This window comes from Bos javanicus, chromosome 7 (genome assembly GCF_032452875.1).
Source record: "Bos javanicus breed banteng chromosome 7, ARS-OSU_banteng_1.0, whole genome shotgun sequence".
In the NCBI taxonomy this organism is placed as follows: domain Eukaryota; kingdom Metazoa; phylum Chordata; class Mammalia; order Artiodactyla; family Bovidae; genus Bos; species Bos javanicus.
In genome coordinates this window covers 45,863,519-45,987,982 of record NC_083874.1, presented here as the reverse complement: position 1 = coordinate 45,987,982, position 124,464 = coordinate 45,863,519, and the positions used below count along the sequence as shown (strand labels likewise).

Below are 124,464 nucleotides of genomic sequence, written 5' to 3'. Positions count from 1 at the left end.
CCCTACTTTCTTCCATTTAAGTCTGAATTTGGCAATAAGGAGTTCATGATCTGAGCCACAGTCAGCTCCCGGTCTTGTTTTTGCTGACTGTATAGAGCTTCTCCATCTTTGGCTGCAAAGAATATAATCAATCTGATTTCAGTGTTGACCATCTGGTGATGTCCATGTGTAGAGTCTTCTCTTGTGTTGTTGGAAGAGGATGTTTGCTATGACCAGTGCTTTTTCTTGGCAAAACTCTATTAGTCTTTGCCCTGCTTCATTCCGTATTCCAAGGCCAAATTTGCCTGTTACTCCAGGTGTTTCTTGACTTCCTACTTTTGCATTCCAGTCCCCTATAATGAAAAGGACATCTTTTTTGGGTATTAGTTCTAAAAGGTCTTGTAGGTCTTCATAGAACCGTTCAACTTCAGCTTCTTCAGCATTACTGGTTGGGGCATAGACTTGGATTACTGTGATATTGAATGGTTTGCCTTGGAAACGAACAGAGATCGTTTTGTCATTTTTGAGATTGCATACAAGTACTGCATTTCTGACTCTTTTGTTGACCATGATGGCTACTCCATTTCTTCTAAGGGACTGCTGCCCGCAGTAGTAGATATAATGGTCATCTGAGTTAAATTCACCCATTCCAGTCCATTTCAGTTCGCTGATTCCTAGAATGTCGACATTCACTCTTGCCATCTCATTTGACCACTTCCAATTGGCCTTGATTCATGGACCTGACGTTCCAGGTTCCTATGCAGTATTGCTCTTTACAGCATCGGACCTTGCTTCTATCACCAGTCACATCCACAGCTGGGTATTGTTTTTGTTTTGGCTCCATCCCTTCATTAGGGAGATAAAAATCAAAACCACTAGGAGATACCACTAGTGTATTATGATGGCTCTTACCAAGAAGGCAGAAAATAACAAGTGTCAGGGAGGATGTGGAAAAACTGAAACCTTTGTGCATTGCTGGTAGAAATGTAAAATGTTGCTGCTGTGGAAAACAGCACAACGATTTCTTAAAAAAACAAAACGAAACATAGAATTACTATATGACCCAGATATTTCACTTCTGGGTATATACAAAAGAGAAACAAAAGCAGAGACTCAAACAGATATTTATACACCCACGTTCATAGCAGCATTATTAACAATAGCCTAAAAATGGAGCAACCCACGTCCATCAACAGATGAATAAACAAAATGTAGGATACTACTCGGCTTTGAAATAGCCGGAAACTCTGACAGACGCTACAACATGAATGAACCTTGAAGACACTGTGCTAAGTAAAATAAGCCAATCACAAAACAACAGCCACTGTATGATTCCACCTGTATGAGCTACCCGGAGTAGGCAAACTCATCCAGACAGACAGGAAGATGGTGGTTGCCAGGGGCAGGGAGGAAAGGGGAGGGGGAGTTCGTGTTTAATGTGTAGAGAGCTTCATTTGGGGATGATGAAGAATTCTGAGAGATGGTGGTGATGGTTACAGTAAGTATGATATGAATGTACTTAATGTCACTGAATTCTGTTCTTTAAAAAAGGCTAAAATGGCAAATTTCACACTATGTGCATTTTCAACTTTTTTTTTTTTTAAGTGTATCTGTGTGTATGCCTCTGCCTACCCAGAGAGGCATTCAGAGGGTGGTACCCAGGACTTCTGGAGGCTGAACCCACTACCAGAGCCAGTCTGCTGCTTGCTGGAAGAACTTTCCCTGCAACCCTCTTCAGCAGGTACCCTTTGAGGCCCCAGTTACAGCTGAGCCCCATGTGGGCCCACCCCATCCTCCATCCCTCTGTGCAGCAGAGCACTGAGACCTCATTAAAGTCCCTACTAAGTGTCTGCTATACGGCCAAGAGAAAGTAAGTGGGGCTGATGACTTTGCTGTAAGTTTAGCATAAAATTAAATAATAGATTTGCCACTGCCTTTTCTTTTTAAACTGAGCTTCTCTGCCAAAACACTAAACAAGACAATCTACAGAACATTACATATGTACGGTACCATTTTTATTTTTATACACAGAGAAATTTCTGGATGTGCACAGTGTTAACAGCAGCTACCTTTGGGTGGTAGGAAACAGGATTTTTTTTTCATTTTTCCTTTCCAAGTTTTTTTGCACTGAGCATGTTTATTACTTTAGTCATGACAGGATGAATCAAATATTATTTTTTAAATGCAAGAAACTGTGATCTGCAGGGCAGCGAGTGGCCTTCTGCCTACAGGTCCCTGTCCTTACCCTAGAGGGGTCAGTCACCACCTCCCCCAGATGAAGTGTCAACACCCAGGATTCAGTCTCACACATGGAGGGGGAACAGGCCAGTAATGACAGGTGGTGTCAAGTAAATCTTTACAGATTTTGACAGAAATGAAAATTTTTGTTTTCAAATACTTTCTTCTTTAAACAGATGTCAAATTAGTCGGTGCCAAGAGGAGTGTTCAGAGAGAAGAATTTGTAATGAGCTTGTGTCGCGAAGCAGAGAGAACTCAGTTTAAAAAGGCTCTCATGAGCGGGGCGCCCACCCCTGTCCCCTTTGTCCCCTCACCCTCTCAGTCCTCCAACTCAGCAGCCTATTTACACTCTCACCTTGCCTGCACACATACACGTGCACACACACACACACACACACACCACGTGTGCCTGCCAGCCAGCGTGATCATGGAATCTTTATTAAAGAGGTCCAAATTACCAAGGTTTTACTGCACTACTAAAAATAGTCATGCTTACTTAGCCTGTTTAATAAGCACACCATTTCTAATTTTTCTGCCTGAGTAAACTGAAACATCATTCCAGAAATACATTTTTGCTGAAACAAGAAGGCTTGTTTTTTCCGTCTTCGTTCATACCCTCTTCTCCCTCTTTCCCCTTCTGCCTCTTCTCTCCGTCCCCTGTGTCCCCCTCAGCCCCCCACCCTTCTCTTTGTGAAATTTCAAAACACAAAGGGGAAAGGAACAGTAATTTGGACTTGGCTTTTACGCAAAATGGACCAATTTTTTTTAAGTGTTGGTAATTTGTCCCGAAAATGGATATAGGGAGTTGGGCTGGAAAGGCTTTGAAGAATGGGCTTTTATGAGTGGAAAATGAGGCCTGAGTGTGCGGGAATGTGAGCTCTGCCTCCCTGCGTGCCTGGGACGGTGCGGCACGTGTGATGACCGCGGCTGAGAGCGCCATTACCACCATTATCACATTATATGATTAGCATTCAGCAGAATCAGACAAAGCGTATTAACCCATTTAATTGAACCAAGGGCTTAACGTCCCAGTGACTTCACGGAAAGTGCTTGGCAAACCCTCCAAGACATTGCAGCCACAAAGCAGCCGGCCACTTTGCCGCTTGCCAGGCTGTGGCGGGGCCTGTGAGGGTTTCCCCAAACTGTTCCCTCCTGTGGCCTCTCTGGGAACTTTCCAGGACACACTGGGATGGATGCTGATCCCCACCCTTACTCTAGCCTTTTCACGCACACTCCTCTCTCTTCCTTTGGGCAAATCTGATCTAATAAAGATATATTTAGACAAAACACACACATAGAGGACAGTGTGGCAAAGGAGCCCTCCTGCATCTCCCAAACTAGCACTCCTGCTGAGTCACAGAGGCTGGTCCCTGAGTACAGGACACCACTCATGGCTCCTCTGAGCCTGGTGTCCACGCCTCCAAAGCTGCTGCTTCTTCCCTGGTCTCTGGCTGAGGCCACCCCAGGGAAGTCCCCTAGGCTCGCAGAGACTGGCCCAACCCATCAAGGCAAAAATGCCCACTAAGCCCAAAGTTGGGGGAGGTGCCTGGGGGAGGGCTGGGACCCTCTGGATTCTAGCCCCTGGCCTGGGCTCCTTGTCCCTTCCTGGAGCCCAGCTTTCCTCTTCTGCCAGTGGGCACTGGACCTGCCTGCCTGCTTCCTGGAGTCTGCTGGCAGGGTTTGAAGGAACCATGGATGTGACCAGTACGTAAGGCTTTCGGTTGGGCTATTGCTTAAATTGTCCTTTATCATTTCACCAACTTCCTACCACTGGAGAATCTCTGAGTGGGAAAGCTCTTTCCTGGTCAACATGCCTAGCCTCCTCCCCATTAGATTCTTACCCAGTGCTCCTGCCAGCTGGCCGCATAGGGAAATATCTCACTTGATTTCACTGGGGACGATGGCCAGCAGGCCTCAGCAGGTATGCTGCACTGCCCCCACATCCTCCACCAGGATAGGAGCTACCACTTGAGTGAGACTACATCACCTTCTCACCCTGAAGTCCATTTCCGTGAGGTCTGGGCAGCAAGGCACAGCGAGATCCCATCACAGGCCCAGCCCAGCCAACCTCCAGGGGGTGAGAGCCAGAGACTAGTAGGGTAAGAGTGTGGACTTTGGAGTTAGACAGAACCTGGGTTTGTCTATACCCAAGTGCAACACTACCACTTACTGCCACATAACCTCTGTAAGCCTCAGTTTCCTCATCTGCTCAATGGGAATAAATGTGAAAAGCTATGTGTAGTGTCTGGCACTGTGCCTGTGACATGCCAGGCTCAAAACACCTCCTGGGTCTCTGCTGCCTGCTTTCTCCCTCCACACTGGGACTCTGAAGCTGACTGATGTCAGCTGGTCTATCACTGGCATCCAGGCAACCTCCAGCGTAACTTCTCAGTTCACAGCCCTCCTCACCTGGTCCTAGAGGAATTAAGGTCTGATCGAAGGACAGGTATGAAAGTTCAAGGGTGAGAGGATGAAAAAGGAGCTATCAAGGCAACCAGAGCAATCTGGGAAGGCTTCCTCTTAAAGGGGACCTGATGCTGAGTCATGATGGACAGGGCGATGGGAATAGGTGTGCAGGAGTGAAGGTGGGGAGAGGAAACAGAGACAGAAGAGAGGAAATTTAAGTGCTAGGTACAGGGCAGCAGGCTGTTCTCAGAGAGGAAGCAGGGATCACAACGGCCGGGTCACTGGCCTGCTTCCAGACTGCCACGCCCAGGTCCCTAGGATCCTGCTAGTATACGTGCCCAGTCTCCCCTGCCCTTGCTCGCACTGCGGGTGGCAGCCACACCAGCTTCTTTCCTGTGTGTCTGCAGTTCCTTCTGCCTGGAATGCCCTTCCATCTACCACAGGCATAGTTGTGCATGCATACACATGCACACTCACACACATGCACACTGTTTAACCTTTTTTGTTTTTTTGCTATACCATGCATCATGTAGGATCTTAGTTTCCCGACCAGGGATTGAACCTGGGCCCTTGGCAGTGAGAGCATGGAACCCTAACTGCTGGACCACCAGGGAATTCCCAGAACATTTTTCAAGATGAAAACTGTTGTTTTTTCTGATTACAAAGACATATTGATTCTTAAAATTCAAAAGGTTCAGAAAAGAGTGAGGACAAAGTCAAGACCACCATCCCAGCACTAAAATGATTGTTCCTCCAGACATCACTCAGCATACACACGTGTGCATGTACATGTGTTACCCACTCTCACTCACTGTTACATAAAAGACGTATCACAGGTAGCTTTAGAAGCCACTTTTTCAATCATATAATATCAGGAACATCTATTCTTATCAACAAATCATTGTTTTAAGGGCCATATGTATGGACTCATACTAATTCGACCAGTCTCCCCACCAATGGGAGTTGATTTCTTTCGCTGTGTTTCCATCACATCTCGGTGCATTTGTCATTTGGCTCTTCAGGATAATTTCATAAGCAGAACTGCTGGCCCATGGGAACACACAAGTAAAATCTCATGCACACTGCCTTCTGAGAAAGCCACACCTCTTTGCACTGCCAAAAGTGGACAGGGTGCCACCTCATGCCCTGGCCAAGGCTAGGTTTTGTCTATCATATTTGCCACTTGAAAGGGAATATCTCACTGCCAGTGTGTGTGTGGTTTTATTTCTCCCTTTCCAAATGGTGCACGTATGCACAGTTCTGCACCTGGGTTTTTCCACCTGACACTTCTTTCACACCTTTTCCACTTGCTCATTTGTGAATCAGGTAAAAAGTCACTGACGCAGGTCAAGAACCTCCCAAAGCACCCCGAATGCCCACAGCTTCTCCCCTTGCTGATGAGGTGTCAGAAGGCACAGGAGCAGGCAGAGGGCCAGAAAGGACTGAACACAGCATCACCACCTAGGACGCAGCCTCCTGGGCCCGGGGCCGCTCTGCACAGCCCTGTCTGACAAGGCCGGCTCATCCTGCCTGCTGAGCTCATGCCTGCTTGGAGCGTCCCGTCAGCCCAGCCAAGCCTCCCAGGGCCTGCTTGACTGGAACCCAGGGAAGGGTGATTTCTAAGCCAAACCCCTCTTCTGCCCAGGCTATAATTTCCTGATTAGGCACCACAGTCACCACCCATCTGCACACACTGATTGCTTCCTGCTACCGTCTCCATCCCTGGAGCTCCCAGGGCTGCTAAGTCAGGACCCACTGGGCCAGCAGACTTCAGAGCCTCCACGAGGCAACAAGAAGGGGCCAGGAAACTGGCTAAATGAGGCTGGTCTGAGGGACCACCCCTTCTCCTCCCAGAGGCAGGCCCTGCTCAGGAGGGAATCATGGTTTGATTTTTAGAGTTCAAAGAATCGCTTTGATAAGAAAGAACAAGGCTGCTGTGAGACCGCAGAGGATGTATGGTCTGCGTTCAGATACTGACTCTGCCCTCCAATGATGATCTCACCAAGTAACAGTCTTTCTGAGTGTTGTCTGCCCACTTGTAAGATGAGGATAACATTTCCCTAGAGGATTGTTGCACAGTATCATAGCAGAGTGGTTAGAGCCAGAAATGCTTGGTTCTTCCCTCTTAGTTATACAGCCTTGGGTACATTGCCTCTGTGAACCTCAGTTTTGCCACCTGTTTAATGGGAATAATGAAAGTACCTAAGCGTTGTTATGAGTTTCAAATCATGTATGTCAAAGTATTTGAAACAGAACTACTGATAAAACAGAAGGTGGTATTTTCCACAGTCAACAAAGAGAATAGGTCATACCTCTGGAGCCTCGGCTGGACCGCTGCTTGGACTCTTCCCTCGCTGGTCCAGCAGCATGTTTTGAAGAGTCTTTTCACCTCACGCCCCAATCCTAGACATCAAGGCCCCAGTGGGGAAGGAGGAAGTCAAGGGGCAGTTGTGCTCTCAGGATCCTGAACTGGGGCAGTGGGGGGCCTCTGCTGTGAGAGGCCATTGTCCCATTACCAGATTACAAAAGTTGGGGGTCAACCTAAGAATTTTACAGCAGACTTTTCATCCCCCGTTGGCCTCTTCACACCTCCCGTTGAGACCTCAGTTTCACTTTGCAGAAAGCCAGTCACACTTAGTGCCATTGCCCTCAGGAGTACTGCATCTAGAGGCCTCAAATCACAGCTGGGGGCTCAGTGGTGGTTTTTAAAGCCCTCTCAATGTATACCAATTTTAGCCTAGGAGGTCCCTATGACAAATGGCCATCTTATAACATAGATCCCACATAATCAGATCTCTTCATGGGGCTCCATTTTCAAAAGACAAGGTTCAGCAACCAGAAATCATCCCTCAATAAGTCCCATCATTAATGGCCTCTCTCCAGGAGTGTCACTGGGGATCCGGTTCTCACCCAACAAGGATGCCTGTCCCCACCTGTCCCCTTTCCATTCTCGCCCTCCAGCTGGGTCAGAGTCTCGGTTCAGAGCCTCTGACTCGTGGCCTCAGATTTTACTTCCTTCTTCCTCCCTGTCCCAGCTCCTATCCTATAGGTCTAGTGAGCCTCTCCCATTATGCTGCTTCTCCGCCATGAAGGAGAAGCCAGGAGCCGACCAAGAAAGCACCAACGCTTCCCTTTCCTTCCGGCTCTCCAGCCCTGCCTCCCCCATATCCCCAGGGCTGCAATGCACCAAACCTCAGGTGAAATCAGAGCAAGAACTCGGGGAGGTACAGCACGTGGCCAACCACGCACAGAGGACATTCTTGGTGCAGAGTGTAGGGCAGAGTGAGGTACACGCATGTTGGTAAATCTTACCCCGTTACACTGAGTGCCTTTCTCCCTCATTTCCCAACCCCTGTAACTAGAATCAACAATGATTACCTCTCCTTCCTGAGTAGCCTAGTTAGGAATTCAGAGCCATCTTCTCCTGACCTGGTGAAGGGCAGTTTGTTATAGGTGTCCCGTCTAACCCACCATTTGGGGAAAATTTCAAGGTGTGCAGTCTCCAGCATCTCAGTATTGAGTTTTTAGGGACTGTTGGAATAAAGAGGAGCACTTATAGTCTCAGTCACTGCCTGGATTTCCATATTACAGAGACTGCTTCCTGCTGGTGGAATCAACAAGCAGTTAAAAAAAAAAAAAAAACAATCCGGCCACCTTCCAAATACCTCTAGCCTTGGATTCCATATTCCTTCCTACAAGAGCTGGGGGAGGGCCTGGGAGTGACCAGAAGACTTGAGCCCAGGTCCTGGGTATCCCACTGCAGCCCCAAACTACCCAGCTGGCAGGATGGAGATAGGCAAGCCATCTGGGGACAGCTCTGCCGGATCCCCGGGTAGGGGGGCGGTGGGTAGGAGGAGGGTCCTGCTTTCCACAGCCAGGCCTGGGCAAGCAGAGCCACTTGTGCCCGAAGCAAATCAACTGAAAGCCTTGGCCAAGCCTGTTTGAGTTGGTGAGAGCCCAAGTGGGAATTCCAATCTGCCAGTGTTTGCTCTGCAGGCAAATAGAGCCAAACAGAATGCTGCTTGGGGACTTTACGCCAAATATCCACTGGCTTGAGCTGCCAGCAGTGCTGAGCCAGCCCTCTGCACATCAACCTGTCCCAGTTCCTGCTCTGTGAAGGCCTTCTGCTTGCGCCCTGCCAGGCAGAGTGCCCTTCTACACCGCAGCCCTGCGGCCCATGCCTGGGCTTCCCTCCTGGGCCCCAGGCCCTGCAGGCCCAACGGGTCATCTGGCCACCCTGCACCAGCTCCACCTGGATGCCCATTCTCCCCAACTCCCAGGTTCCCGACCTCAGCTTCCTGCTCTCAGCTCCGTACTTTCCACCCCTGGTACTGTGTCATTGGCCTGGTCCCTCTCAGCCCCTGGCCAGGCCAGCCCGCTGCAGCTGGCCACATAGTAGAGGCAGAGCTGACAACCAGGAAGCGCGGACCACAGCTGATCGTGTCTTTTCTTTTTTTAAACACTCTCAGGTTTTTTTAAACACTCATCATCAAATAAAATGATCCTTATAGCGAGACGTGAGTTCAGTCCCTGGGTCAGGAAGACCCCCTGGAGGATGAAATTGCTACCCATTATTGTATTCTTCGGAGAAGGCAATGGCACCCCACTCCAGTACTTTTGCCTAGAAAATCCCATGGACGGAGGAGCCTGGTAGGCTGCAGTCCATGGGGTCGCTAAAGTCGGACACGACTGAGCGACTTCACTTTCACTTTTCACTTTCATGCATTGGAGAAGGAAATGGCAACCCACTCCAGTGTTCTTGCCTGGAGAATCCCAGGGACGGGAAGCCTGGTGGGCTGCCGTCTATGGGTCACACAGAGTCGGACACGACTGAAGCGACTTAGCAGCAGCAGCAGCATTGTATTCTTGCCCGGAAAACCCCATGGACAGAGGAGCCTTGTGGGCTACAGTCCATGGGGTCACAAAGAGTCAGACATGACTGAGCAACTAACACTATAGCTGGACAGTTTTATCAGCCCATTTCTCAGACGAAATAGCTAAGGTTTCAAAAGACCAGACACCTTGCCCAAGGCCGCCTGATTAAGAAATCCATGCCTCCTGACTCTAAAACTGTGGTACTCACAAACTTGCCTCCCTGAGGAATTTTTAAAACCTTTTGTTCACCCACAGAGGCCTAGGCCAGTTCCCGCATGTTTCCTAGTGAAAGCAGGGGAGGTATTTTCACATTCCCCCAAGCAACCCTGGCACATCAAGAGTGGACAGTTGGCAACATCTGCCTTGTCCCAGCCCTAAATCAGAGCCACTGCCTGAGGCCGGCACGCTGGGCTGTCTGGGCTGTCTGGGCTGTACACACTAGAGCCCCCCTAGAAGCCCCCAACCTGGAGTCACCCCCTTCACTGCTAGGCACTGGAGGCATCCCTCGCTTACTTCAGGGCCCCCTCCAGGGCAGAGAGTTCTCTCCAGTCCAGGAAGGGGCAAGGCCATGCTTCCTACCCTTGGAGGACTCCCCAGGGCATGGCGACGGGTCTCATGCTCTAGAGCAGTCCTTCTCGGTAGTTTCGCACGATGCTCAATTTGGTCCTGAGTGTGAACATTTGCAAATGGAAATGATTTGAGTATCTCGGAGGACACATGCTCTCTACAGTCAAGCAATTACTGTCACTTCCTCAGGGACATTTCTTCTCAGCCATTCTAGGCAACCATGGGAACGAAAATGGCCAGGAGGAGACTGTGGCTTTCTCATCACGGAACCACCAGCACAACTCAGGAAAGAGCAGTAAAGGCTTCCGCAGGCCCTTGTCTTCCTCTGGCTTCAGGGGTGCCGTCATCCAGGCCTGGAGCTCACGGACCCCCATGGGGCCTTGTCCATCCATTCTCAATTCTATGTGTTTTTCTACTTATCATCCTTCCCAGGGTGGGCCTGGCCTTTCTGTGCCCAGCAATATAAGCTGGTCTCCCACCCCAGCCCAACCTAGAACTCAGCACTTGTCCAAGAAGAGGGCCCTGCCAAGATGACAGGCCTCAAGAACACTCCCCAGAAACAAGAGCAGAGCAGGCACTGATGGGTCTCTGGTTTGGCCAGATGCGAGCAAGGGGTGCCAGCCACCCCCAGCCACCACCACCTGGGCCTTCAGATGGCTCCAACACTGGTGGGCCAGGGCCTTGCTGACTGTGGGAGTCATCTGGCCGGGGATGACGTGGAAAAGGCTGCCTTTTGAGTAAAGGGCTCTAACTAAGGGAAGGGAGCAGCCCAAATGCCTGGTGCTGTCACCCTTCTGGGGCACCACTATCACCGTGAGCCTCAGGAAAAGCAGAGAAGAATTCCAGAGAGAGACCTCCATGGCACTGTGTGCAGAGAGAGAGCTGTGACCCTGCCAGCATGGGGGCCCACACAGGCGAGCCAGCAGAGCTTCCTAGGCCAGTGGGGCCACACCAGATCACACGAGCCATGCCCTCTCACGGGACTGTGGGAGGCCCTTCTCGGTCCAGGGTCCAGGTGGCTTTCCCAGGAGCCCAGTGGGACCTGGCTGCGGGGGTCGAGGGAAGGGAAAGCCAGCGTGGCCCCCAGGTGTGGCCTCTGGCCAGGGTGAGCCTTGAGCTCCTCTCTCCCCACTCCCCATTCCCAAGGTCTCGCTGTGTCATGTGAGGAGGAATCAAACTTCATGGGCACCAACTCGGGTCAGCTCCCAAAGGTAGACAGACGTCATGATCACAGCAACAGCCGCACAGAGGTCAACCCAGAAAACAAGTGTTCAATGGGGGGCGGTGGGGTTGGGTCACAGCCCCCGCGGTCCACGGTGGCTGGGTGCCCACATCCAGCTACTTCTCATCGACCTTCTCCGAGGACTTGGACTGCTTCTTCTGGGGCAAGTCTTCAAGCATGAGGCTCAGCACGTGCACAATCTCGTAGTACAGCTCCTGAAGCCTGGGAGTGGAGGAGGAGGGCCTTAGCTCACAGTGAGCTCCGCTCCACCTGGCCCTGCCCACTGCACGCTCACACCTGCATGTCCACCATACCTGGCAGGTGTGGGTCAGGAAAGAGCACGGACCTGAGAACCAGACTGGGCTGGGTGGGAAGGCCAGGTCGGCCAGGCTCCCTGGGATCTGGGAGGAAGTTCTCTCACTGCCCATGTTAGGTTGGAGACAGCAGACTCCTGGGCTCTGAGTTGAGGTGACTGCCTGAGGGCGGCCTGGACACTGCCAGAACCACTCTTGGGCCAACGCTGGGCATTCCTAGACCCCCTCCAGTGTACAAAGCCCTCCAGGGGGCTTTTGCTGAGACATCAGGCTAATTGTGCCCCTCTTCTTCCTGCAGTAGTGGCCAGCGTGAGCCCAGCTAACTCACACTGAGCACAGTCCCGAGCTTTACACACACTGCTTTCCTAGTGTCAGTCCTTTCTGTGACAGGCGGGAAAGGGACAAAGACTTGGCCAGAGTCACACAGGAAGCAGTAACAGAACCAGGTCAGGAGCTTCAGCTTCTGACTTGCAGCCAGAGGTCTTTCCTCTGCCCCACTGAGAAGGGCTTGGTGAGGTGCTCTTGGAGAATCAAAGGAAGCAATGTTTAAAAACAGGTCAGTTTTTTAAACTGAGGAGGGCCAGTGGGCAGTGCTCCCCCCACCAGCAACAGGCCTGCCCATATAGCAGCCCAGCCCCTGCACACCCCCCAGGAAGGACCTGGCTCTGCCTTCCCTGCACATCAGCCAGCACCCCACCAGGACCCGTGGGCCAGGGTCAGGGGGGCTGGGACTGACTTGTAGATGGTAGCATCCTGGTTGTCCAGGGTGGACAAGTAGATGTCAATGAAGGGCAGGCTAGTGCCAAAATCATCCAAGACCATGGGGTCAGTGTGCCGCAAAGTCTTCTTAAACTTCTCCACCAGTTCAGTGAAACTCTTGTGGTCAAGATCTTTCTAGACAGAGGAGCATAAACAGAGCAGCACGACGAGAGTCTTGCTACACAAAGACCTGGGGACCCTCCACGAGGAGCACAGGCAGAGGCCTGACCCTGGCCCCCAGATGAGTCCTGAGTACAAGCATAGGCCACCCCAACCCCTTCTGGGCCTGGACCCCCCTGCCTGGGGCCACCTGGTGAGCTACTACACCTGACGTGAGGACAACTGACCTGGCATGAGGACCGGTGACATGGAAGGAACTGGGATAGCCTGAGCACGGCTCAGCGTTTCACCCTGTTGTGGACAAGTCTCAGACACACAAAACAGGAGGACGTCTCCACCTCGGAGAGGAGGCTGAGGAGAGGGGCACTGGCCTCACGGGGAGAAAGGGGCAGTGGTTCAGGACCTGGCTGGGCACTCCAGGCAGCTCAGAGGGCTTCAGCCCTCACAGTTGTATCATGCTTGACAGAAAATCTCCAGCCCATTGAACTCATTCTTGTTCCAGTTTAGAAAAACTGAGGTTAGTAACACCTGTCAGTAACACCCCATGACCTCCCCCGCTCAGCGACCAGGAATGGAGCCTGCTTGGCACCCAATGAATCCTCGGGAACAAGACTGCTCAAGGCCAAGGGCCCAGCAATGGAGTGTTGCCCATGAAGGAGGGAAATGTTAGCGCTTCCCTCGTGGCTCAGATAGTAAAGAATCTGCCTGCAATGCAGGAGACCTGGGTTCAATCCCTGGGTCAGGAAGATTCCCTGGAGAAGGAAATGACAACCCACTCCAGTATGCTTGCCTGGGAAATCCCATGGACAGAGGAGCCGGGTGGGCTATAGTCCATGGCCCAGCAATGGAGTGTTGCCTATGAAGGAGGGAAATAGTATAATCACAACACTCAACACTTGAAGAGGTCCAGAGAAAATACAAAAAGGTAGAGAACACAGTCTGACTCTGAAAACTAGAGAGAGGTGGGCAGCCGACTCTCCAAATGCACAGATGCCTAAGGCCCCCCACCTTCCACCCCGGCCCCCAGGCCCGTCTTCCTGACCATCCCTTCAGCCCTGACTGTCCCTCTGCTTGTCTGCCTGCCCACGGAGACAGCCTACCTGGGTCTGCATCAGCTTGCTGACCTCTTCTTGCTGCCGCTTCAAAATCACCTGCTTCTCTTCCATGAGGTTCATGCGTCTCTCCAGCATCAGCTCCCGCTCAAACTTTTTGATGGAGTCCTAGAGGGCAGGAGGATGGAGGTAAGATGCAGGGCTCTCCCTGTGCACCATCCCCACCTCCCCTCTTCCCCAGTCTCCCACTGCCACTCAGGCCCCTCAGCAGGAGGACCCCCTCACAGGGCCAGCCCCCAACTCAAGCTGCCCGCTGCAGCTGCAATGACCTCCCAAGTACCTGTCCTGCTGGCCACCATCATGAGGGGGGCTCAGGGAGAAGGGTTGCGCCGGCATAGAGATGGGCCCACCTGGTCCCCTCCCTTCCAATTCCAGAGCGAGACGGCTCAGAGATGATCCACCTGCCACACTTAACCAACACCACCCCGCCCCCGCCCCACCAATCCTTACAAGCGCCACCTCACCTCAGTGTGGATGATCATCACACCCACAAACATGCTGAGGAAGACAAAGGAGGCAAGCAAGATAAAGATGATGGTGAATGAACGGCTCAGAATCAAATTCCGGGCATCCAGCTGCTCCTGCAGGTCTGTCCAGCCATCGACCTACTCAGGCAGGGCAAGTGCCAAGGCTCAGGGGGGCAGGCCTCCTGCTCACCTGCCCTAGGGGAACCCTGGCCCTACTGAGGAGCAGGCTGGCTCTTCTTCCACATCAGCCCCTCCACATCACACCCCCTAATCCACCAACTCCAGTGCATACAGGCTGGCAGAGATGCAGGGCACCACTGGGTGTGGGCACTTCTGTCCAATGTGCCCTAAGGGCTCTTCTCCAAAAGGCCTTCCAGCTTTCCCCAAGAGACACTGCCCCTCTGCCAGGCCCTCCTTTGGAAAAGACCTCAATCTTGCCAGAACCCAGTAGAATCTAGACTTTGAGACAGGTTTTGCAGACTTATTCTGCATGGATTTGTGACAGCCTATTCCCCAAAAGGCTTTGTGATGTGGGTTTTCCTCCTAAATTACACTTCAATTAGGATGAATTATCTTTTGAGAACTTTTGAAAAGTTTTACCACCCCATGGGGCAAATAGGAATGCTGTAGGGAGTCACAAGATTAGAGTCAGTGATGGACTCTTGGCCAGGGAGCTAGCCTGTGCCTTGTCCTGGGAGACCATTCCTCAGCTTCCCCCCAACCCCAGCTAAGTGTCTGAGTGTGGGAAAGACCCCAAGTGAGGCCCAGCATGTCCACACACTCGCACCAGCTGCCAGTCCCCTTTCAAGGCCCCTGCCTGACCCCCACCCCCGCCACTGTTCCCAAACATGGTACCGTGGCCAAGCTGAAGAGAGTGAAGAAGGCCAAAGCCAGGTTCCCCCAGTTATTTATGTCACCCCCTTCTGGAAGTCCAAACAGGCAGAAGCCCAGGATGGCAAAGATGTACATCAGGACGAAGAATAGGATGAGCACGGAGGCCACGGTGTAGGCTGTCTGCCCCATGGCAGTGATGAGTGTCTGCAAGGCAGAAGCACAAGGGCTAGGTCAGGCTGCCGGCCGGGCTGGGCTCAGAGGACAGCGGTTCAGCCTGTCCCAACCATAGCTGCCCCGGTATCTGGTGCCTTGCCTAGCACATGGTAGATGCTCCATAAATGGTTGAATGAACGAATGGGAGCAGTGTCCAGATTGAGGGCTGGAGCAATCTAACAGTGGTTCACCAGTGCACGGCCTCCATGCTCAGTCACCCATGGGGGGATTGCCCGTGCTGCCCCAGGGCTGGAGTAGTTGCCCCATCAGCACCCCTGAGCACTCTACTTGAATCCAGCCTGCCTCTGTTCATCCCAGGGTGTCCTGTTTCTGCTCCTCCGCTGAGGGCCAGCCCTGAATGCTCTTCCAGGTCCAGGAGGAGCAGGGGAGCCACCTTGGAAACAGGAATGAAGAGGGCTCAGAGGAGTGGGGCTTCCCAGGTTTTCTGGGCCCCATCTCCCAGGCAGGTCCTCATCTTGTGATCTCAGTCTTCGTCCATGACATGGGTGTTGGTCTTATCTCCCACGCCTCATCGTTCATTCTCCCTGCCCTGGAGTCTTGCATATACGTGTTCAGCTACCTAGATCTGTCCCTGATACCTTGTCAAGGTAGGGAGATGTTCCTATTTCAAGATGCAGGATCAGAAGCTCAGAGAAGCAAAACGCCTCATCCACAGTCACATTGTGATACACCAGCAGGGCTGGAACCCACTCTCCAGCCCCTTGCATTGTGCCACCATTGTCAACTGCAAAAAATCTTTTTTCTAAGCTGAGAAACTATTAACGTAGAAAAGGAGGTACTGGTAGAGCTGGGACCCAGGACGGTGAAGTTCTGACAGTTCGAGGTAAAGTGTGAAGCAGAGAGACAGCCAAGGAGCACTGGGGCTGCCCTGCCTGCAGACCAGTCTGGCAGCTGCCTGCAGGAATAAATGCCCACCCCACACCTCCCTCCTCTCCTTGGAGAAAGAAAACCAGTGTTTGGGGATTCATTCCAAAAGAACTGAGATGTTAAAAAAAAAAAAAAAAAAAAAGCTGCCTCCACTCCTGCAAGAGAAACAGAACTTCTTTCCCAAGATTGCCAAGACTAAAGAGGTAAGAACTCATGAAGAACGTGGCCGTGGGACGCAGTGTGCAGGTGAGGTCTGCATGGTCAATAGGCCCAAACAAGCCCCTTCCCGGAGAAGCGTGGGCCTGAGCAGAGCCCGGGCAAACACACTGGGCCCAGGATGAGCGCCTGAGGGTGTGCTTGGGCCACCTCTGACGTGTGCTCTGACACCACTGAGCCAAGTAAAGACCGGCCACCATGTGTCCCCCAGCAGGAGCAGGACTTCCAGAGCTTCCTGAACAAGTCATGAGACCCTCCCCTCAAGAGAAGCTTCAGACTTTTAGTTTTCTGGGGGAAGACGTGAGTGGCCAGACCCATCAAAGAGCTGGAGGCTCCTGGGCACATACTCCAAAGGGTCTGGACCATAAGAAAATCAGTCACTCTGCAGCACGGGAGAGAGGGCAAGATGAGATGGACTCGAGTCAGAACAACTTTCAAAGGTCAGCTCCAGTATCTAACTGCTGAGTGACTGTGGGTCTCAGTTTCTTCATCTGTAAAATGGAGCTAACACCTTTCCTAGAATCATTTAAGGGTGAAATGAGATAAAACAGGTAAAGATCAACCTCCCACACAAGAGGACTCAATCACCGTAGGAGAGAAACAGAAGTACCATTTCATCAGGGGCCCAATCGCCCGCACATGCACAGCCACAGCACTCCAGGCCACTCACCCGGATGCCGCGGCTGTAGGTGATAAGCTTGAGGATGCGCAGGGACTGCACACCGTCGGCGATGTTGAGGTAGGGGTAGTGCTTGCCCTTGATCTTGCGGAGACTGTAGGGGATGAAGATGATGATGATAATGACCACATCGAGCAGGTTGTAGCCATCCTTCCAGTAGCTGATGGGGTCCACATAGAGTTTCATGCAGAACTCAGAGCTATAGATGGACACAAAGATGAGCTCTGAGACCTGCAGGGGTGGCGAAAGTGGCAGGGTCAGACCAAGCTGCACACCTTCCCCTGCCTGGGCCACCCGATGAGGGGTGTGTGTTGGCAGGGGGAGGATGCTCCTAAGTCAGCCACAGGACAGAGAAACCCAGGCAGAGTCCCGGGCACACAGTGGACACAGCGTGCCTGATTCCCTTCTCCTTCGGAGTCTTCCCTACCCTGTGGCCCCGACCCAGAGAACTTGGGAATGATTGACCGTCAGAATGACTATCGAGGTCCAGTGGGAAGTATACATCAGGCAACACAGAAGGAAGGTTCCCAAAGAGAAGATTCCAAGAGCCTTCTGGCCAACTTTAATACCCAGATGAACAGAGATGAACTATTCACACATCTACTTATATTTACTCTATTATCACACCCACTTAAAATCAGTTAACTAATCTGCTTCTGAAGAATGTTCTGCTTATTTTCAACTGTTACACCTTATGAAACAACCTTATTCAAATTCTTCTTATGTATGAACAATTCCAGGGGATTTTATTTTACCAAAACACACTTTTTGAGGCATCTAAGTTTTTGCTTATCATCAATGCATTCATTCATTGAGGAAGTGTTGATTAAGCCTCTACCACATGCCAAGCGCTGTTTCAGGTATAAAGAAACACAACAGTGAATGAGACAGAGAATGTCCAGCCCCCATGAAACTGACAGTCTAGTTGGAGAGACAGAAATGAAGGTTTAGACAAATACATATATCCCATCACACAGGAAGGAAAGTGGAATGGCCACAAGGGAGAAAGGGACTGGTCAGGTGGGGAAGGGCGGTCATGACAGCTACTTAGAAAAGGTGCAGAGCGGAGGCCTTGCTAAAGCCAGGAATGCAGCCATAACAAAATCTAGGAGAGTACTTCCCAGGGGTGTGCACAAGCGTCCTAAAGTGAGAAAGGAACAGCAGAGCCAGGGTGGCTAGAACAGAAAGGGGTGAGCAGAGCAGGAGATGAAGGTGGAGAGGCCAGCTGTGTAGGGAGGGCCTGGCAGGCCTGGGGAAGGCTGTGAACTTTAACCTCAGCCTTGGAGCTGGAGCAAGGAAGTGATGTGAACTGATTTACATTTTTAAGAGATCTCCATGGAAATGACAGAGTAGGGAAACTGGCGGGAATAGCGACAGGGAGGCAAGTTAGGAAGGAGGTGATAGACAGTAGAAGAATTAATTCTAGCATCACTCAGGCAAGAGACTGGGTTAGATTGCATTGGACTGGGGAACAGTGTGGGGCTGAAGAGAAGAGGACAGATTCCAGATGTATTCTGTTAGCAGTGATGACAGGACTTTCTGAGGGACTCAGGGATGTACAGAAGGCAAGGAAGATTCCTCACACAGAGCAACCAGGTAAATGCTGATGCCTTTAACGGAGATGAGTTTGGGGTGGGTTGAAGTGGGGAGCTAGCAAGAGTTTCTAGAGGGAAATAGAAAAGGTTTTGAGATACACCACCTTTTAAATATGTCAGATGCTATCACTGGAAATTATAGCTCAAGCCACAACTATCCATTTGGATTACATTAGGGCCTCTGGTGGTGTTATTTGTCCTGTACACTTCTATTTGTGGTCTCCACATGGCAACCATTTATATACACTTTTATGTTTGTTAACTACAATGAAACATTTAGATACACAAAAAGATGTAAAAGAATAATATAATGAACAACCATATACTATTATACCATTTAGCTTAAGAAATAAAATATTACCATTACAGACAGAACCTCACATTGATCAAATCCCCTTCCCTTTCCACAAAAGCAAGCCTATTTCAAATCTGGAGTATGCCTTGCTCTTATATTTTATGCTTTTACCACATATGTATCCCCAAAAGTGCATGGTATGGTTCTGCATCTTTCATATACTACATAAATTGCATATACACTAAAGCATCCTTTGGGAAATTTTTTTATTTAAAATTATAAGATTCATCCATGTTGATCTATGTAAACCTAGTTTAGAGTTTCCCCACTATTTAGCAATTCCACTTATGAAAATATTAAAAATTTTTTAATCTAGATACCCATTGGGTGATATTCAGCTTCTTTGTAATTTTTTACCTATAAAAGCACAAAAAGTTTGAGCAAAAATACAGGGCCATTTAAAAAGCAGACTTGAGGTCCTGTGCCCCTGGGCCCTCCTCTCAGCCAGAGCATAGGTAAGATGCCTGGGAGTACAGTGTCCTTGAACCTATGAATAGATCCTCCGTGCCCCCAGGGACTCCTGCCCACACCACAGCCAGTTGTGAGCACCCCTCGGGCTCCCAGCTGCTGGAGCACCCAAAAGGGAATTCTCCTATTTGCTAAGATTCTACTGTGCCTGGTGATTCTGATCTGCCTCAATCGGTGATTGAATGATATTTACTAGTATCTTATTTATCATCTATGTGTATTACCTGTACATCAAGATAGAGATTACCAACTGGCCTTGGAGTGATTTCTTCCAGACCCTCATAGTAGTCACCCTCTACCTGATCACCCGTCTTGTTGTCCTTGTTGAGAGAGGAAATCACTCCAAAATCATCACGGGGTAACTGGGTCTAATCGTGGGTGACTATGTGGCTCTAACAGCCATGTGACCTTCCCCTTGTGACAGCAAAGACACAGCGGCCCCACTAACCCTGTAGAATGCCGGGTGTAGGTGAATTTCTTTCATTTATCTCTGAAACCTGCAAATAACACCTCCACCGAAATAACTGCCTGCCCCTACGACACCCCCAGCCAACTCGCAGCCCCATGCTTTATTGTACACACATTGTCCTCTGTTACAACATAGGAATAGAATTACCTGATTGTAAAATATGAGCATCTTCAGCTTCTCTGAATATTGCCAAATTGTATTCTGAAGCGGTTGTACCAACTTACTTTAATAGCAACGATGGTTCTTTTTTTTACATCCTCACCAACACTTCCTACTGTTGGACTTCTTAATTTTTATTAATCTGATGGAGTGATATCTTATTTTTCATTTTGTCTTTCCTCTAATTATTCATAAAATTGGGCATCTTTTTATGTGTTTACTGAACTGCCTATTCCTAATTTGTCCCCAGATTTTTTGCTGGATTGTCTTTTGCTTCTTGATTTGAAAGAAAATATATCCACATACTTTGAATCCTAATCCTTTACCTGATACATGCAGGTAAGGTTTCAAATAGCTTCTCCTACACTGACTTATCTTTTCACCTCTTTAATGATCTTCTGATGAACACAAGTTTAAAGTTTTAATGGAATCAAATTAACCAAACTTTTTCTTCACTGCTTATATATTTCATACCTTAAAATTCCTTTCCCTCCTGAGATCATATAAATCTTCTATATTTTCTTCCAAACATTCTGAAGTTTCACTTTTCAAGTTAGGTCTTTAGCTGTGTATGCTGGAAGGTAGAGATCCAACTGGAGTGTTTTCCTCCATAGGTACTGTTTAATGAAGAAACCCTTCCACCACTCATTTGCAGGGCCATCTGTCAGGGGCCAGGTTTTCATCCCAGCCAGGTCTGATTCTGAGTACTCTGTCCTGTTCCCCTGGTCTATTTGTCTATCTGTGTTGTCTATTCATGCATTGTCATCCTGCTTAGTTACTAATAGGCCTTACAGAAAGACTCATAGAAAGCCTTATAGAAAGACTTCTCCCCTTTTCACTTTAAAAACCATCTTGGTTTTCCTTTCTTTCATTCTTTCATCTAAATTTTAGCATTGGCTTTTGGCAACCCATAAAAAATCCTGCCAGATTTATTACTGGAATTGCACTGATATTAAATAGTTTAACCGGGGGAGACTGCATCTTGAAGAAACTGGGTCTTTCTATGCATGATCTAATATATCCTTCCATTTCTCTATATCTTCTTTAATAACCTTTATATATTTCTTTCTCTTTAAAAATCTCACAATACTTTTATTAGATTTGCCTCTAATACTTTCTGTATCTTATAAGTGCTATGTCTTTTGTTGCTGATATATTAAATATATTTTATTTCTTAATCATATATCTACCAAATTTTCTGGACTTTATTAACTTATTAATTTTATTAACTTTATATTTATTCCAGATTCTTTGAGGATTTCTATGCAGAAATCATAACACCTGCGAATAATTACAGTCTTTTAAAACTTTCTAATTCTTAATTTTTTTTATTCCTTTTCCTTGTATTATACATTGGCTAAGACACTGATACAAATCTTGTCAAGAATAACTGAACTACAGCTTTAAAAAAATACTGTTACAATTTCACCATTGAGTGTGAACTTTGATATAGGTTTTTCATAGGTACTCTTAATTACTTTAAAACAAATCCTTTCTATCCCTAGTTTGATAAATTTTTATCATGAAAGATACTCAAAATAAACTGTTTTATGCATCTCTTAAAGTGATTTTATTGGACTTTTTTCTCCTTTAGTATTTTAAGCTAGTTAATAAAATACCTAGATTTTTATAATACTTGCATTCCTGAAAAAGCCCAACTTGGCAATGTTATATATTACCTTCTTCATATATTTTTAAAACTTCAGTTTCCTAATATTCTGTTTGGGATTGTAATGTCCAAGTTCATGATATTGGGCATAATTTTCCTTTTTCATTTTGTCATTGAGTAGTTTTGGCATGAAGGTTATACTAAGTCGTCCCTTAGTATTCCCAGGGGATTGGTTCCAGGACTATCCCACAGATGCCAAAATCCAAGGATGCTCAAGTCCCTTATAAAATATGGCATGGTATTTGCATATAAGCTACACATACTCTCCCCACATACTTTAAAACATTTTTAGATTACTTACATTGTTGTTGTTCAGTCGCTAAGTTGTGTCTGACTCTGCTACCCTATGGACTGCAGCACTCCAGGCTTCCCTGTCCTTTACTTTTCGGAGTTTGCTGAAACTCATGTCCATTGAGTCAGTGATCCTATCCAACCGTCTCATCTTCTGTTGCCCCTTCTCCTTTTGCCTGCAGTCTTTCCCAGCATCAGAGTCTTTTCAAGTGAGTCGGCTCTTCCCAGCAGGTGGCAAAAGTATTAGAGCTTCAGCCTCAGCATCAGTCCTTCCACTGAATATTCAGGGTTGACCAGGATTAACTGGTTAGATCTTCCTGCAGTCCAAGGGTCTCTCAAGAGTCTTTTCCAGCACCACAGTTCAAAAGCATCAATTCTTCAGCACTCAGCCTTCATTATGCTCCAACTCTCACATCTGTACATGACTACTGGAAAAACCATACCTGGAACTTTGTCAGCTAAATGATATCTCTGCTTCTGAATACACTGTCTAGGTTTGTCATAGCTTTCCTTCCAAGGAGCAGTACAGTTCAGTCGCTCAGTCGTGTCTGACTCTGCAACACCATGGACTGCGGCACACCAAGCTTCCCTGTCCATTACCAACTCTCGGAACTTGCTCAAACACGTGTCCATTGAGTCGATGATGCCATCCAATCATCTCATCCTCTGTCGTCCCCTTCTCCTCTTGCCTTCAATCTTTCCCAGCATCAGGGTCTTTTCCAATGAGTCAGTTCTTCGTACCAAGTGGCCAAAATATTGGGAGCTTCAGCTTCAGCAGCAGTCCTTCCAATGAATATTCAGGACTGATTTTCTTTAGGATAGACTGGTTAGATCTCCTTGCAGTCCAACGGAGTCTCAAGAGTCTTCTCCAACACCACAGTTCAAAAGCATCAATTTTTGGCACTCACCTTTCTTTATAGTCCAACTCTCACATCCATACATGACTACTGGAAAAACCGTAACTTTGACGAGATGGGCCTTTGTTGGCAAAGTAATGTCTCTGCTTTTTAATATGCTGTCTAGGTTTGTCATAGCTTTTCTTCCAAGGAACAAGTGTCTTTTAATTTCATGGCTGCGGCTACCATCTGCAGTGATTTTGGAGCCCCCCAAAATAAAGTCTCTCACTGCTTCCATTGTCTCCCCATCTATTTGCCATGAAGTGATATGACCAGATGTCATGATTTTAGTTTTGAATGTTGAGTTTTAAGCCAACTTGTTCACTCTCCTTTTTCACTTTCATCAAGAGGCTCTTTAGTTCTTCTTCGCTTTCTTCCATAAGGGTGGTGTCATCTGTGTATCTGAGGTTATTGATATTTTTCCAGGCAATCTTGATTCCAGTTTGTGCTTCATCCAGCCCGGCATTTGGCATGATGTATTCTGCATATAAGTTAAATAAGCAGGGTGACAATATACAGCTTTGATGTACTCCTTTCCCAATTTGGAACCAGTCTGTTGTTCCATGTCCAGTTCTAACTGTTGCTTCTTGACCTGCATACAGATTTCTCAGGAGGCAGGTCAGGTGGTCTGGTATTTCCTTTTCTTGAAGAATTTTCCACAGTTTGTTGTGATCCACATAGTCAAATGCTCTGATGTAGTCAATAAAGCAGAAACAGATGTTTTTCTGGAACTCTTGCTTTTTCGATGATCCAGTGGATGTTGGCAATCTGCCTTTTCTAAATCCAGCTTGAACATCTGGAAGTTCACAGCTCATATACTGCTGATGTCTGGCTTAGAGAATTTTGAGCATTACTTTGCTAGCATGTAAGAGGAGTACTGGAAAAGGTCAGTTTTCATTCCAATCCCAAAGAAAGGCAATGCCAAAGAATGCTCAAACTACCACACAATTGCACTCATCTCACATACTAGTAAAGTAATGCTCAAAATTGTCCAAGCCAGGCTTCAGCAATATGTGAACTGTGAACTTCCCGATGTTCAAGCTGGTTTTAGAAAAGGCAGAGGAACCAGAGATCAAATTGCCAACATCTGCTGGATCATCAAAAAAGCAAGAAAGTTCCAGAAAAACATCTATTTCTGCTTTATTGACTATACCAAAGCCTTTGACTATGTGGATCACAACAAACTGTGGGAAATTCTGAAAGAGATGGGAATACCAGACCACCTGACCTGCCTCTTGAGAAATCTGTATGCAGGTCAGGAAGCAACAGTTAGAACTGGACATGGAACAACAGACTGGTTCCAAACAGGAAAAGGAGTACGTCAAGGCTGTATATTGTCACCCTGCTTATTTAACTTATATGCAGAATACATCATGAGAAACGCTGGACTGGAAGAAACACAAGCTGGAATCAAGATTGCCAGAAGAAATATCAATAACCTCAGATATGCAGATGACACCACCCTTATGGCAGAAAGTGAAGAGGAACTAAAAGGCCACTTGATGAAAGTGAAAGTGGAGAGTGAAAAAGTTGGCTTAAAGCTCAACATTCAGAAAACGAAGATCATGGCATCCGGTTCCATGACTTCATGGGAAATAGATGGGGAAACAGTGGAAGCAGTGAGAGACTTTATTTTGGGGGGCTCCAAAATCACTGCAGATGGTGACTGCAGCCATGAAATTAAAAGATGCTTACTTCTTGGAAGGAAAGTTACATCCAACCTAGATAGCATATTCAAAAGCACAGACATTACTTAGCCAACAAAGGTCCGTCTAGTCAAGGCTATGGTTTTTCCAGTGGTCATGTGTGGATGTGAGAGTTGGACTGTGAAGAAGGCTGAGCACCAAAGAATTGATGCTTTTGAACTGTGGTGTTGGAGAAGACTCTTGAGAGTCCCTTGGACTGCAAGGAGATCCAACCAGTCCATGGCCACCTCATGTGAAGAGTTGACTCATTGGAAAAGACCCTGATGCTGGGAGGATTGTGGGCAGGAGGAGAAGGGGATGACAGAGGATGAGATGGCTGGATGGCATCACTGACTCGATGGACATGAGTTTGGGTAGACTCCGGGAGATGGTGATGGACAGGGAGGCCTGGCGTGCTGTGATTCATGGGGTCGCAAAGAGTCGGACACAACTGAGTGACTGAACTGAACTGAACTGAAGAGGAGTACAATTGTGCGGTAGTTTGAACATTCTTTGGCATTGTTTTTCTTTGGGACTGGAATGAAAACTGATCTTTTCCAGTCCTGTGGCCACGGCTGAGTTTTGCAAATTTGCTTTCATATTGAGTGAAGCACTTTAACAGCATCATCTTTCAGGATTTGAAATAGCTCAACTGGAATTCCATCACCTCCAATAGCTTTGTTCGTAGTGATGCTTCGTAAGGCCCACTTGACTTCACGTTCCAGGATGTCTGGCTCTAAGTGAGTGATCACACCATCGTGGTTATCTGGATCATTAAAATTTTTTTCATATAATTCTTCTGTGTATTCTTGCCACCTCTTCTTAATGTCTTCTGCTTCTGTTAGGTCCATACCATTTCTGTCCTTTTTTGTGCTCATCTTTGCATGAAATGGTCCCTTAGTATCACTAATTTTCTTGAAGAGATCTCTAATCTTTCCCATTCTATTGTTTTCCTTTATTTCTTTGCATTGATCACTGAGGAAGACTTTCCTATGTCTCCTTGCTATTCTTTGAAGTGAAGTTTGCTCAGTTGTGTCTGACTCTTTGTGACCCCATGGCCTATACAGTTGCATTTAGATGAGTATCTTTCCTTTTCTCCTTTCCCTTAAGCTTCTATTCTTTTCTCACATGTTTGTAAGGCCTCCTCAGACAACCATTTTGCCTTTTTGCATTCTTTTTCTTGGGGATGGTCTTGATCACTGCCTCCTGTACAATGTCACAAACCTCCATCCATAGTCCTTCAGGCACTGTCTTTCAGATCTAATCCCTTGAATCTATTTGTCACTTCCACTGTATAGTCATAAGGGATTTGATTTAGGTCATACCTGAATGGTCTAATGGTTTTCCCTTCTTTCTTCAATTTAAGTCTGAATTTGGCAACAAGTTCATGATCTGAGCTACAGTCAGCTCCCAGTCTTGTTTTTGCTGACTATATAGAGCTTCTCCATCTTTGGCTGCAAAGGATATAATCAATCTGATTTTGGTATTCTTGGCAAAATTCTGTTAGTTTTTGCCCTGCTTCATTTCGTACTCCAAGGCGAAATTTGCCTGTTACTCCAGGTCTCTCTTGACTTCCTACTTTTGCATTCCAGTCCCCCATAATGAAAAGGACATCTTTTTGGGTGTGTTAGTTCTAGAAGGTCTTATAGGTCTTCACAGAACCATTCAAGTTCAGCTTCTTCAGCATTACCAGTTGGGGCACAGACTTGGATTACCCTGATATTGAATGGTTTTCCTTAGAAATGAACGGAGATCATTCTGTCATTTTTGAGATTGCACCCACCGTAGTGCATTTTGGACTCTTTTGTTGACTATGATGGTGACTCCATTTCTTCTAAGGGATTCTTGCCCACAGTAGTAGATATAATGGTCATCTGAATTAAATTCTCCCATTCCAGTCCATTTTAGTTTGCTGATTCCTACAATGTCTATGTTCACTCTTGCCACCTCCTGTTTCACCATCTCCAATTTACCATGATTCATGGACCTAACATTCCAGGTTCCTATGCAATATTGTTCTTTATAGCATCGGACTTTACTTCCATCACCAGTCACATCCATAACTGGGCGTTGTTTTCACTTTGGCTCCGTCTCTTCATTCTTTCTGGTGTTATTTCTCCACTCTTCTCCAGTAGCATATTGGGCACCTACCGACCTGGGGAGTTCATCTTGCAGTGTCCTATGTTTTTGCCTTTCCATACTGTTTGAGGTTCTCAAGGCAAGAATACTGAAGTAGTTTGCCATTCCCTTCTCCAGTGGACCTTGTCAAAACTGTCTACCATGACCTATCCGTCTTGGGTGGCCCTACACTGCATGGCTCATAGCTTCTTCTTAAATAGATACTTTCTATTTCCATATCATTTTATTTCATAAATTTGATGCTAATTGTGATAAAAATGTTTCATTGCTTTCAACATGACAGAAAATATGGGAATGGCATTTCTGTTTCAGCAATAGAACCAGCAGCTTATCTTTCCAGAAAATGTATTCAGAAGGATTCTTCATCTGGTAAATGACACCCAGAGCAGTCCGGGGACAGTTACATAACCTACATCATTGTGATGCTTCTTCCCAACCCGACAACCAGCACCGTGAATGACAGCTCACAGCTTTTGCATGTAGATAACAAGCTGTCCCTCCATCATTTGATGAAGAGATTATTTTTCTCCCCCCTGAAAGGTTGTGGCACCCTTGTCAAGAGTCAATTGGCCATAGGTATTTGGATTTATTTCTAGAATGTCAACTCTATTCTATAGGTCTGTATCTGTCCTGTGAGTACCACACTCTTTTCATTATTTTATCTCTGTAGAAAGTGTTTTGGGGGCTTCCCTCATAGCTCATTCAGTAAAGAATCCTCCTGCAATGCAGGAGACTCAGTTCTATTACTGGGTCCAGAAGATCTCCTGGAGAGGGACATGGCAACCTACTCCAGTATTCCTGCTTGGAAAATCCCATGGATATAGAAGCGTGGCACGCTACAGTCCATGGGGTTGCAAGAATCAGACACAACTTAGCGAATAAGCCAACACAGAAAGTTTCTGAAGTCAGAAAATGCAAGTTCTCCAACTTTTGTTCTTCATTTTCAATGTTTTCTTGGCTATTCACAGTCATATGGATTTAAGAATCTGGTTTTCAATTTCTTTTTTTAAAAGGCCATTGAAATTTTGATAGGAATTGAACTGAATTTGTAGTTCACTTTGGATAGTCCTCTTAACAAGTTTTTTAATCCATGAATATAGGATGCTGTTACATTTTTTATTTAGGTTTTAATTTCTTTTAGCAATGTTTTATAATTTTCAGTTTATACATCTCTCATCTCCTTGGCTAAATTTATTCCTAGGTATTTTACTATTTTGAATGCTATTGTAAATGGAATTTTCTTAATTTCCTTTTCATAATGTTCCTATCAGTGTACAGAAATACAACAAATTTTGGTTGTTAATCTTGTATCCTGCAATTTTACTGAATTCATTTAATAGCTCAAATAGTTGAGTTTGTGTATGGATGTATTTTTTAGAATTTTTTATATATAAGATCAAGTCAAATTTAGATAATTTTGGTTCTTCCTTTCCAATTTGGATAACTTTCAGTTCTTTTTCTTGCCTAATTGCTCTGGCTAGAACTTTCAGTACAATGTTGAATAATGGAGAAAGCAGGCATTTGTCTTGTTCTTAATCTCAAAGGAAAGATTTTCAGTCTTTTACCATTGAGTATTATGTTAGCTGTGGGATTTCTTCATAATTACCCATTATCAAATTAAGAAATTTCCTTTCCATTTCTAGTTTGTTTGTTTGTTTTTTAACCATGAAAGGGTGTTGAGTTTCGTCAAATGCTTTTTCAGTTATCTATTGAGGTAATTTTGTTTCCTTCATTCTACTGATGTATTACATTCATTGCTTTTCCTAAGCTGAACCACCCTTGCATTCCTGGGATAAATTCCACTTAGTCATGGTATATAACCTTTTTAAGTACATTTCTGGGCTCAGATATATCTTGAGGATTAATGCATCTATATTTGTAGGGATGTTGGTCTCTTTATTTCTTGTAATGTCTTTGGCTTTGGTCTCAGGGTAATGTTGGCCTCATGGAATGAATTCAGAAATATTTCCTCTTCTCCTACTTTTGCAAGAGTCTGAGAAGGATTGGTGTTCATTGTTTTTTAAATGCAGGGTAAAATTAACCAGCAAAGCCATCCAGTTCTGGGTATTTCTTTGCTGCGAGGCTTTTGATTAGTGATTCAACTTCTTTATTTATAGGTCTGTTTCAGTATGTCTGTTTTCTATTTTTTCTTAAATCAGTTTGGTAGGTGGTATGTTTCTAGGACTTTGTCCATTTCATCTAGATTATCTAATTCATTGGTGTACAAAGTGTTCACAGTATTCTCATATAAAACTTTTTATTTCTATAAGGTCAGTAGTAATGTCCCACCTTTTCATTTCTCTCATTATTGAGTCTTCTTATTTTTAGTCAGTCTAGCTAAAAGCTTATGAGTTTTGCTGATCTCTTCAAAGAACTGAACTTTAATCTTTTATTTTATTGACTTTTCTCTATTATCTCTCTATTCTCTATTTTGTTTCACACTCTAATCTTTTTTATTATTATTAAAGAATTCATGCAGCCTCCCTGGACTTGAGTCTTGCCAATTTTTTCTTTTGTGTGTGTGTGGCTATGCTGGGTCTTTGTTGCTGTGCAGGCTTTTCTCCAGGTGTGGGGGCTACTCTCTAGTTGCACTGTGTGGGTTGCTCATTGCATTGGCTTCCCTTGTTGCAAAGCACAGGCTCTAGGGCATGCAGGCTTCAGAAGCTGTGGAGTGTGGGCTCAGCAGCTGAGCTCCCAAGCACAGGCTCAGTGGGCTTAGTTGCCCTGTGGCATGTGGGATCTTCCCAGATCAGGGATCAAACCCATGTCTCCTGCATGGGCAGGTGAATTGTTTACCACTGAGCCACCAGGGAAGTCCATTCTAATCTTTTTCACTTCTTTTCTTCAGCTAGCTTTGAGTTTAGTTTGTTCTTTTTCCAGTTCCTTAAGGTGTAAAATTAGGTTATTAATTTGAGATCTTTCGTTATAATGCAGACATTTACAGGTATAAATATTGCTCTGAGTACTGCTTCTGTTGCAACCTGTAAGTTTCATTATGCTGTATTTTCATGTTCATTTGTCTTAAAGTATCTTCCAAACTCCTTTGTAATTTCCTCTTTGACCTATTATTTAATAGTTTGTGGTTTAATTTTCATATATTTGGAAAATTTTCAGTTTTTCCTGCTTTTGTTGATTTTTAGTTTCATTCCATAACTGTCAGGAAAGGTAATGTGTATGATTTCAATATTTTTTAATTTATTGAGACTTGTTTTGTTGCCTAATATGTGGTCTATCCTAGTAAATGCTTCATATGTACTTGAGAAAACTATTATATCTTCTTGATGAACTGACTCTATTGTCAATATATAATATCCCCCTTTGTCTCTTGTAACAGCTTTCTTTAATGTCTTTTTTTGTGTGACATGAGTATATCCAACCTAACTCTCCTTTGGTTTCTATTTTCATGAAGTAACTTCTTTCATTTTCAATCTATTTGTATCTTTGAATCTCAAGTGACAGCATATATTTGTTTTTTTTTTTTTTAAGAATCAATTCTATCTTAATTGGAGAGCTTCACTTATTTAAAGTAATTACTGATAAGAAAGAAAATATTTCTCCATTTTGCTATTTGTTTTACATATGTCACATCTTTTTTGTTCTTCAATTCCTCCACTACTTCTCTCTTTGGTGTTTGATTTTTTTGTAGTGTATGATTTTGGTTCTTTTCTCACTTCTTTCTCTGCATTTTTAAAGTTAGTTTTTTGGTGGTCTTAATCTTCTATCTTTGCTGCAGCATGCAGAATCTTTTAGTTTTGGCATGCCAACTCTTAGTTGCAGCATGTAGGATCTAGTTTTCTAAGCAGGAATAGAACCCAGGTCCCCTGCATTGGGAGCGTGGAGTCTTAGCCACTGGACCACCAGGGAAGTCCCAACAATCCATCTTTAATTAATACAACCTTAGCTTCAATAGTACATTAACAATTTTGTTCCTATACAATTCCATCCCTCCCCCACTTCATGTTTCTGTTGTCACAAAATACACCTATATACAGTGCATGCCCGTTAACTATAATTATTTTAGACCATATAGAAAAAGAGAGGAGTTCTTTTTCAAACCCAAAATACAATACTCGCTTTTATATTTGCCTATGTAGTTACATTTATCAGTGTCCTTTATTTCATCATATGGCTTAACACATTATTGACCAGAGACATATTAACATCGTAGGCATTAGTTTCTGCAAAAATCCCCTGGTCAATAATGTGTTAAGTTACTGTCTAATTTCATTTTCACCTAAAGGACTATCTTTAGCAATTCTTGTAGAGCAGGTCTACCAGAAGCAAATTCTCTCAGGTTTTGTTTACCTGGAAATATCTTAATTTCTTCATTTTTTTTTTTTTGGAGGATACTTTTGCTGGATATAGAATTATTGGTTGACAATATTCTTTCAGTACTTTAAACATGTCATTTCACTGCCTTCTCTCCTCACAGCTTCTGAGGAGAAATCAGCTGCTAATCTTATTGAGAACCCCTTCTATGCAACAAGGTGCTTCTGTCTTGCTGCTTTCAGAATTCTCCTTGTCTTTGACTTCTGATAATTGATTACAGTGTGTCTCAGTGTGGCCCTCTTTGTTTCTCCTCAGAGTTCACTAAGATTCTTGATATATTCTTTATCAAATTTGCAAACTTTGGGGCCATTATTTCATTTCTTCCTCTTTCTCTCCTCTCCTGGAACTCCTGCTGTGTGAATGTTGATATGCTTTATGGTGTCCCACAGGTCTCTTAAGACTCTGTTCATTTTTCATCATTCTTTTCTCTTTCTGTTCCTTAGGCTGACTAAGTCCAACTGATTTGACTTCAAGTTCACTGATTATTTCTTTTGGCTGCTCAAATCTGCTCTTGATCTTTCTAATAAATTTTTTAATTATTATACTTTACAGTTCCAAAATTTGTTTCATTCCTTTTTATAATTTCTCTTTATTGACATATTCTATTTGCTGAAACATTGTTCTCCTAGTTACATTCAGTTTTTTGCCTGTGAATTCCTTTAGCTCTCTGAGCATATTTTACAAAGTTGACTTAAAATCTTTGTCGGTGTGTCCTCAGGGACAGCTTCTGTTTATTTCTCCTGTGTAAGAGAATATCTTTTTGAAAACTGGACGTTTAAAAATTTACAATGTGGTAACTCTAGAAATCAATTTCTTTCCTCTCCTTATTGTTGGGTTTGTTGTTTTCCATGGATAGTAGTTGTTTGTTTAGTGACTTTTCTAAATAACTTTTGTAAAGACCATATTCTTTGTAATGCATGACTTCTGAAGTCTCTTTTTCTTTAGTTTCTGGTCAATTAGTATTTAAATGGAGGTTTTCTTAAATGACTCAGGCAAAAAAGAGGGGGAAAAGGGAAGGAGAAAGAAGAAAAAAAGAGAAGGAAAGAAAGAGAAAGGAAAGAATGAAAGAAGGAAGAGAAAAGGAGTAAGAGAAAGAAGGAGAAGAAAAACTCTCCTCGTCTTTGCAAATGGCCTCTTTGTTGAGGAACTCCCTCCATGTTGAGCTGGCCCACTGACAACTGAAACTGAGTGTTAATTTTGAGCTTGTGCTGAGCCTGAAGCTCAGTTACAGGGAAAGCTTGGTATATTCTCAGGTCTTTCCTAACCATGTGTCCTGCCCTGGACATGTATGGCAGACAATGTCCTCTTTTTCCAAAGAATCTCTCTCCCTGGATTTTCCTCTCAGGCTTTCAACATACCTATTGTTTGCTTCAAGCGCTATATTTTTGCTCCAGGGAGCAGTGGATCAGTCACTTGCTTTTCAATGGTTTTGAGAAATGCCCAATGCATAGCCACTTTCTGCCCTAAAAAAATTCCAGGTTAAGCAAAACAAAGAAAATAGCTTAGGACCAGTCCTTGAGACAGCCCTCTGATAGGCCAAAATAGACAAACACAATTCTTTATGAACAAAAATCTTCTCTGTTGTTTCTAGACCCAGGGGCCAAGGTCCCACTCTGGGAACACCGGCTGCCATCTTCAGGACCATCACCTTGATGAAGAGGGATAGGGCCCAAAGCAAGTAAAAATGCTGCAAAGCTTTCCTACCACCTTTTTAAAGTTCCCCTTTCTTGACTCAATGTTCACTCAGTTTCTGTAAACCTCTGGCTATTTTGCAGAGTTCTGACAGTTTTGTCTCCTTTTTAACTGTTTCTCTGAACAGATGGATTTTTGAAGCTACCTACTCTGCCTTTCCGCTGGCATCACGCCTCTACATTTTTGAAGAACAGTTTTTGCTAGACTTTGAATTCTAGTTTGATAGTCTTTCTTTAAGCATTTTGAATATGACATCCTTTGCCTTCTGGTGACTGTAGTTTTAGATGAAAAGTCAACTACTCATTTTATTGAGGATACTTTGTATGCAATGAATCACTCCTCCATGATGGTCTCAAATTCTCCCTTTGTCTTTGTCTTTCAATAATTTGTTTACAATGTGTCTAGGTGGATCTCTGAGTTTATCCTATTGGAGTTTGTTGATTGTCTTTGATGTTCAGATTGTTTTTCATGAAATTTGGGTAGTTTTTGGCCATTATGTCTTCACATATTCTATCCTTTTTCTCCTCTCCTTCTGTGACACCAATTGCATGCATGTTTGTATGTCTGATGGTGTATCATGGGTTTCTGCTCATTTTTATTCATTAATTTTGCTTTCTGTTCCTCATACTGGAAATCTCAATTGACCTGTTTTTCTGTTAATTCTTTCTTTGACTACCTCAAACTTCTCTTGAATTCCTCCAGTGAATTTTCATTTCAATTACTGTACTTTTCAACTACAGGATTTCTATTTGGCTCTTTTTAATAATTTCTCTTTACTCATATTCTCTTTTTGGTGAGACATTGCTCTCATACTTTAATTTAGTTCTTTAGATGTGGCGTTTTTTCCTAGCTCTTTGAACATAGCAGCCAATTAAAATCTTTGTCTAGTAAGTCCAACAGATGGGCTTTCCTTGGGGTGAGTTTCTATTGTTTACTTTTTTTCTTGTGTAGAGGCCATTCTTTCTTGTTCTCTGCATGTATCACAATTTTTTTCTTTCTTTTTTTTTGGTTGGAAATTGAACGTTTTTAATCACATAATATTGGAAACTGTGGAAATCAGGTATTCCCCCACTTCCTAGGGCTTTGTTGTTGCTGCTGTTCTTTTTTAAGAGACTTTGCTGACCTAATTCTACATGACTTTGTCATGTGTGGCCACCAAATTCTCTGCTCAGTTATCTTAATGGTCTGCTAATAACTGAACAGAGTATTCCTTAAATTCCTGAAAGCCCTAAGTCTCCCAGCCTTGCCAAGGGGCTCTGTATGTTGGAGCATGTATTTAATGCCTCAGAAATTTACAACCCTGCCTTAACATTTATTTGGTGCTCGCACAGAATCTCAAGATTAGTTCGAGGTGACACATCAGGCCCTTCTGTGTGCTTTTCTCATATCTTCACTGGGATCCCTAAGACTGTTAATAATTTCTCAGTTTTATAGATAACCAGGGACTTTCATACATATTATTTTCAGTGATCTCAATAGCTACCCTGGAAGGTGTGTGTTAATACTATTTTACAAATGTAGCTGAACCACATAGAGGTTAACCAGCTTGCCCAAATTCTCACATGTAGTGAGACAGTAGTAAAGCTAGGGCTTGAACCCAAATCTGTGTAAGTCTGCATCCTTTCCACAGCACAGAATTCCCTTAGGCTTACAAACAAAGATCACTATTGAAGCATGTTTAATAATCATTATGGCTTCTGGAGAACAATCAGGGGATTCAGATCCCTCAACTCATCTCTTCCCCAATCTTTACCCAAGCCCTATACTTAACATAATGCTCTACAATCCGTGACCAAACTCTGGGATGCTGGTGTGGAATGTACGGCCATACCAACACATTCACAGAAGTGGTGCCAAGTGGACACTGCACATTTAAGACACTGACTAGGATATTCCATCACCTCCACCTCCTCTGACATCACATTATGTTGATGTTAACCCTTTTCATCACCAAGAAGAAATTTGCTATTTACCGTAAATGAAGATAAAAGTGCCTCTTTAATCTTTTTTTATTGTAGAATAAAATACACATATAGAACCACACAAATACATAGCCTAATGGATTGTTCCAAAGCTAACAGCCCTGTAACTACCACCTAAGTCAAGAGTTAGAACCTTGCCAACTATCCCAGAAACCTCTCCATATGCTCCATCCCAACCACAACTCCCTCCCCTTCCCCCAAATTAACCATTGTCCCTATATTTATAGTGATCACTTTCCTGCATTTCTCCATAGAAACTCATGTGTGCATTCCTAGAATACTTTTTTTTTATTAAAAGCTTTTTCAAAATTTGATATGCCTTTTAAGTCTCCTATTCATTTTTTTCTTCCTTTCCTTAAAGTTTATTTGTTGAAGAAACCAGGCAACTTGACTTGTAGAATTTCATCATCTGGAATTGTGCTGACTGCACACTTATATTCTTCTGTCTTCTATTTCCTAGAAACAGGATGCTAGATGAAAAGACTTGATCAGATTCAGACCTGATCTTTTAATATTTATTTTTATTATTGATTTATTTGGCTGTGCCAGGTCTTAGTTGCAGCTTGTGGGATCTTTGATCCTCATTGTGGCATGCAGGACCTTTAGTTGCAGCAGGTGGAATTTAGTTCCCTGACCAGGGATCAAACCCGTGTCACCTGCACTGGGAGTGCAGAGGCTTAGCCACTGGACCACCAAAGAAGTCCCAGGTTTGATCTTTTTGGTAAGATGATAGGTTCTGTTCTTTTATAGGAGGCAAAAAAATGTCTGGTTGTCTCTCTTTTTATGAGGGAAGCAATCACTAATGCTCAAAATGCCTAAATCCTGTAATTTACTAGCGGTTGAAAAACTGATATTTTAATTCTATCATTTATTTTTATTAACTGGGACATTTCTATAAAGAGATGTTTCCCTTATCTACTATGTTGTTACACAATAATACAATTCATATAAGAAAGTCAGTAAAGCTTGATTCCTTCCCTTAATTTAACAGTTTTTTGGAGATAAAGTATTAGTTCCTTGTGCTGCTGTTCTCAGTCACTTCAGTTATGTCCAACTCTTTGCAACCCCATGGAAAGGCTCCTCTGTCCATGGGATTTCCCAGGCAATAATACTGGAGTAGGTTGCCATGCCCCCAGGGATCTTCCTGACCCATGGATCGAACCTGCATCTCCTATGTCTCCTGTACTTCAGGCGAATCCTTTACTGCTGAGCCACCAGGTATCACCCTCCAAAAGTGACCCATCAGCTTTTTTTGTATCATTATAAACTTACAGGGAGAAGGCAATAGCACCCCACTCCAGTACTCTTGCCTGGAAAATCCCATGGATGGAGGAGCCTGGTAGGCTGCCGTCTATGGGGTCGCACAGAGTCGGACACAGCTGAAGCGACTTAGCAGCAGCAAACTTACATATTATTTGGTGAGTTTAAAAATCCACTATAATTATTATCCTTATTAAAGCTCAAAGAGTCCCATCTTTAGCCAGCAGGAGTCTCATCAAGTTGTCTCCTGAGTCCTTTTGACACGACCCCAGTAATCTTTGGGCTTCCCTGATAGCTCAGTTGGTAAAGAATCCACCTGGAATGCAGGAGACCCCAGTTTGATTCTTGGGTCAGAAAGATCCCCTGGAGAAGGGATAGGCTATCCACTCCAGCATTCTTGGGCTTACCTTGTGGCTCAGCTGGTAAAGAGTCCACCTGCAATGCAGTAGACCTGGGTTTGATCCCTGGGTTGGGAAGATTCCCTGGAGAAGGGAAAGGCTACCCACTCCAGTATTCTGGCCCGGAGAATTCCATGAACTGTACAGTCCATGGGGTTGCAGAGTCAGACACAACTGAGTGACTTTTACTCACAGTAATCTTTGATAGCTTCCTTGCCTGGAAAATCCCATGGATGGCGGAGTCTGGTAGGCTGTGGTCCATGGGGTCACTAAGAGTCGGACACGACTGAGCGACTTCATTTTCACTTTTCACTTTCATGCATTGGAGAAGGAAATGGCAACCCACTCCAGTGTTCTAATCCCAGGGATGGGGGAGCCTGGTGGACTGACGTCTATGGGGTCGCACAGAGTCGGACACGACTGAAGTGACTTAGCAGCAGTTGCTATGTGTACAAGATATTCTGAGCTCATTTGGTATAGTTTCAGGCCTAAACCTGCAATCAACCACATCTCAAAGAATCCCTAGCTCCTTCTAGTGATAAACAGTATTTCAACACCACATTATGGGCACTAAGGATGCATAATTGTTAAGTTGGTCAGTGTTCTAGGTTTTTCAATGGATAATGATAAAATATCTTAGGAATTTATATTGATACTTCCAATTTAAATGCAAAACTACAGGGTTTTACATTGTCTATGTTATATTCATATTTCCTTTCTTCCATGAGTTACCTGGTTCTCAAGAATACTGAGGATAACAGAATTAAACTATCCCATTACTCATCTGCTTTATCCTGTATTACACAAACAGCAGTCTCAGAGTAATACTAAGAGCATCACCACAAAGTTGATTTCTGACAAATGGTTTAAAATTTTGCATTGACTCTCCATTCTTCCCCATTTTAATCAATACTATATCTTCATTGTCAGAGTATATATTCATTTGTAATATATTCTCTCCTTGTTAACCCATAATTATGATTAGTTCTATAAATAAAAACATATTTTACTGTTCATTGCCTTTCCAATGTTGATACTTCTTTAATAATTTTAGTTGGCTGAAACTTATTCCTTATTAAACAGAGTCCTAAGAAAGGGCTCATGGAAGCAGTATTAGTCAAGATTTTTTTATGTTGATGACAGTTTGTCTATGCCCTTTAAACCTGAAAGTCAGTTCTGCCGGATCTAGAAATCTTGGTTCACATTTTCTTTCCTAGAGTATCTTAAATGTTTTGCTCCGTTTTCTTTTCTCTATTTTTGGCTGTGCTGGGTCTTCACTGCGGTGCAGGCCTTTCTCTAGCAGTGGTGAGCAGGCACTACTCTTCACGACAGCGCAGTTTTCTCATTGCGGTGGCCTCTCTTGTTGTGGAGCCGCAGGAGGGCTTCAGTAGTTGAGGAGCGTGGGCTCAGTAACTGTGATTCCTGGGCTCTACAACACAGGCTCAAGAACTGTTGTGCACGGGCTTAGTTACCCCACAGCATGCAGGATCTTCTCAGACCAGGGATTGGATCCATGTCTCCTGCATTGCCAGGCAGATTCTTTACCACTGAGCCACTGGGGAAGCCCCATTTTCGTTCAGCATAAAGCATTACTACCAGTTCAGTTCAGTTCAGTCGCTCAGTCATGTCCGACTCTTTGCGACCCCATGAATCACAGCACACCAGGCCTCCCTGTCCATCACCAACTCCCGGAGTTCACTCAGACTCACGTCCATCGAGTCAGTGATGCCATCCAGCCATCTCACCCTCTGCCGTCCCCTTTTCCTCCTGCCCCTGATCCCTCCCAGCATTAGAGTCTTTTCCAATGAGTCAACTCTTCGCATGAGGTGGCCAGAGTACTGGAGTTTCAGCTTTAGCATCATTCCTTCCAAAGAAATCCCAGGGCTGATCTCCTTCAGAATGGACTGGTTGGATCTCCTTGCAGTCCAAGGGACTCTCAAGAGTCTTCTCCAACACCACACTTCAAAAGCATCAATTCTTCAGCACTAAGCCTTCTTCACAGTCCAACTCTCACATCCATACATGACCACTGTAAAAACCATAGCCTTGACTAGACAGACCTTTCTTGGCAAAGTAATGTCTCTGCTACCATAGCAGAGTTTAATAATTTTCTTTTCTTTATAAGCCTCTTAACTTATATGCTAACAATTTCCTCCACACCTCTTTCCTTCAAAGTGCAAGTGAAAGCTGCTCATTCATGCCCAACTCTTTGTGACCCCATGGACTATACAGTTCATGGAATTCTCCAGGCCAGAATACTGGAGTGGGTAGCTGTTCCTTTCTCCAGGGGATCTTCCCAACCCAGGGATCCAACCCAGGTCTCTTGCATTGCAGGCAGATTCTTCACCAGCTGAGCCACCAGGGAAGCCCAAGAATACTGGAGTGGATAGCCTATCCCTTCTCCAGGGGATCTTCTCTACCCAGGAATCGAACTGGAGTCTCCAGCATTTGCAGGCAGATTCTTTACTAGCTGAGCTACCAGGGAAGCCAAAGAGATTCCTTCATATTCTTTTACTAGAATATGTTCTGGTGTTTGTTAAGTCCATATTCTCAATATACAACAAGTGCTCTTTCAATATATAGTTTCAATTCTTTTATTTCAGGTAACTTTTCTTAGATTTTACATTTGAGTGTTTATTCCGTTTCATTACTTTGCTTCTGTTTCACATTTAGAGATTCCTATTATCCTTAAGTGGGATCATTTTTCTCCAATCTTCAATGCTCATCATTTTCTTTTGAATTCTTTTTAATCTCTTCATTTATTACTGATTTTTAATTTAAAGTTACTGATTTTATTTTTTATTTAAAAAATAAAATAAAAATTTTATTTCTCCCATTAATCCTGTATTTCTAAGTCCTTATCTGCTGTATTTAATTGCTCTTAGTCTAATTTGGTCTTTATTTTTTAAATGATTTTATTTCTAATTCTTCTCTGAGTTCTATCACTTCACTCTTTTCTTTCCTAATATCACTTTTGTAAAAATTTACCTTGTTCTGAAATAGTACAGGTTTTATCTGCTTTGTGAACATGTCTTTGTTGTGGGCTTTCATTATCTGTGGTGATACTATTCTCCACTTTGTTCTTTTGTTCTTATAATTTTATATGGGACTTTACCACAATCTTTTTCTATTATACTTTTTTGTATGAAATTAATTTTCCTGAACTTTCAGGAGAAAGTGTGATTCTAATATCTATTCTTGATTTAACATGTGGTAGCTTGATTCTTCAGAGAAGGCAATGGTGACCCACTCCAGTACTCTTGCCTGGAAAATCCCATGGACGGAGGAGCCTGGTGGGCTGCAGTCCATGGGGTAGCTAAGAGTCGGACACGACTGGAGCGACTTCACTTTCACTCTTCACTTTCATGCATTGGAGAAGGACGTGGCAACCCACTCCAGTGTTCTTGCCTGGAGAACCCCAGGGGCGGGGGAGCCTGGTGGGCTGCCGTCTATGGGGTCGCACAGAGTCGGACATGACTGGAGCGACTTAGCAGCAGCAGCAGCAGCAGCAGCTTGATTCTTGAGATTTCCTGGTTCTGTTTCCCTTTCCAAATTTTATCTGAACCTCTCTTCCTTTCTCTGGGTCTTTTACCTGCTCAATTTTCATTCTACTTCCAATATTTCCCATAAGTATGGAACTCTATCCTTGAAAGTAGCCTTGGACGGTCAGTTTTAAAAGTTACGGGGTCTGAACCATTCTAGCCCCTTCATAAACTGCAGGAACCTCTTGTGTTACCCCACAAGTAACAGATCAGGCAACACACTCTTTGGTATCAACTGCTATTCAACACTTATTGACGTCCCTCTGCTTCCTCTGCTACAGATGCTAATACTATGCAATGTGGTTCTTGGTAAGGATCTCTTATAACTAGTTTTTGTTGTTGCTGTTGTTTTAGTTTTGGTTTTTTGGTCACATTGCGTACCATGTGGGATCTCAGTTCCTTGACCAGGGATCAAATCCACATTCCTTGCACAGGAAGTGTGCAGTCTTAAACACTGGACAGTGAGGGAAGTCCCTCTTGTTAACTAGATTTGATGTAAATGCTGCTACTACTGCTGCCACCATCTTCTTAGATTTTAAGGTATATTTTAATAGTCCTTAGAATTTTTCTATAGAAAACTTTTTGAACAAAATGCCTTAAGAATCTTAGAATAAGGCAGTTCTATTTCCAGTTTTTTAAGGAATCTCCACACTGTTCTCCATAGTGGCTGTACTAGTTTGCATTCCTACCAACAGTGTAAGAGGGTTCCCTTTTCTCCACACCCTCTCCAGCATTGATTATTTGTAGACTTTTGGATCGCAGCCATTCTGACTGGTGTGAAATGATACCTCATAGTGGTTTTGATTTGCATTTCTCTGATAATGAGTGATGTTGAGCATCTTTTCATGTGTTTGTTAGCCATCTGTATGTCTTTTTTGGAGAAATGTCTATTTAGTTCTTTGGCCCATTTTTTGATTGGGTCGTTTATTTTTCTGGAGTTGAGCTGTAGGAGTTGCTTGTATATTTTTGAGATTAGTTGTTTGTCGGTTGCTTCATTTGCTATTATTTTCTCCCATTCTGAAGGCTGTCTTTTCACCTTGCTAATAGTTTCCTTTGATGTGCAGAAGCTTTTAAGGTTAATTAGGTCCCATTTGTTTATTTTTGCTTTTATTTCCAATATTCTGGGAGGTGGGTCATAGAGGATCCTGCTGTGATGTATGTCGGAGAGTGTTTTGCCTATGTTCTCCTCTAGGAGTTTTATAGTTTCTGGTCTTACGTTTAGATCTTTAATCCATTTTGAGTTTATTTTTGTGTATGGTGTTAGAAAGTGGTCCAGTTTCATTCTTTTACAAGTGGTTGACCAGATTTCCCAGCACCACTTGTTAAAGAGATTGTCTTTAATCCACTGTATATTCTTGCCTCCTTTGTCGAAGATAAGGTGTCCATATGTGCGTGGATTTATCTCTGGGCTTTCTATTTTATTCCATTGATCAATATTTCTGTCTTTGTGCCAGTACCATACTGTCTTGATAATTGTGGCTTTGTAGTAGAGCCTGAAGTCAGGTAGGTTGATTCCTCCAGTTCCATTCTTCTTTCTCAAGATCACTTTGGCTATTCGAGGTTTTTTGTGCTGCCTTATGATCCAGCAACCCCACTGCTGGGCATACACACTGAGAAAACCAGAAGGGAAAGAGACACGTGTACCCCAATGTTCATCGCAGCACTGTTTATAATAGCCAAGACATGGAAGCAACCTAGATGTCCATCAGCAGATGAATGGATAAGAAAGCTGTGGTACATATACACAATGGAGTATTACTCAGCCATTAAAAAGAATACATTTGAATCAGTTCTAATGAGGTGGATGAAACTGGAGCCTATTATACAGAGTGAAGTAAGCCAGAAGGAAAAACATAAATACAGTATACTAACGCATATATATGGAATTTAGAAAGATGGTAACAATACCCGGTGTACGAGACAGCAAAAGAGACACTGATGTATAGAACGGTCTTATGGACTCTGTGGGAGAGGGAGAGGGTGGGAAGATTTGGGAGAATGGCAATGAAACATGTAAAGTATCATGTGGGAAACGAGTTGCCAGTCCAGGTTCGATGCATGATGCTGGATGCTTGGGGCTGGTGCACTGGGACGGCCCAGAGGGATGGTATGGGGAGGGAGGAGGGAGGAGGGTTCGGGATGGGGAACACATGTATACCTGTGGCGGATTCATTTTGATATTTGGCAAAACTAATACAATTATGTAAAGTTTAAAAATAAAATAAAATTGGAGAAAAAAACCAAAAAAAAAAAAAAGAATCTTAGAATAGTTTCAGAAATAAAACAGAAGGAAATGGACCCATTTTGTTTGCTTACCTCAAAAAGTCTGAACAAGTTGTATCTTGTTTTATAATCAGTCCACAAGACCATAAAAAAGGCATTCATTGAAATGGTGCTAATCATAATTATCTTAAAGAGATGACTCATTATGACTTTCTTCACAAATGCCTGAAACTGAGTATCTTTCCTCCTGTCAAAAAGTTGAATAAGAGGTGTGATTATCTTGCAACAGAGCTAGATCCCCAAACGACACACACTTTTTTAGGAACTAGGGTCTGCTTTCCCCCTTCTGTGACTATAAATCTAAACTATATATATACTTTAGATTTGCAATGAAATGCTGACTAGATGACCACTGAAATATGTATGACAATCAATGGGTTCAGGCTGTCCCCACTCAGTTAACTCAGTTCATTCTCTCTAGACTTATGGGGGAAAAAATGATTACCACTTCTTCTCAAACAAAGCATCATCTTCCTTTACTCATTCAACAAATTTTCAGTGAAAGCGAAAGTTGCTCAGTCGTGTCCGACTCTTTGCAACCCCATGGACTATACAGTCCCCGGAATTCTCCAGGCCAGAATACTGGAGTGGGTAGCCTTTCCCTTCTCCAGGGGATATTCCCAAGCCAGGGATCGCACCCAGGTCTCCCGCATTGCAGGTGGATTCTTTACCAGCTGAGCCACAAGGTAAGCCCAAGAATGCTGGAGTGGATAGCCTATCCCTTCTCCAGGGGATCTTCCTGATCCAGGAATCGAACTGGAGTCTCTGCATTGCAGGCGGATTCTTTACCAACTGAGCTATGGTGGCTCAAAATTTTCCGTAAGTAACTACTATTCAACTCACTCATTTATTCACTCAACAAGTTTTTATTGAATGATTACTATATGCCAGGCAATACAGTAGGCCCTTGAGATAAGGTGAAGTAAAACTATATACAGTCAGTCTAGTAGGGAAAACTGCTTATCAAATAATCAACCATATAAGCACTTACAAATCAATGATTTTAAAAACTGACCACTCTAAGAAAAAAGGGGCAAACACATAATCAATTCATGAAAGAAAAACAATGGTAATAAAGTCCCCCTCCCTAGAATGTTCAGTGGCACTACTAATCGAGGAGGTGCAAATTAAGTAAAACCATTAACTTTGCTTATGAAATTAGAGAAGACTTAAACTTGATAATATTTAATGCTGGCAAGAGCGCAATATGATGGAGCATTCTCATAAACTTCCAGGGGAATGTAAACTGACCAATTTTTCTGAAAAGCATTAGTTGTATTCATATCCTCAGATCCAAGGAATCTACCCCAAGAGAATACAACTGGAAATGCAAACAGTGACTTTAGCCTAATGTGATTATCTCACCATTATTTGCTGTAATAAGAACTTGGATACAATTTAAAAGTCTAACCAAAAGAAGACAGGCTGAGTAAACTATGGCACATCCAGCTAGTGGAATATTGCACAGATATCACAACATGTCTACGTATTTTTCATGATTTGAGAAAAATGCGTATGATCCACTGGATAGCAAAACATAGAAACAATGCAATATAAAAATTCTCTATTTAAAATTATCTCAACTGTGCAAAGCAGGTAGAAAAAAATTCAACAGGAAATATGCCAAAATGTTGCCAGTGTCTGCCTACTGATGGTAAAGTTATAGGTAATTCCTTTTCCTGTTTATATTTATCTGTGTTGTTCAGTTTTTCTCATGTAAGAAATGAACAGTCTCACACAGTAAAAAATATATATATAGAATGTATATACTTCTATAACCTATAAAAATAAAATATATAATTTCCATTATCTGATTTGAGATGTCTATTACCAAAAAAAAAAAAAAAAAAAGCCTTCAAATTATCTAACACAGTATTGAACAAAAAGGGAAAAGATGGAACAAACTAGTCATTTGGTCTACAGGTCAAATAAGAGTGTGACTGAATATCTGATTAACCAGCTATCTGTGACAGTAAAGCTGAGAAAACTGATTGGCTGAGACTTCAACAACCTCACCAGTCAGAGAAATCAGATTATCCAGGATGAATCCCTCAGTTTGGGAAGTATAAGAGTGCCTATGAGAAGCCGCTAAGAGCCCCCAACACTGCCATCTGCATACTTGTTAATCAAGAGAAATAAAGAATATTTACTGAAATTTCCATAACTTCTCATAGAACATATGTGACGCATTCTCCAACAGTGAGTTAGAAAGGATTCTTGCGTGGTCCTGGTGATAAAAGTGCTGAGACATTTTCCAAATTTTCAATTTTTATTCCTTGCTTTAACCATCCAACAGAAAATCTCTGCTTAGGAATCTCCTTGCATCTAGATTCCACAAGGCCACGGAGAAGGGTCCACAGAGGGAATCCTTGCTTTATGAGGTCACTCTTCACAGCCCAGTATGTTACTAGCCAGCAGGCCCCTGTAGGGGAGAACTCCCCACTGTTTTACCCACAGATCCTCTCTTCCCAAGGAGACCAAGCACCTCTGTTCAGCAGAAGAGTCATGAGTGAGTGAGTGAGTGAAACTCGCTCAGTCGTGTCTAATTCTTTGTAACCTCATGGACTGCAGCCCACCAGACTCTCCTCTGTCCATGGGATTCTCCAGGCAAGAATACTGGAGCAGGTTGCCGTTCCCTTCTCCAGGGAATAGAGTCAAGAGCACCCTGCAATTGTGCAGCTCTGGGATAAAACTAGAAGACAGCAGAAACAGGCCAGACAAGAGCCTTCCTTCGTCAGGAAGTACCCTCATCTGCCCTTAATAATGTGTTAGAATAGGTCAAGGGTCATGGAAGAGGGGAAAGCAAAACTCTCTGGGCTTCTAAGAGCAAGAGTGAACAGCCAGGGCACAGCAGTTGGAGATACCTGGAAGGACAAGGAAAGATTCTGATGGGTTTGGGGCTAGAACACCAGAAACAGGAAGTGCAGAGGTTATCCATGCCCAACACTGGCTAACTGGGGACACAGAATATACACATATGAACCACCTAAAGAGTGTAAGGGACGAGTCTTGGGGTAGAAATGTTTTAGGTTCAAGAGCAACAGGCACTATTCCTCTGTTCAATTCTTGGGATGAATATATTCTTCTCATTCTCCTACTCCTAGCTCCTTTGATTTCCAAGGCAAATCAATATATAGGCTTCTGGGTAGTCCTGTATTGAATTAAATGGTTAGTTAGCCAAATTGGTCAAATTCCTGGAAACTTTATTTCTTGGACTGTAATAGGAGGTAAACACCTCATCACCTCCAACATCCTAAGTATTCTGGAACAAGTGTTTTCAACTAGTTCTCGTAGAAAAATACTCTTGCAGGCAAGCAGAATACTGAACTGGGAAATAATATCTTATCTACTCAGTCTCTCCACTTAAAATCATCAACAGCAAAGCTTTAAGCAATATTGATTTATGTTCTCAGGATTCACACTTTGGCCTCACCTTTTTATTCTACATTCTCTTCCTCAGGAGTCAAGTTTCTCTGATGCCTCCTACCACCTCCTTTGATCATATGCCCCCAAGACCTTCCGGGCTTCTGCCTACACCCATAGTGGTCTCCTGGAAGAGCTGCTCAATCAGTTCTCCATCTCTGTTTCCACGTGCCTCAATACATCAGTGTGTCTAATTCTGTCTAGGCATACAGGAGGCCCTCGGTAACGTATGCTATGTGAATACATGAATGTCCTCAGGGATTCTTATGCTCACTCAAGTAGCTGAGCAGAGAGGAATTTTATTTCCAGGAACCCCAAGAATATACTCCTATACGTCCCCTCTTTAAGCACTAAAGCACACTTTAGGGAGAAATGAAGAAGAGACTAAGAATGTAAAAAATTTTGGGGACTTCCCTGGTGGTCCAGTGGTTAAGAATCCACCTTGCAATACAGGAAATGTGAGTTCAATCCTTGGTCGGGGAACTAAGATCCCATATGTCATGGGGGAGTTAGGCCTGCTGGCTGCAGCTACTGAGTGGATACCACTAGAGATTCCATGTGTCACAACGAAAGAGCCTGTGTGACCCAACAATATGACACTGCCCCCCAAATAAATATTTTTTTTAAAAGAATATAAAAATTATTCCATGATGCTTGGAGGGGTAAGGAAAGATGGCAGGCTGGAAGCATTCAAGAAGAGACCAACTGATCTTGGTATATGACATAAGCACAGCCAACCAAAGCTGAATGTGGTTTCTAGAGTCACTGATGAAGAAGTCTGGTCTGTGGAACCAAAGGTGACCAGCTTCTCTAGGCCTACTGAAATCACCTTCATGGATAGGTGGGCAGGACAAATATCTTGGGATGAGAAGCTAAAGGGCCACCTGTTATGCCGTTAGCAGCAACTCACCCTCTGCCTGACTTGCGCAGCACCACCTCAGCTGCACACAGCCAGGGATGCTCAGAAGGCACAGCAGCTTGTTGACTCAAAGTCTTCTAGCCAAGTCATTCCTAATTCCAAGTAACTGGAATTGAAGCACAAAGCTCACATATTATATCCAAACCCTATTATAGTTCCTGCTGTTTTGCAGGAAACTTTACAAAACTGAAGTTATTGAGTTCAACTAGTATATTTTTGAACACTGGAATAGAGGGGAGGGAGGTGGGAGGGGGGTTCAGGATTGGGAACACGTGTACACCCATGGCAGCCCACCAGGCTCCTCCATCCATGGGATTTTCCAGGCAAGAGTACTGGAGTGGGGTGTCAAACATCCTAGTCCTGATTTATTATCTATGGAAGTCACGCAAACAGTCATAGGTCAGGTCTATTTAACTCCCCCTTTACTCCAGTGATCATTAAAAAAAAAAACAAAAAAAACGAGGGAAACCAAAGCTTGATGTAGAGAAACCACTGTTATCACAAAGATTTGGAATAGAAGAAAACTTGGGGGCCTCAAACTTTGACAATGCCTCCTTTAAGTTGAAATGTCAGTTACTTTGAGCAAATCTGGGGATTTGTTCTATTGGAATTTACCCCAGGGAGTATTTTCATAGACTTGTGATATGAGATCTTTGATTCTCTAAAGTTTCATGAGTTCCAGCAGATGTGACATCCCTTAACATGGACCCTATGCGAAACCCTCATGTAGACACGAATTACTAGCTACATTCTCAGGTCCTGACATAGCAGTTATTAGCTATACTTGCTCTCTCCACTGGAGAAGGCAATGGCACCCCACTCCAGAGAAAATCCCATGGATGGAGGAGCCTGGTAGGCTGTGGTCCATGGGGTCGCTAAGAGTCGGACACGACTAAGCGACTTCACTTTCACTTTTCACTTTCATGCATTGAAGAAGGAAATGGCAACCCACTCCAGTGTTCTTGCCTGGAGAATCCCAGGGGCGGGGGAGCCTGGTGGGCTGCCATCTATGGGGTAGCACAGAGTCGGACACGACTGCAGTGACTTAGCAACAGCTCTCTCCACTGTGCCATATGCACTATATTGGTTAATAGTTTAGCCTCTCAGACTTACATTCAAAATATGGTGAAAGGTATCCATTCAAGGAACAGTGAAACAAGTTAAATGACACCACAAGGGAACAAATAAACAAATCCAGAAGGTTGAATATTCTACAGGACCCAGGTTTTACAGTAGGTCAATGACATAGAAAGAGGGAACTGAGGGCAGGGGGCTTCCTAGTTCTAAGTCTGAAAGCTTAGAGAGACACAACAACCAGATGTGATGGGTAGATGTCATGCAGATCTTGATTAGGACAAAATTACTGTCCAAAGACATTCTTGACCTTCAAGACAATTTTATTTTGCCCAGGTATTAGGTTGATACCAAGAAATTATGGTTTATTTTTTTAGGTGTGATAAGTACATTTTGGTTTTTATAAGAAAATGACCATATTTTCTAGGGTTGTTTACTAGAGGATGTAGGGATAAAATGACATGCTATCTGGGATTTGCTTTTAAATACTTAAGCAAAGAAAAAAGAAATGGGAGACTATATGAAGTAACTGGCAAGATCTTGGTAATTGTTAAATCAGGGTGATCAGCACATAAGGTATGAATGGACTATTTATTTTAAAATACATTTAAATTTTTTCATGTATAAAAATTTATGTAAAGAAATTTGACACACTGATCTAGAAATCTTTGGTAATGTACAAAAGCTCCCAAATCTACAGTGCAGGGAATAGTTTATAAAAACATATGACTTTGCCTTTTACTCTTAAAATTTTCAAATAAGTACAAGATCCAGGCTCTGGAACTCCCAGCAGCCACAGAGCCTGAGTGGCTCTTCCACTTCCACGCCCCACTCCCATGTACACTCCATACCTATAGAGCAAAATGAACATACCTGCCTCTCCTAGGCCAACAGAACGAGCCAAAAATTGACTTCAGAAAGCTCAGCCTCTTTGTCATGTTCCCAAATGGCTCTCAGACTAGGGGTGAGGGCTGTCGGGGGTCAGGGGTGAAGCTTTGCTTGTAACATAAAGTGATTTTTTCTGGCCTCTGATGTGAGGCAAGAGTATAAAGATGATCCCTGTTAAATCCTACTACTATAAGGCATGTTCCTTGGATGGATATGTACACATTCTTTTAATCTACATTTTAATCTCATTAATAACTACATTCCTGAGTTCCTTCAAAGAATAGTTACTGCAATTTTTAAGCAACAGCTTACTTTATATTCCATTTTACTCCCATCAGTGACACATGGAATAAATAGAGCTTGTAACTGGATAATACCCCAGTAGCTTCAAGCTCAGTGGCTACAGACTCTCAGGTCAGGGCTCACAACACGCAAATGATGGGGAAAAAATGACCCTTGGTTCCTCTTCCCTCAGTATGTCAGCTAATGATGTGAAACCCTGGTCACTATGACAGTGAATCCTTTTATTGCCTCACCTTGCTGGAAGCCATGAACAAGACACTTGTCTTCTCCTTTCTCCCTGTCTGAAAACGAAGGATAAAACACAGACAGCTCAACCAATTTATGTAATCTCTATAACTTAATTAACTACTTAAGTAGCAACAACAGGTAAACTCCGAATCAACTTTAGTGTCACGAGAACCCTTACATACAGTTAAAACCCTTTACCTATTGAGTTCATCGTTCTTTTTCTACCTTACAACTGCTTTCCAATACAATGCATTTGTAAAGTCACCATAATCACTTGAATTTCTGGGATATAAAATGCTCGCCCATATGAATAATGGGAATGAGAATGAGAATCCTCCAGATATGAGAATGCTCCTGCATATCCATTTCTATTCTCTAAGAATGCTACTTGTCTTTTTAAATATTAATAGAATTACCTGGGTTGATTTACCTTATATATGTGATTAGATATAATGAAAAATACCTCAGCCTCAAGTTTAAATCATTTTTATTTAAGCACTGATTTTACAAAATGTGATAGTTCAAAAGGTGAACTAAATTTATAACTTAATTTATTCATGTAAATTGCCTTCAAAGTCCATTGCAGCTAGATGTGTATGTAAGATTCTACATGCATTTTAGAAGGAGTCACACAGAAGCAGCTGCTTTTTCAATGAACTTGGCCAGTTTCACATCTCTTTTGGTCAGTCCGCCACAGTCATGCGATGTGAGCGTTATCTGGACCTAAGAAAAAGAGAAACAGTTTTTAAAACCCTGAGCTGCAATTCATGGTACTCTCCTTTGGTGGTTCAGAAATCAATCTATTACTCAGTATTTATCTTTGAGAACTGGGGAGATTAAATGATTTAGAAAATACTACATTATGAATAAGCAATGCATTTCCAAAACCCAGTAAACTCCAGGCTGAGCTCAGCAGCCACCCAGGGATAAAAAGGTTCTCTCATAAGGGCAAATGAGCTGCCAGAATCTCAAATCTTGACTCTTGGGGGAAAAGAGAGAGAGAGAGATTGAAGTTCCATTTTAACTCCCATTACTTTAATTACACTCTTTTCAGGCCACTGAGAAAAACTAAGCTATCAAATGTAATACCTTAGCAACCATGTTAAAAAAAAAAAGCCCATTTCCAAATTAGAGAAGTTGGGGAGGGCAGTGGAAGAACAGACTGTTGCCTCTTGACAAACCAATTAGTAAGCAAAAGCAAAATTATGGGTAAAGAAAGGCAACTAGGAAATAAAAGCTTATGCTGGTACCTGCATCCTCTGAATTACTGCAATAAATCACAAAAATATGAAATTTTATTTTTTTAAAGAGGACTTTCAAGAGACTATAGAACCTCACAGAAAGCAGACGATAAGAAATTTCACATGGCATAACCATGAAGGTAAGGATACTTCGGGGGCAAGCATGAGTCTTCTCACTGTGCCCCCTGCTGTTACGAAGATCAGTTCCAATTGAGAATAGAGAATTTACTTGAACAAATTGATTTCAATGAGATTAAAAAAAAACATATCTTTCTGATTTGCTACCATTTCTTTCAATAATTTACCTTAAGAGGGTTTAAAAAATGTTATCTACATGACTGATATTCAAGCTTAATTCAGGAGTCTAATTTGGCCTGTTTTTCATAGTTTCAGTAGAAGACAAGCATGAAAATAAGGAACTTAGTCATTGTTCTTTTGAGTAATCTGAAATTTGTTACTAATTTGCAATAATACACAGGGATTCTGAGAGAAAGAATAAGAGAGTATTTTCCTAAGCACAATGAATGACACTTAGCTGCACAGGATGACAAGCAAGTAAGAAAGAAGTTTCTTAACTCCAAAATTAAGGTGATCCCAAAATAAGGCAATTCAGTTACCTTGTTGTACACATTGAACCATTCCGGGTGGTGATTCATCTTCTCTGCTTGTAGGGCAACTCGGGACATAAAGCCAAAGGCCTGCATAAGACGAAGTCAAAAGTGATGACTGACACTGCCCGTGCCCCCCTGAGAGGGACCCCAGAGCAACCCGATAAAGACAGGGTTAGGAAAGCCTAGAGAAGCAATAATAAAAGGGAGTGCTCTCCACAGAGGTGGGATAGCAGTGTAGCAGGACTGTGACCTGCTGCTGTATGTGAAAAACACTCAGGCTCAAATAAACAAACCGGGAAATTGGTCTCACCCAATGACCTGTCTGGACTGTTTAACTGTCCTCAGGATGAGACTCTATAAAACAGGGAATAATTTCCCTTCCACTCAGTGTCCTGGCTCTCAAATGGGGCCAGTGTACCTGGCCCCAAATCTTAGCAGTCTCTTTTCCTGCAGCACTGCTCCTTTTGTTTTTAGTGACTGGGTTGCTAAGGTACTGACCACAAAGACTACGGGAAAATGTGAGAGTGTGTCTTAAGCGAAAGCTCTGGTAGAAGTGAACCACCATCCCATCCCCCAGGCAGGACAGAAGGGGATGAGAGACTATTTTCACTGACACCCAGAGTGGAACAGAAAAGAAGGGCTTGCCTGCTTAGGATCTTCTCGCTACTGCCTAGCACTGCCATTTCGAAGAGAAAACACTCCGCTTGGGGCAGACGGCTGCAGAGTCAGCCACAGGCCTGAGTGGGGACCTGCAGGGCACTGACTTCATACCACTGGGAAAGTGCAAACCTAATTTTGTTAAGCAGAAGGCAAACCTGTCCTGAGAGGAAAGAAAAACATTTTTTTTTTTTTTTGCTTGCTTTGCTTACTTTCAAATTTTTATGAGGGTAATTGCAAACAATAGAAGAGTTTGTCTCTTTCGTGTCCAGAAGGCAGAAATACTTGGTAAGGCTCTAAGGTAATGGCACATTAATTATAAAGTTACAGTGGAATTCACAGGGCAGTACCCATCACAGCCATATAAATATTTAACTTCTTTACCCCTATCCAGAAAAACCAATCTGATGTTAGTTGGGCTATGTTTTTTTGAATCACCAAATGACATAGGAGCACATTTCCAAGTTAACAGAAATATGGAAGATGTCATTTTCAAACAGTTCTGTCATTCATAATGGTTCTTATCTCACAATCGATTTCATTCAGGATAAAGATTTCCATTTTGACACTTAATGCCTGAAGGTTTTCCCTACTAAGAAAAGGAAGGAAGTTCAAGAAAAATCCACTTAACCATGCATGGACTTATCAGTGGACAAACAATATTCACTCTCCCACCCCTTCTTATTTCAATCTGATTCTCCATATTATGTGAGGTGGAAGGGGCGAGTCGAATGAGAAAGTTTGTTTTAACTATTAAAACAGAGTAAACCTGTACTAAATTATTATGAGAATTTTTACTCTGCTTGCTTCTAATGCCTTATTCTCATTTAGCTTTAGAAGATTTACAATCATATCACCACCCCTGAGAGACAGTAATACAGACATTAAGGACATGGATTTTTGAGCCAGGGAGCCAGGGATTCAAATCCCAATTCTATTACTCAATTGTCATGTGATTTAACTCTGAGCCTCAATTTTCTTCAGTAAAATGGGGATAATAATAAAAAGCTCATGTAATTATTTTAATTTTTTAAAAAGAGATGGGGATATAAAATTACTCAGCACAGCACCTGGCACAGAGTCAGAGATTACTAATGCACACAATGCTATCACTACAGCTTCTGGCCAAATGCACACCACAAACCTTACAAAACATAACGATAAGTAAAAAGCCCTCCCATTGTCTTGAGAACCTAAGATTCTAGTTGCTGTCTCTAGGAAGAATGGCCCTCGCATTTTCCCATGGGCCTTAAACAGAAACTGACACACATATATCAGACGAATAACACACTGTGGGATAGCATTCTGAGGCACACTGACTGGGGAAAACTAGTGAATAATAAGAAATCAGGTGGCACAGTGGGTCACTGTCCAAGTTTTTAAGCCCTGTTGCCACAATTTCTTTGAACAAAGCCATCCAAAAAGGTCCAAAGTGATGCTTAGAATACTTTAACATTCCCAAGAGCCAAATGGACTGAATGAGTGTCTGATCTGAACATGGTCAGAAGTGATCCTCAAATCTCTGACCACCCAGCATGTTATCAGCATAGTAGCAAAATCTATTCCATCAAAAATATGACTTATAAGAGAACAGCCATATCATTAGAGGTATACTGATCAAAGAAAAAGCATCTACCCTATCTATATACAATGCTTAAAAGAAAAAAGGCACATCCAAAGATTCTCCAAATTTGCATTTTCCTTCCTTTTACATATTTCCCTTCAACTGTCACCTAATATTTACATTCAATAAAACATCACAAAGCCTAATAAACTATTTATACAGGATTTGCTCCTAATTCTTCCTTAGGAAAAGAATATTCAATCTTCTCTGGGAGCAAAAAGATAATTCCATAATTTTTCTTCCTTATAACAGAACCAAATAATCCTCCAAATATTTATTTTTAAATCTACAAATTAAAAACATCTATATCAGTACACATTCAAATTAAAGTAAAAGAATTTTTGCAAGGAAGTTAGATGAGTATGTAAGGAGAGGGAAAAAGAAAAACTTCAAAGGGGAATTCTGATTATCTGGAATATAATAAAGAAGGAATATGACTAAACAGCAGACTTGGCAAATCGTGAAAAGCATCTGTCCCTTCTTTCAAAGATTTATTTTTATAGCCGTTAGCTACTTGTTACCAGGATGCCACTTGGAATCTAAAGGCCTTGAGCTAGCTAAATGCACAGGCTTTCTAAAACCATTCCATCAAAGAAAGTTGCTAACAGGCCAAGGCAGAATAGACACCAGCAATTAATAAGTTTAGAGAACAGGACTGAGAAAATGGACAGATGAACTAGAAATCAACTAGAGTCAATAAGAACTAGAAAATAGTAAGTACAGAAAATGAAGTATATTTAACTTATAGATAACTGTTGTCAATAAAAGAACAACTTAAAAAAAAAAGAAGAAAGAAAGAAAAAAGAAAAACCCTGGAGATTTAATTCAAGAAAAACTTCCAAAAAGAAAAAATTTAAATCCATAGACTAAGAATTCATCCATTTCCATACATTCTAGTAAAGTTAATGAACTATGAAGATTTAAAGAATCCTTTTGGCATCTAGTCAAAAAGATCAATTCAGCTATAATGATGAAAAGAATCTTACTGACTTTAAACTTCCACATATCAAATTCAACATACAAGCCAGAGGAGCAATGCCTATAACGACTTTAGGAAATCAAAGTGTGAAGAATTTCATACCCAGCTAAACCATTGCTTGAAATTAATGCAGAGGACATATGTTTTTAAATGCAGTAACTCAGGGAATAATTTCCATTCACCCTTCTTGAGGAAATTTTTATTAAAGGATGAAATATATGTAACTAAGAGTTTAATGGAGAAACTATACCAAAAGTATTGGCAATGAGTAATAAATTCACTCAGCTCTAGAAATACATTTAAAACAACTGTGGGGGTTTATACTTACAGAATAAAATATAAATGTTATAAACTATTATTTTAATAGTTTTCCCTGGCAGTCCAGTGGTTAAGAATCTGCCTTGCAATGTAGCGGACACTGCTTCAACCCCTGGTCTGGGAACTAAGACCCCACATGTCATGGAGCAACTAAGTCCATATATCCCAGAGCCCATGCACCACAACCAGAGAGCCCATGCACCACAACAAAAGACCCCACATGCCACAACTAAGTGGAGAAGGCGATGGCAGCCCACTCCAGTACTCTTCCTGGAAAATCCCATGGATGGAGGAGTCTGGTAGGCTGCAGTGACTCAGTAGACTGAGTGACTTCACTTTCACTTTTCACTTTCATGCACTGGAGAAGGAAATGGCAACCCACTCCAGTGTTCTTGCTTGGAGAATCCCAGGGACGGGGGAGCCTGGTGGGCTGCCGTCTATGGGGTCGCACAGAGTCGGACACGACTGAAGCGACTTGGCAGCAGCAGCAGCAGCCATAACTAAGACCCAACATAGCCAAATAAATAAATATTTTAAAGAGTTGAAAGAAATAGAAATAGGGAAGGTAAATGAAAGTTTAAAAAAATCTTTAAAAGCTGAAATATCAAATGCTAAAGATACATGTATATTTAAAGGTGTAAAACATAAGCACTAGAACTAAAAAATAATATGTACTAAAACTGTATGGTAAAGGGATGAGAATGGGGAAGTAACTACAATTACAAGAAAAATTTTAAAACATACAAAAAATGATTTTTAAACAAAGTTGATACAAATAAACTTTAAAACATAAGATAGTTCTCTGAGACAGAAAAATGATCAAAATTGACTTTAGAAGAGAAAAAAATTAATTAAATAACTGTAAAAGAGAAATGTGTCTAAGAGTAACACCCAAATGTAACCCTTCCCAATCATTTCACAGAGGAATTCTACCAAACCTATATGGAACAGTTAACTCTAATACTGATTAAACTATTCCAGAGCAAAGAAAAAGAAGGATATTTCCAGATTACTTCCCTAACCTATAATAACAGTCTCCAAATTCTCACATAGATAGTACATAATAATGAAACTATAGATTTCATATTAATTGAAATCCTAATAAATAAAACTTTGAGTACACTGGAACAAAACACCATGAGCAAATAGGATTTTTTCCAAGAATGCAAGGATAGTTCAATATTGGGGACCTGTTAATATGATTTACCATACTAATAAATCAAAAGAGAAAAATTATATATGACTTCTATAAATTCTAAAAAGATATTTGATACATTCAATATTTTTTATGCATGAAAACTCTTAATGAAATAAAAACATATGGGCTCCTTAAATGAGAGAATATATTCTCAGTTCAAAAGGCAACATCTTTCTTAACAAGGAAACACTGGAAGAATTCCCACTGAAGTAGAAAATAAACAAGCCCCCACCCCCACAAAAGTCAATAGTCTTCTTATAAAAACAATGAATTAGCAAAGATACTATAAGAAAAGTTCCCACCTAAAATGGCACCAAAAATTATCTAAAAGTAAAGCTTAACAAGAAATGCATAAATTCTACATGCAGAAAACTTTAAACCACTACTTAAAAAAAGATTACTACATTAAATGTTTTTCTGTATGACAATAAAAATCAACAAACAAATTAAAAGACAAACAACAAACTTTATTTGCAGTACACATTTCCTCAGCATGTAGAGAGATCTGATGAATAAGAAAAAGACCAAACATGCAATTTTTTTTAATGGGTAAGGACATAATAGCTAACAGAAAAGAAATCAAATAGTTTTTAAACATAAAAATTGCCTAACCCCATATATGGAAGTACAAATTAAAACTAAGTTATTTGTCAATTTTATCTCAAAAAGTCAGGGTGTGGGGAACTAAGTTAAATCTATTGTTTGGCAAAGATCAAAAAGTTTGATAATATTCTGCTAGTGAAGGTACAGGAGAAAAGGCACTTCCATATATTTTTGGTGAAAATAAATTAATACAATAATCACCATGGAAGAGAACATGACAAGATCAAAATTAAAAATGCCTATGCCCTTAGGAAAATAGGATTATGCCTTTCAGCCAAGCAATTCCACTTCTAGGAATTTTTCCTGCAGACATACCCATACAAAAATTACAAGAATGGTCACTGCAACACAGTCTTTAACAGTGACAGGGCTGAAAGAGCCACATGTCCATCAATAAAGAACTGACTAAACTATATTTCATGGTATATTTATTCACTGGAATACTACGTAGCCATTAAGAAGAAGGAGAAAACTATTTATCCTCTGACTAGAAATACCTCCAAGATATATTATTAAATAAGAAAAAAATGGGTAACAATAGTCTATAAGTTGTATGAAAAGGAAAGAAAAGAAACCACGTGAATTAACATCTCTGGAATGATATACATAAGGATCCGCTAACAGTGAGTGATGGGGGTTGGGGAGAGGGAGAACTGGATGGTTAAGAATCAGAAATAGGAAGAGGAAGAGGCTTACTATACTCTTTGGTCCCTTTTAACTTTTGAACCAATATATACATGACCTATTTTTAAAGCTGGGTAGGGAAAAAATGAGGAAACCATGCAAATGAAGGTCTCACTGTAAAGGGAACTGGGATCCTGCAATGTATGTAACCTGGTTCATATTAAAATATTTTGGCTCACATTAACTTCTTAACATATGCCTACCTGTTTAGGTGGGTTTTTAGTGCCAATTTACAGCATAGTTTGTCTATGAGCCATATTCTGTTGAGCCACGGCCATTTCAAACAAACATATGTCCAACAAATAGCATATAATGGCTGATAATGGTTTCAGTCTTTCCTCTATTGCAAATTACAAACATTTTATGAACAAGTCCATGAATGCATGATGAAGTATGACTTTTTAAGTCACTCTGCCATTTTAAGGAATGTAAGCATTACAATCACAGTAAATCGGGCCAATGGAGTTTGTCATTTGGAAATCTCCAAACCATCAGCAATTAAAAGATTTTTCCATGAACCCCCAAATCAAGTATTCTTTGGGAACCTTAATTTTTCTTAAAGTTCCTTTTGTTTCAGTTTACTCCATGAAAATATGAAAGACTATCAGATGCACAAAACTGAAACAAAACCCTGTATTGATCTGTGAAATGTTTAACAGCATCAGCTTCAGTCCAAATAACATGTATGATTTATTAAAGTTCTAAGACTTAACTTCTAGCACATATTTACAATATGAATCTGTCATTACTCAGAGCAATTCTCTTTGATATGTTCTTTAAGTCAGCTGCCTTTTATATTTTGATTATAGACTATTTTAATTACACACTAAAAAAGAACACATCTCCCACTAAGAAAATGAGCACCAGCAACTCCAAAGTAATTTCCCCAGTACAATCTCCATTAAGCCTCTAAATACTTCCTTTACTAATTCAATGAATTAGAACTCTATTGTTTATGAATCACCTTCATGTTTGTAGGCCTATAACCCTTTTTTTTTTTATAAAATACAATTGCTATGGAAGGAAACGATATTTATGTCTGATTAGAAATGAAAACACTATTACATAAATCAGTTCGGGCATTTCTTCACGTCTTGAAACATGATCGGCAATTTAGTCTAATTGGTGATCAAGGAAACTATCTTGTGATCAATTAAAGTAATTACCAGATTCCGGCAACACAACCTACCTTAATTTTAGCTAGAGTCTGCACTTCTTCAACTTTAATTAAAAATAATGAAAATTATTAAGCAAAATGCAGAGCAAGATCATTGCCAAGCACGCACATGTCACAGGACAGGACCTTCTCTTGGTGTTGATGACTGATCAACCACATAAACATTGCTTGGTACACCAAGGAAGGCATTCTTTGCCCTAGAATATGACTTCATGTCTCACAATGACTTTCTCTGAAAAACATGGGCAACTATTCTAGTTGCTGCAAAGAGAACACCAGATCTTAATCTGCAGGCAACAGAAGAATATTCTCAATTAACAACACAAGAAATGTGCAGAGCAGATCCAACCAAAGATGTATTTGATCATGTTTTTTTCCTCGAAACTGTCACTGGTATGTTGACACAGTGGTCAACTGCAGAAACTTCAGGGTCAGAGACCTAGGTTCAAGTCTAGCTCTTTTGTTCACTAGTTATTTGACCTCAGAGAAATTACTTAACATGTGAAATGAGCCTCAGTTTTCCCATATGTAAAAAGGCGATACCTCATGTAGCAGACTTTACAGTATGACAGGCATTCTACTAGGTGCTCAGTTAACGCTATTATTAATTATCATCACCACCAACACTTCAACATTATAGTGCCTAGACTCTGGAAGGGAAGGATTTCTTTTCAAACTCAGTACAAGAACAATAGAAAGACCAAAGAAATTCATCTTTGCAAGGCTGAGAAAACCAGCAACATATTTAAAACTATTTCTCTATGTGGGTACCCTCAAAAGAAGATTTCCAGTGGAACTGGCAATCTGTCAGGAAGCATCTTAGCCAAGCAGGTGACTCACATCTCCCTGAGAAGCCAAACGAAAGGCCTTACCTGAGGACCATTCCCTAGGCAGTCCAGCATGTGTGCGTCTGGGGCAGACAACCCCCACCAACACGGGGCCTCTAGTCTACCTGCCTTTTACATGAGCCACTGCAGAGCCCAACATCCCCAATAACCCACCCAAGAATATCCAACTCTGAAATTAAACCGGCTTCCCCAGGCTCTTAAGACAATGTCCACAAGCTACTGAATGAGCAGACGCTCTGCTGTGCCCTAGGCTGAATTAGTGCCCTTTCAGCTGTTGGTAATAAGTACACCACCTGTGAGAGAGCACATACTTCTAAATATTACCTTCGAAAGCTGTACTCACAGAACCATAATATTTTTAGAGCCTTAAAAATAAGTTCCTCAGTCACCTTTTTTTTGCAATAATCATAATATCTTAAACAGCCATTTGGAAAAAATAAGGCAGCTCTTTTAGCTAATTACACAGTACTACCTTCAATACATACCGTTAAATGAAAACACAAGGTACAAAACAGTTTTCTTTGCAGAATTAGGATTTATAATTACATTGGTAAACACCTCCTGAATTCCCAGGCTAGGGAGATGACTGTTTGACAGAGGTCCACTAGCATGAATCCACTCTTCTCCAGGCAGCGGAGATAAGCAACATAAACACCTGTACACACAGTTTTACCTAAGAGCCCTTCGTTTCTGTTCTATTTTCAGTGAACGTTCTCTAACTACAATAGTTAGACTTCACACAGCTCTCTCTGTGCCAAAAAGACATTCTGACCAAGATGATCACTCACTGAGAATACTTTTTCCCTGAAAAGACACCATTCATTTCCGAATTCCTCTGCACGTATATTTAAATCATATGTCCCCATGTCATCAGTAGCTACTACTGGGCAGACAAACAGCTCAGTCTGATTAGTTCCCTCTAGAATTTCTCACAATCCATTAGTTTTGCTCTCCTGGAATCAGGAGAAACAATGGTTTCAAAATCACTCGAGAAGTCATTTACACCAAGTTCACCAACGTCAAAATAACTTTTGATGCCTTGCTGTTCACTGCTGCTATTCATTATTGCCAATCAATTGCCTCAGAAAAGTTCTTTTGGAGGTTTTCTTCCCTAATCTGCTGATAATCCATATTTGTTAGCTTTCAGGAGTCTTATAAAGGGCGAGTATGGCAAGGACTACCAAAGTTTTTGTTTTGTTTTAGCAACCCTTTGAGAATTACAATTTACACTTCTTTATACTGTGATCATCATAAAATTTATAAAAATTCAAATTTATATAGAAAAAATATCCCTAGGCTTCAATGTCATGCATCCAAACCATATATGGGGAGTATCTGGCCAAATACATTTTTTTTTAATGGAATAATATGCAAAATAGCAGTTTATTCCCTATCTTTTCTTCTTTATAATCAACTGTTTCCTTTTAATAGATGCAACTAGTACTTACACGATATAATTCCAGTTTATATCTGATAGGAAACTTCCTTGCCTTATTTTTTATATATAGGCACTTAATTTTAAAAAGAGAAAGACAGAAAAGGTGAAAAGGTTTCTTTCTGCCCAAACTGGATGTGTTAAATTAATCTGAAAGTCAAGATCCAGTAACAATAACCAAAAGGGTAAAGGAAGAAAATAAGGGCTCAGGGCAAAAAGAACACCCGATCCCCCACCATCTGGGGGTGGGAGCACTCAAAAAGTATTTTAAAGAAACAAAGTAGTATCTAATCTGGCTTAATGGTACAGTAAATACATTTTCTACAAGCAGTATACATTTTGTAAAACAGTCTCATTCCACTTCACATCACAAAATATCCGATGGTATAAAAAGGTCTGTACAGCATCAGTGAATTCATACTTATCCTTTCTTTCACTATTTTTAAACAGAATCAAGTCTCCTTGTAAGAGTTTTTAAGTACAGTTTCAGCAACACTTGCCAATATTTTCTGTAGGAAAAATATATCACCCAACTATTCAAGCCCCATCAGACATCCTGATCATTCCACAGAGGACATCCAGTGATAGACGGCTGCAATGAATCACCGGGAGAAAACAGTCTGCCAGACCCACATCTCAGAAAACGATGCCAATCCTGAAGAAGCCGGTGCAGATAGAGACCATCCCATAAGTCGTCTGTATTTATTTGTTTCAAAGTGCACACACAGGTTATGAACTTGGAAAGGTCCATGAACTTGTCAGTCTTCAGACATTGAGCTGAAGCAAACCACAAGTATACTCCGAGTTTATCCTCAATCTGTTATGATGAGGCTTAAGGAGAGCTCTATTCCTACCCTTATTGATGAAACTAGGGACTTTTCTGGTTTTATGTTCTAAACAGTATTACTAAAGAATTAAAAGAAAAATATCAAGGTCTGAGGCACAAAAAGTAGAAAAAACTTAGCACTTATCCTATTTTTGGCATCAAAAGATCACAAGGTCTGTTGGGGAGTCGGACGGTGGGGGGTGGGAGGGGGGCCCAGGTGTCATCATATTCCAAAAAGTTCTAACCCCAGCTCTGCCTCATTCTATGGCCTCAAGCAAATCCTTAATCTGTCTCACCTCTCCCAGTCTCTGTAAACCAGAGGCTCTACTACTTCTTAAGCTCACTCTCAGTGTAAGGAGGTCTGATAAGAACATGTAGAAAATGTGCTACTGTGGGACACTGAAAAAGCTCCAATTTGTTTAAATCCCACACCAAGTAATTTCATGCCATTTTTTTAATCTAGAAAATTTGTCCTGTGTGGCCAAATAAATTTAGATGCGTCCCGAATACAAACGAAAAACCGTTTCTTGTTTAAAATTCACAAATAAGGCGACTAACTCAGAAAACCAGTAATGAAGAGAATTATTTAAAAGAATAAATGCTTACTTAAATCAATTCTTTTTGTAATATTCTTACATAAATTACCTTAACTTTAGTTGTTGATCAAGTACAGTTTTGAGGTTTGGGTTGGTTTTTGCTTTTTTTTTTTTTTTTTACTAATCCACAAAGTCCTGAAAGGAAAAAAGAAAAAAAAAGGTTTGTTTTCCTGGACGTATGTAAGTGGGAAAGTTTTTCTCCACCTTAGAGCAGGCTCCCATACAGTTCCACCCCAGAGCAGTTGCCTTCTCTGTGCAGGTGAAGGCTGGCGGGCAGGCAGCACACAGCAAAGCTTCATCTCTGCACCAAGACCTGCGCTCACGATCCCACTCACAATCACGTCAGAGGAAAGGACCACAAACTGGCTTTAAGACACGAGGACAAAGAAAGCATACGGATCCCGATGGAGTGAGAGCACTTCGCCATTTGATGCAACTGCTAAAGAGAATTTCTTCCCTTTTGTTTTTAAAAGTTTATTATTTCATACCTTATGCAAATCATACTTTATATATTAGGCAATAATATTTGAGAAATACTCAAGTCAAATTAAAGGCTTCAATAGCCTTGCCAAAAAGCACTGTGATTTTCCTATAAAAAAATTATTCCAATTTGTTGATCTTACATAGGATGAAACATACTGTAACAATCTTCATAATTTATGTCCTGTTGGGACACAATGATTTAAAGTAACATAATACAGAGCCGCATCATGGCTAATCTAAACCACCTGACCAGATAAACACCAGCTTCCCTTCTCTCTTCAGCAAGGGCATTTCTGTTTATTGTCATATCATTTCCTCATTCTAAGAACATGCAGAATAAATGCAGCCAACCTGCATTTCAGTGGAAGGCTGAGCTGGCCTTTCCCATGTCAGGAGGTTTGTGTGCACACAGGTACCAGTACAATGTCAAGGGCTTACAAGACACAAAACAATCCAAGAATTCCACCCTCAAAATCATTTACAGCGAAGCAAATATGGATTCATCCAGTACAATGTGGACCAGGTGTGGTGTTATAAACCACAATCTTTGGGCTTTTTTTTCCCCAATATATATAATGTCACTGAAGAGGTAATTCTTTAAAACAAATTATGTGGCTTACTATGAGCCAACTTTTTATAAATGCTTCAATCGTGCCTCTTGCCATGCTCACAGGCACTCATGATCTGATTAACCAAAGTGAAATGCCCGCATTAACCAACGTCCTTCGGGGGTGAGGAATCTTGGTAGAGGAGAAGGACAAAGAGCCCTTATGGCACGAACCACAGCCATTTCTAGTACACAACTGCACAGGCAGATTTCAAATAGCAAGCTTTCTCCAGGGTCCCAATGCCTTCACCCTCCTCCCATACGCAAACCTTACTGGGCAGAGTGAGGTTTTCAGGGGGACTTCAGGGAAGGGTTTAAATTTCAGTCATGAAAGAAAAAGTGCAGGAACACATGTGCATTCGGCAGATAACAATTCACTGAAAATATTTTAAATCAAAACAAAACGCCTGTCTGACCAAATTTTTATAAACTTGGTTAGGAAAGAGGAAAACAAACAATTGTTTAAGGGTGGTTTCAAATATTGCTTTCTGCTATTACTGAGAATTTTCAAAGCTTTCCATGCTCCATTGGAAACAGCTCTGCTTCACAAACTGTTCTGGTTGGTCCTGCCAAAGAAATGGTCTGATACACTTTATTACAAGTTGATCGATTTGCTTACCCAGGCAAATATATATAATTATCTTTGCCCATGAAGACCAGAGTAAAATAGGATTCTTCCACTGAAAGCAATGAGATTACTTAAACACAGCTGGGTAAGACAGCACTAGCAGATACTCAGCATCTGCATCCCAACCCCAGCTCCACTGAAGTCCACACTACATCCTAGTTTAAGTCCACCCGTTCCCGAATGTGCAGAAGCTAACCGACCTGACTAGCGCCATTTTTCAGTCTCAGCCACGCATATCTGCAGAGCAAAGGAGACAGCAAGTAGTTACATTTTTATCACAATCTGGAGCTTTTTGATTTGAGAAATTAAAGGGAAAATATCCTTTTGGAATATCGTTTTTCAGGCAATAGACATTTGTAAAATAACGAGTTTAAACCTAACCTTTGCACATTTATAAACAAGTAAGGTAGCAAGTTACAAATCTGCAGTATCATGGATGACATTCCAAGTTAGTGCTCTCAACAGTGAATTTCGGTTAAAAGTGGATCTTTTCCACCCTAAAGTACTCAGTACGTGGACTGAGGCCCCACTTGTGCTCTATCTTGGCACCTTACGCACACCTTCCCCAGATTTCCAGAGCCACTTCAAAATCAGCTCCTACTGCTCTGAGGTCTTAAGGGCTTAGATCACTACAGATTTCACTGGCTTCATGTATGGGTGGGGTTCTTTAATGACAAACAGCCTTGCCACTGGGCTTATATGTGAATGTCTCCAAGTCCTGTCCTTCACACAATCCTGAACCTTAATTTTTTATTAATCTGTATACCAGAAGGTTGTCCCAGCAATTTCATTTTTAGATCTATACCTTAAGGACACTCTCACACCTGTCCACAAGGAAATAAAAGGATGCCTGTTAACAAAACTCACTGTAGTAATGAACATCAGAAAAAACAAATGTCCATCAATAGGGAAACAGATAAAGTGTGGTTAACTTATTCACATTTTAAAACTGTTTTGCAGAGGAAATGAACATTTTAAAAACACATCTACTGTAACAGAAGCATACAATGAGATGGAAAGAATATCAATCCAAGAATTCAGAACCTGTGTTCTAGACCCAGATCTTGAGCAAGCTACACGTCCTGCCTAGGCTGAGATTCCCCCATCTGGATACAGGGAGATGATGTGTACCAATCACACAGCACAGTGCCCTCACACACAAAGTGAAGTTCAACAAAAAAGAATATTAGCTAATTACAATATCGGCAGCACGTGATGGAATACTACTCAGCCATAAAAAGGAATTAAATAATGCCATTTGCAGCAGTATGGACAGACCTAGAGATTATCATACTAAGTGAAGAAAGAGAAAAATAAATATAATATTACTTAAATGTAAAATCTAAAATATGACACAAATGCTGCCATATTTAAAATAAAGTTTTTCCATGAAAAAAATAAAATAAGAACTTATCCACAGAACAGAAAGAGTCACAGTCATAGAGAACAGACCTGTGCTTGCCAAGGAGGAAGAGGGTCGGAGAGGGATGGATTGGGAGTTTGGGATTATGCAAACTAAATAGATGCAAACTATTACACAGAGAATGGATAAACAACAAGGTCTTACTGTATAGCCTAGGGAACTACATTCAATATCCTGTGACAAACTATAATGGAATATTTATGAAAAAGAAAGCATATATATGTATAACTGAGTCACTGTGCTGTACAGGAAAAATAGTGTGCCCTGTGGAAGGATCAATCCCCAGAGCAGACTTCTCTGGGACCTGAGGTCTTATCATCAAATATTTCTCCCAGCCATGCATGTGACTGTGGGCACACCACCCAACCTTCTTTTTTTTTTTTTTGGCCACACCATATGACTTGTGAGATCTTAGTTTCCCAAAGCCCCTTGGCAGTGACAGCACAAACCACTGGGCCACCAGGAAAATTCCCACTACCCAACTTTCACACAGTTTCCAATCTGCCCAGGAGAGGACTCATTGAGGGGTAGAGAGAAGGCCCAGGAGTCAGCATACAAAAGAGCTCTCTCTGTTTTTGTTTTTAGTGCTTAGAAAACAGAGTACTGCTCTGAAATGATCTGCATCTTAAGTTTTCAAAATTATAATATCGGTAGAGTTTCATAATGAAGTTAAAGTCTCCATTACCCTCTTGGTTTGCCTAATCTTCTCCAAGCACCCAGTGGAAAACCTGGGGCCATGCCTACCTGGTAGTCTTACTGTATTCTTCATGGAAATCTTCAGAATTATGGCCAGTTGCAAATCCAGAGTTATAGTAAAACAAAAAAAATACGCTCATCTGTAAATATGGGGGGTGGGCATGAGACCAGAAATAAACTGGGGGTGGTTCTGAGAGAAATGAGCAACGCCAACAGCCATCCTCCATGAGATTAACAGGGTCAGAGTTGCCAGAGCCTGAAACCCCAAGGCACAGAAAAGCATGCCTTACAATTTTTAGCCTGAATTCATTTTCTTTACCAAAAAAAAAGTGTGCTACTTTAACGTTAAATCTTATCTGGACTCACGCAGTATGTTATGGGAAAGTGCCTGAAAAGTCCTGTGATACAGAAAGACCCAGAAAGGAAAATGTACACTCCCCCTCCCGCTCAGCCTTGGATTCCTCTTGCAGGAGGAAGAGGGTGGACCAGGGCGGCAGGGCTCCTCCCACTTTGTGACTTGACAACCAGCATAAGGAGCTAAGTGCTATGTTCCCTGATGATTAACAAAACATAGAAAAGATTCTTCTCATTGCACAGACTGGGGTTTTCCTAGGCCAGCAACCATATTGTTTAGGAAGTGAGAGTTTGTTTCTTCATGGTAGTCAGGAAAGAACCTAGAGCTCTCTGTCTGGCATAAATGACCTATTTGGGAAGGCAGAAGCGATTTTACAAGCTCCAGTAAAACTTTACGGTAGTTAAGTGTTCAACTGATCTTTCGGTTTCATACATTGTGAGAGCAGACACCAAGTCACAAATACCTGTCTCAGCCTTTCACAGAGAATTTTGAACCTTCTTGTGTGTTTGTTTTTCTTACGAGTTTCTGTTTCCTTCCTTAGATGCACCGAAAGTTTTAGGCCTAGAGGTTGTGCTGACACATGGTAGATGCTGCACAGGATTTAAGTAGTCTCTGTGTTTTGGCAGACTGGGGCACTCTGCATCACTTTCTCCTGACTGCCTCAGATGTGGGTAAAACTCCTTTCAAAAATGGTAAAGGTTCCTATGACCCAGAAGATGACCCTCACATATTTAGGCATTAACAGGTTATGGACATAAGGTTCTAAAAATTTCAGAATCTCAAAAAAGAAGAAGAAACAAAAACCAAAACCTGAATATAAGAAAATCATCTGGCCACCTTCTTATTGTGTACCAGTTTCTAAGAGGCAGGGCCATACTGATTAATGACAATGAAAAGACACACACATGCCTTTTTTAGAAGGTTCAAGGTTGGTGTTTTCTCACAAAATTCAATACTATTGAGTATTTTCTTCCAATATATTTCCTTTAAGCAGAAAATATGATTAGGTATATTCCAAATAAGTTTTTTGAAAGACTAAAAACATAATAATGAATTTAAGAAAAATCTGCTCACAAATCTGACAAGAGAGAAAATAAAAGTCAAATTATTGTAAATACAGGTAGGCTCTATTTTTAAAACTTTAAAAATTAAAGCTAAATAAAGAGATTTTTTTTTCTTTTTGTTGCAACACCTTTGTTTTGCCACTTGTAACTTTATGAGTTAGTAAGAAATGACTTTGTTTACATCAAAACAAATGGGGAATAGTTTGGGTTTTGCAATTTTTAAAAGTTGGTAATAAGTTCCTTTAAAAGCACTCTAAATATACATATGTGTGTGTGTGTGTGTGTGTGTGTGTATATATTAAAGTAATTAAAACTTCCAAACAAAATGTTTGAATTTCAGACAGCATTTAAATATCCTTGAGTTCACAGCCTCCAAACCCTATTCCTTCCCCCTCCGCCCCACAGTACCTCCACTCAGCACCACTTTTCTGCCTCTACCCTCACACAGAAATGAGTCAAAGGTTAATTTCCAATCTAAGTCAAATTCTAATCCAATGTGCTCCCAAAGTACCCCACCCAACACACAAAACTACCATGCAAACAGTCTTCTCCAAAGTGGGAGGTTCACGAGAGGGTGACAAACACTCGAAAAAGAGTGAAAATCAGCTATAAAACTCCAAAATCCCACTGATACCCACTCCCTACTATACATAAAATGGTCAGTTCAGGGAAAAACCTACTTCTGTATCTCTCTATTGCCATTTCTTAGTGAGAAAATGACTTTTGAAAGCTAGTCAAAGAACCACGAAAGACACGGCTGACAGCCACCTCTGATTTCACTCTGGCGCCCAGCATCTACGGCAGTAGTCATGGAGCTCGAAGCATTCCTGGCGATCAGCACCAAAAGGCAGCGACATCACAGGCATGAGTGCTCCAGGAACTGCAGACCAGAATCAAAACCTCGAACCCTACACTCAAGAGCTAAAACGTTTCCTCATGTGAGCAAGAGAACCACCACTAACAATCTTTGGAAATAATATTTGAGTCTTGGCTCAACTGGATAATTTTGTTCTGCACCAAAACCGTTCAAATTCCCAAAGTCTACGGGCAGATTCATACTAATTTCAAGACACAGTTTCCTTCCAAACCCAATGAAATGAAAGGCAAAAACCAGCAAAAGGAAAAAAAAAAAAACATAAGATGGCTTGCCATTTTATGAAAAACAAATGAAGAATTACATTCACATCACACTGATAAACTGAGAGGCTGCCAGTGGTTTTCAGGGCAGATGTAACATTTTAACAAATGTGATTGTTTGTGAACGAAATAATTCTGATCAAAAACTTAATTGCAGCCAAAGTGAGCCCTGCGCTGTGTCACCATAATCCATTCTGACAGGAAGCAGTGAGTGGAGATTCCTACTGTGAACGGAGCACATGTGAAAGGTCAGCTTTGGCCTGGAACTTCAAAACCGTTAACGTGTAAAACAGTGTGCATTAGAGCCCGGAACAGCTAACCACTGGATTAGCGGATGTCCGCTATGTGGGTCTGATGTGCTTTTGGCAGGTAATGGTTAATTTGTAAATAGGCAATGTATTATAACTTTCTTCTTTGCCTCTTCCCAACATTTACCAGCAGAACTCACTCTTAATTACAGACTCAGAATATTACAAAATTAGATTTATAGCATGGTCTCATTATAACAAAGTTCTTGTTTGTGAAATGAAACTTATTTTTAATAATTTATGAAGGAAAAGTTACATGCATTTTTTAAATGTTTGATGAATGAAAACTTTTTTCATGTAAAATGAATATATCTGTTCACCAATAGCAACTGTATTATAAAAGCCAAAATTTGCCAAATGAGGATTTCATTATAAGAAATGGATAATTTACTCACATATTATAATCTGAAAAACCAATTACATGATACTATTTTGCATGGCTTAAAAAAATTCTGAATAAAAAAGCAGTTAATAACAGTTTTCATTTTCCAATGAGCTGTTACTTATGAAAGAACCAAGCTAAATATTGCCTTATAAACCAATGCATATGAAAGTACTTTATATATATTTAATGCTATAAAATCGGTTCATTTGGCTTTAAATTAGCCATTTCTCTCATATATAAACCACTTAAAGGTAATATGGCATTAATGAGTGAGAAAAGTCGACACTGTGCACTTCCTTGATTATTTTAGGATTTAATTCATTTCTGAGTTGAGGAGAAACAGCACTTCTCAATGAAAACAAGTAGGTCTTCTACAATAAGTTTTATTTCTATTCTCAAAATCAGCCTTCTAAAGCTACATCTCTGGCCATTGGACAGATGCAGCTCCTGGGCCCTCTGCAGACTAAATACAGAAATCTTGAAGATGGCTACATGGCAAGGGTAGCCTCATCACCAGCAATCTCATGATTCCTATCCCCTTGAGAATGTCCACAGACACCTTTAGAAACAAAATCATACATGTGCTACTAACTGCAATGGAAGGCTGAGAACATGGTCAGCAAAACAAGTTACCAAATTATGTTTCTGCTTTCCATACTGGATCTGAAAACAAAACCTTCAACATACTTAGAAGATTCAGAATCTCCCTAATACTCTGCTTCTGAAAGTATGGACTGTGTACATTTACCAACCACCTTCCTAGACTCTAGCCCTTCAAGGACCTTACAGTGTGGTGGAAGAGGGCAGACAATCAACCATAAAGACCTGGCAGGAAGTAAAGGAGGTAGGGAGGAAGCAATCGAGAGAGGCTGTGTGAGTGAGCGGTGCTGGGCATCATACCCATTTTACCCTCCTCTCCACAGACACAACAGCAATCCACATTCCTAAGTAGAGCACCTAAGTCACCATAGGAGCTAAATTTATCCCAAGTACAAAACTTAAAAAAGAGATGTGTAATTCACACATAAAAAAATATTTCCGAATTGGTCATTAAGGTATTTTCTTATACTGTTATGTGATTGACTACACCTGGTAACACACTAAATATATATAATTTTATCTTCACTCCTAATCATTTTTTCCATCACCACAACCTTTTCAGCATAATAATTCTTGGCCACCATTCCACTTCCTTGGTGAGGCTCAGGCTCAAAGAAGCTCATGGACTTCCCTCCGGAAAGGTTACCAACAGAGCAGAAACTGCCCCTGCACTGTTTCAACTTAAATGGGCACGCCCACCCAGGGACACGCCCACTCACGGACACGCCCACTCAGGGACCCCTGTGCCCAGGTGCTTTCACCGCACCTGCAATCCACGCTTAGGATTCTCTCACTCAGGAGCAAGATTAGTACTAAGGCAATTACAACTATTGATTCCGAAAGAGATGTTGCTTATTTCTTAATTGGCTTATGTTTGTTTACAAGTCTTAAAAACAAATGTCCAGAAGGCTGAACTTACACTTTAATTCACAAACACAAAGAAATATGTTGTTACAGGTTTCTTTTTAAGGACCCATGTTCAAATGGGAGGACACTAAAGAAATTCATCATTCAATTCTTATTTGTAGGAGCAGATTCTCTGTAACCTGTAAATTATTTTGATTTACAGTGAATCATTATTGTATTCATAAATGCTGGAAAGTTGGTGAACAACATGATATAATGACACCCCAAAATAATTTTATAACTGCAGGTGTGCAAATCATAACATGTGGGAGATGACTCAAAGGATAATGGGGAATAAAACAGTTTAGGAAGGGTCACATAAAGAAGGGAAAGAAGCGAGGGCATGTACCGCAATTTTCCAAGATGTCTTTAAGACCAAACTACTCGTTTAGAGGCAGATGCAGTGGAGCAGAGTCTGCACGGGCACCAGAGTCAACAGTTACATTTAAACAAGCAAAGGCAAAATACTCCATAATTTACAACAAGCCAATCACATTGCTCATTCTTTTGAGGTTAAATGCTACTGACATAAGCTACACCTGAATCCAATCAGCGCAGAGACGCTGAGAAGATTCACACGAAAGGACTAAATTTGTCACAAATGGGTTGGTTTCCGATCTTAATGTAGCCAAGTTGCTTTACTCTGACCTCCATTGAACAAATCAACTTAATGGGCACTAGGAGTGCTATAAAACTTAACAATGGAGTGATTTTTAACTTTTAAAATATAGTTATGAAGCAAAATGTTGGATAGCTTCTACAATACTGGAAATCAAATTAAATCTAGATGTTTTTTAACAGTCTTGACAGATATAATCCTAGTTACCATGTAAATTTATGGTAAGCTGCTGTGATATTAGCCACAGGTGCTACTTTTAATATATGAGCCGCATCTGGCTGGGAATAGAATTTCTCAGAGGACTGAAAATGACCTCACTATCAGACAATGGAAGGGAAAAAAACAAGACCACTGTGGCATATAAAAAGCTGAAGATGTGGTCCACAACTAAATATTTCACATAAAATTCATTTTAACTCTGCAGTTGTAGGTTAAAAGATATTATGCTTTCAATATTTAAGAGGCGTAGATATATTTCAACCAAATAGCCAAAAGATTAAGAATGTAAGACAGTTATGAATACCCTGGCTACGTATACAATACTAGTGTTCCATCCTTTGATCAATGTTGGGAAAAATGATGCACTAAGACTTGAAAAGAAAATTCTTTCATGGTTCCCAAGCACACAACATGATTAGACACCACTAGGCATACCAAACCAAGACGTAACAACTACTGATCTCTAAGTGCCTGGCCAGCATCACTGGTTGGGCTTTTAAAGTTCTTTGGAGCCATTCATAACGTCCAAGACAACATTTTCATCAGGTGAAATTTTTAAAAAATCATTACAAGTAATCACTATTTCAAGTCTGAGAACCAGCAATATCACTACAGACAAATACAAAGAGAAAACATAAGTTTCTCTTACATACTCAATTCAAAAATAAAAAGAATATGTATAAAATATACAATTGTTCCCTTTTAAGAAACCCTTTCTGAACCACTCAAAAGCCATCATTTGCCAGAGAACTGGCAAGTGTGGAAATGTGATAGAGGATTTACAAAGATTTAATTTCCTATGAAATAACTCTTCCCGAATTACACAAGCCTTCTTTATCTGAAAAAAAAAAAAATCTCTAAAAGAGAAATATTTCTATGAAAATATTCCCTACCCCATTGCCCTAAGCTGTGAGAATGTTAGCTATAAAGCCCTATAACAAAACATTTTCCTTCTGACCTTCTCAAGCAACTTGAAGGGCTTGATTTTTTAGCTTCAACAGGTCAATGCAATCTAGATGATGACTTCCATTTACTTTAACAAATAAATGGATCTATGCCAGATTTCAGTGGGCATGAAGATCCTGGGTATCATAAGCAAGAAAAACCTGGTATGATACTCTTGTGATAAATGGACAGCATTTATTAATATATGGAGCATTTAGAAAAGGTAGGCTCACCAAGTCTCATCTGTGCTACGAGGTTAGTTATGATAGAAAGGCACTGGTTAAATTAAACAGGGCCTTTCTGTTCAATGGAATACTCTATATACCCCACCATTAAAAATCATGAAGCAAAATATTTTACTGACAGGAAAAAATGTTCACCATGTATGAAGTAGAAAAAAAGTGACTGAGAAAAGTGTCCACAATATGACTCAAAATATATATATATAAACATATGTACATACATAGGAAATTCCCTCATAGCTCAGTTGGTAAAGAATCTGCCTGAAATACAGGAGACCCAGGTTCAATTCCTGGGTGGGAAAGATCCCCTGGAGAAGGAAATGGCAACCCACTCCCATATTCTTGCCTGGAGAATCCCATGGACAGAGGAGCCTGGTGGGCTACAGTCCATGTGGTCGCAAGAGTCGGCCACAACTTAGTGACTAAACCACCACCATGTACATACATGTATACTCACAAAATACATGTTCACGCATATTGCTTCGTAAGTGGGCAAAAGACAGATTTTTCTTCTTGGTACTTTACTGTGTTTTCCAAGTTACAAAACATACTATGCAATCAGGAAAAAAAAAAGTATTTATTAATAAGCTAAACAGACCACACAAACCTAACAGGGTGCTATCATTCCCGTAATAGAGAGTGGCCTGGTTAATCTCTGTGGGATATGAGGAATCCACAAACGTTAAACCCTTCTATTTAAAGCTTACAGTTTTAAACAAATAAGAAGATGGAAGAGACTCATTTTCAAGCTTACATAACAGAATCATAGATGAAGACATTTAGAATTACAATGGCCCTCTCTTCTACACATCTGTATCCACAGCTGAATGGTCAGAAAGCTGGCATCTCTCAATGCAGAAGTGTGTCTTCTCTGTGCAGAGTTCTAATTTACAAAGTTAAGTTTTTAGAGGCTCTCTGCAGACGTTCTATCTGAATGTGACTTTCTCCTCCAAGTAGAAGTTGACCCCCAATCTACAACTGACTTAGGACAAGTAACTGGTCAATCAACTAATGCTTTCAGGACAGGGCATGCAGAACCATGTAGCAATTTACAGGTCAAATTCCTATCAGTAGCCACCTACCCTCTCCTTTAAAATATGCAAAGAACATATCGCCTCTTTGAAGCCCTCCAAAACAAACACCATTCCTTAAATATAACAAAGAAACAGACTCAATTTTGAACAGTTAAGTTGTTCATTCAAAGGTCTAGGATGTTCCTAAATAGAATAGCATCCATATCTTGAATTATTTCACAATCCTTCAAAACACAGACTTGGGTTAGAAAAGAGCTGTGGCCTTAGAGTAAGTAGGAAGCAGGGCCTTGGAAGGACAGCTCATTGCTGCTTCCTCTGTGAGTCTGAGCAGCTTCCTTCCTACCACTCCTCAACTTGGCTTCCTAATACCCAAACTCACAAGGCTGCTGGGAAGCTTCAATGAAACCACCTACGTTATTTCCCAGGTCACCCAACAATGAGCTACTAATGCCTAGAAAACACTCACTGGTTCGTAAAATACTTTGTGACTCTCCAAACTGTCAGAAAGAAAACTGACTTGGCTGCATTTCAGGTAAATAATGCAATATTAGAATTACCTATCAATATTAAGAAAGACCTTAAAGTAACATTTTTATATCAAAAAATGTTTACATTAAAAATATATCAAATTTTTAGGGCTGGGCGGGGATTGGCTGGAGGGGCGGTAATTCAGCGATTTCAAAAAAATAAATAAATAAAATAAAATAAAAACATATCAAATTTTTAAAACTTTTCTATCTGGAAGACCACCAAGTTACGATTTAAAAAAAAAAAAGAAAGAAAGAAAAGAAAGTCAGCCAAGAGGGCTGAACCAGTGGCTACAGAAAAGGAAAGGGATCTGAGATTAAAAGACCTGTCTGGAAACAGAAATGAGTGCCTAATTGATAACAGGTAAAAGGCCTTCAGCAGTGTGACATCTGTAGTCTTGGAAGAACCTGCCATGGTCCCTCAGGACACCAAGATTTATAAAAGTCTGGGTGTGTGTGGCTGAACTGTGGAGCCAAAATATCAAGTGCCAACCCCAGCCATTCCTCATTGGAGGTGATTTACTAGAGATGCCACAAGTGGCCTGTTTCTTTCTCCAACACTTTTAAACTGCCTGCAGAACAAAGGCACACATCAGTGCTGTTCTGCTGGGAAGGGCGCCATGGCCCTAAAGAGCATCCCATCATACACAGCAACTTAGGCGCCAATAAGTTGGTCACCGTTCGGAAACATCTGTGTCTAGGAGTAAGGAATGAGAAGTCCCTGGTGAGAGTTTTAGGTAATAACCTGTAGAAGACAAAAAGATAAAAAACACTATGTTCCCCTGAGGCTAAGGGCACTGACCAGGGTCACCTATATGAGCCCAATCAAGGGGCTTCATGGATTCAAAATACCTAGACGATACAGGGAGGACACTGTGGGAGAAGTTCACAAGCGCACCCCAAGCCTTGGCCCTCAAGGTACTTACTTACACGTGAGATGCACAGAGACAAAGCTAAGTCGTCGCATTCTTCTGTTACATGATCTAAGCTGCACTTACATCCTAATTCTGCCACTGGTTCTCTGTCAGCTTCACCCCTAGGCCTCATTTGCTTCATCCCTTTCAGTGCTAATGTTCACAGGTTGAATATCAAACAAGGCTGAAAGAAAATCACAAACAAATAAGACCATGCAAGGGCTGAATTACAAACAGAAAGAACAGACAGGAGACTAACAATTGTGGCTACAAAGACGTATATAAGGCACGTGGGCTTCACTTCCTCTGCAGGCTGGCCTGCACCCCCCCACCCTATCTGAATCATCCTTCTGATGGCCACGAATGACTCCAGGCTGCTTCATTTGTGATAATCTTTCAGAACTCACCTTACTTGGAGTGTTGGCAGAGCGGATTCCACTCTCCCTTTTAAAACACCGTCTTCCTTTGGATTCTGTGTACAACACTGGCCTGACTGTCTTCCTATTTCACTATGAAGTCTTTCTCAGTGATCTGCAAGCACCTCCTCTTCTATCCAACCCCTTAATGGATTGAGTTCTGAGTCCTCGCCTCTTCTCACACTACAGTTTCTGCCTGGGTGACCTCATCTATTATATTGGCTTGGTTCCATACACATCTATGTCTCCCCAGTTATCTACAACCCAGACATAAAGCTACCTTCTTGGAGGTGATTCAGGGATGTCTCATAGCAACTTACACTTAACAATATCCAAACCAGAAACCTTGATCCCCTCACCCAAATCCTGTTCCTTTGCCACACTTACCCAACTCAGTAAATGTCACTTCTGACCACTCACTTCCTCAGGTCCTTAACCTGAAAGTCATTCTTAAAATCCCCTGCTCTTCTTCCTCACCACCCATCACCATTCCTCCCTACTCAGGGAAACTTGGGTTTTCTCTTGATATTTTTATGCCCTGCAAGAGTTGTGTATGGCATCATTGGTTTCTGCTCATGTAAAGAACGGAAAGCAGCTCCAGCCTCCAGACCTTTCTGCTTCCCTCCATCACTCCCCAGTCCACCATCTCCTGCCGTGTCCACCAAGCGAAGATGCCTCACCTGGACGAATGCAACAGCCTCCTTGCTGTTCCCCTCGTGTGACTCTTGCCGCCTTCTGCGTCCACTTCACCCTCTAGGTCCCCACAGTCTGCCCACTGTCCATTACACTGCACCCTCACCCTTCCTGTCGCCTTTCTGTGCGGCCACCACGTCCTATGTACATGAATGTCTTGGCTGACGCTCTAAGAACACCGATGATGCCAAAGAGATGCAAACACCAGGTTCTTACTAGACTGTGCTCCAAAGTCATCATCCAGTTTCTAAGAGTAGTAAGGAAGAATGGTTACACTGGCAAATTTGAAATCACTGACGATCAGAGAGCTGGGAAAATCGTTGTTAACCCCACAGACAGGTTAAACAAGTGTAGAGTCATCAGTCCCAGATTTGACGTGAAGCTCAAAGACCTAAAAATATGGCAGACTGCCCATTTGGTTTCCTTACGCTGACAACCTCAGCTGGCATCATAAGAAGCAAAACAAAAACAAAGGAAAGAAAATTCTGATATTCTTTTCCTAGGGATGCAATACACACGTGCAAATAAAATACCAAATGGACAAAGGAATAAAAAGAAAAAGAAAATGCATCAACTTATTGGTTCCTTAAAGAGGTCTTCCCTGACAGCTCTCCTCCAGCTGAATTTGGGTTTCCCATTTTCCTCTCCCACATTTTTCTCTTTTCTGCAGGAGAGGTGGTATCCACACTAATAAACTGATGCAGGGATTGACTAGCTCAAAGCCCAACTCCACTGTGGGGCCTTGGGCAAGTTCCTTAATCTAAACTTTCATATCCTTATCTGTAAAATGAGTCAAATGTTCTCTGTGAATATAGGGATTTGTGAGGATTAAATGAGTAAATACGTGTGAAGTCCTCACCACGTAGGTCCTGGCCCAAAGTCTGAGTGTTCATTAAGCATTAACTATTAGGATGTTCCTTCATGGCACTTATCACCATGGGCAATTCTATATGCACTATTTTCTTTGATTATGCTCTCTCTCCCCCTACTATACTGTAAGCACCACGGAAATAGGGGAAACACCTGCTCTGCTCACCAAAGCACCTCTGTGTCCAGCACAGTGCCGGCCTACAGTAAGTGCACAGTAACTGTTTATTAGTGTTGAGTGCATAAGATTAAAAAAAAACAAAAACCTTTCTCAAAATGTGTAGCATGTGGTCAGATGGGGACACGATAGGCGTAGGTGAGATGCAGTGTAGGAGGGGGAAGAACAGCTTAGATCAGGAAAGAAATGAACTGAAACACTCAGGGAGGGAGCTCTGGCTCCACTATGGACACGACTGTTCCTACTCCCCCATCCCTGCCTTCCCCACTTCTTCAGTGGAGGGCATGACTAGGATGACTCAGGTACCTCACCATTCTAACCTCTAACTAACAGACTCAAGAGGTAAGGTTAGGGATGGCAGGCGGCTTTGAAATCCTCTGAGAAGATGATGTCCTAGAAAACCTAACAGGAAGGAACTGGGATTTTCTGAGCAGAGATCAACTTGGTTACAGTGAAGCAGCACGAAAGCCAATGAAGGCAGAGGGCCTAGAGACAAAAAGGCGTCAGGAAAAAGCCATGGCCTCCAGGAGAGGAAGGCGCAGGGGAGGTGCACCCAGACGGGAAGCACAGTCAGGCCGGTCCCTGGTGACTGATTGCCAAGCCAACTCTTCAGTTTCAGGCCTGGGGGCTTGAGAGAATGGTGGTCCAGCTGAGACAAACAAACAGGTCTCTTTGAGGAAATTTCCCTGTAGGAAAGACAGAAAGCTAAGAGTTTGCTTACAGAGATGTTAAACCCGAGGCAATGCTCAAAGAGGGAGAGAGTGCCACAAGGACCCTCCTTGCCAGCCTTCAGCCCAGCTCACCGCCCCACATGTCACAGTAAGATGTGCCCTCTTGCTCCTCGTCCTGACCTATGCCACCTGCCGACCCCTCCCCCGTAACTCCTGCCCTCTATAAAACCTCTCAGATTTATTAAACCCCCACCCCCGCTCCAGGCAGGCTTCCTGGATTACACCTCTTTCAACATCTTAGTATTTCATATTTTAGTGCCTGGTTAGCACGGCAGTTTAAAAGATCAACTATCCATATCTTATACAAGTCAGATGTTCCACCTCCACAACAAAACTGGCAACACTTCTGGGCAGGGACAAAATCAGGTATTTCTTCTGCATCTTCCTCCTTCCAGGCCTTGGGCCTAGACAGTGCCAGTCTTTCAGTGGGTGCCAGCCCAGAAATCTCGCTACACTCACTGATCCTGCCGGAGACAGGCCTTCTGGCTCTCAGTGGGGAGACCACGTGGCACCCAGCCCCAACTGGGCCTGCTTCGGGCACATGGTGCATGTCCATGGCCAGGGCTGTGGTGGCAAGGACAAGGCGTTCAAGCCAGTTTGATGAATGATATAGCAGAAGGCCACAATCCTGCCTTACCAGCTGAGAGCACAGGAGCAAACTGATTCATCAGTAGCATTTGCTATTTTGTTAAAACTGATTTTAACAATACAATTAAACTATGCAAATAAACGTAAAGGTCTCCTTTAAATCATTTTCCATAACCTCCGATTGCTCAACAGTGATATCTGGGCTGCTCCCACACAAGTACAGCTTTGTTTGTTCTAGCTGGTGAACAGTCCCTTTCTCAGGGAAGTATTGTCAAATCCATTTAAGGCAGAAAAGTAATCCAAAAGACAATCCTTGGAAAACAAGGAAAACACAGAAGAAGAAAAAAAAAAACACCTTTCTATACCAGAGTAGGATCTAAAAACATTGCTAAGGGAACCAGAGATGAGTCTGGCACCTAGTAACTGTGATGCGATTCTACGTGACCACGGCCAGGCCATGATCTCGGTCTGGTTCAGTGTCCTTCTGTAAAATTCAGGAGACTAATTCTAGTGAATTAGTCAGAATAGCTCAATCCAGCCTGGATCAGAAGGGCAATATGATGACAATAAATTACCTGCAAGACAGGGGAGAGGGTGTATTGCTTTGTTATATAAAGGTTACACAGAGAAGAGCACAACACGGAGAGCTCAGAGCCAGGGAGAGCTCAGGTGGGCCACGTGCCTCCTGAGGTCGGAGAAGCACTGGACACCACCTGGCCACAGAAACCTGAGTGTGGAACTGACTGCTGCTCGCAAGAGCTGACTAGTTGAGAAAGCCACTTCATCAGGCACCAAGGCCTGTATTTCAGAACAGCTGGATGCAAGTTTCTGTGTCATGGCTCTAATGCACCAAAACTCTACTGACCAAATTCTTGCTGTGCAAACCTCAATGCTATTGATAGAGGCTGCACTGAAGCAATGGACTGGCGTACCAAAGAAAAACAGAAAAGAACAAGACCAAAATATTTTTAAGTGGTTACTTAAGGTCCCCTTTAAATTATTTTCCGTAATTATCGAGCCAGCAGTCCATTGTTATTAATTCATATTCAGCCTGTTTAAGCGGCACCAGCAACGCAGGCTAAAATCAAATGCCTCGGTAATTTCCTAACTTTCGAGTGTTATTTTCTTGTCAGTTAAATTTAAAGCAGCCCATTTGTGACCACATTATACCAAGTTAATCTCATCTAAAGTGCTTCTCAAACCCTAACAGCTACACTAAGGTTTTATACTAATGAAAGCAATTTACATAAATGAAATTTATGTCAATGCATTTCATGACAAATTTTTTATTTTATAATAATTAGAGTACTTATATGATAACATCTGTTGATATTCACAGTCTAAACCTGGCAAAGATTTAAACCCACAACATTTTCCATGCATCATGTACATTATCTGTGAAAAGCAATAAAAAAAAGCAATGAATGCATTAATCATACCAATATCATCTGCAAAGCATAAATCTGAAATACCTTTCACGTCAGCTCAAACTGCTTTTTATTTTTTACACACCTGATTTTACGCCATCTGTAAAAGGGCAAGACAAAGACTTTTGAGGAAATTATATTTCTTGGCTGTTTGACTTTTACAAAATACTCAGGCAAAGTTGTGTAAACAGAAGATTTACTATACGACTAAGAAAAAACGATGCAGTTAAAAGTCCATTTTTATTAAAGGACGGTGTAATGACCACAGCGTTTTCACATTGCAGCATGGTGTCATATTTGCATTTTTTACACCTGTTTTACATTTCCCCTCGTCTATCTATCACATGTGTTTTTACAAATACAAATCAGGCCTAAACCTATTCTATGACATAAACAGCAGAAGCAAGACTCTGAATGACAACATTTTAGGCTCTAATTTCCCTATCTTGATGGACATCAAACCAACATCCCAGCCACCACCTGACAACATCAGCGTGTCCTTCCCAGGGCTCCAGGAACAACTTCAAAGTGAAAACCAACATGAATACACCACACAGATATTCTTACTAGCTTCTTAAATTTTAGGTAAGTTTACAAAAATGCTTGCCAAAAAAGTTTACATAAATGTGAGCATCTCTACTCTCTACTCCAATGATAACTATGAACACTTTCTTAGGGTTCTAGCTGGCTAACAAAGCCCATCTGTGGGCACATGTTATGAGCAAGCTACTGGTGTGATCAAGTTTTCACTTTACCTGGCTCCTGAGCACACAGATACTAGCCTAAACTTTAAAAGCAAAATGATACTTTCTAACCTCCATGGTGCTGAAGCCTCAGGAACATTCCCACTGAAGTGTTTCTCTACCTTCACCAGGCAGTGAACACCCACTTTCCAGAGTGTCAGACGTGACACTTATATTACAGCATTACTGACTCATAGCTTTGATGCGCACCAAGATGTGGTACACAACAATGAACAATAAAACCTGAACTAATTCTTTCACAAGGACAGCGCCTGAGACCTCCACCCACGTCCTTTGAGGACCGTTAAGATTTTCATTAACAGTTGTCTGTCTGCTGGTATCAACAAGCCTTTGACTTCACTAAGTGTTTCAAAATGTTAACCATAAGCCTATTAACAAATTCCTCAATAAAACATCTTTACAAAGTAAGTCAGTGACAGTAACTTTCAACTGTTTTACAGCAGGAGCTCCGGACACAGGAATAGAAACCAATTTACAAACCCCAAACTCACATATGGTGCTACTGTGGCTAAACGCACAGAAACCTCCCCCCACTGCCGCTGCTGCCACAGCCTAGGCCATTCTGAAGGCCTCTCACCACCCCAGTGCCTGAAATCTTTTAATGGCAGCAGTTACATTAACCAAAATGTGATGAACAAGATATAGCATGAATAGAGCTTGGACCCTGCCCTGCGAGAGATAGTCTAGTTGGACCAGCTGTTAGACTGAACCATGTACTAACAAAAGAGCCATTTTTGTGGGTTAAACCTGGCTGGGCAGCAGCCAGTTCCTAAGAGTCCCTCTAACAAAATCGAATGCCCTGCAGGCAGGCCCACCCAATAAACCATAGACAAGGTATAGGAGCTCCTCCAGGAATGCAGAGAACTACAGTTCTTTCTCACAAAGCTCGTGAATCAAAAGTGCATTCCATCACCAAGTGGAAACTCTGTATCTCCTGCACCCAGAACTCTTCATTCACTCAAAGGTACCAAACTAGGTCAGCTACCCCATCCCCACTCTATCTATTTCTGATACAAGTTTGTTTCTGTGCTGAACACCAGAGGTCCAGTATCCATGAGTGAGAAATCAGACAGCCTTCCCCCGTGGCGGGGGGAGGCCTCTGATGCTGCCGGGACCACCTGGCTCCTGCCCTGGAGGGCTCCACCTGCTGGCATCTTGGGTAGTTGGTGCCTGGGTTCCAAAGCTTCACCCTCGGCACCTGCTCCCAAAGCATAAAATTTCCTGATTTTGTAAGCTTCCCACTTGTCCCCACATGACAGTGCCTATTAAAATGTATCTTTATGGAAGGCTCACACCCACATTTCTAACTGACATTTTGTTCTTTCAATGCAGTCACCCTGCAGTTGCCAAACACCTCAGAATACATTTACATGTCACTTCGAGACCTCTCCCTCCTTGTGTCTACACGAAGAGAAAGAAAAGCAAAACTCCTTTACAAATGCTGACCCCACCCTGAGTCTAAGCACTCCAAATGTCGAAACTTCCTGCCTCAGCCTTGGCACTGCTGTGCTCAGAGAACTCATAGAGTCTCACCATGGCCTTTGCATCGCCACCGAGGAAAGACAGTGGGCTGACGGCAACTGAAACCCACGGCCACTTCCTCCACCTATGCCATGAGGACCCCTCGGGAATTTTCACACGTATAGTCACTAAGTATCTGCACTGATCTGAGCTACCAAATGCACGTGAACTATTTGGAACTAACCATATCTTGGAATAAAATGTCTGAAAGGAAAAAAAAAAATCTTCTTTATAGTAAAACCTAGTATAACCCAAAGCGTTGAGAAGTAGGTTTTTCATCCAGGGTAAATGAAAATCCTTCTAAAATGTGTGGTTCAATTTCTACAGCAATAAAATAAATGAATTCTAAAGCAAACTTATGCTACCGTTTCACGTATACCCACCACATAAGCAAAGCATTTAAAAACTGTAACACCCAACAAAGGTAATCTCACTTCTGAAAGATTTATTATAAGTAAAATGACAAGACTGTGTAAAGAACTGAAAAATGTTCACACCCTACTTAGCGAACAAAACAGAACATTTTTTACCTACATATTCAGCAAAGACCAAATATATATATATGCTAACACCCAGTGTGGAGTGAAGTCTTTTAAGGGAGATGCGGGTCATCAGCTCTGCCCACAATTCCCTCCAGGGTATAAAGTCAAGGCCTGGAGAGTGCTGTCACATGGAGCACAGCGGGCCTCCCATAACTCTGTAAGGGCAGGGCTGAGTGAGGGAGACACGGGCTTAGCAAGGTGTACACATGCATGTGGAAATGCCTGCTCACAATCAAGAAATTACAAGCCCACGGGGCGACAGTGGACACCTTGTCATATCCATCTGGCATACACGGGGAGCTGTACCTAGGAAATAAATGTGTAGATTCAGACAATGGGTGTGTTTTAAAAGTTGATAAACGTCACTTAACTGCCGTGCAGAGACGATGCGTTAGTTGACGCTCCGACCTCTTCACTCTCCATCTCTCACATCCAAGGTCCAATATTCTGACCCCTTATCTGCACATGTCCTTAGTTTCCTTGCCCTCTATTCCGCCACTGCACTCTTCTGGCAAAAGTTCAGTGCTTGTTAAAAGTTCATGCAACTCAACGACAAAAAAACAAACAACCTATTCCAAAAATGGGCAGAAGATCCAAATAGACATTTCTCCAAAAAAGACATACAGATGGCCAAGAGGCACATGAAAAGATGCACAAGGGCACTAATCACTAGAGAAATGTAAATGAAAGCTACAATGAGGTGCCGCCTCACACCGGCCAGAACGGCCACCATGAAAACGTCCACAAGTGAACGCAGAAGAGGGCGTCCAGAAAAGGGAACCCTCCCCGTTCCTACTGCTGGGGGGAATGTAAATTGGTAAAGCCACTATGAAAAACAGTTTGGAGGTTCCTTAAAAAAACTAAAAACAGAGTTGCCATATGATCCAACAATCCCACTCCTAAGCACATATCTGGACAAAAAGATAGTTCAAAAAGATACACGCGCCCTACGTTCACTGCAGCACTATTCACAACAGCCAAGACGTGGGAACGAGCTAAGTGTCCATCAACTGATGCAGGAATAAAGAAGATGCAGTGTATACAAAAAATGGACTACTACTCAGCTATAAAAAGAATGAAGTAACGCCTGTGCAGCAACATGGATGGACCTAGAGATTATACTAAGTGAAATGCATCAGAGAGAGAGAGAGAAATACCATATGCTGTCACTTACATATGGAATCTAAAATACGACACAAATCTATCCACAAAACAGAAACAGACTCACAGACGTAAAGAACAGATCTGCTGACGGGTAGGGATGGACTAGAGTTTGAAATTACTTGACGCAAACTATTACATAGAGGGTGGATAAACAACAAGGTCCTACTATACAGCACAAGAAATTATACCATGATAAACCATAATAGAAAAGAAGATGAAAAATAATGTGTACACAGACAAATAAAACCGAATCACTGAACAGTAAGAATACCTTGTAAATCAACTGTACTTCAATAAAAGAATTAAAAAAAAAAAAAACACTTCAGCCTTCATTAAGCCCAACCCAGCACCTTCTCCAAGCCTGTGTAAAAACACACAGGATCTTCACCTTAAATGTTTGCCCATAAATCTCCAGTGACACTGAGAATTGCTCAGCAACCAACCACACTTCACTAGTTCCTTCACTGTCTTAGTCTCTGAGAGAACTGTTTCTTGCCTATTTTCCTATTTCCCCAGATCTCCAACACCCCTCCCTCCCACCCTGACTCATTCTCAGTTGATGACTTCACTTAAAAAAAATAGAAGCCATCAAAAGAGAAAACCACCTCTTCTTCCCAGGACAAACGTAGCAACCTACCTGCACCTGTACACGTACACTCAGCATTCCTTCCTATCACAATGGACACGGCGTGCCTGCACCTCCACCTGCTCGTTCCAGCCCATCCCATGCACGATGGTGCTCTCAGTTACCCTTTCTGGAGGCTCCCTGTTATCTCCCGCCTGAACTCTGATCTCATATCTCCAGCTGCTGACTGACATCGCCACTTAGGTGTATCTCAAACCTGACATGTCCAACACAGGGATTCATAATTCCCTACCCTGATCTCTGCCCCACTTTCCTCAGCCAAGAAAATGACACCGCCCTTTACCCTACTGCTTGAGGCAGAGCCTTGGGATCATCCTTGACCCTCTCCTTCTCCCCACATCCAATCTGATAGTCTGGATTGTCCTACCTTCAAAATAAATGAGAAATCCTTCATTTCTCTCCACATTCCACTGCTATTGCCACGGTCTCGCACCATCTCTTGCCTAGCCTATTACATGGCAACTTCCACACTCTGCCTGCTGCCACTCTTGCCCTTCCACCATCTGCTCATAGCGGAACAGCCAGGGTGAGCTCTTTAGAACCATGGCACTTCTCTGCCTGCAATTCTCCAAGAGCTGTCTTTCACAGGATTAAACCCAAACTCCTTGTCAAGGTCACAAAGTTCCTGTGCTTGGCCCCTCCCTCTCTTTAACCCCTTCTCCCTTCTGTCCCCTCCAGGACGCTGGCCTCCTGGCTCTTCCACGGTCACACCAAGATCCCTGCTGCTCTAGGAATCTGGTCCCTGATGTCTCTTTACCCACAGTGCTCGTTCTCCAGTTCCTCACGTGCTGAACTCCCTTGTATTACTCAGGCCTCAGAGTCCCCTCCCCAGGCCCCTCCATCATAAACAGTGTGCTCACCTCTTCACCCCTCTCCATGCCAATACCCTGCTTTACTCTCCCTCATGACTTATCACTACCTAAAATTACACTATCTATTCATTTGTTTATTGCCTAACTTCTCCACTAGAATGGGAGCTACATGCACTTAAAATAGTGTCTGGCACAGGGGAGGTGCCTAATAAATATTCGTTAATGAGTATTACCTTTACAATAAAAATTAAACTACTTTTTAGAAATTTAAATGTGTGTACAATTGTCACATTGTGAATAAACTATACATGTGGAGAAAGACCACAAGAGAATAGGAAAAAAAAAAAAAATGGAAGTAGTTGCAATAGGAAACATTTTTTTATTTATACCACCCTATTTTAATGTTATATAGCATTGCTTTATAATTTAAAATGTACCTTTTACATATTGAAAAATAAGTGAAAGATAAGCGAGGATCTAACAGGGCCAGAGGGTCACCACTCTAAACATTAGTTGTGAAAAAGACAAATTCAGCCCAACACGTGGCAGCTGCCTGGACTATGACTGCCTAAGCCTCTAAGTTGCTAGAAGCCTTCCTGGCACTCACATCTAGGCCATGGTGTTGAAAATCAACATCAGACAGGGTTGCCCTGTGACCATGAAAGATGAGAACAAAAATAAAACCATTCCTGTAACAATGACTGTACTCATGACAATAACAGAGTGGAATACAGAGAATCACGGACACCACTCCACAATATCTCAACACAGACAAAACCTAAACACTGTCCAAATCACAAAATACCAAACCCCCACCCCCTTCCCAGGCTAATGAGAGACTGCTGCTGCTTTACCAATTTCAGCTTTGGTCCCACTGGAGTCCATTCTCCCTACAGACTAGATTTATTAAAATAGTGAGTCATAGAAGAACCCATTTTCTGATAGCATCCAACCCAGATCTAAGCCCTGATCCTTAAAGACTCCAAAATCACTAGCACCAGCCCAAACCCTGTGATAAATTTTTCCCTACACCATCCTCCTGAGATGCCCCAAGGCCCCCCGTATAGGGTAAGTGCTCTCCCTCACTGCAACAAGCAACAGCCCAACTTGTTCAGCTATGGCCATGTTCCTGGTGGTCTCTGGATGGTGGGCGCTGACATTTGTCATGACATCAGTTGCCATTACAGGCCATTACATGCTGAAGTCACAGGAGCCTGGCTGGAAAACTGACCCCAGGACATAATCTCAGGGCTGGTTCTCTGAGTATGTGCCCTGATATCAGCTGATCTTCTTGTCACCTGCCTCTTTCTCCTAAAAGGTGAATGAAGGTAGGGTGAAAAAAAAAGTCAAGTTAATTAAATGTCCTGGTGAATAATATTACTGTTAATCAAGGATGCCCTGCACAGCTTCCAAAGGTACCCTGAGCACAGGGTTAAGAGTGGGGCTGGATGACTGACTCATGGGCAGAGCCTTAGGCAACACTACTCAAGTACTTTAAGCCACATGTTCAAGCCCAATAAATTAGCCCAGGCTTAAAGAAGTCAGGCTGTACACATGTAAGAATTTTAATAAGCTTGGAAAATGCTACCTAGAGCTTATGCACAAGCTTACTGTACCAATGGGATTCCCTGCCACCAGCCACAGAGTGCTAAGCCCCTGACAAGAGCCATCAAGCATGTGGGGCAGCAGGGACAAGGAGCCAGCTTGGTCCAGGCTTCCTCAGGAGTGGGAGACACAGCAGAAGGCTGGCAGCCAGATGGATGGAGAGCAGAATGGGGCGTGCAGCACAGTGGAGCCAACGGCATTTACTAGGAAAACATGTCGAAGGTTTCTTTGGTGGAAATCTGGTCCTCACACACCCTTCCAGAAACTAGCAAACACTGTAATCAATGTCTGCATTTATCCAATGCTTGTTTGTACCCAGAACTGTGTTAGGTACAATAGACAGTTATTTGAGCAAACATGGTCTCTGCCTTCTAGATGCTGACACCTAATATAAATAAAAACAATAAATCTGTCCAGAGGATTACCAAACTAACTGAACAAACATGGAACAGTCTAAAGCATGGACCTTATATAAATGCAGTGGAGTAAGAACTGAAGGCTAAGTCATGGGAGATGACTCTCTAAACAGGGTGGGGCCCTAATGGAACAGTTCCCCTGTTAAGGCTCAATCTTCAAGGTTGAAGAAAAGTTACAGCTTTCAAGAAAAGTTACAAGGGCCGGCTATTGGACTTGGAGAAAATGAACCAATCAGAGAAGAGGGTGCAGCCTGGGGAATGATTTAGAGACAGAAATGCAATTATCAGGAGAAAGAAAACTTGACAACCATACAAGAAACCTAGAGGAAATCAGTCAAGCAGGTGTATGTTTCTCAACCGTTTTTATTCATGGCCCCTTGTGATAAATATAAAAAGGTGACACTCCATTCGTGTTATTTAAAATTTGAAAGGGAATTAAATATCCTAACCAACACCAAATCAGAGCAACAGTGGTTTCAGAATTTGATTTTTCCAAATCACACAAATCATCCCCTTCCTCTAGAGTTGAGAATCACCCAGTTGGGTGGCAGTAACTGTCAACAAGGAAAGAGTAATTATCACTGAATTATTTAGGAAGAAAAGATTTAGATCCTGGATCCACAGGGCACCAGACAACCAGTACTAATAGAAACAGTTACAGCCTAAGGTGACCAAAAAAAAACAACCATGGCACAAGCAAGAATATGTACTAATTACCTGATTAAAATTTTTGAAAGAGAACTCTTTGTAGATGGCATCTCTCTCACTTAATTCCAACCATCCTGCTGCTTTAAGGTCAAGTATCATCTGGCTCCTCTCCTCTGCAGTCAACTGGTGGGTACCTGCTGACTATGAAAAGAACACATTTAATACCTGAAATGTAGAGGTTTGGTTAAATTCAAATACATGTACAGCTCTTTACTTATGTAGAGATACAGAAAAAAAGTGTTAAGGACAACGATTTCTAACTATCTCCAATTCTTTTGTTCTCAAAATACAAAGCTCTCTCAAAAGAGATAAAAACAAGACTAGCTCTGTGCAAAATAAGTTGCCTCCATGGTATGTGGGCTTATCACCCCTTACAAACGCCTCTAACTTTACAACTCAGCTTTCCTGGTTTCTTACAGATAAAGCTGAGATTGACCATTTGGACATCTTACCAAAGATCATAACCAATGGCCAACATTCCAGGACTTAGGAAACTGAGGTAACACACTCACCCAAGGAACTCTGCAAGTCCAGCAGCAGAACCAGGATTAGAACTCAGGACTCTCAACTCCTGGTCCACTCTCTTTGGATGGCCCCATATCACCTCAGCAGCCTTCAGTCCTTACTCACATGGGTCTCAACTATCTGAGCTCATCATCCCCTTTCAATTCTAGTTAAGACCGATCAATCCTCAGAGAGGAAAAAACAAATGCACATTTACAGGGGATTTTGTAAAATAACTTCTGGGCGTTCATACATCCTTTGGGCTATAGGTTAAAAAGCCCTTGCTTTAGCGGAGTGAGTTTTCTCAGAAGCATCAGTAAGACAAACTCCCTCAACCATGTGGCCACAGCACTGCCCACTTGGAAGCACTTGTGCACAACTGTCCACCTTGTTCCTATTCATCCTGCTGAGGACACTCCACCCAGAGTTCTGTTAGTTAACAGGCCCACACTTGCCATGCTACTTGTTTTTTAACTGAAAGAACTCTAAGCATCATGACAGACAGAAGGAAAGAACACCCTAGGAGAAGTCAGAAGAGGCATGTTCTCATTCTGGCATAACTGCCCACCAGCACCTCCTGTCTTACCCGTACGCTGGGCTACTACCTGCTCAGGTGAGGGAGGGACTGGCCCCAGAAAGAATGAACTAACTTAGGGGTTCCTTATCAAAGGGCAAACAGAGGCTGAGCTGGATACTCTGCCATGAAACTTCAACTCATTCCCACTTCAGAAATCCTAAAACCCTTTATCAGTGTAATTAAGAAGGCAAAGTAAGTAAATTTATAGACAATCTGCAAAAAGGAAAAAAGGATGCTAATGAGCCAACCTTCTAGTTTCTCTTCCTTGCTTAGTCAGCTACCCTTCCCTACAACAGACGATAATGAGAATGCCTCTTAATTAAATAAAAATGCTTAAAGGCTTGTTATCAAAAACCACATACCATTTTAAAAAGTATCTATTCATTAGCTTTTTAATGACAGCTATGAAAAATTTCACAGAAGACCTATTACAGGAAATTACCTAAAAATTTTAAACATTTAAATATTTTAATTCAACTAAGACTATTTTGCCAAGGAAACAGAATTATCATTGAATAGCTGCAAAGAAAACTATTAACTATGCTGTAGGTTATGCAGCAGTCACAGGGAGTCTATGGAGCATACTCTGAGCTGTTTTCCTCCTCCCTAAACCTCCACATCTCCAGTGAGGTCCATGAACTGTGGTCACTACTTGTGTCTACCTAGAAATAGGAACCACGTACAGAACTGTAAAATGGAGTCACTTCACCCATATAACATAAACAGTCCCCTTAAGGACACACATTCCACAGAACCCTTCGTGATGGACTTAATTTTCTTTCTGTGGGAGCTATGCAGAGAGACAGGGAAAGCATAGGATCTGGAGAGCAATCTTCAATCCAAGCCTAGCTTTGTTACTTTCAGCTGTGGATGCTGAGTAAATCTTAGCCTCTCTGAATTGCAATGTTTTAGAGTGTGGATGTTACAACATACACCTGCCAAGATTTTTAAAAGGCTTAAAGAGATCTTAAGTGTGGAGGCACCCAGCACAGAGCCTGGCACGTGGCAGCCACTCCAAACGCACCTGTTTATTCACCCCTCCCCAATGCCACGACTGTACTCGATCACCAGCGCCCGAGATAGAAGTATGCCTTAGGACACGCCTAGGTGACAGTAAGCACTCAACTTGTGTTCTCACCTTAATGGCCATAAAGCAGAATGCTTATCTTCTCCATCATCGAGTCACATTTTTTTTCTATTAAAAAAAAAATCAAACTGCCAAATGGGCTCTAACAAGCAATTTAAGAAAATGAAACGGTGAGTTTAATACAACATATTCCCACTAGGTGGTGCTGCATGTTAAAACTTTCTCTCAAGTCAATTTACCCCCAATATGTTAATGTATAAAACGGGGAAACGGACCGGGCGCCTCTAGGTATTTAAAAAAAAAATCAGTGTGCAACTCAAAAGATAATTTATTAGTAAATACTCCAAAAAATTAACACCGAGACAAATGAGTTAATTCAACACTCAGGGCCCCGTTTACAGAGAGCGAGAGACGGTGCCTGCTCTCACCGAGCGGACAATCTAGACGACCCGACAAGCAGCTTTAGTCACACCACGAGTGAAGAATTTTCACAATTGCTTTGCATACTTTTTTTTTAACACTTAAGTCGTGGTGGTTTGTTTTCTGGTTGGCAATTTCGGAAACTACGATGAAATTCCAAGCAAGAGAAAACTGGAATATGCTACGGCCACCCGTCTCAGACCAGCGCGTCGGCAGGAGCCGGGTGCCCAAACGTGGCTACCCGAAGTCCGGGACCACTTCGGGGCCTGCCCAGGCCCCTTCACCCCTCGGCCGGCATGGCTGGGCCTCGCCCTCCTCCCGCACCGCGGGCCCTCGGCACTCACCATGGCCGCGAGGCTCTGGCTCCTGCCTCTCAGCGCCGCGAACCAGCGCCGCGTCGCCCCCCGCGTCCCCAGCGTCGCCGCCATAGCCTGGCGCCGAGGGCTGCCCGGCGCGCTGCCTGCCCGCCGCCCGCCGCCCGCCGCCCCAGAGCCAGGAGCCGTGCGGGAAGCTCCCAGCTGCAGCCTAGACCGTCCCGCAAAGCCCTGCCCCGCCGCGCAGGCCCAGACGCGGACCGGCCCCGGAAGATCTCCAGGAGCTTCGATGGCGGGCGCACCCGCAGGCCCCCGCAGGCCCCCGGCGCTGTCAGCCCCGGTTTGACGGGCCTTCGGCGTCATCGCCGCTCGGGTGCCAGGTTTCCTGCCTGGTGCGGGGCGGGTAGGAGGGCTGGCGCGGCTCTGAGGATGGACCTGCGGTTCGCTTTTCGGTGTCCGGCCCTCGGGTTGTCGCTGCCTCGCCCACTGTCTGACCTCGTTGGGGCAAACAGCACCTGCGGGCTGAAGGATGTCGCGGACGGCGACAGGAAGAGATGAGCTGCAGGGGGGTCGGGGGGTGACTGGAGACCACTGCACTCTACTAGCGGTTGTGGGACAGTGAACTACAGTGATGCAAACAGGGCCTTCTAAGTAGGGGAGCCACCGGTTGCATCTAAGCTCTGCTTTGTTATTACTTAGCTGCCAGTGTCCTGGGCAGACTAACTCATCTTTGTCTAGATAAAATAATTTGGAAAACCTAGCTCACAGTGCTTTCTAAAAGGTAGCACACTCAACACATAGTAGGCATCCCGGAGATAACATGTGGACAGATTTAGATAAATTATATATATATATATATATATATATATATATATATATATATATATATATATATTTGGACAAAAGTCTTTAGTCTTTCTTTTATATATTAGTATTTTATTCTTATCGTTCCTTTTTTTTTTAAATATATAATTCACATACCATAAAATTCATCCCTTTAAAGGGTACAATTTAGTGGGTCTTAGTATATTCTTGTATTTTTTTTTTACTAAATAGTTCAAGCAAATTAATAATATGTTTTGCAGAGAACATAGCAATATACTCAGGAATATACTTTTGAAACTATGAAGTCCAATTAAGTTCAGCTTAGCAGCTGCTAGCATTTTATTTCCCATGTGGACTTGGAAAAAAATAAAGCCTTTCACCTAAAATAGTCTAAAATTCAGACTTATGGCCCAACCCATCTTCTTCACTCTTGCCCACCTGATGAAAACTCAGCAGAGGAATCTTGCTGTAGACCTTCATCAAACATCACTGGTCTCAAGGTATTTATCTGAGACATTCTGGTTTGCTTTGCCTGATGCCATACATGGATATATACAACAGCTGGAACTGTAGATTGTATTTCCAATATTTACTTTGGGCATTTGGGATCATGAAAAATGTCCTACTATCTTGCTCATTAAAGTGAGAACTGAGAAATTAACTGGTAGTTGTGAAATAATAGGTTGGAGACCCCTCATCATTTTCAGTGGTTTGCTTTCATCATTTTCCTTCCCTAATTCCGCTGGACGAGACTGTGACACGTCAGCTCTTGTCATGAAAGCATTAGCAGCAGGATGCTGCTTAGGGTCCAGGGAGAGTGATGTCCACTGACAGGGGCTGTGAATGCCCTGCCCTAACACAGAGCTCTCTTACTAGGATCTAATTCCCTTAGCAAAGATTTACTGGGCACGTCCTCTCCCATGGACACTGTTGAGAAAAACAGCCTCCCGCTCAGTCTTTCATGTCCTGCTTGGCCACATGGACTAGGCCTTGGGCCTGGAACACTTCCTTACCAAAAAAGAGCCCACACAGCCTGTGCCAGCAGAGAAGGCAATGGCACCCCACTCCAGTACTCTTGCCTGGAAAATCCCATGGACAGAGGAGCCTGGTGGGCTGCGGTCCATGTGGTCGCTAGGAGTCGGACGTGACTGAGCGACTTCACTTTCACTTTTCGCTTTCATGCATTGGAGAAGGAAATGGCAACCCACTCCAGTGTTCTTGCCTGGAGAGTCCCAGGGACAGCGGAGCCGGGTGGGCTGCTGTCTCTGGGGTCGCACAGAGTCGGACACGACTGAAGTGACTTAGCAGCAGTAGCAGCAGCAGCCTGTGCCAGGCTGATCGGCCTGTGAGAGTACCCTTCCTTGTTTCAGACTGAATGTGTGCTCCTTTGTTCTGCTTAAGTATGGATGTCAATGACCCTGGGGCACACACCCCCATTTCAGAATGTCACATTCGGTGGGGGAGAGGGTTCTTCTGCTGTGGCACTAGATGGGTGCTCTTTGGCCATAGGCTGGGGGTGAGGGACATCCTTGAGCCATGAGGGACCTATGCACACTACTGGGGCTGACCTTGATGTCTCTTCTCATGAGAATAAAAACACTGTTCTATCCCATGCTTGACCGTGTTGTTTTCCTAGATAACTCTAATACCAAGAAGTCAGGGACAGAAGGGTTGGGCTTACATCCCTGGTGGCTGGCATTGTGGTGATTCTTGCTATCCTCCATGGAGTTGCAGTCCCCTCCTGGCACAGGTTCCTGGTATAGTGTTCTCAACAGACAAGTTTTACTGGTCTTGGACCACTTCCTTCCCCTCTAGTTCTCTTTCCCTCAACACCAGTGCTTCCCAGCTGACCCTCTACACTTGGACCTCCCTTCCAGGAACCAGCTCTGTTCCATATTTCCCTCCAGGGGAACCTCTGTAGCCTGTCTCAGCTAAGTGTCAGAGGCAAAGCCATGGATCTGCTGGTCATCCTGGGAGCCTTTCCTCACCCTCCAGACTAGTATTGGGCCCCACTATATATGAAACCATAGGAAAACTCCTGTTTCTTTGATAGGATAACTCCCACTCTGGGACTCTGCCACCAAGAGAAGATTATATCAGTCCAGTTCAGTTCAGTTGCTGAGTCGTGTCCAACTCTTTGCGACCCCATGAATCGTAGCACGCCAGGCCTCCCTGTCCATCACCAACTCCCGGAGTTCACTCAAACTCATGTCCATCGAGTCGGTGATGCCATCCAGCCATCTCATCATCTGTCGTCCCCTTCTCCTCCTGCCCCCAATCCCTCCCAGCATCAGGGTCTTTTCCAATGAGTCAACTCTTCGCATGAGGTGGCCAAAGTATTGGAGTTTCAGCCTCAGCATCAGTCCTTCCAATGAACACCCAGGACTGGTCTCCTGTAAGATGGACTGGTTGGATCTCCTTGCAGTCCAAAGGACTCGCAAGAGTCTTCTCCAACACCACAGTTCAAAAGCATCAATTCTTCGGCGCTCAGCTTTCTTCACAGTCCAACTTTCACATCCATACATGACCACAGGAAAAACCAGTCTTGACTAGATGGACCTTTGTTGGCAGAGTAATATCTCTGCTTTTTAATATGCTATCTAGGTTGGTCATAACTTTCCTTCCAAGGAGTAAGCGTCTTTTAATTTCATGGCTGCAATCACCATCTGCAGTGATTTTGGAGCCCAAAAAAATAAAGTCTGACACTGTTTCCACTGTTTCCCCATCTATTTGCCATGAAGTCATGGAACCAGTTGCCATGATTTTAGTTTCCTGAATGTTGAGCTTTAAGCCAATTTTTTCACTCTCCTCTTTCACTTTCATCAAGAGGCTCTTTAGTTCCTCTTCACTTTCTGCCATAAGGGTGGTGTCATGTGCATATCTGAGGTTATTGATATTTCTCCCGGCAATCTTGATTCCAGCTTGTGCTTCTTCCAGCCCAGCATTTCTCATGATGTACTATGCATATAAGTTAAATAAGCAGGGTGACAATATACAGCCTTGACGTACTCCTTTTCCTATTTGGAACCAGTCTGTTGTTCCATGTCCAGCTCTAACTGTTGCCTCCTGACCTGCATATAGGTTTCTCAAGAGGCAAGTTAGGTGGTCTGGTATTCCCATCTCTTTAAGAATTTATTGTGATCCACACAGTCAAAGGCTTTGGCATAGTCAATAAAGCAGAAATAGATGTTTTTCTGGAACTGCCTTGCTTTTTCGATGATCCAGCGGATGTTGGCAATTTGATCTCTGGTTCTTCTGCCTTTCCTAAAACCAGCTTGAACATCTGGAAGTTCACGGTTCATGTATTGCTAAAGCCTGGCTTGGAGAATTTTGGGCATTACTTTACTAGCATGTGCTGCTGCTGCTGCTAAGTCGCTTCAGTCATGTCCGACTCTGTGTGACCCTATAGACGGCAGCCCACCAAGCTCCCCCGTCCCTGGGATTCTCCAGGCAAGAACACTGGAGTGGGTTGCCATTTCCTTCTCCAATGCACTAAAGTGAAAAGTGAAAGTGAAGTTCCTCAGTCGTGTCTGACTCGTAGTGACCCCATGGACTGCAGCCTACCAGGCTCCTCCGTCCATGGGATTTTCTAGGCAAGAGTACTGGAGTGGGGTGCCATTGCCTTCTCCATACTAGCATGTGAGATGAGTGCAATTGTGCGGTAGTTTGAGTATTCTTCGGCATTGCCTTTCTTTGGAATTGGAATGAAAACTGACCTTGTCCAGTCCTGTGGCCACTGCTGAGTTTTCCAAATTTGCTGGCATATTGAGTGCAGCATTTTCACAGCATCATCTTTCAGGATTTGAAATAGCTCAACTAGAATTCCATCACCTCTACTAGCTTTGTTCGTAGTGATGCTTTTTAAGGCCCACTTGACTTCACATTCCAGAAATGAAGATTATATACAAAACCATAAATCCAGCAAGAGGACAGGTTAGGTAAGTAATGCTGAAATCTATTAAACGGCCTATACTATAGCCATGGTTAGGAACACTATTACCAACAGTGAAATATTTATCACTGTTAATCAAAAGAAGGGAGAAAAAGATGCTATATAATCGCTACAAGTATGGGAAACATAAGAGAAAGACTGGAGTGTTATGCATATGATGGTTGCCTGGGCCATAGCATCAAGGCAGGACAGGGTTCCAGCCCACATAGAGGCTCTGGAGAATGCTTAAGTTTGAAGCTGGGTTCCACCACTGGAAATATATAATGAACAGCAAGTTATTTAGGGCTTCACTTACTCATTTTCCAGTGCAGTCAACCTCAGAGGGCCACTGTACAGGATAAAGGAAATGGTGTAGGTCAAGCACTTAAAGCAATACATGGCACACATGGTAATATTCAAACATTATTATAAGAGATGGAATAATTAGAGGGCTTTTTTTTCTTAAATATTGTAAATACAGATACACATATGAAAGTTCAAATCCTAGATTCATCAGCATACTATGTATATAACCTAGGTAAGTTATTAAGTGGAGAGTGAAAAAGTTGGCTTAAAGCTCAACATTCAGAAAACGAAGATCATGGCATCCGGTCCCATCACCTCATGGGAAATGGATGGGGAAACAGTGGAAACAGTGTCAGACTTTATTTTTCTGGGCTCCAAAATCACTGCAGATGGCGACCACAGCCATGAAATTAAAAGACGCTCACTCCTTGGACCAACCTAGATAGCATATTCAAAAGCAGAGACATTACTTTGCCAACAAAGGTCCGTCTAGTCAAGGCTATGGTTTTTCCTGTGGTCATGTATGGATGTGAGAGTTGGACTGTGAAGAAGGCTGAGCACCAAAGAATTGAGGCTTTTGAACTGTGGTGTTGGAGAAGACTCTTGAGAGTCCCTTGGACTGCAAGGAGATCCAACCAGTCCATTCTGAAGGAGATCAGCCCTGGGATTTCTTTGGAAGGAATGATGCTAAAGCTGAAACTCCAGTACTTTGGCCATCTCATGTGAAGAGTTGACTCACTGGAAAAGACTGATGCTTGGAGGGATTGGGGGCAGGAGGAGAAGGGGACGACAGAGGATGAGATGGCTGGATGGCATCACTAACTCGATGGACGTGAGTCTGGGTGAACTCTGGGAGTTGGTGATGGATAGGGAGGCCTGGCGTGCTGCGATTCATGGGGTGGCAAAGAGTCGGACACGACTGAGCAACTGAACTGAACTGAACTGAAGTTATTTAACCTCAATATGCCAGTTTAGGCTCCTGTGTGAAATGGAAATAATAATGGTACTTTTCTGAGCTCTGGTCCCCTCCTGCCAGGGAATACCCCAGCCACAGCTGTCCATAGCATGACACATACATTGTAAACCCCTATCGAATGTTACACTATGGGAAGGAGGCTCATCTAAGGTTCTATTTTCACAGAACTTAGAATACCTTATGATCTAAACTATCTAAACTCTGGAAATGATCAGTATAATAGTAGTTTATTATTATGTAGTCAGCTGTCATGTCTGAATTTAAGGGATCTTTGAGAAACAGCCTTTCGAAAATTTCATGTAAATTACACGTTGTCTCTTTTCTACATGTGTCCTAAACTAGACCATAATCAACTATGGGCAACAACAGTACTCAATATGTCTTTCAGCTTTCACTAAACCTAGCAGAAGGCCAAGAACATTTTAAGGCTCAGTTAATGCATGCTGATTAACATCTGCCTTACCCAGAAACAACTTCTTAAACCACTTCAGATCCTTTCAGTGAAATCAGAGGTCACAAACACCATAGTATCCGACTCTTTATTTTCCCATCAGCTGCTACTTGTAAGGTCACACCTATTGATCCTAACTATTCTTTCCATAGAAGAACATTTTCCTGCTTACTGATTCTGGAAGAGAAAAGACAAATGAACAGAAAATCAACTTCCTTAGATGTATACAAGAAATCAACAGTTTTCTAAATCTACAATCTGAAAGTCTTTTTTCTGCCTAAGTAAGCATACTGTCACTCTGTTCATGACTCCACCAGAATACATCTTCACATGTCAAACTGGATTAGTCCCTTAAAATGTTCAAGTAGTAAAAACAAGAATGGTGAATTCTACTGAATATGTTTGCATTTGCTTATTATAGGACTAGTTAAAACATCAGTTTATAATTTTTTTAACACATTCAACAGTTCAGCAAACACATGATTCTTTCAATCTGACTAAAGTTGTAAGTCAACACTGGAGAAAATACATGAAATTGCAGCATTAGTCTCTGAAGTGAAGGATTGAGATTCTTCCCAACTGTCCTTTGAGTCTATCACTACTCCGCATGTTCCTGCTCTTGTCCCGGAATCAGCCACCGAATACTCTCAGTTCGAATGGTAGCGTACATAATAAAACTGATTAAAAAGAATAAGGAAAATACAAGCAACCAGTCCACACTTTTTATCAGAGTGCTGGGAAGAGGGCCTATTTGGTCAGCTTGAGTTACCACCACATTTTTCTTGGCTTCTATACCTGAAAGAGAAATCAGTTTTGTTTCAAACGAGATAGAAAACATTCCCACTACAGATTTTTCTTAAGTATTCTGCATGGCATGCAAAATGATACGTGGTCTTAAACAGCACAGCTTGTAAACCTGGGATGGCTTCACTTGCCTGTCAGTGTAATTTGTAACTTGCCCTTCTCTCCACCACATCAAAGGAGCAGGAATCCATTCAGCTGTTCAAAGCTAAAACACTAGAATTTCAGTGAACTCACTAGAAAGGTCTATGTCGGTGCATTGTCTGAGGTGTCTTTTGTTCTCTTTCAAGACCAAAGTTCAACAACTTAGTAAAGCTATTCTCAGGCGTCTACAGAATGTTGTCACAGGGTGAGTAATGCTAAATTCAAAATGTTTTAAAATAATTTACTGAAGGAATTGTTAGAGCAACTAACCAACAGTGGGAGCAGTGATTACCAAAGTGATTACATAGATTTCACTTCTGTTCTAAGTTTTGTGAGAGCACTGAACAAATTGGCTCCCCTTCTCCATATCAGTCTAAACAACAAGCAGGGATCCTTTACAAGACTTGGAATAACTCAATACCTGGTAGGTAGTTACTCCCATAAAGTAATTCAGCTCTTTGTTCTTCTGTGTTAGATCTAAGTAATTACATACAGCTAAGAATATATGGAAGGTATGTTATAATTTTTATTTACTTCCAATGAATATATTTCAGGAAAAAGTGGGTGCTCATAACTGAGGCATTAAAGCTTTTGAGGAATGAACTTTTCCAATGAAGGAAATTTCATCAGTATTCAGTGCTCAGACTTCTAAAGGATAAAAACAAGGGCCTGTGTTTCAGCAAATATTAAGGAATTAAAATAGCATCAACAATGGCCACCCACTCCAGTATTCTTGCCTGGAAAATCCCATGGATGGAGGAGCCTGGTGGGCTGCAGTCCATGGGGTCGCAAAGAGTCGGACACGACTGAGCGACTTCACTTTCACTTTTCTCTTTCATGCATTGGAGGAGGAAATGGCAACCCACTCCAGTGTTCTTGCCTGGAGAATCCCAGGGACCGGGGAGCCTGGTGGGCTACCATCTATGGGGTTGCACAGAGTCAGACACGACTGAAGTGACTTAGCACACATAAATTAATAGATAGAACTCCATACAACAACAAAAATGAAAAAAGCACAACCATGCACAACAATGCAGATGAATCCCACAGACGTAATGGTGAGTAAAACCAGTCAGACATATAAGAATCCATACTGTATGTCTGCATTAATATGAAGATCAAAAACAAGGAATGCTATACTGTGATAGTAGGAGTGAAGACGGTGCTTATCCTTGGGGGGAACAGGAGTGATAGTGCAGAAATGGGGCTGGTAAGGTTCTCTTTCTGAATCTGAGCACTGGTTACTCAAGGTGTTCGCTTTGTTTTGAAAATTCATCAGGAGTCACAGGCACTAGTGACTGCTGCTGCTGCTGCTGCTAAGTCACCTCAGTCGTGTCTGACTCTGTGTGACCCCATAGACGGCAGCCACCAGGCTCCCCCATCCCTGGGATTCTCCAGGCAAGAACATTGGAGTGGGTTGCCATTTCCTTCTCCAACGCAGGAAAGTGAAAAGTGAAAGTGAAGTCGCTCAGTCGTGTCCGACTCTGAGCAACCCCATGGACTGCAGCCTACCAGGCTCCTCCATCCATGGGATTTTCCAGGCAAGAGTACGGGAGTGGGGTGCCATTGCCTTCTCCAACTGATGCATATTTCTGTGTAAATATTATGCTTGAATGAATAATGTATATAAAAATGTATCTATAGGTGTATGGCATGTGAATGTTATCTCAATAAAGCTGTTACATTTTTTCAAAGCTATCTATAATCATATGGTTTTTCCTGTGGTCATGTATAGATGTGAGAGTTGGACTGTGAAGAAGGCTGATCGCCGAAGAATTGAGGCTTTTGAACTGTGGTGTTAGAGAAGACTCTTGAGAGTCCCTTGGACTGCAAGGAGATCCAACCAGACCATTCTGAAGGAGATCAGCCCTGAGATTTCTTTGGAAGAATGATGCTAAAGCTGAAACTCCAGTACTTTGGCCACCTCATGTGAAGAGTTGACTCATTGGAAAAGACTCTGATGCTGGGAGGGATTGGGGGCAGGAGGAGAAGGGGATGACAGAGGATGAGATGGCTGGATGGTGTCACTGACTCGATGGACATGAGTCTGAGTGAACTCCAGGAGTTGGTGATGGACAGGGAGGCCTGGTGTGCTGCGATTAATGGGGTCACAAAGAGTTGGACACGACTGAGCGACTGAACTGAACTGAACTGAGTATTACTTAATCATGTTAAGCTTGCCACTGATTGACAGACATTTAACAGGACCACAACATTTCATCAGAAAAAAAGTTTTACATCCCAAAGCCAATCTTGAACCGTTCACTTAAGGGTAATAGCTGATCAAAAGTCACAGAAGGCATATTCCTCCAGCAATAAAATGTCGTCTTCTACAGCATATTATTTCTACATACCTGTCTGGTTAAAAATGAAGATTTTCAGCGTTTCCAATGTTCGGTCTGTATGATTAAATCTAGCCATTGGTTTAGCCCCTTGAAACAACAAGATGTTAGGAACAGCCACGGTGCCAAACCTTGTAGAAAGGCTACAAGAGAGAAAACCTGAATTAATAGTGGGCTTCCCCACACAATTACGATATCAGAACGGATGGAAAGACATGAGAAAGGACCAGTTTCCTGTGACCTGTGGAGGCTTCTGACACTGAAATAATAGGCTGTGGCTGTTTCTGACTGCCTTCCTCATGGGTCATGGTTGGGGGCATTCCCGTTCTGCTCTCTGACTTGCTTTCTATTACAACGTGGAGCTGCTCCTGACACAATTATTCTACTACTTTTGTTCCTAAGAGCCAAAACAGATCAGACCAGAAAATTCTAACGCATGGACAAAGCACGCTGTGTCAGTTTACTTGACAGAAGAAACTTCAAACTCTCCGGAATGCTCATTTCTATCCCTCATAAAAGGTTCAACTTATGGATAAGCAGTTAGGTTGGTGAGTCGGTACAAAGGAATTTACAATCTAACAAACACACCAGGAAGCTCACAATTAAGGCTGGACAATTCGGAAGTAACATGACCTGAGCAGAACTGTTTCAGCTTTTACAGAATACTGAGCAGTGGTATAAGTCAAAATGCTCTGGGTTCAAGCCTGAGTTCTAACACTGAATCAGCTGTGTGACCTTTGGGCAGATTATTTAACCTTTCTAAGCCTCAGTTACCCCCACTAATAAAATGGTAATATTGGATAATCAGGATTTTTTTCTTTTGCAAATATGCTGTAACATAAATATTAACGTATGAGGCAAATACATGTCCCACAATACAATAAGACAGAGTATCCTCTATTCTCCATAACTGAGGCACCATACCAGGCACTGAGAAGGCAGAAATGAAGAAGCAACCAAAGGGATGATAAAAGCCCGCAGGGAACTGAGGATAGCGTGGAGGCTGGTGTCAGATCCATAAGCAAAGAGTGCTAAGCAGGTGCTGGGAGCTAGCCCTGCTGACTAGGGGGCCAGTGCAGGGCCTGGTCAAAGCTGGACAGTGACTTCAAATGTCCTTCCAGTCAGTCTGTAACCTTGGGCCAGGCCACTGAGATCTTTCCCTGAAGCCTTTGTGGGAAATACTAATTTGTGGGGCAGTTTCCTTCTTCATAAACAATTTCAGGTAAACATTATCCACACTGAAGTCAGGGCCTCATTTTCATCACCAACTTGACCATCTTCCAAACTTCCCAAATTTATTCACACACAACCGCTATGTGACCTAAGAAGTAGCATCTGACTTACAGCAGGAGAGGAGGACATGGTTTATTACCTCAGACACAGTCACAGGGAAAATATTTAACATCTTTGTAAGTTAAGTTCTTTGTAACTTATTTTACTGAACATTCAGAAAAGACAAAACCCCACTGAACACTGTGAAAGACTACAAAACACAGGCAAATGTATATCAAAGTCCTAAAACAATTCATCAAATTTATTGAATGTCTACCAAGAACATGCATTCAAGAATAAATGTAAGCAAAAAGAAAGAAGGAAGGACGCCAAGAAGGAAAGAAAAGAATTAAAAAAAAAAAAAAAAAGGACTTCTCTGGTGGTACAGAGGATTAGAATCTGTCTGCCAATGCAGGGGACACAGGTTCGATCCCTGGTCTGGGAGGATACCACAGCCGGTAGCAATAAAGCCCATGCGCCACAACTACTGAGCCCGAGTACCGCAACTACTGAAGCCCGGGCGCCTAGAGCCAATGCTCCGAAATAAGAGAAACCATTGCAATGAGAAGCCCACACGTGGCAACAAAAAGTAGTCCAAGCTCACCACAACTAGAGAAGGCTCACCACAACTAGAGAAAGCCCACGCACAGCAACAAAGACTCAGCGCAACCACAATAAGTAAGAAGAATAAAAAAGAAAGAAAGAAATCCTTAGCAGACATAAAACAGGGGTGCCAAGAGTTAGGCTGCTAGGTTGGGGACCTACGCTGCAGGTGAAAGTCACACAGGAAGAACGTACTTAGGATACTAATTTTGCTCATTCAATCTGGCCAGGACCCTAACACATCCTCTGCCCCCTCCCCTGCCATCAGGCAGAGCCATCTTTAAATTCCACCAGGGGAAGAACTGTCTTTCTTCTTAAGGAGCCTCCAGAAAGCCTCCCTCAGGAATGTGCCAATCCTCACTGCTCACACTGTCTTTCCTTCCCTCAATTCCATTTCAAAGCTCAAGTTCAAGCCGGCCTCCTCTGCTCCTAACTTAACTGATTACGACCCCCAAGTAACTATAACCATCGTCCAATGGGATGAGACATAAACCCCACTGAGGGAAGATACTAGGGGAAGATACCTGCTGTGCTGAGAGGCATCCAGTGCCAAAAAGTGAAGAGCTGGAAACGCCCGGGGCAGAGAATTAAAATGAGGGGCCAAACTGGCAGAAAATCGGCACCAAGGGGTGTAAAACAGGACTAGAGTGCAGTCACTACCGTTTGGGTTGAGAAAATCCATAAGGTCCTGTGGCAAAAGAAACAGAAAGTGTTACAGTCAGCAGTAAAGGATGGGTACTTCTTCTGGAAGGATACTCAAGGGCAGGAAGCACCACTGAGACCAGGGAGAGGAGGTGGGGGCGGAGACAGCAGGGAGACAGCAGTGTAGCACCTGGAGAACCTTCTGGGGTGGACCCATATGGATCCACGGACCAGCAGAAAAGCAGCATCAAATGACGCATCACCAACTTTCCTCCAAGGTTTTCCTTTTTTTTTTTTTATATTAATAAAGGTAGTAATTCATTTACAATGTTGTGTTAATTTCTGCTGTACAGCAAAGTGATTCAGTTATACATACATATATTCTTTTTCGTATTCTTTTCCATTGTGGTTTATCACAGGATATTGAACATAACTCCCTATGCTCCCTACGTAGGACCTTGTTGTTTATCCATCTTCTATGTAATAGTCTGTCCACCCTGTATCTGTTAATCCCACATTCCCAGTCCATTCCTTCCCACTGCCTCCCCTTGGCACCACAGGTGTGTTCTCTGTCTGTGAGCCTGTTTCTGTTTTGTAGACAGGTTCATCTGTGTTGTGTTTTAGATTCCATTTTTTTTAATTAATTTTATTTTATTTTTAAACCTTACATAATTGTATTAGTTTTGCCAAATATCAAAATGAATCCATTTTAAGTGATATCATATGGTATTTGTCTTTGTCCTTCACTTAGTATGATAATCTCTAGTTCCATCCACGTTGCTGCGAATGACATTATTTTTCTCCTTTTTATGACTGATTAATATTCCAGTGTGTGTGTGTGTGTGTGTGCGCGCGCATACCACACCTTCTTTATCCACTCACCTGTCAATGGACATTTCGGCTGTTTCCGCATCTTGGCTATTGTGAATAGTGCTGCTATAAACACAAAGGTGCACGTCTCTTTTGTTTGTTTTTGGTCACACAATGTGGCACGTGGGATCTTAGTTCCCCAACCAGGGATCAAATACACACCCCCTGCTGTGGAAGCACAAAGTCTTACCACTGGACTGCCAGGGAAGGCCAGCATATGTCTTTCTGAGTTGTGGTTCTGTCTGAATATATGCCCAGGAGTGGGACTGCTGGATCATATGGCAACTCTAATTTTAATTTGATGAGGAACCTCCATACTGTTTTCTAGAGCAGCTGCACCAACTTACATTCCCACTAACAGTGGAGGAGGGTTCCTCCTCTAAGCTTTCTTAATATTACTATAGAGCAATTTTAATATTTTTCATAATTCTTAATTATACACTAAGTACTCACAGGGTACAAGCTAATGTCCCAACCTTAGAACTGTGCATCTCACACAATCTAACAGAATCATTAAAGCACTGTGGTCTCAGGCCCAAGCTATAATCTCAGCAGTCAGCTCCATGTATTTGGCCAGAGGTTAGTTCAGTTTGAGGGTGCATCATCCCTGCCACCACGCTAACTCTGACCACTCAAAGTGCTTTCTCCTGTTTATGTATGGAACAGTCCGAGACAGTCCACACAGCTGAGGCACAGCATTCACCACGCACCACGCAGGGGTGTGACACCTGCCTTGGAGGGGTGCTCAACGTACTGTACGCACCCTAATTTAAAATAAGCAATTGCATGGAACTTCCCTGGTGGTCCAGTGGCTAAGACTCTGTGGTCGCAAGGCAGGGGACACAGGTTCGACTCCAGGTCAGGGAACTAGATCCCACACGCCGCAACTAAAAGTTCACATGCTGCAACTGACGATCCTGCAACGAGGACTGAAGGCCCCTCGTGCTGCAACCAATGCGCAGTGCAGCCAAATAAATAACTATTTTTAAAATAATAATAAAATAAGCAACCACAGTTCTCACAGCTAGGATTCTTTTCTTATATAAGCAGCCTGAATCCATTCTGCTCTCTGGCTTTAACAATCTTACAGAAAACATTAGTCAGAATCCTGGCATTCTCTTTAGAATCACCATTTATCCAACTAGCTGGAAAGCATGGCTGCCCTGGACGAATGTGTCAGCTCCCAGTCCACAGTAAACACTAGGTTCATACTCTCTGGAGGGAAAAAAAAACTTTCCATCAATATAACAAACTTCTCAGGGACATGACTGGTCCAAACAATGCTAAATTACAATTCTAGTAATTCAGACATATCATTTTTATGTCTCCATAACAAGTACCTCACTGAGAAGAAAAGTGCTATGATTCTGATACCAAGCACCTCCCTGTCCACTGGGATTTTTATCATGAGGCTTGGCGGTGAGATTACCCCAAGGATGACTAGGTTTAGGCCACCTAAAAAGCACAGTCAACACTAGTCATATCTCCTCCTTTCCCTACATACATCCAAAAAGTCAGGTGAATTTTCACCAGTGCAGCCACTAAATGCTATTCCACTGGCAACATGGTGAAGATTATGACTCTGCATGTGAAAGATGACAGAGGATTAAATCATAAAATCAATGTGCAGAAAAGGAGAAAAGTACTAAATAATTTTTTCCTACCTGTGACATATTTAAAATTTTCAGAGTGAAATTTTCTAATCCTGTCACATTTCTCTCCTCACAGTTGACCTTCGGGGATTTCAGACTTTCGGTGGTGTTGGCGTCCTCAGTTGGGGTGGGGTCGGATTCTGCCACGTCAGGCTCAGTGTAGTACTCCTCTTCTCTCTCCGAGAATCTTGCTCCAGCTCTGTCCAGGGAGAAGAGGCTCTCCCGGAGGTTGCACCTCGAGCCCTCCTCCCCTCCAGCCCCACAGGTGCCGCTGCTGGACTCTGGGCTCAGCTTGTCCTCGGCTCCCCCAGGAATGACCGACAACATCACCATATGGTTGCCGTCAGCATCCAGCCCCAGCACCGCCTCCGTCTCTTCTGCAGACGGGTCCTGGCCCACTGGGTCAGGGGAAGGCACCTCCTCATTCATGTACACAGCCCCCACCTGGAATGGGTAAGCAGGCTGCTCCTCTGACCATAAGTGACTTCTTTTCTCTGCAACTAAAACATGCCAGCATGTTCTCAGGCATATTTGACTTCAAAATAAATGAATCCCAAAGAATCACAGTTCTCAAATATGAAAAATTTCCCCTCCAGAGTAAAAAGTTACATTCCCGTTAAACCATTAGAGAGCCACCCATCATTCTCCAGGTCATGAAGAAGATCACAAGGGGATACTAGATTAATGAATGCCCAGAAGTGGACAAGAGCACAGCTTCACATGAAACCTGCAGCTTGCCATGTGGACTACAAGCAAAAACATTCCACTTCAGACATCCAGTTAGGAAAATACAATACAAACACTTTAACAATTTAATTTGTTTGATGAGACTATCCAAGAAAATAATGATGGTTTTATGGAAGATTCTCCAGTGGTCATGTACAGGTGTGAGAGTTGGACCGTAAGAAGGCAGAATGCCAAGAACTGATGCCTTTAATTGTGGTGCTGGAGAAGACTCCTGAAAGTCCCTTGGACAGGAAGGAGATCAAACCAGTCAGTCTTAAGGGAGATCAACCCTGAATATTCACTGGAAAGACTGATGCTAAAGCTGAAGCTCCAGTATTCTGGTCATCTGATGCACACAGATGACTCATTGGAAAAGACCCTGATGCTGGGAAAGATTGAGGGCATAAGGAGAACAGGGTATCAGAGGATGAGATGGCCGGACGGCATCACAGATGCAATGGACGTGAACTTCAGCAAACTCCAGGAGGTAGTGAGGGACAGGGAGGCCTCACGTGCTGCAGTCCATGGGGTCGAAAAGAGTCAGACACAGCTGGGCAACTGAACAATGTAGAAGATTCTACTGTGACAAAGCATCTTTGCATCCATTATATCAGCTCTGAGAGATGGATGGGATGAAGGTTACCAAGTCAACTTAATAGATGACTGAGCTGAAGTACAGAGGTTCAGCGTGATGCGCAATGGCACAAAGCAGTAAGCAACAGGAGCGAAGTCTTGCAACTGCTGCTCCAGAGCGGGCCTTACCCTCCTGCAAGATACCTCAGAGGGCTGCCAGGCCACACTGCCTGAGGAACACCACTACAGCTAGCAGCAGCTCTTCCTGGGGTGGCCTCCACCACTGGCCTCTGCTTTCCTGCCTGCTGCCCTTGGGCTACAGCCCACAGGAGTGCTTAAAGATGTGCCCAGCAGAGCTGGCACAGCAGCCAGAAGAGGAGGCTTTCCTCTCACTCTGGAGCCACTAGATGGGGCTTGAGCCAAAGGTTTGGGTAAGTGAGGAGTCCGAGGCAGTCTCACACATCCATACAGCAAGCTCCACTCACCTCTGTAATAATGACTCCTGCCCTGCACCTCTCATGACCTCAAAATCAGCCGCCAGACTCTGGGTAAAGAATGAGTGCAGCTGCACCCAAACGAGTCCACCATATGGCTGGGGAGCCAGCAGCTGTGGAAGGAGTCCAGCATGCAAAAGAGCATGTCTACCAGAGTGTGAATGACCAACTGGCTTCAAAGCTGGGGAGGGGTCTGGGAGCTTCCTAAGGTATGCATGCTTGTATAATGTCTCAAAGAACATTTCCACAGATGTCTGCAGACTCATTCGGCAATTCAAAAACACTCTCCGGGAATTCATTTCAGGCTAAGTAGAAAAACAGAAACCAGATTTACTCTCCCTCCCGAAACAACCCCCAAAACAGCCAAATATGTGCAACAACAAGCTTCAAGAGACTGAGACAGGGAAGGACAGTGATCCCTGAAAACACAGGAAACAGATGAGAAGAACCCTACAACAGCTCCGGCGTACTGCCTGAGGGAGTTCCTGCCTTGACTCCCTCCTTGAGATGGAGGGTCCAGAAAGACTAAGAAAGCCAGAGTCTGCACAACAGAACCCTGGAGATGGGAGAGCTGCAGAAAGAGCCCTCTGGTCATCTGTGGAAGGGCCTCCTTGAGTGTATTGGTCAGCATATGCATGTAAGTAAACTACCCAAAACCAGGGAAAGAACCACAAAAGGATTAGAGATAACAATTACCCAATACCCACAGAGAGCTGGGAATAGGACCCATCCCCACCCACTACACTGGAAAACCTCCTAAGTCACAGAGCCCTGGGAAGAGTGCACAAAAGGGACTTGCTTTGGTGCGTGCATGTTGAGTTGTCAAGTTGTGGCCAACTCTTTTCGACCTCATGGACTGCAGTCCACCGGGTTCCTCTATCCATGGAATTTTCCAGGCAAGCATACTGGAGTGGTTGCCATTTCCTCCTTCAGGGGATCTTCCTGACCCAGGGATCGAACCCACATCTCCTGCACTGGCAGGAGGATTAGTAGGGCCCAATTAACCCTAAAGTAAATACAGCTCTGCTCTCATCTAGCAAACCTGAAAAGTGAGAATCAAAATGTGTTCAAATAACTGGATATTTGAACAAAGCTCAAGAATATTTATAAGAATACTAAAATACCTAGCATTCAACAAACTAAAAATTTACATCTGGCATCCAGTCGAAGATTACCAGGCGTGCAAAGAAGCAGGGAAATTCTCCTCATTATCCATAATGAGAATAATCAAACCTGACCCAGAACTTGCACGGTTGTCAGAATTATTAGACAAGGCTATTAAAACAGCAACAACTGCACTACATGTTTAAAAAGCAGATGCAGAGAACACAAGATATAAAAAAAAAAACCAACACAGATCAAAATGTAAGTCAAAACCACAATGAAATATCACCTCATACATGTTAGACTGGCTGTTATCAAAAAGACAAGAAATGACAAATGTTGACAAGGGTGTGGACAAAGGGGAGCCCTTATGCACTATCAACAGGAATGTAAATTGGTGTAGCCTCTATGGAAAACAGTATGGAGGTTCCTCAAAAAATAAAAAATAGAACTACCAGGTGATTCAGCAATTCCACTTCTGGGTATTTATCCAAAGAAAATAGAAACACTCACTCAAAAAGGTATATGCAGCCCATGTTCACTGCAGCGTTATTTACAAAAGCCAAGACAGGAAAGCCATCAATGGACAAATGGATAAAGAAAATGTGATATATACATCATACATACTAACATTAATATGTTAATATCACATTAATAATATATTAATGTGATATTATATATGTGTGTATATATATCACATTATTCAGCCATTTAAAAAAAGGAAATCTTGCCATTTGCAATAACATGGATGGATCTCCTTGAGGGCATTATGCTAAGTAAAATAAATCAGAGAAAAACAAATACTGTATGATCTTTCTTATATGTGGTATCTATCAGTGTATAAGCATACACAATTCTTTCTGAAAATCTAGCTCTGAAAAAGAAAAGAAAGAGCAAGTAGTTGTTATGGGCAGGTAGGGGGCTAAGGCGGAGAAGGCAATGGCACCCCACTCCAGTACTCTTGCTTGGAGAATCCCAGGGACGCGGGGAGCCTGGTGGGCTGCCGTCTATGGGGTTGTACAGAGTTGGACACGACTGAAGCGACTTAGCAGCAGCAGCAGGGGGCTAAGGGACAGGATTTGTTTTTTAGGACATACGATAAATTTAAGGACATAAAACTGATGGGAAAACAGGTAAGCAGGGAGAGATGACAGGTTAGATACAGCAGAGTACAGGGTTTGGGAAGCAAGGCAGGTCCTGACAGAAGTGGGTCAAGCACTATTTTGACTATGACCTAGGGAAGGGGTTGGGTGCCTGGACAGGGAGTTCTGCCAAGATGGTGGGGATGGCAGTCTTTCTGTAGCCCTGGGTTGATAAATATGTACTGCATGTATAATCAGAAGTCAAACTCAACATGATTACTGGATTGTTCTTAAGATGAGAGCAGGAGATGAAGCCAGAGAGGCTAAAAGTCTGGAGAAGAACAAAAGGTGGCAGACTGGGGAGCCAACCCCACTCTCAAATGCACCAGCTCTGTAGAGATCTGCTCTCCCGAACCTAACCAACATTCCAGGCCCCCTAGAGCACGTGAACTTCCTGATGTTCAAGCTGGTTTTAGAAAAGGCAGAGGAGCTTCCGCCGCGGCAGCCATTGTGGAACAACAGCCATGGCTCTGCGCTACCCCATGGCCGTGGGCCTCAACAAGGGTCACAAGGTGACCAAGAACGTGGGCAAGCCGAGGCACAGCCGCCGCCGCGGGCGTCTCACCAAACACACCAAATTCGTGCGGGACATGATCCGGGAGGTGTGTGGCTTCGCCCCTTACGAGCGACGAGCCATGGAGCTGCTCAAGGTCTCCAAGGACAAGCAGGCCCTCAAGTTCATCAAGAAAAGGGTGGGGACACATATCCGCGCGAAGAGGAAGAGAGAGGAGCTGAGCAACGTCTTGGCCGCCATGAGGAAAGCGGCAGCCAAGAAGGACTGAGCCCTTCTCATCTGTTCACAATCACAATAAATCTTGCCCAAAAAAAAAGAAAAAGAAAAGGCAGAGGAACCAGAGATCAAATTGCCAACATCCGCTGGATCGTGGAAAAAGCAAGAGAGTTCCAGAAAAACATCTATTTCTACTTTTTGACTATGCCAAAGCCTTTGACTGTGTGGATCACAATAAACTGTGGAAAATCCTGAAAGAGATGGAAATACCAGACCACCTAACCTGCCTCTTGAGAAACCTATATGTAGGTCAGGAGGCAACAATTAGAACTGGACATGGAACAACAGACTGGTTCCAAATAGGAAAAGGAGTACGTCAAGGCTGTATATTGTCACCCTGCTTATTTAACTTATATGCAGAGTACATCATGAGAAACGCTGGACTGGAAGAAACACAAGCTGGAATCAAGATTGCCGGGAGAAATATCAATAACCTCAGATATGCAGATGACACCACCCTTATGGCAGAAAGTGAAGAGGAACTAAAAAGCCTCTTGATGAAAGTGAAAGTGGAGAGTGAAAAAGTTGGCTTAAAGCTCAACATTCAGAAAACGAAGATCATGGCATCCGGTCCCACCACTTCATGGGAAATAGATGGGGAAACAGTGCTAACAGTGTCAGACTTTATTTTTTTGAGCTCCAAAATCACTACAGATGGTGACTGCAGCCATGAAATTAAAAGACGCTTACTCCTTGGAAGGAAAGTTATGACCAACCTAGATAGCATATTCAAAAGCAGAGACATTACTTGCCACAAAGGTCCGTCTAGTCAAGGCTATGGTTTTTCCAGTGGTCATGTATGGATGTGAGAGTTGGACCGTGAAGAAAGCTGAGCGCCGAAGAATTGAGGCTTTTGAACTGTGGTGTTGGAGAAGACTCTTGAGAGTCCCTTGGACTGCAAGGAGATCCAACCAGTCCATTCTGAAGGAGATCAGCCCTGGGATTTCTTTGGAAGGAATGATGCTAAAGCTGAAACTCCAGTACTTTGGCCACCTCATGTGAAGAGTTGACTCACTGGAAAAGACTCTGATGCTGGGAGGGATTGGGGGCAGGAGGAGAAGGGGACGACAGAGGATGAGATGGCTGGATGGCATCACTGACTTGATGGACGTGAGTCTGGGTGAACTCTGGGAGTTGGTGATGGACAGGGAGACCTGGGGTGCTGCGATTCATGGGGTTGCAAAGAGTTGGACACGACTGAGCGACTGAACTGGACTGAACTGAAAACAAATGGAGAATGCCAATGTCCTGAAAGAATCTCCAGAGAAAAAAATCAGGGCACAAAATAGAATCTGGTGCTCTTGATCACCTTCATGTACAACTAGATAGATTTCCCTTATAGAAAATCAAAAGGAAGTCTGAGTGATGCAGAGAGTTAGAATTTTGAGTAAGAATAAGGGAAGACAGAAACTGTCATGGGACGTCTCTCCCCAAAGTCACCATCTGTTTTGGATTTGTTTTTAGTACTTTTTCTTTTCCTTTTCTCCTTTATGACCTTCAGGACATTGGAAATATCCAGTGAACTCTCCACCATCGATGTAACCCTATGGACTCTGCTGCTGTTGGCAGTATAGTTATACAATTTTTGTGATAGAGAAACAAGTTCTTTTGAATAAAAATAACAAATGATGCTCAAAACGTGCTAAGGATACTGCCTGGCATTTAATGAGTGTTTTCATTACTTTTCATAACTCAGCAAGCCGGCTGCCTTGCCTCTTTCCAGGACACTGTTGCAAAAGGAAAGACCTGCATACTTCTGATGCATGCACGCTAAGTCGCTTCAGTTGTGTCCTTCTCTTTGCGACCTCATGAACTGTAGCCCGTCAGGCTCCTCTGTCCATGGAATTCTCCAGGCAAGAATACTGGGGTAGATTGCCATTCCCTCCTCCAGGGGATCTTCCCCACCCAGGGATGAAAGCTGCATCTCTTCTGTCTCCTGCATTGGCAGGCATGTTCTTTAACACTAGCACCACCTGGGAAGCCCGCGTATTCCTGTTAAGTTCTGAATAACAAGCACGATCAAAGGGTTTGGACTTTAACAGCTGTGAGGAGTGGGGAGAAAGAGCAATGAGAGTAAGTCCCACCCATGCCTCCAGGTGGCTGCCTTCCCCCACGGAGGAGGGCCTGAGAGCATGATCTGGCAAGCAGCGGGTTACCCGGGGTGTCTGCTGTGTTGTTCCCATCTATCCTTCACACAGGCACCTGAGCAAGAATGACCTTCTTAAGAAAGTGGTCTGCAGGGTGCAAAGTGAATCGCGGGCTTTGCAGTGAGAGATACAGGCTCTGCCAATTACCAGAAGCACAAATGTAGGCAGAGATGCTCACCTCTCTGAGCTCAGCATCTTCATCAGTAAAACAGGGATACTCAGAACGTATCTCGGTGGGAAGACAAAAGGAGAAAATGATAGAAAGTACCATGCACAGTTCCTGGCTCCTACTAAGGGCACGGTTGTTGTCGATCAGTCTCTAAGTCGTGTCCGACTCTGCGACACGGTACAGGTCGGCTACTCGTTATGATTATCATTAATAATAAAGTGCTCAGCACATGCGGGTACACCTCAGTCAGCGCTAATACACGGTCGGGGCATCCCGCCCCAGCGCCTCCCACCCCGGACCGCGACCCGGGACCACCGGAGGAAAGAGGTCAGGACAACGTGGAGAGGGGCGCCGAGGGCGCCAGGGAGAGGCGAGGCGCGCAGTTCGGGGCCTTGGCGCAGATAAAAGAGCGTCGCCCAGGTAGACCGCCTTGCCGGTCATTTCACGCACAGCCTCCCGCGCCGCCGCTCACGGCCCCAGCCTGTACTCACTCTCCTCGGCGCGGGCAGGAGACCCCAGCACCCACAGCAGAACCTGCCACCAGCCTAGGAGCCGCATGGTGCGGGGCGGGCACCGGCCCGTACACCCAGGCCGAAGGGCAACAGGCGCACAGCGACGCGACTCGCGCTCCCCGGCGGAGGAAGGCTGGGGGAGGAGAGGCCGGGAGCGCGGGCGCGGTCCCGCATCGCCATCTTGGCAGCTGGCAGCAGCCGAGGGCGCCATCTTGGAGTCGGGCGGCCGGCTCCGGCTCGGCTCTGGCTTGCGCCTTGGGGCTCCGGGCTGTTTTCCAAATTGCCTGACCCTGGTGCGGCCTGGCGCGCCCCTGCCCAGCACTTCCTTCTCGGGCCAGAAAGGCCCAGAAGCCTCCCGCTGGAGCGCTTATGGAGGTTCAGATCTCCAGGTATCCTTCCCAGGTTGCCAGATAAAACACAGGATGTCTATTTTAAAAATTCACATAAACAACGAATGATTTTTTTCACTGTAAGAGACCGACCACTGATAGGCTGCCCTAGTTTTGCTATAGTAAATTTTCTAGTGGGTCCAGAAGGATCTGGGACAATGGACAACATGGGTGGAAGAGCCCACATTTGTAAACTAGATCACTACAGTCATCTTTTGGAATAACAACCTGACACCCAACAGTGTAGTAGCAAAGATTTTCTTTTTTTCTCCCGTAACCTTGGGCTTCCCTGGTGGCTCAGGGATAAAGAATCCACCTGCCAATGCAGGATACTCCAGTTCCATCCCTGGTTCAGGGAGATCCCCTGGAGAAGGGAATGGCAACCCACTCCAGTATTCTTGACTAGGAATGCCTATGAACAGAGGAGCCAGGAGGGCTATAGTCATGGGATGGCAAAGAATAGGATAGACTTAGCAACTAACAACAACATATTGTCCTTACTGGATTTGAAGGTGCATGAAAAGCCAATGGGACAGAGGATTAAAAGAATTTAGGATTAATGAAAAGGAGGCTGATTTGGCTCATCCACATTCTCTTTCCTCTTTATTATGTCATATTCCCCTCTCTTTGTTTGTGTTTGGCTGTCTGTTTGGACACATGCACTTCCAGATGTTAGACTTGTTTTACAATAAATGCTACCTCTGATGACAACTCAATATATACAGCCAACAGGACAGAATGTATATTTGACTGTCTCACCACCAGGTGGCACATGCACTTATTTTCAGTGAGAGTTTAAAACATTCAGGTTTAAAACAGGTTTTACTTTCATTTCCTTCTAGGTAAAAAAGTTGACATCATCTTCTTTGGCTGAACTATGTGCACCAACACCACACATCCTGGGGATTGTTTACACAAGAGGCTGATAATATTTGGAATTGTTGAGACTTCCCTTGTGGTCCTGTGGCTAAAACTCCAGGCTCCCAATGCAGGGAGCCCAGGTTCAATCCCTGATCAGGGAACTACATCCCACATGCCAGAACTAAGACCCGATGCAGCCAAATACTTTTAAAAGAAAGGAGAAATTGTTACTCACAGCTACACACCTGCACTCACAGTGTTTTGTGTAGGGTAAGGGAGTTAGAGAAGGCAAGGTCGGAAAAAGAACAAGACCAGCACTTTACAGGAACAGATCAGATCACCTTTAATGAGGGGAGAAGGGTTAGTAGTCAGATTAGTGAGCTGCTGCACTAACCCAAGAAAAGAGTAAGTATATATAGGCATATATGTGGAAATCTACTGTCTTAAGGGGCCCTGTTCGTCTCCAAGGTTGTTTGGAATAGTTATCTCTTAAACAGCTAGTGCAAGGAATTCTGGAGATGGCCAGAGGCTGGACCGGCTGGGAGCTGGGTATAATCTACCTTAATGTCCATTTTTTTTCTTCGGGTGAGAGAGTTCTTTGTTTTACATAGAATGGTGGGGAGGACCCAGAGGGGAATTTTAACTCCAGGCTATTTTGAGCCATGTAACTTTCCTTCACTTTGTACCCCTTAATGTGTGCTTAGTCACTCAAGTCATTTCCAACTCATTGCGACCCCATGGATGATAGCCCACCAGGCTCCTCTGTCCATGGGGATACTCCAGGCAAGAATACTGGAAAGGGTTGCCATGCCCACCTCCAGGGAATCTTCACAACTCAGGGATTGAACCCAGGTCTCCCACATTGCAGGCAGATTCTTTACCATCTGAGTCACCAGGGAAGTCCATCCCCCTTGATGGGTTTGTCTAAATTATTTTAGTCTGGTGTCATGAGGACCTCTTTCTCTCTCCGCCCCCACCTCCTCTTTCATCAACAGACAAGTATTTGCTTTCATTTAGATTACCACAAAGAAGGCTGAGCCCCAAAGAATTGATGCTTTCAAACTGTGGTGCTGGAGAAGACTCTTGAGACTCCCTTGTACTGTAAGATCAAACTGATGCTTAAGTTGAAGCTCCAGTATTTTGGCCATCTGATATGAAGAGCCAACTCACTGGAAAAGACTCTGATGCTGGGAATGATTGAGGGCAGAAGGAGAAAGGGCAACAGACGAAGAGACAGTTGGATGGCATCATCGATTCAATGGACGTGAGTTTGAGCAAACTCCAGGAGATAGTGAAGAAAGGAAAGCCTGGTGTGCTGCAGTCCACGGGGTCAAAAGAGTTGGACACGAGTTAGCAACTGAACAACAACAAGATCACTGTGGCAAAGCGTATTTTCTAAAGATTGCCACAAAAATATTCCCCATCCCACATGCTGTTGTGCAAAGCAGTTTTGTCACTGCCCCATCAATTTTTGCTGCTGTTTAGTCACTAAGTCATGTCTGACTCTTTTGCAACCTCACAGACTGAAGCCCGCCAGGATCTTCTGTCCATGGGATTTCCCAGACAAGAATACTGGAGTGGGTTGCCATTTCCTTCTGCAGGGGATCTTCCTGATCCAGGGATTGAATCCACATCTCCTACATTGAACGGTGGGTTCTTTACCACTAAGCCACCAGGGAAACCCACCCCATCAACAGGTAGAACCTAATTCCCCTCCCCTTGAATCTGACTGGGCTTGTGATTCACATATAACCAAGAGAATGTGGCAGTTTATGAAATGATCCTGTATGACTTCTGAGGCTACACAACTTTATCCTTTTTTTGCTGGAAGCTTTCACAGGCGAACCTGAGCCACTGAGTAGGTAGACGGACTGTCCTGAGGCTGCTGTGCTCTGAGGAGGTTCAAGGTAGCTTGCATACAGAAGCTGTGACACTTCATGAAGAGAGATGCCCACCACCACCAGCTGATCCCAGCCCCACTCTGTTCCAGCTTTGGCCACCAGTGGACTACTACTGCCTGAGAGACTATAGCCAGAGATGTACAGCTTGAGCTGTTCCCAAAGTCCTGGCCCACTGAAATAGAGATTTAAAAATTGTTTTAAGTCACTAGGTTTTGGTGATTTTTTTTTTTTTTTGGCCGCACTGTGCAGCATACAGGATCTTAGTTCCCTAACCGGGCATGGAACCTGTGCCCCCTGCAATGGAACCAGGTAACCCTAATCATGGAACCACCAGGGAATTTCCTGGGTGATTTTTTAAAATAGGATAGATAATTAGATCATGTTATTTTATACTGTAATACCTTTCATCTGATGAGAATATTTAATTAATAAATCAGTACTTTGGGCATGTATTCACATAGTTATTCTTCCAAGCTCCTTTCCTGCTGTATCATTTTGATGTTGTATTTTGATGGACTTAAGACGACCCAATGTACTAGTTATTATTTCATCAATACTGGATATTCTTTGCAGTTATAACAAAAGGAGATTAAACTGAGCTCCTTCAATAATTAAGTAGCCTCCCAAGATATACAAGAGAGTTATGTCCTGAAGCACAGGTCAGATCAGGCAATGTATATTAGTTAAGGAAACTCTTTTTAAAAAGAGGGGAAAAAAAAGGAACTGCCCGGTGCTCCAGGGGCTAACACTCCCCAGTCCCAAGGCAGAAGACCCAGGTTCCATCCCTGGTCAGGAAAATAGATCCTACATGCTGCAACTAAGAGTTCAGAACTAAAGATCCCACATACAGTAACTGAAAGATCCCTCTTGCAGCAACAAAGACCCAGCACAGCCAAATATATATATTTTTTATTTAATATATATTTATATATATACATATATATGTATATATATGTGTAGTTATATATATATATTTGTTTTAATCACAGTCTCTTCTTCCCCATTTATCTACTCAGGGCACATACCCTAAGTTTCATTCCTAATCAGAATCATGCTTTACTTTGTTGTACATGAAATGCTGCCTGGCATGATCACAAGTATAAACTCAACTATAAAACCAGAAGACCTCTGCATTTCCGACCTGGCTACTAAGCCCGTGGCATTTATGATTTCACTCAGAAGGCTTTTTCCCAGAGATATCATTCTTATTTGACTCATTAGCAAACTAAAGCACAGAGAAAACCGTTCAGTGTCATACAGGGAGTTTCTCACAGAGCTGAGGCCAGAATATTAATCTGAATTAAAAACTTTTTACAATACTGTACAATCAGGAACCCATTTCAAATGTTATTACACTGTTAACCAATACTTCATAAGAGCTTATATACATAAATATGAGATTTAACTAAATTGACTGTTTCAAAGCTAACAAGAAGGATCCTATTGAGAGAGGTTTAAGGTATAGGAGGGTAATTTTTGAGAAGAAAGTAGGGTGGGATCCAAAGGATAAACTAGAGACAGTAAGAGGAATACCTCCTTTATTGTAATTGAAGGAGAGGATGAATGCAGATAAACTATTTTCTCTCTAAGAAGAAAAGTGATCTGCTGAGAGAGAGAAAGCCTGTGGTAATACCTAAGGATCTAAGGAGTATGGAGAATGGAAATCTGAAATAACCTAAATGAAATGCCATGAGAGCTGACTAAGGATACTACTAGAGGATAGTGTTGGGGATCCTGCTGCGGTTGCAAAGCTGGAATTTATAATGGCAACTGGCACAGTTGAGCATTTTTTTCCAATAGCATTTAGCAGCCCTGAAATAAAAGGGAGCCAAAGTTAGGTCAGAGTTAGTGTTTTGTCAGGCTTGTGTGATAGAAAGACTGGCAGAGGTGAGGGAGAGTTAGTTGAAGATGATGATAGTTGCTAATGTCCTTATCAGTATGCTGCTGCTGCTGCTAAGTCACTTCAGTTGTATCCGACTCTGTGTGACCCCATAGACGGCAGCCCACCACCAGGCTCCTCCAACCCTGGGATTCTCCAGGCAAGAACACTGGAGTTGGTTGCCATTTCCTTCTCCAATGCATGAAAGTGAAAAGTGAAAGTGAAGTTGCTCAGTAGTGTCAGACCCTCAGCGACCCCATGGACTGCAGCCTTCCAGGCTCCTCCGTCCATGGGATTTTCCAGGCAAGAGTACTGGAGTGGGGTGCCATTGCCTTCTCCGCCTTACCAGTATAATTGAGTCCTAATAATAATTTGAAGGGGAAATCTTATGACTTGGCTATTTCTTATGTACATGATTACTTAGTATAACCTAACAATCATTTATAATCAGTGTATTGATTATCTGATGTTGCATAACAAATTCCCTAAAACTTTGTCTTAAAATAGTAACAACCATTTATCATATCATACCATTTATGTGGGTTGGGAATTCAGAAGGGGCTTAGCTGGGCCGTTCTGGTTCAGGATGTGTCATACAGTTGCAGTTGGGATGCTGACTTGGGCTACGGTTATTTGTGGGCTTGACTGGGGCTGGAAGATCTGCTTCCAAGATGGCAACTTGACAATGACTGTTGGCAGGAAGGCTCAGTTCTTAATCATGTGGATCTCTCTATAGGACAGTTTCTATGTTCTAATGACATGACAGATGGCTTCCCCCAGACCAAGTGATCCAAAAGAACAATGATAAAGCTGCAGTCCTTTATGTCCTAGACTCTGAAATCACACATCATTTCTGTAATATCCTGTTGGCTATACACTTACCATGTACGTGTAGGATAGGACTACACAATGACATAAATGCCAGAAGGTAAGGATCACTTAAAGCTCAACATTCAGAAAACTAAGATCATGGCATCTGGTCCCATCACTTCATGGGAAATAGATGGGGAAATGGTGGAAACAGTGGCTGACTTTATTTTTGGGGCTCGAAAATCACTGCAGATGGTGACTGCAGCCATGAAATTAAAAGACGCTTACTCCTTGGAAGGAAAGTTATGACCAACCTAGATAGCATATTCAAAAGCAGAGACATTACTTTGCCAACAAAGGTCCGTCTAGTCAAGGCTATGGTTTTTCCAGTGGTCATGTATGGATGTGAGAGTTGGACTGTGAAGAAAGCTGAGCGCTGAAGAATTGATGCTTTTGAACTGTGGTGTTGGAGAAGACTCTTGCGAGTCCCTTGGACTGCAAGGAGATCCAACCAGTCCATTCTGAAGGAGATCAGCCCTGGGATTTCTTTGGAAGGAATAATGCTAAAGCTGAAACTCCAGTACTTTGGCCACCTCATGTGAAGAGTTGACTCATTGGAAAAGACTCTGATGCTGGGAAGGATTGGGGGCAGGAGGGGAAGGGGACGACAGAGGATGAGATGGTTGGATGGCATCACTGACTTGATGGACATGAGTTTGAGTGAACTCCAGGACTTAGTGATGGACAGGGAGGCCGGGCATGCTGCAATTCATGGGGTTGCAAAGAGTCGGACACGACTGAGCTACTGAACTGAACTGAAGGATCACTAGGAGCCATTTTGGAAGATGGCTTATCACAACTAATAAGGTGTGAATTCCTATAATATTAATACTTGATGATGTTATAACAATAAAAATTAACACAAAAAATACCTATCTAAGCCATTACCTAATGGTCAATTACCTACTTACCTAATATGGTCTTCATTTCCCTTTCAACTCATTGAATATGATTTTTTCAGATGTACTTGAGCTTATGACACATTTGAGAAGTTCTGTTTAAGAAATCCCAAATCTTCAAACAATAAAGAAATCCATAAATTATGATTCAACTTACTGCATTTGATACTAGACCCAATGTAGCATTTGGAGATACTGATTCACTATACTATCTTCAAAATATTAAAACTTACATCAAAATGGTGACTATAAAAAAGGACAGGGAGTTCCCTGGCAGTCCAAGGGTTAAGACTCAGGGTTTTTAGTACCATGGCCTTGAGTTCAATCCCTGGTCAAGGAACTAAGATCCTACAAGCCACATGGCACAACTTAAAAAAAAAAAAAAAGTCTATATATCTTTTGTTTTAAAAACAGCACATGCTAAAAAACTGTGACATAAATCATAGCAATTTTTTTTGGATCTGTCTCTTAAAGGAAAAAAAATAAACAAATGGGACCTAATTAGACTTAAAAGCTTTTGCACAGTAAATGAAACCATCAGAATCTACTGAATGGGAGAAAATATTTGCTTATAATATGCCTGGTAAGAGATTAATATCCCAAATATAAAAACAGTTCATAGAACTCAACATCAAGAAACAAACAATCCAATTAAAAAATGGACAGAAGACATGAACAGACATTTCTCCAAAGACATACTGATGACCAACAGGCACATGAAAAGATATTCAACATCATTAATCATCAGAGAAATGCAAATTGAAATCACAATGAGATACCACCTCACACCTGACAGTATGGCTATCATCAAAAAGACCACAAATGTTGGCAAGGATGTGGAGAAGAGAGAATACTCATACACTATTGATGGGAATGTAAACTGGAGCAGCCACTGTGGAAAACAGTATGGAAGTTTCTCAAAAAACTAGAAACAGAACTACCATATGACACTGCAATTCCACTCCTGGATATATATCTGAAAAAAACAAAAACACTAATTTGAAAAGATACATACCCCTCAAAGTTCCTAGAAGTATTATGTATAGTTGCCAAGATAAAGATGCAACCTAAGTGTCCATCAATAGACAAATGGATAAAGAAGATGCAGTGTATATGTATACAATGGAATACTAAAAAAAAAAAAAAGCCATTAAAAAATGAAATTCTGCCATTCGCAACAAGATAGATAGATTTGAAGGGTATTATACTAAGTTAAATATTTCAGACAAAGAAAAACAAATATAATATGCTGTCACTTATTTGTGGAATCTAAAAAATAAACTAGTGAATATAACAAAACGGAAAGACAGCCACAAATAGCACAAAGTAGTGGTTATCAATGGGGAGGGGAGGAAAGAAGGGCACAACAGGGGTAGGGCCTGAAGAGGTACAAACTAGTATGAAATAAACAAGCTATGGGACCTACTGTACAAAACAGGGAAGACAGCCAATATTTTATAATAACTATAAATGAAGTATAACCTTTAAAAATTGTGAATTACTATGTTGTACACTTGAACCTTATGTAGTATTGTACATCAATTACTATATTTCAATCTTTTAAAAAGCAAGCAAACAAAAAAACAGTACATGCAATTCTTAAGAAGGAAGGTAAAATCATTCAAGTTTTGGAAGTATCCTTACAGCCAAGTCCTCCAAGCAAGAATCACTGTGCAGGGAATTCCCTGGTGGTCCAGAGGTTAGGACTCCACGCTCTCACGGCTGAGGTTTCGGGTTTGATCCGTGGTAGGGAAAATAAGATCCCTGAAGCTGTGTGGCAAAACAAACAAACAACAAAAAACAACTGGATATCAGTGGATGTTCTCTTTCTTTCTCTGATCCATTCACCACTCCAGATAACCTTCAGAAAACATGAAAGTCAAAGGACTATCTTAGGATATTGCCTGATGTTCTGCTGATTCAAATAATAAAATACCCAAATCAATGGGCATGTTTTACAAATTAAAATATCCAGCATCTTCTCTCATTTTATTAAGATACTTTCACGTTAAAAGGCCTTTCAGAATGTCTAACAAAAGTTAAAATTCTCATACTAAAATGTGTCAGGTGGTGGGTTAAATATTACAGTTTGGTCACATATCCCATATTATTCTAGCAATATCCCTGACATAGACATGATATACATTTTTTTAATGAAAATAAAAGAGTAAGTAAGTAGCCTAAGTTCCCACAGTAAATGACGGAGCTTGAATTTGAACCCCAAATTAAACTGTCAGTATGACAATTACACAAATGCATTATTCTAATTCTCACTACAAATCCATTTCTGGGGCTTAGAAAGAATAAGCAAGCCCCAGAAATGGGTTTGTAGTGAGAATTAAATGAGAATAATGCATTTGTGTAACCGGCATACCGACAGTTTAATTTGGGGTTCAAATTCAAGGTCATAAACTAATGACTGGCTGTTCAGGGGCTCAAATCCAGGTCTATCTCTAAATCCAATGTGTTTTACTACAAACATAGAAAGGACGAGAAAAGTAACATATTACAAATATCAAACTGCTGCTGCTGCTGCGTCGCTTCAGTTGTGTCCAACTCTGTGCGACCCCATAGATGGCAGCCTACCAGGCTCCCCTGTTCCCAGGATTCTCCAGGCAAGAACACTGGAGTGGGTTGCCATTTCCTTCTCCAATGCATGAAAGTGAAAAGTGAAAGTGAGGTCGCTCAGTCGTGTCCGACTCTGAGCGACCCCATGGACTGCAGCCCACCAGCTCCTCCACCCATGGGATTCTCCAGGCAAGAGTACTGGAGTGGGGTGCCACTGCCTTCTCCAAAATATCAAACTAGGAAGATGAAATAAATAAGTTACTGAAATAGGCAGTAAGGGCCTTGGAACAAAACTTTACCAGTAGTCAGTATATCTATTCCAAATCAAGGTTCAAACTTTTCACAAAGGCTAGATGAACAATATCTAGCTTCATATAAGCAAATTGCAACAAAAAATATGACTTTGTCTAATGTCATGAGAACAAATCTGTATCCAAATACTTCTAAGAAGCTGATGTGGGGTGCTGTGGCAGAGGTGAAGATCAGATCACATCAGATCAGTCGCTCAGTTGCGTCCGACTCTTTGCGACCCCATTAATCGCAGCATGCCAGGCCTCCCTGTCCATCACCAACGCCCAGAGTTCACTCAGACTCACGTCCATCGAGTCAGTGATGCCATCCAGCCATCTCATCCTCTGTCGTCCCCTTCTCCTCCTGCCCCCAATCCTTCCCAGCATCACAGTCTTTTCCAATGAGTCAATTCTTCGCATGAGGTGGCCAAAGTACTGGAGTTTCAGCTTTAGCATCACTCCTTCCAAAGAAAGCCCAGGGCTAATCTCCTTCAGAATGGACTGGTTGGATCTCCTTGCAGTCCAAGGGACTCTCAAGAGTCTTCTCCAACACCACACTTCAAAAGCATCCATTCTTCGGCGCTCAGCCTTCTTCACAGTCCAACTCTCACATCTATACATGACCACTGGAAAAACCATAGCCTTGACTAGACGGACCTTTGTTGGCAAAGTAATGTCTCTGCTTTTGAATATGCTATCTAGGTTGGTCATAACTTTCCTTCCAAGGAGTAAGCATCCTTTAATTTCATGGCTGCAGTCACCATCTGTAGTGATTTTGGAGCCCAGAAAAATAAAGTCTGACACTGTTTCCACTGTTTCCCCATCTATTTGCCATGAAGTGGTGGGACAGGATGCCATGATCTTCGTTTTCTGAATGTTGAGCTTTAAGCCAAATTTTTCACTCTCCACTTTCACTTTCATCAAGCTTTTGAGTTCCTCTTCACTTTCTGCCATAAGGGTGGTGTCATGTGCATATCTGAGGTTATTGATATTTCTCCCGGCAATCTTGATTCCAGCTTGTGTTTCTTCCAGTCCAGCGTTTCCCATGATGTACTCTGCATATAAGTTAAATAAACAGGGTGACAATATACAGCCTCGACGAACTCCTTTTCCTATTTGGAACCAGTCTGTTGTTCCATGTCCAGTTCTAACTGTTGCTTCCTGACCTGCATACAAATTTCTCAAGAGGCAGATCAGGTGGTCTGGTATTCCCATCTCTTTCAGAATTTTCCACAGTTTATTGTGATCCACACAGTCAAAGGCTTTGGCATAGTCAATAAAGCAGAAATAGATGTTTTTCTGGAACTCTCTTGCTTTTTCCATGATCCAGCGGATGTTGGCAATTTGATCTCTGGTTCCTCTGCCTTTTCTAAAACCAGCTTGAATATCAGGAAGTTCACGGTTCACATATTGCTGAAGCCTGGCTTGGAGAATTTTGAACATTACTTTACTAGCGTGTGAGATGAGTGCAATTGTGTGGTAGTTTGAGCATTCTTTGGCATTGCCTTTCTTTGGGATTGGAATGAAAGC

General features: G+C 42.7%; 4 protein-coding genes across 16 annotated transcripts; 1 reads left to right on the top strand and 3 right to left on the bottom strand.

Moving 5' to 3' along the window:
- Positions 1-2,784: 2,784 nt before the first annotated feature.
- On the bottom strand, positions 2,785-49,326 carry CATSPER3 (cation channel sperm associated 3). Of its 3 annotated transcripts, none has more exons than XR_009737562.1 (10): positions 48,718-49,326; positions 44,252-46,549; positions 42,135-42,288; positions 16,881-17,120; positions 14,915-15,097; positions 14,057-14,197; positions 13,581-13,700; positions 12,338-12,495; positions 6,936-11,509; positions 2,785-6,799 (listed from the first exon to the last, which is right to left on the bottom strand). XR_009737562.1 is itself a non-coding variant. In XM_061423538.1 (10 exons), the coding sequence occupies exons 3-10, from the start codon at positions 44,350-44,352 to the stop codon at positions 11,404-11,406; spliced, it is 1,203 nt and encodes a 400-aa protein (XP_061279522.1). In that variant the 5' UTR covers positions 44,353-44,965; positions 46,435-46,549; positions 48,718-49,326; the 3' UTR covers positions 2,785-11,403. The 3 variants fall into 3 exon arrangements, 2 of the variants coding, with proteins under 2 accessions (XP_061279522.1, XP_061279523.1); XM_061423538.1 differs by having other exon boundaries at positions 2,785-11,509; positions 44,252-44,965; positions 46,435-46,549; XM_061423539.1 differs by having other exon boundaries at positions 2,785-11,509; positions 46,435-46,549.
- Positions 49,327-49,406: 80 nt separating this feature from the next.
- PCBD2 (pterin-4 alpha-carbinolamine dehydratase 2) lies at positions 49,407-91,593 on the bottom strand. 10 transcript variants are annotated; one of them, XM_061423548.1, is made up of 5 exons: positions 90,836-90,894; positions 90,123-90,179; positions 87,913-88,044; positions 50,795-50,875; positions 49,407-49,659 (listed from the first exon to the last, which is right to left on the bottom strand). In XM_061423548.1, exons 2-5 carry the CDS (start codon positions 90,132-90,134, stop codon positions 49,564-49,566), a joined length of 321 nt encoding a protein of 106 aa, XP_061279532.1. In that variant the 5' UTR covers positions 90,135-90,179; positions 90,836-90,894; the 3' UTR covers positions 49,407-49,563. The 10 variants fall into 10 exon arrangements, with proteins under 10 accessions (XP_061279532.1, XP_061279534.1, XP_061279526.1 ...); XM_061423550.1 differs by lacking the exons at positions 90,123-90,179; positions 90,836-90,894 and adding exons at positions 61,783-61,868; positions 63,652-63,688 and having other exon boundaries at positions 87,913-87,988; XM_061423542.1 differs by lacking the exon at positions 90,123-90,179 and having other exon boundaries at positions 90,836-91,121.
- A 5,775-nt stretch (positions 91,594-97,368) lies between these two features.
- Positions 97,369-113,503, bottom strand: TXNDC15 (thioredoxin domain containing 15). 2 transcript variants are annotated; one of them, XM_061423535.1, is made up of 5 exons: positions 113,257-113,503; positions 105,633-106,120; positions 102,981-103,144; positions 100,594-100,724; positions 97,369-98,089 (listed from the first exon to the last, which is right to left on the bottom strand). In XM_061423535.1, exons 1-5 carry the CDS (start codon positions 113,486-113,488, stop codon positions 97,893-97,895), a joined length of 1,212 nt encoding a protein of 403 aa, XP_061279519.1. In that variant the 5' UTR covers positions 113,489-113,503; the 3' UTR covers positions 97,369-97,892. The 2 variants fall into 2 exon arrangements, with proteins under 2 accessions (XP_061279519.1, XP_061279520.1); XM_061423536.1 differs by lacking the exon at positions 113,257-113,503 and adding an exon at positions 112,775-112,831.
- On the top strand, positions 110,085-110,500 carry LOC133251288 (large ribosomal subunit protein eL36-like). The gene has a single exon (XM_061423537.1). It carries the CDS (start codon positions 110,124-110,126, stop codon positions 110,439-110,441), a length of 318 nt encoding a protein of 105 aa, XP_061279521.1. The 5' UTR covers positions 110,085-110,123; the 3' UTR covers positions 110,442-110,500.
- Positions 113,504-124,464: the final 10,961 nt, after the last annotated feature.

What these genes read in the sequence shown, in the direction of transcription:
- CATSPER3 (XM_061423538.1), bottom strand. Translation starts at nt 44,352, where the DNA reads ATGTCTCAGCACTTTTATCACCAGGACCACGCAAGAATCCTTTCTAAC. An exon ending in ACTTGTTCAGACTTTTTGAG is followed by an intron (nt 17,121 to 42,134) that starts GTAAGCAAACAA and finishes CCACCCCTGCAG; the next exon opens with GTCTCAGAGCTCATCTTTGT. An exon ending in CAGGATGCTACCATCTACAA is followed by an intron (nt 11,510 to 12,337) that starts GTCAGTCCCAGC and finishes CTCCACTCCCAG; the next exon opens with GCTTCAGGAGCTGTACTACG.
- PCBD2 (XM_061423543.1), bottom strand. Translation starts at nt 91,168, where the DNA reads ATGACGCCGAAGGCCCGTCAAACCGGGGCTGACAGCGCCGGGGGCCTG. An exon ending in GCCAGAGCCTCGCGGCCATG is followed by an intron (nt 88,045 to 90,835) that starts GTGAGTGCCGAG and finishes TTCTTTTCATAG; the next exon opens with TCAGCAGGTACCCACCAGTT. An exon ending in CTTTCAAAAATTTTAATCAG is followed by an intron (nt 49,660 to 87,912) that starts GTAATTAGTACA and finishes TCTTTTTCTTAG; the next exon opens with GTCCAGATAACGCTCACATC.
- LOC133251288 (XM_061423537.1), top strand. Translation starts at nt 110,124, where the DNA reads ATGGCTCTGCGCTACCCCATGGCCGTGGGCCTCAACAAGGGTCACAAG.
- TXNDC15 (XM_061423535.1), bottom strand. Translation starts at nt 113,488, where the DNA reads ATGGCGCCCTCGGCTGCTGCCAGCTGCCAAGATGGCGATGCGGGACCG. An exon ending in TCCTGCCCGCGCCGAGGAGA is followed by an intron (nt 106,121 to 113,256) that starts GTGAGTACAGGC and finishes GGCATGTTTTAG; the next exon opens with TTGCAGAGAAAAGAAGTCAC. An exon ending in GATGCCTCTCAGCACAGCAG is followed by an intron (nt 100,725 to 102,980) that starts GTATCTTCCCCT and finishes TCTCTCTTGTAG; the next exon opens with CCTTTCTACAAGGTTTGGCA.